At 41.6% G+C, this 144,179-nt stretch overlaps 2 protein-coding genes, 1 long non-coding RNA gene, 2 other non-coding genes and 2 pseudogenes across 6 annotated transcripts; 5 read left to right on the top strand and 2 right to left on the bottom strand.

Annotated features, from left to right (window-relative positions):
* Window positions 1–2,332: 2,332 nt before the first annotated feature.
* On the bottom strand, window positions 2,333–6,741 carry LOC131383213 (uncharacterized). Its single transcript, XR_009213048.1, has 2 exons — window positions 6,656–6,741; window positions 2,333–3,473 (listed from the first exon to the last, which is right to left on the bottom strand). It is a non-coding gene; the product is annotated as an uncharacterized LOC131383213 (long non-coding RNA).
* On the top strand, window positions 6,366–77,095 carry PPP4R2 (protein phosphatase 4 regulatory subunit 2). 2 transcript variants are annotated; one of them, XM_032149503.2, is made up of 9 exons: window positions 6,366–6,620; window positions 7,612–7,693; window positions 56,146–56,316; window positions 68,010–68,103; window positions 68,931–68,968; window positions 71,571–71,645; window positions 71,901–72,044; window positions 72,749–73,038; window positions 73,294–77,095. In XM_032149503.2, exons 1-9 carry the CDS (start codon window positions 6,587–6,589, stop codon window positions 73,617–73,619), a joined length of 1,254 nt encoding a protein of 417 aa, XP_032005394.1. In that variant the 5' UTR covers window positions 6,366–6,586; the 3' UTR covers window positions 73,620–77,095. The 2 variants fall into 2 exon arrangements, with proteins under 2 accessions (XP_032005394.1, XP_058293148.1); XM_058437165.1 differs by lacking the exon at window positions 56,146–56,316 and having other exon boundaries at window positions 6,491–6,620.
* On the top strand, window positions 36,827–36,892 carry LOC116467671 (U7 small nuclear RNA; annotated as a pseudogene).
* On the top strand, window positions 69,004–70,884 carry EBLN2 (endogenous Bornavirus like nucleoprotein 2). Its single transcript, XM_032149505.2, is given in 3 exon segments — window positions 69,004–70,106; window positions 70,109–70,546; window positions 70,549–70,884. Coding segments are annotated over 3 exon segments (813 nt in total). The 5' UTR covers window positions 69,004–69,985; the 3' UTR covers window positions 70,803–70,884.
* A 13,481-nt stretch (window positions 77,096–90,576) lies between the features above and the next one.
* LOC116467711 (small nucleolar RNA U13) lies at window positions 90,577–90,680 on the top strand. The gene has a single exon (XR_004247916.1). It is a non-coding gene; the product is annotated as a small nucleolar RNA U13 (small nucleolar RNA).
* Window positions 90,681–100,758: 10,078 nt separating this feature from the next.
* Window positions 100,759–100,824, bottom strand: LOC116467667 (U6 spliceosomal RNA; annotated as a pseudogene).
* A 19,072-nt stretch (window positions 100,825–119,896) lies between these two features.
* On the top strand, window positions 119,897–120,087 carry LOC116467740 (U2 spliceosomal RNA). The gene has a single exon (XR_004247941.1). It is a non-coding gene; the product is annotated as a U2 spliceosomal RNA (small nuclear RNA).
* Window positions 120,088–144,179: the final 24,092 nt, after the last annotated feature.

Genomic DNA, 144,179 nt, shown 5'->3' on the forward strand with positions numbered 1-144,179 from the left:
TTTTGATATTAATCATTTACCCGAATTCAAACAGCTACGAAGTAATAAGCCAGGAATTAAAATAGATGATTTTAGACCTTTTTCTCTTAATACACTATTTGATTTTATCATATTCAATTACTGAATATATATATATGTGTGTGTATTTGTGTATATACAGTCACGCACCACATAACAATATTTCAGTCGACAACAGATCACATAAATGACAATGGTCTCGTAAGATTATAATACTCTATTTTTACTATGCCTTTGTATGTTTAGGTATGTTTAGATAAACAAACATTTACTATTGTGTTACAGTTGCCTACAGTATTCATGACGGTAACATGCTGTATTGGTTTGTAGCCTAGAAGCAATAGAAAGTACCATAGCCTAGGTGTGTAGGAGGCTATACCATCTAGGTTTGTGTAAGTACACTCTACGATGCTTGCACAACAATGAAATTGTCCAACAGCATGTTTCTCAGAATCTATCTCTGTTATTAAGTGACACATGACTGTATATGCATAATCAGGGTTCTTCAAAGAAACAGAACCTATAGGATGTGTGGGTGTGGGTGTGGAGAAAGGGAGAGAGAGGGAGACAGAGAGAGAGAGAAAGAGACAGAAAGTGTGCAGAGTTGAAGAAGAGAATGGCTGTTGGGTTCAGTGAGTGTCTTTGATCTGTGGAATACCCTTCTCTCGTCAAAAATTCCCATTTTCTTTCACACAACTTGAAGCCAACTTCCACTACTACAGTCAGACCTAATCAAGATGGCCACCTAGGCAGCTTCACTCTGCCAGTTCCCTTCTCTGACACTGCTCTTAAACACCCAACATGGCCACCAGCAGCCATCATGCCTGTGGTCCACTCCAGAGAAAACAACCCAGGGTTTTTTGCATAGACCCTTTGTTACTCTTGTTTCCACTATAAAAGTGGAAAGTCTCTGGGAAAAAAGTGAAGCCTGATGGTTTGTGAAACTGCCCTCATACTTGTTTAGAAAAGTGTATTCAGTTTAGTTTATCTTCCTATCTCAACTTCATTTGGTACCCATTATATATTACAAATAAGGACTTCAGGACATGAATAAAAAGCCACGAGAATCTAAGAACGTCTAAAGCTTTGTGTAGTTGTATTGTAACCCAATCTGTCCTCTGTTCTCCAGCTTGTTTAGACTGGATATTGGTTTTTCTAGATTTTTCTTCAATCTCTTCTTGTCCCTTCCCACAGACCCATCTCAGAAGGACAGCCAAGCTCCAGTACTTTTCCCTAGGGTTAAAAAAAGATCCACCCACATGTTCTCTGACATAGTTCTGGCTGTTTTCTCCCTCCCATCTCTTTCTGTCTCCATGTTCTACAGCCTACTCTGTGTCTCCTCCATGTTCAGGCCTTTTCCCTCTTGTGCACACCCAGAACATGGGCCTTCATCTTGCCAGTCTTCCTGAATGTTCATATTTATTTAAGGTCTACCTCCCCTATTAGACTACAAGGTCCGTGGGGGAAAAGAGACTATGCACCAACTTTTCCCGAGCACCTTGGAGACCCTCACAGACTGTTTACCTTGTTAATACCATTCCCTCTGCCTGGAGGGCTCTTCTGTCAGTGCAAATCTTTTCCAGTCTTTAAGTGAGAACCTTCCATCTCTTCCCGGAAGAAATTTTGCAGGCCTCTGAATATCTGATACACAGCTTTGCCTTCTACCTTGCACGAGGGCCTACACTTACATCTTATCTTTCCTAGTATTTTGCAAACTTCTTGAGGACAAGAAAGTGTCTGGGGGCTCTGAAGCCAGTCTAGGTTTGAATCATGGGTCAGTCACCTGCCTATTAGTTGTGTGATTTTGTGCAATTTCACCTCTTCATATTTCAGTTTTCTTTCTTTCTTTCCCTTTCTTTCTTTCTTTTCCTTCCCTCCCTCTCTTCTTTTCCTTCCTCTCTCTCTCTTTCTTGAGTTTCGCTCTTGTCACCCAGGCTGGAGTGCAGTGGCGTGATCTCAGCTCACTGCAAGCTCTGTCTCTTGGGTTCAAGCAATTCTGCCTCAGCCTCGCGAGTAGCTGGGATTACAGGCGTCCACCACCACACCCAGCTAATTTTTGTATTTTTAGTAGAGATGGGGTTTCATCACGTTGGCCAGGCTGGTCTCCAGCTTCTGACCTCAGGTGATCCACCAGCCTCAGCCTTTCAAAGTGCTGGAATTACAGGCGTGAGCCACTGTGCCGGGCCTCTATATTTCAGTTTTCTTTTCTGTTAAGTGAGGAGGATCCTCATAGGATTTTGTGAGGATTCAATTAAATACTCTGTAAACTGCTTAGGAAACACTTTTTGATAGTTTTGTAAACTGCTTAAGAGAATGCCAGACACACGAAAGTATTTAATAAATATTAGCTGTTACTATTACATTTCTTATTTGTTGCATTAGTTTCTAAAATTTAGAGGCTTGGAACAATTATAGTCATTGTCACCTTTTACAGTTTCTGTGGATCAGGTATTGGGAAGTGACTTAGATGGGCAGCGCTAGTGTGGGATGTCTGCTAAGGTTGTGATCCAGATGTCAGCTGGGGCTACAGTTACCTGAAGTAATTCCTGGGGCTAGAGGATCCACCTCCAAGGACAGTTCTTCTCTCTGTGGGGCCTTTCCACAAGACTGTCTAATGTTCTCATGACATGGCAGCTGCCTTCCCCCATTGAGGCCCCATTCACCAATTCAAGAGGCCAAGGCAGAAGCCCTAGTGCCTTCACACAGACAGCTGTGATTCGGTGTGCCGGATTATACTAGGGCATGAATCTCAGCAAGTGAGAATCATGAGGGGTAATTGTGGGGGCTGGCTGCCACATTTGTCTTCTGTTTTCTTCCCAGGAAATTGGCATCAGTAGGAGGCTTTTTATTTTATTTTTTATTTTTGAGTCAGGGTCTCACTATGTTTGTGGCCCAGGATGGATTACAGTGGCATGATCCCGGCTCACTGCAGACTTAAATTCCTGGGCTCAAGTAATCCTCCTAGCCTCCCAAGTAGCTAGGACTACAGGTGTGCGCCACTACCCCTGGTAATTTTTTATTTTTTGTAGAGACATGTTGCCGGGCTGGTCTCAAGTGATCCTCCAGCCTTGGCTTCCCAGAGTGCCGAGATTACAGGTGTGAGCCACCATGCCCAGCCAGTAGGAGGCTCCAGTAATTGCAGATATTGCGATACAGGCCGGCTGGAGAAGAATTCAAGGAAGAAGGAAGGAATGAACCAAACGAAGTTATTTTTTCAGCCTCATCTTTTGCCTCTTCTCCCCTTGTAATCTTGACTTCCAGACACTGGATAAGGTCTATGACGGGCGACAAAGTGCACACAGCAATGACAGCGTAAGGGAATCGTGGAAAGTGTACCAGAGGAAGTGGTGTTTAAGTAGAGATCTGAATTTGCAGAGGAACGTAGCAAAGTGCATTGGAGAGGAGGAGCTAACCAGACGGGCACAGGCCTTGATTATCTGAAGACCAGGTGGGATCTGAAAAACCATAAGAAATTCAGTTAAGATGACAGCAATGAAAGGGACAAAACAAAGTGTTAGAAATTAGCATAATGTGTTCTGCAACAGAAAGTTCCAATAGAACTTTTTGCAATAATGAAATTTTCTTTATCTGAACTGTCCAATACAGGAGCCACTAGCCACATGTAGCTATCGAGCACTTAAAATGTGGCTGGTGTGACTAAAGAATTGGATTTTTAGGTCGGGGCGGTGGCTCACACCTGTAATCCCAGCACTTTGGGAGGCAGAGGCGGGTGGATCATGAGGTCCAGAGTTCAAGTCCTGCCTGGACAATGTGGTGAAACCCCGTCTCTATTAAAAATACAAAAATTAGCCGGGCGTGGTGGTGGGAGCCTGTAATCCCAGCTGCTCGAGAGGCTGAGGCAGAGAACTGCTTGAACCCAGGAGGCAGAGGTTGCAGTGAGCTGAGATCACGCCACTGCACTCCAGCCTGGATGACAGAGCAAGACTCCATCTCAAAAAAAAAAAAAAAAAAGAAAAAAGAAAAAAAAAAAGAATTGGATTTTTATTGAAGAACTCAGGAAGTGAATTTTCAATTTTATTTAATTTTAATTAATTTAAATTTCAGTATTCACACATGGCTAATATCTACTGTACAGCAGAGCTCTTATAGTAAGAGACCCTTCTGAATAGTAGAGGGGCAGACAGAAGGGGAGGCTAAGCTTTGCCATGTAGGCAGTAGGCCCTTTCAGACTGAAGGGACCTGGATAAACTAAACCTGGTGCCTGGTAAGTGCTGGCCAAGTGCTCGATGATGCTACCCTATTCCCTCTCTCTGCAAGGATATTTGTAATTGAGCTAGATGCTCTGAACAATGAAGGTCTAAAGACACAGGGGACTGGTTCTCTGATGGCACAATTTGAGAGAGCTATTTTGGGTGTGAGTGTCTTTTGCCTACATCTACCACCTAGGATCAGGGTCAGACCCACTGTCTTTTAAGAGGGTCAACAGTGTAAAGGCTGTGTCCAAACTTGCATCTTCTTAGAACAAACAATACCCTTCCCTTCCTCCCTTGGTCCTTCTCTCCCCTCCTTCCTTCCATGACTTTGTGCTATGCTGGGTTTTGGGAAGAGGAGGTGGAACAACTCAATACCTTTTGTTTTCCTTCTCTCTCTTTTTTTTTTTTTTCTTTTTTTTTTGAGACCGAGTCCCACTCTGTCGTGCCCAGGCTGGAGTACAGTAATGCTATCTCGGCTCACTGCAACCTCAGCCTCCCGGGTTCAAGGGATTCTCCTGCCTCAGCCTCCCGAGTAGCTGCGATTACAGGTGCCCACCACCACGCCCAGCTAATTTTTTTTTTTTTTTTTGTATTTTTAGCAGAGACAGGGTTTTGCCATGTTGGCCCGGCTGGTATCAAACTCCTGACCTCAGGTGATCTGCCCGCCTCAGACTCCCAAAGTGTTGGTATTACAGGTGTGAGCCACCGTGCTCAGGCAGTACCTTTTCTTTTAAAAGCTCACAGTTGAGTATGAAAATGTCCACGCACTGGCTGGGAGCCAGATGATTTGGGTTCTGGGTTCTAGTTCTGTCTCCTCAGACTTGCTGTCTGTGACACAGCTTTCCCATTTGTAAAATGTCAGGGCTACAGAGGACTTCTGAGGTTTCCGCCCTCTCCCACCTCCTGGGAGATTATGTCATGTAATAATGATAACAGTGGTAATAAAAACCCAGCCACGTTGAGTTTTCCAGGTTTCACGCACTGTGCCAAATGTTTCACATTTGCCATTTCACTCAATCCTTGTGGCCGTTTTACAACCCCCGTTTTATAAGTAAGAACCCTGAAGCTGCCTGAGTTTAGGTAACTACTTCAGGGCCACACAAGGAGTAAGTAGTTGAGTTGGGATTTGAATATTGATTCCAAATCTTGAGCTCTTAATGACTTTGCTGTATACATTACTTCTTGCCACAGGTGGGCCAGTGACGAACGAACGTTGGGTTAAGCAGGGAGGTATTCTTGTTAGGATTATTAGTAATGCTTAGTGTATGTATGTATTTTTAATTTTATTATTATTTTTTGAAACAGAGTATCGCTTTGTCGCTAGGCTGGAGTGCAGTGGCGCGATATCGGCTCACTGCAACCTCCGCCTCCTGGATTCAAGCGATTCTCGTGCCTCAGCCTCCCAAGTAACTGGGATTACAGGCACGCGCGACCACGCCCGACTAAATTTTGTATTTTTAGTAGAGACGGGGTTTCGCCATGTTGGCCAGGTTGGTCTTCAACTCCTGACTTCAGGTGCTCCACCCGCCCCAGCCTCCCAAAGTGCTGGGATTACAGGCTTGAGTCACCGCGCCCGGCCTGTATTTATTTTTATATAGAGAAGGGCGCGGGAGCGGGCTCATTTTGTTGCCCAGGCTGGTCTCGAACTCCTGGGCTCAAGCGATCCTCTCCCCTCGGCCTCCCTCCCAATGTGTTGGGATCACCGGCCTGAGCCCCCTGCCCGGCCTCGCTTGACGTTTTTTAGGTGCATTCTGAACGTGAAGTGTATACACTGAATTCTCACAGCAACTGCATAGGGCATCGGTACCAGTGCCCTCACTGTACAGATGGGGAAAATGAGGCTCAGAGAGGCGAAGTAAGTAGCTTAAGTTCACACAGAGAGCAAATGGCAGGGATTCAAAGCCTAGGAGTCTGCCTGCAACCCTCTCGCCTGACCGTCCAGTCTTCAGCTCCGCGGAGCGTGGGCCCACAGCCGGGGCTCCGGCAGCCGCCTGGACGCAGCCGCGACTGGTGGCTGCACTGGGCCCCAGCGTCACGCCTCGGCCGCGCACGCGCTCTCGGGTTCCGGGCCGGAGCGCGCGGCGGGAGCGAGGACGGCGGCCGGGAGCGTGCGCGCGGTGACGTGCCGGGCGCCATGTTGGAGGGTTGGTGGTAGCGGCTTGGGGAGGTGCTCGCTCTGTCGGTCTCGCTCTCTCGCACGCTTCCCCCGGCTCCCTTCGTTTCCCCCGCCCGGTCGCCTGCGTGCCGGAGTGTGTGCGAGGGAGGGGGAGGGCGTCGGGGGGGTGGGGGGAGGCGTTCCGGTCCCCAAGAGACCCGCGGAGGGAGGCGGAGGCTGTGAGGGACTCCGGGAAGCCATGGACGTCGAGAGGCTCCAGGAGGCGCTGAAAGGTGGGGGTAGCTGCCCCCTCTCCATTCCCCCTCACCTTCTGCGGCTCGCTCTTCTCTCCTTTCAGGGCGGATGGTTCCGAGGGCCGGGGCCGGGCGCGGCGTGGGGAGAGTGTTTCCCGGGCTCCCATCCCCCTCCACCTCCCCAGGGGCGGGGAGCCCTGTGGGCAGCTCCCTCCCGCCCCGCTCTGGCTTTGTGTCGGCCGCCGGCGTCTGGGCTGGGGGAGGGGAGCCGGGGAGGCTCTTGCGGGGGCCCCAGTCTTTCTCCCACCCGTTCAGGGGACGAGTCGCGGACCCGCAGATCCCTCCCTCCCAGGCATCCCCCTTTCTCCACCAGGCTACCCGCACGCTAGGCGTTGGGGTGGGAGAAAAAGTAAAAGGTTGGTGGGGGCGGGGGTAGGGGGTGGCATCGCAACTTTTAAGTTGTCTTAGGATGCCTTTTTCATGGCTTTTGAAGTCATCCTTCCGCACCCTAATTTCAAGGTGGTTGCCTTCACCGTTGTTGATTGCACGCCTTCCACGCAACAGGCTTGAGAACAGTGGCTTTCAAACTTCGAATAGAAAGATTTCAGCGTTTTGAGAATTATTCTTTGACATAACAGAATCATTTGGGGACGGCTACTTGGGGTAGTTGGTGTTTCTTAAAAAGGCAGATTTATGGACTTAGATAACAATTGGTGGGAGTCGGGGCCTGGAGATTTTTATTTTCACTGGATTCCCAGCTTAATATAATGCTGGTGTTCCGCCGGACCACACTTCGAGAAGCACTGCGTTAAAAATGGTTTGTGAAGTTGAGTGCCCCCTTTAGGAGGATTCTTGTTATCTGTAAAGAGGGTGACATGTTGGAAGTAGAACTTGGGAGGATTGAGGTGGTTATTTGGTTGAGAGGCCTTATGTTTTTAATTTTGTATTTAATTGATTCTTAATAAGGGAAAGGACTAGGAGGAAAGTTTGTTTTTGAGAAAACTGATAACATTTTTTTTTCTTTATCTAGATTTTGAGAAGAGGGGGAAAAAGGAAGTTTGTCCTGTCCTGGATCAGTTTCTTTGTCATGTAGCCAAGACTGGAGAAACAATGTGAGTTGAAAACATGCATTTGTCGTTATAGACCAGTGCATTATTCAGAATTGCTCAGGAAAGGGAAAAAAGTGTATTTTGGGATAATTAAATCATTCATTTTAAATTGTAGAAGTCCTGGTCATTTAAATAATTTATATATAAATTTACATTTAAAGAGCGTATACATTTATTTACTCTATACATGGTCTGTAACGGATTTTAAAAACTTGTATATGTTAAAATTTTCTTTATAGCTAGGCTTTGGCACGCTTAGAGAATGTGTTAGTCTTAACGAGCCAGAGAAAGGAAGACTGCCTATTCCATTATGACCCTTTTTGACCATAACAAATGCGCTTATTCCTAGAATTTTGTGGCTTTGATTCTGTTTCAGAGTCTTGGTGGTATTGTCTCATATTGTCGTGTGTCCAGCCTTTTTTTGGTCATATTTGCATATGTAGGTGTTTAAAGTGCCACTTCTATTTATCATCTTGAGGACTCTGTGATTATCTGACAAATTCCAGATGCTACAGTTTTGACCTGTAGACTTTCTAAGATAGCTAACTTGTTACATATGCTCAGCATTTTATTAAGCTCGTTTCCAAATGTTCTGAATCTGAAACTTACACTATAAAGTTAGGGCTGTGTTCAGAAGGAACATTCCAGGTCATTGTTTTGCAGTTTGTGTGGTAGACACAATCTGGCTAAGTTTATTTGTAGAGGACAGTGCATCTTTGATGACTTCTTTTTGTAGTCTTTGAGTGGGGGCTGGGGCAGCAGGAAAGGGGTAGGTTTTTATGGTTTCAATGTTAGTAAGTGGGTTATCTGCCTAGTATGAGTAGCTTTCAGCAAGTATTGTATAATTTTTCTGGCTTTATTATTAGCAAGTGTTCATTTCTCACAAGATTTGCTTATGGTTGTAGTCTAGCCTTTTAACAACTAGCCTAATTTTAGAAAGAAAAAAACCTTTGCTGCCTCAATGCTTGATTTAATGGTCATGCCTGCAAGCTGAATCTCCTTAGTATTCTATTAAAATATACCAGTCATTTTGAGAACGTCACTGTGATGTGTTCAATCTTGTATTTCTATTTATTACACTAAAAAATGGGACCCTCTGGGGGGGAAGTCATTTTTACCTTCGCATTAGGGTTTCATATAGAACATCTTGATTTAGAGCAATGTAAAACTGTTAATTTGTGCTTATATAGATAAGCCTAAAAATGACCACGGGCCATCTTTCAAAAATAAATTAATCCCTAAAACATAAATGCTTAGACTGCCACTATTCCTCTTGAATTGCTAGTCGGCACAGACTTAGCCCTGTCAACAATGTCAAGCCAAATAGCATTTTACTTTTGGCTGTTTTTTGATATACAAGATTATATCAAACTATTTGGAGATGAGTACTTAAAACCTCTTAGTTTATCAGGTTTGTACACACTGCTTTCCCTTTTTGATAAAGTACATTGCCTATAAATGTATAAATAGTTGAAAGCTTCTAAAAGATAGCTTTTTAATATCCTGTCTTACTGGAACACCAAGTGGCTGGGGAAGTTATCTGATTTTTTTTTGGACAGTTATTTTATCCTGGTAGAAGAGGACTTAAAATTCCCAATCCACCACCCCATATTAGGTGTTTATATATTCACTAAGCATATTTTGTACTGAAATGATTGGTGTACTTAGATTCTTATATTCAATGGAATTTGGAAAATATTTTTTATTTTATTATGTAAATAGCCAGTGTTTATGCATTTAGCTTTAAGCTTTGATTTCTTTTTATCAACATGGCATATCTTTGATACTGACATTTGCAGAATTTCTGTTACCCATTTATGGCTAAACTAAGCTTTGTCTACTATGTGAGATTGTAACGAGAATGAAAATGAAAATTTAAAGAACAGCAATTTAGACTTTTCTGATGTTTTATGATGGGTGGATTGCTTAAGATAAGCATTTCCACCGGATGTGGTGGCTCATGCCTGTATCTCAGCACTTTGGGAAACGGTGGATCCCTTGAGGTCAGGACAAAAAATTTAAAAGTTACCTGAGTGTGTTGGTACATGCCTATAGTCCCAGCCTCTCCAGAGGCTGAGGCAGAAGGATTGTTGGAACTTGGGAGGTTGAGGCTGCAGTGAGCCATGATGGTTGGTGCTACTGTACTGCAGTCTGAGTGACAGAGTGAGACTCTGTCTCAAAAAAAAATTTCATAGTTGTTTTTATTTTCACTGATGTATTATAGCAAGAAAGCATTAACAGAAGTAGTATGGGAAAGTGTTTATGGATCAAAATCAGTGACCCCACCAGGCTACTTAGTTTTCTTTTCAAAAGACAATGATTTGACACTTGTTTTTAGCTTTAGAGAGGTTTTAGAATTGTTAAGTGTAGGCTTTTACAACGGAGGAGGTTGTAGGAAAAATTTGAAGATTTTTACTTCTTAGTCTATTAAAATTACTTGTGAACATCTGATGTAGGAAGTTAGGAAAGATGCCAAGACATACTAAATTGATGTGAAGAGGGAAACTATATATGTATATAACTAAAATAATTAATCCCCAAGTGAATTGTTTCCTGCCACTTCAAAAAATTGTTTTTAATGTTGGAAAGAATACTTTGACCTGAAAATGAGACATTTTCTGGAGCAACACTCTTCTGAAGGTAACGTAGTTTCTGACATCATGCTAAATATATAGTATGCGCTGAATAAACAGGAACATATGGTGTGTTTCAATCATGAATTTAAAGACGATGCATTTCAGTCATGGATTTAAAGGTATTTGATGGGTTTGAGTTGCAATTATTATCCTTTTTGACGGTCAAGTTGTCTCCCATTTGGCCAGTGGTAGCCTTTGCCAGTTGGCTCCAGAGTCCTTTTGAGATGACCTTAGTAGTCTTTGATAGTATCCTTATTCTCTGGTATAAGAATATGTTCTAAGCTCATTTCTTGCCCCAGATGTGAATCAGATATTTCTCAAGAAGACCTGCCTTTTAGTGGGAAATGGTGTTTCAAGACTACGATCCTGGTGGTAGAGATGTTTATTATTACTCAGCTACATAAAATACTAAGGCTTGCAATTCAGAATCAGGAATACAGCATTTTAAAAAGTTTTTTTTTTTTGTTTAGGTAAAATATGCTTATATAATTTACTGGCCAGGCGCGGTGATTCATGCCTGTAATCCCAGAACTTTGAGAGGCTGAGGCAGGTGGCCCAGGGTCACTTGAGCCCAGGAGTTCGAGACCAGCCTGGGCAACATGGTGAAACCTGTCTTTACAAAAAATTAGCCTAACGTGGTGGCATGCACCTGTAGTCCCAGCTACTCCCAGCTACTTGGGAGGAGGAGGTAGGAGGATCACCTGAGCCTGTGAGGTTGAGGCTGCAGTGAGCCGTGATTGTGCCACTGCACTCCAGTCTGGGCAACAGAGTAAGACCTTGTCTCAAACGCACACTCGCACACTTATATAATTTACCATCTTTACCATTGTTTTCTTTCTTTTTTTTTTTTTTTTTTTTGAGATGGAGTCTTCGCTTTACGCCACACTGGATTGTAGTGGCGCAATCTCGGCTCACTTCAACCCCCGCCTCCCGGGTTCAAGCGATTCTCCTTCCTCAGCCTCCCAAGTAGCTGGGACTACAGGCACACACAGCTAATTTTTGTATTTTTAATAGAGACAGGGTTTCTCCATGTTGGCCAGGATGGTCTCGATCTCTTGACCTCGTGATCCACCCGCCTTGGCCTCCCAAAGTGCTGGGATTACAGGCATGAGCCACCGCCCCTGGCCCCATCTTTACCATTTTAAGTATACAGTTTGGTGGTAATAAATACATGTATATTCTTTTTTCCCCCCTTTTATCTTTCCTGTTCCTTGCTCAGTCTCTGGTAATCACCAGTCTTTAGACTCTTACCTTTGTGAGATCCACTGTTGTAGCTCCCACGTATGTGAAAACGTGATGTTTGTCTTTCTGTGCTTGACTTGACTTCACTTAACATAATGGCCTACAGTTCCATCCATGTTGTTGCAAATCACAGGATCTAATTCTTTTTTATTGCTGAATAATATACCACATTTTCTTATCCATTGGTGGGAACTCAGGTTGGTTCCTTGTTTTAAAAAGTATTTTTGAGGCAAGGTCTTGCTGTTGCCCAGGTTTTAGTGCAGCAACTCAGTCATAGCTCACTGCAACCTCAAACTCCTAGGCTCAAGGGATCCTCTTGCCTCAGCCTCCTGTATAGCTAGGACTTACAGATAGGGTAGATGCCACGATGCCTAGCTAATTTATAAATTTTTTTTGTAGAGGCAAGGTCTTGCTTTGTTGCCTAGGCTGATCTCCAACTCCTGGCCTCAAGCAGTCCTCCCAAAGTGCAAAGATTACAAGTCATGAGCCATTTCACTGAGCTGGTTTCATATTTTGGCTGTTGCAAATAGTGCTGCAGTAACCATGGGAGTGCATAGGGCTTTTTCTTTTTTTTTTTTTTTTTGAGACGGAGTCTCGCTCTGTCACCCAGGCTGGAATGCACTGGCACAGTCTCGGCTCACTACAGCCTCCGCCTCCTGGGTTCAAGCGATTTTCCTGCCTCAGCCTCCTGAGTAGCTGGGATTACAGGCATGCGCCACCACGCCTGGCTAATTTTTTTTGTATTTTTAGTAGATACGGAGTTTCACCTTGTTAGCCAGGATGGCCTCGATCTCCTGACCTTGTGATCCATCCACCTTGGCCTCCCAAAGTGCTGGGATTACAGGTGTGAACCACTGCGCCCAGCCCAGGGATTTTATAACTTTTGCGTACCAAAAATCCTGGTTCTCTCAAGAACACAGGCAGGGTATGATAGAATCAGGATGTCTTGTAATTACTGACTGTAACCAACATTACACATCAGAAAGTCTAAAATAATAATGCAAATATTACTGCCACCAATATAATTACTTGGAATGTTAAAATTTTTTTACATACTCTCTATTTCTAGCCCCCATTTAAAAGTTTTTCTGTCTGAATTGTCTGAGCATATTGCTGTTAACGTAACTTTCCCTTTTGTTTTTTTTTTTTTTGAGACAGAGTCTCACTTTGTTACCCAGGCTGGAGTGCAGTGGTGCGATCACGGCTCACTGCAGCCTCTGCCTCTTGGGTTCAAGTGATTCTTGTGCCTCAGCCTCCTGAGTAGCTGGAGTTACTGGCATGTGCCACTATTGCCTGGCTAATTTTTGTGTTTTTACTAGAGACGGGGTTTCGCCATGTTGACCAGGCTGTTCTCGAACTCCTGGCCTCGAGTGATCCTCCCCCTGCCTTTGCCTCCAAAGATGCTGGAATTACGGGCATAGTCACTGCCCCGGCCGACTTTCCCTTTTAACTGTCAATCTTAGTTTTATAGTAGGTATATATATCTCATGCCTACAACGAGTCCTTATGTCATTGTCATTGTATTGTCTCTGTCTCTAGTCAGTTTGGTTGTCTGAATGAAGCTTATTCTTTAATAGATTATTGAAAAGGGGCTAATTGAAACAATATTTCTGGAGTGTTTTTTTTTTTTTTCGAGACAGCGTCTTGCTCTGTTGCCCAGGCTGGAATGCAATGGCGCGATCTTGACTCACTGCAACCTCCACCTCCTGGGTTCAAGCGATTTTTCTGCCACAGCCTCCTGAGTATCTGGGATTACAGGTGCATGCCACCATGCCCCGCTACTTTTTTGTATTTTCAGTTGAGAGGGGGTTTCGCTATGTTGGCTGGGCTGGTCTCGAATTCCTGACCTCAGGTGATCTGCCTGCCTTGGCCTCCCAAAGTGCTGGGATTACAGGCACGAGCCAGTGTGTCTGGCCTAACTTTTGTATTTTTAGTAGAGATGGGGTTTCATCATGTTGGCCAAGTTGGTCTCGATTTCCTGACTTCAAGTGATCTGCCCGTCTCGGCCTCCCAAAGTGCTGGGATTACAGGCCTGAGCCACCGCGCCTGGGCTGGAGTTCTTATACATGTCTTGTGTGTTGTCTGTGCCTTTTATTTTTATTTTTTTATTTGCCCCCCTTTTTATTTCCCCTTTTTGTTGAGCATGGGGTTTTGCTATATTGCCCAGGCAGGTCTCAAACTCCTGGGCTCAGGCTGTCCTCCCACCTGTGCTTCCCTAAGATCTGGAATTACAGGCATGAGCCACCGTGCCTGGCATGTGCCCTTCAATCTTGAAGGTCACTTTGGCTGGAAATAAAATCTTTGGTTCAAACATTTTCTATCCTTGAGTGTCTTAAGTTTGTTAATTCTATTGTTTCCCCCAATAAAACTGTTAAAATCTATTTATTTTTGAGACAGTCTTGCTCTTTTGCCCCGGTTGGAGTGCAGTGATGCAATCTTGGTTCACTGTAAACTCTGTCTTCCCACCTCAGCCTTCCCAGTAGCTGGGACTACAGGCACATGCCACCACACCTGGCTAATTTTTGTGTTTTCTGTAGAGATGGGGTTTCACCGTGTTTTTAGGCTGGTCTCCTCAGCTTGAACTCTGGAGCTCAAGTGATCTGCCCACTTTGTTGGCCTCTTAAAGTGCAGGGATTACAGAGGTGTCACCGTGCCTGGCCAGCTGTTAACATCTGATGATAATTTTTTTTACCTTGTAAACTGCCCACTCCTTTTGTCTACCTTCCTGAAAGATTTTTTTCTTTAAAATACAGTGGTGTGTTGTGTGTGTTTTGAGTCGGAGTCTTGCTCTGTTGCCCAAGCTGGAGTGCAGTGGCGCCATCTCGGCTCATGGCAACCTCCGCCTCCCAGTAGCTGGGATTACAGGTGCCCACCACTATACCTGGCTAATTTTTGTATTTTTAGTAGAGACAGGGTTTCACCATATTGGCCAGGCTGGTCTCAAACTCTTGACCTCGTGATCTCCCCGCCTTCGCCTCCCAAAGTGTCGGGATTACACGTGTGAGCCACTGCGCCTGGCCAAAATACAGTGGTTTTTCTAGACTAGATCTTTAAAAGCATTTTGAAAATCAATGTTGGATATTTTGGAGTCATCGTACTCAGGTATATGGTGTGGTCTTTTTTTTTTTAATCCACTTATCTACACACTGGTGGTGTAGTCTTTCAATGTGAATTTTTAAATTTTTAAAAAGTATTAAATATTTCAAGAAAACGATTGAGTTGTTTTTGGTTTTTTTGTTGGGGAGGAGAGGGAGACTATATTGCTGCTTCTTTGCATATCTTCAGTACTTATTATTTTGTCTTGAATTCTTCTTTTTAATCCTTTTTTAAAAAGTAGTGTTACTGGCCGGGTGTGGTGGCTCACGCCTGTAATCCCAGCAGTTTGGGAGGCTGAGGCGGGCAGATCATCTGAGGTCGGGAGTTCAAGACCAGCCTGACCAACATGGAGAAAGCCCATCTCTACTAAAAAATACAAAATTTGCCAGCTGTGGTGCATGCTTGTAATCCCAGCTACTGGGGAGAATCGCCTGATCTCCGGAGGCAGAGGTTGCAGTGAGCCTAGCTCATGTCGTTACACCACTCCAGCCTGGGCTCCAAGAGTGAAACTCTGTCTCAAAAAAAAAAAAAAAAAAGGGGAAAAAAAGAAAAGCAGTGTTATTGAGGTATAATTGACATACAATACACTGTATTTATTCAAAATGTACAGGTTGCTAAGTTTTAATATCTACACTCAGGAAACTATCACAACAATCAAGATTGTGAACATGTTCATTCATTACTCCCAGAAGTTTGCTCATGCCCCATTGTAATCTTCCCTCCAAGCAACTGGTGTGCTTCCTTCCCTCCAAGCAACTTTTTGTTAATGTAGATTAGTTTGTGAGTTCTAGAATTTTATGTAAATGGAACCATACAATATGTATTCTTTGGCTTCTTCTATTCAACATAGTTTGTATTTCTTTTTATTTCTGAGTAGATGCATCATATGAATATGCCACAATTTTTTTTTTTTTTTTGAGATGGAGTCTCGCCCTGTTGCCCAGGCTGGAATACAGTGGTGTGATCTCGGCTCACTGCAGCCTCCTCCTCCAGGTTCAAGCTATTCCATTGTGTCAGTTTCCCTGGTAGCTGGGACCACGGGCGCGTGCCACCATGCCTGGCTAGTTTTTGTTATTTTTAGTAGAGACGGGGTTTCACCGCATGGGCCAGGCTGACTCCTGACCTCGTAATCCATCTGCCTTGGCCTCCCAAAGTGCTGGGATTACAGGCGTGAGCCACCACACTCGGCCCAGAGTAGCTTTTCTAACTACATGGAGCACTCTCGTTGCTTTTGTGAAGTGTTTTAAGAACATGGCAGTTTGCATTCTGAAATTCCAGGCTGTGTTTGCCACTCCTGCTTTTTTTTGAACCTTGTCTTCATTTATGTTGACTCCTCCTCCTCATTGGGGGCTTACCTCTTGATTGGAGCACTGTTGGGTCACTTTCAAGAGCTCAAGTGAGCAAGACCTGCTTCGTCTTTTCGAACTCAGAGCAGTCTATTCACTCACTGCTAGAGTTGGCAAAATCCATCTCAGTTTCAGCTGCTGTTCTCATATTGGTCTGCAGTGATTTCCAGTGAATACTTGTTGGCTATTTTATAATTCTCCTGTTCCTACGCCTTTGAGATACACCTTGACTTCTCTCTGTCACAGATCCCAGTAATGTTGAGGTCATGTGACCATCAGTTTTTCCTCATCTACTTTTTGGGGTCTGTGGGAATACTGTGTCAGCTAGTTTTGTTGTAAATATGGTCCACTGGTTTTTGGTTCTGCTCTCTAATTTGGTTGGCCATAAGGTTTTAGAGAGATGAAAAACTGTAGCACCACTGCCATCTTAGAATTCTGCTTTTTAGGAAAACTTTTACATCCCTGTTAAGTCACTTCCCTCATTTATAAAATGGGATAATAATAGTACCTTGAATTGTGGGCAGGCAATACATAGGAAACTCAGCACAGTGCTTGGTATGCAGAGTAAATGCTCGATAAATAATACTCGTTGTTATGTTGTTGATAATGCATATTTTGATTCTCTTTTTTCCCCCCTCTACAGTTTGAAGTTCTTTGTGTTCAGGCATTTTGACATAACAGTAAGAAAATAAAAGGTTGTTTAAAAGTAGTTATCGACAACTAAGACCCCCATTATTACAAAGAAATTCTCTTTAAGCCCACGAGGCTGTTAGATCCTTTTGTGGGGTTTCTTTTATCTTTTTCTTTTCTTTTTTTTTTTTCTTTTCTTAATTTTTTTTTTTTTTTATGTGAGACAGAGTCTCACTCTGTCACCCAGGCTGGAGTGCAGTGGTATCTTGGCTCATTTGAACCTCTGGCTCCCGGGTTCAAGCGATTCTCTTGCCCCAGCCTCCCAGGTAGCTGGAACTACAGGTGCGCACCACCACGCCATTAATTTTTGTATTTTTAGTAGAGATGGGGTTTCACCATGTTGGCCCGGCTGGTCTCGAACTCCTGACCTCAAGTGATCAACCCGCCTGACCTCAAGTGATCGACTAGCCTCGGCCTCCCGAAGTGCTGGGGTAACAGGTGTGAGCCAGCGCACCCGGCCTCTGTGGGGTTTCTTAAGAGGGAGTTTTGTTTTATTTTGTCTAACATAGTATTTCTTGAACACTTTGAAAATTGTTTCTAAAATGTCAGCCAAATACTACCTTTATGAATTTTTCCACATTCTTGTGACATCTGTACAATTACTTCTTTAATGCTTTTCTTCAGGTCAGCTGAGTTTTTTTTCCTGAAAATTTTTAAGTGGAAAGAATATTACAGATAAAGGTCAAGCCCTCAACCCCTGGCCCCTGCCCCCCTTCGCATAACCACTGTGTTAATTTTTTTCCCTTAATGTTGCTTTGGGAAATAAGATCTGAAGCCATTGGCTTGGTATGGTGGTTATGTTTTCTGAGTCACTTTACAATCTATAAATACTAAAATTACTAAAATACGAATTATCCACGTGTCACCTAAAGTCCTCTCATGTGCTATCATCACAATGGTACACAGAGGAAGCACAATAGATTTTCAGTAAATATTAGTTGAATAGATGCCCTTTTGCTTCTTAATATTCCAGTGAGTGAGGTTATTAAGGTATGAACATGAATAAAATTATAGTTTCTTTTTCATCACATCATGTAAACCTGAGTGGTACACTGGATGTTAGGCACGCCAACTTTCTGAGTAGAGTTAATTTTTCTTTTCTTCATTATTTTAGGTGCCCAAATAAGCTCATGTTTTCCATGGTCGGTTTAGTTTTTAGTAGTCGTTGGTTAGTTTCCTAATTGCATATGAGTTAGCATGTGGTGATGGTAGAATAATGTCATGTCTTGGAGAGAACATTGCTTGAGTTCCAAACTTAGCTTTTCTACTTCTTGGTGAGACTTTGGACAAATTATTTGTGAGCTTGTTTCCTCACTTAAAAAAAATGGGGTTTGTACCTTTAGTTGTTTCAGCTGTTGTGAGGACTTGAATAATAAAGTATATAGCTATAGATATGAAAACTTGGGGGACAGTAAAAATTATCTGTATGCTGGGCATAAATAGAATGAATATGGCTCAAGAAACAAGTCTAAAGTACTTAATCTTATGGAATGAACTCTGATTGGACAGTCAGGAGAGCCCAAAACAGATTTAGGTTTGAATTCTGAATTTCATCACGTGGTTACTATATGACCAAGGCTGACTTCTCTCCCTTAATTTCCAGGTGTGTAAATATAGGTAATAAAGTGTGTCTATTTAAAGGGATGTTGTGGGGATTAAATGAGTTTATATTTATAAGGTGCTTAATGCAGCAACAGGCATATAGTGAGTGTCCCGTAAGTGGGAGTTACTGTAACTAATTATTTTACTTTTAGTGATTTTCATCACTTAAGTTACTATTGGTCACAGTTTCCTCAGCTGCTGAATGAGAGGCTTGTAACAGATGATCTCCAAGTTTCCTTCCAGCTTGAAAGCTTAGAGGAATCTCTGTGCTGCAGCACTATTTGTCTGGGGGTGGTATTGTAGCAGTAGCGACTAGGAGTGGGGAATGGGGCATGGTGATAGTGCTTAGTGTTAAAGTGTCTGATAATAATGTGAGATGTTTATTAACTGTTAGGGAGTAATTAATAATTGGTGAATGGTGTGGAGACATTAAAAAGTTGAGAAGCAGTTGTCTATATTGCATGAGAAAGAGCAGTCACCGCTACTACTAAACTCTAAAGTCACTAAGAGGTTCTCAAAATACGTTAGTTTTAACTGTATGCACATGTGTATCTATATCTACAGATCCACTTTGTGTCTGCCAGTGAGTGTATGCGTTCATAATGTTTACGGACTATTACTGCATATGACATTACTGGACACCTGTCAAAAACTTCATGTTGCTTCAAAACATCATTAGTAAGCTTCAGATCTCATTAGTAAGAAGAGAAGGAATTTATAGTCCACAGAATCCCATGGTTTCTCTCTGCTTGTAGACTGAAGGTCTTTTCCCTTTTTGATGTAGAAGTTTATTATTCAGGATCCATAGCAAAAAACTGAATCGCTGACTAGGACATAACAGTGTAGATAATTGAGGAGAGTGTTTACTGTTTAATTACATGTGCCTATGGAAAACATCATATTTTGAGAAATGTATTTTAGATCTTCATTTTCACCAGCTCTCTGATCTGTTCGTTTGCTTGTCTTCTCTCTGGCTTCACCCAATAGCAGTCCTGTTGATGTGTCAGGCTGCCCAGGTTTTGCATTGCTTGTAATACATGTGTGTGGAAATCTACTTGTAACCACTTGCACATTCCATCCCTATCGGATACCTTGGGTAACCTATTACCTGAAAATTAAATATTTTTGAGAACTCACACCATTGACTATAAAGTGAATAATAGCTAATTTAAGTCTCAAATTAGTAATGATATAAAATAATAGTAATAATGCCCTTAGTGGTTTTTTTAAAAAATGTGGCATGGAAGTAGGGCTTTTTTGTTATCACTTACCATTTAACGCAAAAAAAAAAAAAAAAAGTTTTTGTTTTGTTTTTTTGAGGCAAGGTCTTGCTCTGTCATCCAGGCTGGAGTACAGTGGTGCCATCAAAGCCCACTGCAGCCTCGACCTCCCGGGCTTAAATGATCCTGCTGCCTCAGCCCCCGCCCCCAGTAGCTGCCAGAGGCATGTGCCACCATGCCTGGCTAGAAAAATAAAAAGCTTTATTGAGAGGCTCTGTAGAGTGAAGAGCCATTTGGAGCTGTAAGTGTCATAGTATCTCTCTTGTCTCTATGCTTGTAATCTGTTTGACCGTTGCTTAGAAGACAGTCATGGTTAAAACTCTACTTCTTTCATTATAATTTACTCGCCTCTCTCTCTCTTTTTTTTTTTTTTTTTTAAGACAGAGTCTCACTCTGTCTCCCAGGCTGGAGTGCAGTGGCGCAGTCTCAGCTCACTGCAGCCTCTTCCTCCCGGTTTCGAGTGATTCTCTTGCCTCAGCCTCCTAAGTAGTTGGGATTACAGGCGTCCACCACCACACCTGGCTAATTTTTGTATTTTTAGTAGAGATAGGGTTTCACCATGTTGGCCAGGCTGGTCTTGAACTCCTGACCTCAGGTGATCCACCTGCCTCAGCCTCACAGAGTGCTGGGATTACAGGCCTGAGCCATCAGGCCCAGCCTTTCTTTTATTCCTAAATGGCAAATATTTAATGAACATTTATTTTGTGTCAGACATTATCAGATATTTCATATGCATAACCTGATTTAGTCTTTACAACTACTATCTGAAGTAGGTCATTCTCTTTTTTAAAAATGGGGCTGTTGAGTCTTAGCAGGCTTAAATAATTTGTCCAAGGTTGTACAGCTGATAAGCAATGGAACTGGGTTTTATACTCAGGCATTCTGGCTCCAAATCCTCTTGTAATTTGCATTTTATTAATATGTACCACTTGCCCCTTGTTCAGTTGTCTTACATCCTCCTCTACTGTAACAGTGCCAGAATCTTTTCAAAACCACTGTTAGAATTCGGAGCTTTTAGGCTAGGTGCAGTGGCTCACGCCTGTAATTGCAGCACTTTGGGAGGCCAAGGCGGGTGGTTCATCTGAGGTCAGGAGTTCAAGACTAGCCTGGCTAACATGGTGAAACCCTGCCTCTACTGACAATAGAAAAAATTAGCTGGGCATCGCCGCAGGCGCTTGTAGTCCCAGCTACTCGGGAGGCTGAGGCAGGAGAATCGCTGGAACGCAGGAGGCAGAGGTTGCAGTGAGCCAAGATTGCACCACTGCACTCCAGCTTGGGCAAAAGGGTGAGACTCTGTCTCAGGAAAAAAAAAAAAATTGGAGCTTTTTGCTTTTGTTAGGACTCTTATAATCGTTATTTCTGTAATTTCTGAGATTTTTCAAGTGGCTTATGTAAGCTTGACCTCATGTGCTGCAGGGGATTTGGGGGCAATTATGAGAAGGTTGAGTGTGGAAGGGTCAATAAGATGACTGATGTACCCTTAACATTTGTAATTTTGACTATTTTCCAGTCACCTCAAGGAAAAAAACTTTTAAGTAATTGTAATTTTGTAGAGACATAAATTTGAAACATACAGGTGATGAGACTGATACATGTACTTTAGCTTGAAGTGACTAAGCTTTCTATTTAATATATGCATCTTGGGTTTGTTATTCTCAGTTAAGTAAAAATCTTACCACATCAGTATTGGGTGGTAGTTCTAATATTCCCATTTGTAGGTGATGAAACTGGAGAAAAATATATGCTGTAGAAGTATTCGAAATTTAAGGAAAGTGCGAGGTCTGAAAGAACATTTGTAATTTTTGCACTATTGTGTATATCTGGGAGGAAGGAGGAGGGTGAGGTAGCTTTCCGTCAAGTAATGGCAAAGTACGGTTGTCCCTTGTTATATGTGGGGGATTGGTTCCAGGACCTCCTTTGGACATAAAATCTGTGGATGCTCAGTCCCTGATGTAAAATGGCATAATATTTGCATATAACCTTTGCACATCCTTGGTGCATCTCTAGGTTACTTATAATACCTAATACAATATAAATGATATGTAAATAGTTTTTATACCTTATATTGTTTAGGAAGTAATGACGAGAAATGTCTCCACATTTCAGTACAATTTTTGTCAAGTATTTTCTTCTTTTTTTGTTTTTGAGAAAGAGTCTTGCTCTATCGCCCAGGCTGGGGTGCAGCGGCGTGATCTCGGCTCACTGCAACCTCTGCCTCCCGGGTTTACGCCATTCTCCTGCCTCAGCCTCCTGAGTAGCTGGGACTACAGGCGCCCGCCACCATGCCTGGCTAATTTTTTTTTATATTTTTAGTAGAGATGGGGTTTCACTATGTTAGCCAGGATGGTCTCGATCTCCTGACCTCGTGATCCGCCCACCTCGGCCCTCCAAAGTGGTGGGACTACAGGCGTGAGCCACTGCGCCCAGCCCTTTCTCAAATATTTTCAATCTGAGGTTGGTTGGATTCGTGAATGTGGAACTCGTAGATAACAGAGGGCGCACTATATTTCTATTTAAAATTGTGCAACTAAAGGGAATTTAATATTTTTAGAGGTTGTTTTATTAGGGATACTGTTGTCTGTGGTGACTTTCAGGGTGGCTTTTGAGGTGGTGGCCATTTTCGTTTCAAAGTGATTTGTTAACTGGAGACTGGTCCTCCTTTTCTAGGGCTTTTGCATACTAGAGTGCATCTTGCTGTAAGGAGCAATCTTAAATGTAGGTAGAATGTAGGCTCTTTTTTTTTTTTTTTTTTTTTAAACCACCCTTACCAGTGAATACTAGTGGTGAATTTGAGATTTTGATGTTTGTAGGTAGGGTCATTGCAAGACAGGTCTTGTTTCTTTTCCTCTTGTGTAGACATTGATACTTTTCTAGTCTTGCCCTGCTTGCTTGTTCATAGTAGAGAGTTTTTGGGGGTGATACCTTGTTAAGTTGTCATCCAGTTTTCTTGTAAATATTGTGTGTGGTCTTTGGTTTTGCTGTGTTGCTTTTGGTAGGATATGGCTAAAATCAGTGCCATAGGCAGCATGTGGTTACTTTAAAAATTATTTCTGACAAAATATTAGATGGTTAGATGAACAGGTCAGATTTTAAAAGTAGTTTTAAAAACTTGGATTTCAAATGTGGGGAATATCTTGATACATGCTTTTTCTATTTACATCTTCATTTTGGTTAGGGAGGAATTCGGTGAGAATAACTGCATTTTGAGTGTAATGGATCACACGAATTAGGTAATTCTTGTGCCTATAAATTTGGGAAACTCATGTGCAGAGATGATTGAAATTAATACTGCTTTAGTTGTTTCTGTCTCATTTTACAAAAATATAAAAAAGAAAAATCAAACTATACTGTTACCTGTTTCTTGTATATTCTTAACAGAATTTTCTATACACATAAGTGTATGTGTGTTAATCGTCTTGTTAAATGCCATGAAACTTCAGTTTGCCTTTTGTTATTTTCTTTATTTAGATACGTTTTTTCTTTTTCTTTCCTTCTTTCTTTCTTTTTTTTTTTTTTTTTTTTTTGACTGTCTTGCTCTGTTGCCTAGGCTGGAGTGCAGTGGCACAACCTCAGCTCGCTGCAACCTCCACCTCCCAGTTTCAAGCAGTTTTTCTGCCTCAGCCTCCCGAGTAGCTGGGATTACGGGCACATGCCACCATGCCCAGCTAATTTTTTTGTATTTTTAGTAGAGACAGGGTTTTGCCATGTTGGCCAGGCTGGTCTCGATCTCTTGATCCCAGGTGATCCGCCTGCCTTGGCCTCCCAAAATGCTGGGATTTCAGGCGTGAACCACTGCGCCTGGGCTTGTTTTTAGATATCTTACCAAAACACAAAAATTTACCTCATTGTCTTCATGGGCTGCATAATATTTTGTTGTTTTGGTGTTCTTTATTTAACCTGTCTTCTTTGATAGTTTTTTGGGCGGTTTACAGTTACCAACCAATTCAAACAGTGCTTAAGTTAATATACTGGCACAGATGTAAGAGTGGGATTTATGGGTTCATGATTATGTACATTATACTGCCAGCTGGCTTTCCAAAAAACTTGTTCAGTATGTGCTTCTACGAGCAGTCTATGAAAGTTATCTCTATATCCATGTGAGCACCAGGCGTTATTCAGCTTTTAAAATTATTTTTGTTTTTATATATATTTTTGAGACAGGGTCTCACTCTGGCCCAGGCTGGAGTGCAGTGGCATGATCATAGCTTACTGCAACCTCAAACTCCTAGGCTCAAGTGATTCTCCCACCTGAGCTTCCCCAGTAGCTAGGACCACAGGTATGCACCACCACACCCAGCTAATTTATTAATTTTTTTTGTAGAGATGGGGTCTTGCTCAGGCTGGTTGCCCAGGCTGGTCTCAATTGAGAATTGTGAACTCAAGCAATTCTCCCACCTTGGCCTCCCAAAGTGCTGGGATTACAGGCGTGAGCCATTGTGCAGAGCCCATTATTAGGCTTTTAAATCTGAAGATCTAGTAGGTGAAAAAATGCTTTATTTAATTTGCATTGTTTTATTTTGTGCTAACATCTTACAGTTGTTTTTATTGCCACTTGTAATTTTATTTATGATTCCTCATTGATACAGTTGTTCCTTTTTCAGATTTTTTGGCTAGACTGAAAAAATGGCCTGTATCGTTTCTTTCATTGGAGATTTGAAAGTGGTAATATTCTAAATCTAGCATTGCTTTATCATTTGTTAGTTGGAATCCTTGTTTATTTATTTATTCATTTTAATGAGATGGGGTCTTGCTGTGTTGCCCAGGTTGGCCTCGAAATCCTGACCTCGAGTGATCCACCTGCCTCAGCCTCCCAAACTGCGGGGATTGCAGATGTAAGCAGCCGCACCCAGTCGTAATTTTTTTTTCCTCGAAATATACTCCTGGCCTGTTTATTAATAAACATGCCAAAGCAAGCCATTTAGGATATAGGAAGAAAATAAATACTGAGAGTACTCTGAGATCTCAGAAATGTCATAAAGTCCTGTAAAACAAAAGGAATGAAAACACTACCCACAAGATTTAAGATTGCTCTCTACTATCTTTTTTTGAGACAGAGTCTCTCTCTGTTGCCCAGGCTGGAGTGCAGTGACTTCATCTCAGCTCACTGCAACCTCTGCCTCCCTGGTTCAAGCAGTTCTCCTGCCTCAGCCTCCTGAGTAGCTGGGATTACAGGTGTGTATCATGCCCAGCTAATTTTTACATTTTTAGTAGAGACAGAGTTTTGCCATGTTGGCCACGCTGGTCTTGAACTGCTGGCCTCAAGTGATCCGCCCGAGTTGGCCTCCCAAAGTTGAGATTACAGGCATGAGCCACCACGCCCAACCTACTGTCTTTTTTTTTTTTTTTTTTGAGACGGAGTTTCGCTCTGTTGCCCAGACTGGAGTGCAGTGGCGTGATCTCGGCTCTCTGCAAGCTCCGCCTCCTGGGTTCACGCCATTCTCCTCCCTCATCCTCCTGAGTAGCTGGGACTGCAGGCTCCCACCACCACGCCCGGTTAATTTTTTTGTATTTTTAGTAGAGGACGGGGTTTCACCATGTTAGCCAGAATGGTCTCGATCTCCTGACCTCGTGATCCACCTGCCTCGACCTCCCAAAGTGCTAGGATTACAGACGTGAACTACTGCACCTGCCCTGTTTTTTTTTGAGTAGAGACAGGTTTTCGCCATGTTATCCAGGCTGGTCTCAAACTCCTGACCTCAAGTGATCTGCCTGCCTCGGCCTCCCAAAGTGCTGGGAATACAGGCGTGAGCCACCATGCCTGGCCTCTACTATCTTAAAAATAGTTTTAAATGACATATTTTAATCTAAATATAAATAAAACATTTAATTTGACCTATGCTGTTTAATTAAGCTAATAATAACCCTTGACAATAATTAGATCTGAAATTATTTGAAGATATATGAGATTCTTTGATTCTATAATATTCTCGTTCATTTTTTTTTTTTCAATGCCTTATAGCAGTGGTTCTAAACCAGGGCCTGACAATGTCTAGAGATCTTTTTGGTTGTTACAGTTTGGGGGCATGCTGCCGGCATCTAGTGGGGTAGAGGGCAGGGATGCCGCCAAACATCCTATATTACTCAGGACACTCCCCGGCAATGAAGAATTGTCTGGCCCCAAATGTCAGTAGTGTCAAGGTTGAGAGACTACTTTATAGGAGAAAGCATACCTGAAGATTTTTAAAGTGTCTTGAAGTTTTCTAGGACCTCCAAAATTTAAAAAAAATGGTAAGACCACAAACTAAGGTCTTTAACCAAGTCTTTTAGTTTTACCTATCAGAATTCTGTTTGAGACGCTAAGTATAATTTTGAGAAATAAATAATATGAATGTCCTAGATGTTTTTGTGTTTATTTAAATATGGTGTCTGTGAACTGGCTTCATTGGTTCATTGTTTCTTTTTCTTTTTTTTTTTTTTTTAAATAGAGTCTCACTCTGTTGCCCAGGCTGGAGTGTAGTGGTGCACTGAAACCTCCACCTCCCAGGTTCAAGAGATTTTCTTGCTTCAGCCACCCGAGTAGCTGGGATTACAGGCGTGTGTCACCACACCTAGCTAATTTTTGTATTTTTAGTACAGATAGGGTTTTGTCATGTTGCCCAGGCTGGTCTTGAACTCCTGAGCTCAAGTGATCTGCTTGCCTTGGCCTCCCGGTGCTGGGATTAATAGAGAATGGGATATGGCTTATGTTGCTTAGGCTGGTCCCGAACTCTGGGCACAAGCTATTTACCACCTCAGCCTCACAAAGTGCTGGGATTACAGACATCAGCCACTGTGCCCAGCCAGGTCATTCTTTATATCTGTGGGGAGAGAGCCTTTAATTCCTCACTTTCTTGATGGATTAGTAGTCTCATGGCTTCATTAACCACAGGTAACCGTAGAGGTATACCTAACCTTTAGTTTCCCGTAAACTGCCTGTCGTTAGCCTGGAAGCTGTGTGTAATTTACAGTCCAGATCACAGGCCACTGCTGATACACCAACCAGTCTTCAGTGACAGCAATGCTGACCACTTCCCCCACCCCCAGTTAGCACCCAAAGGAGCTAGCTGCCCTAGCCACTGGTGGGTCCCCTGCATGCTGTCCTTGAAAGGGAAGAGTTAGATATATTGAGTCTAGAAAGAGTGAGAGAAAGAGAGATTGGTTATTTCTGTCATCTTTCAGAATTAAGTGTATGTTAAAGTGAGGACTCTGTTCCTTATATATGCATCATATATATGTGCATTTCGGAAACTCTTGACAAAGTTGGAAGAACTTTGGAAGAAGCTGAAAGTATAAGGTGGAGAAGTCTACTAAATCCATACCCGCTTTTTTTTTTTTTGGAGATGAAGTCTTGCTCTGTCGCCCAGGCTGGAGGGCTGGAGTGTAGTGGCTCAATCTTGGCTTACTGTAACCTTCGCCTCCTGAATTCTAGCAATTCTCCCTGCTTCAGCCTTCCGTGTAGCTGGAATTACAGGTGACCACCACCACACCCAGCTAATTTTTGTATTTTTAGTAGAGGCAGGGTTTCACCATGTTGGCCAGGCTCATACCAGCATGTTTTAATGCAACTGTTAACAATATTTTGTTAGTGTATGGTAGAGATGGTAAACTGGCTGGGACACTGGGCGTGCAGATATAGATCAGGTTGGTTTTGGGGAAACTAGGAGGTATGGTCACTCTATTTTGTTTCCTTTGATGTCCTTTGTACATCATTGCTGGTTCATATCTTTTTTATATTTTTAACCTTTCTTTCTTGTACTTTTAGCCAGGCAGATACACTTGACCCTTAAGCAACACAGGTTTCAACTGTGGGGGTCAACTTAAACGTAGATTGAAAGTACAATATTTGTAGGATATGTGAAACCCGCCTACACAATGGATTGCTTTTTTTGTATTCGTGGGTTCTACAGGGTTGACAGCGGGATTTAAGTATGTGCAGATTTTAGTATACACAGGAGTCTTGGAACCAGTTCCTGAAGTATACCAAGGGATGACTGTGCTGTCATAGTCTTTATTTTATTTTATTTCATAGTTTATCTGAAACAGGGTCTTGCTCTGTTGCCCAGGCTGGAGTGCAGTGGTGTGTCCATGGCTCATGGCAGCCTCAACCACCTGGGCACAAGCAGTTGTTCCACCCCAGCCTCCCATGTAGTGTCTTGGTCTTTAAAATTTTTTCTTCACCTGGGTTCTTTTTACCTTTCCAGTCTTCTCTTGCCACCATTCTTAACTTTTTCGCATTACTTGAAGTTCACTGAATATGCAGTGTTCTACTGTGCTGGTGTTAAATTCTCATAGCACTTTGTTGTTAATTGCCTCATATGTTCTTCCTTATGGGATACCTTCAGCTTGTCTTTTAAGACTGTTCAGATGGCCCCCATTCAAATATGTATTATTTACTGAAAAGTTTTCTTGGATCTCCTTTTCTTAATAAAAACTGCCATATTTCTGACATGCATCAGTTGCATTTTCTGTTATAGCTGTTTGCTTACTAGTCTGTTTCTACTTGTGGTTCTGTAAGTTTGAGGGGGCCGAACTTCCCTTACTCAGAATGTGTCACACAGTAGGAGCTGGGTTAGATAAATGAATAGAGGTATTTACCATATAATGACATTTTAGTCGTCGATGGACCACACATATGATGGTGGTCCTATAATAGTATAATGCCGTATTTTTACTGTAGTTTTTCTATTTTACCTATGTTCAGACATAGGAATACTTAACATTACAGGTTTGCATGCTGGGAGCAATAAGCTATATAGCATATAGTCTAGGTGTATAGTAGACTATACCATGTGGGTTTGTGTAAGTGCACTCTGATGTTCACATTGGAATCATCAGGTGACACATTTCTGAGAACATACCCCCGTCATTAAAAGATACATCACTGTAGATGAAAAATAAAACCCTGTCTTCATCTACAAAGGAACTATTATTTTATTTTTATTTTTTGGGGATGGAGTCTCACTCTGTTGCCCAGGCTGGAGTGCAGTGGTGTGATTTCAGCTCACTGCAACCTCCCCCTCCTGGGTTCAAGCGATTCTCCTGCCTCAGCCTCCCTAGTAGCTGGGATTATAAGCATGTGCCACCACACCCGGCTAATTTTTGTATTTTTCATAGAGATGGAGTTTTGCCATGTTGGCTAGGCTGGTCTCAAACTCCTGACCTCAGATGATCCGCTCCCCTTGACTTCCCAAAGTTCTGGGATTACACATATGAGCCACCATGCCTGGCCCCTAGAAGCTATTATTTCTAACTTTAGAAAATAATAGAAATTATTATTCAGATTGGAATCATGAATGTGAGTGAGTGAAAGGGTATTCTGAGTGAAGTATACTTGCTCTCTTCTCTCCCAATTTCCATATGTCCAGATTCTATTCTTTGTCCACTTGGCTCTTGTCTGAGAGCTTCCCAGATTTTCCTAGAATATAATAGCCTTGCCATTTAAAATTTTGTCTTACTTTCCACTCTATATTAGGGGTATTTTGTTATAAATATTATTCTGCCAAGGTGTAGGCTTCTTCTAGAGGGCATAATTTGGTGGTTGTATCATTATTTCCTTCTGCATCATATGTCACTATTCGTTCAAAATACAGATTTACTATCTTAGCTTGGGATGCTATAATAAAATACCATTGACTGGATGACTTAATAGAAATTTATTTCCTCACAGTTTTGGAGGCTGGCAGTCTAAGATAAGTGTGCCAGCATAGTCAGATTATGTGGTAAGGCTTTCTTCTTGGCCCTGTTTTTTTGTTTCGTTTGTTTTTGAGACAGGGTCTTGTTCCATCACCCGGGTTGGAGTGTAGTGATGGGACAATAGCTCACTGTAGTCCTAGGGTCAAGCAGTCCTCCTGTCCTCAGCCTCCTGAGTAGCTGAGACTATGAGCCCACGTCCCCACGCCTGGCTTATATTTTAAAAAAATTATTTTGGCCAGGTGTAGTGAGTGGCTCACGCCTGTAATCCCAACACTTTGGGAGGCCGAGTCAGGCGGATCGCTTGAGCCCAGGAGTTTTGAGACCAGCCTGGGTAACGTAACATGCTGAAACCCTGTCACTACAAAGAAATGCAAAAATTAGCTGGGTGTGGTGGTGTGTGCCTCTAGTCTCAGCTACTCAGGAGGCTGAGGTGGGAGGATCACTTGAGCCTGGGAGGTCAGGGATGCATTTAGCCAAGATGGCACCACTGCACTCCGGCCTGGGCCACAGAGTGAGACCCTGTCTCTTTAAAAAAAAAAAAAAAAAGTTAAAAAACTTTTTTTGTGGAGACAGGGTGTTGCTATGTTGCCCAGGCTGGTCTTGAGCTCTTGTGCCGAAACAGTCCTCCAACCTTGGCCTCCTAAAGTGCTGGGATTACAGGTGTGAGCTACTGTGCCTGGTGTTTCTGACATAATTGGTGTGTCCTCATATGGTGGAGAGAGTGTAAGTTCTCAGGTCTCTTCTTATAAGGGTGCTAATCCGATTATGAGGGCTCCTCCAAAAGGCCTGGGCTCCAAATACTATCATATTAGGAGTTGGGGTTTCAACACATGAATTTTAGTGGTGTGGGGTGGACGGGTAAGGGCACACATTTGGTATATAACACTTGTCAAAGATTTGTGCATTAGTCTATCTTGCTTAATGTTTACTGGTTAAATTCAGGTATAGATTGCTTTATGAAGATATGTTTTTGAAAATTATGTTAACTAATTTGTGTGTAGTAAATGTTTTAAGTGAACTCATATAGCTCACTTAAAAAGAGTGGGAAGGAGAAGGGGCTGGGATTCATTTTATTTCATTAAAAAAAAAAATTTTTTTTTTTTTGGAACAGGATCTTACTGTTTCACCCAGGCTGGGGGTGCAGTGGCAAGATCACTACTCACTGTAGCCTCAATCTCCCTGGCTCAGGTGATCCTCCTTCCTCAGTCTCCTGAGTAGCTGGGACTACAGATTTGCACCACCATGCCTGGCTAATTTTTATATATTTTTTTGTGGAGATAGGGTTTTGCCCGTTTGCCCAGGCTGGTCTCAAATTCCTGGGCTGAAGCCTTCCTCCTACCTCTGACTCCAGAGTGCTACGATTATAAGCATAAGCCATCACACCCAGCCTGGAATTTATTAAATGTATACCATGTGACAGGTTAGATACTTTCAACATAAATTAGGAAAAAAATACTGGTGTGAATTTTCTCAAAGGGGAAGCTCTGTTTATCACAGTATTTGTGTAATTCCTGATTTTACATTGTTTGCTCACATTCCTTCTCATGTTTATTAAGGTATCACTTAAGTCAACAAATATTTACTGAGTATATATTCTGTTCCAAGTACTGCGCTAGGTATTGGGGGTGCTGTGGTGAGCAAACCACAGTATCTGGTAGTAATTTAAAAAATTATTTTAACAGTGAAGTATTACATTTCTATATATATATGTGTGTGTGTATATATATATATATATGTATTTTTTTTTTGAGACAGTCTCGCTCTGTTGTTCAGGTTGGAGTGCAGTGGCGCAGTCTTGAAGTGATTCTCCTGCCTCAGCTTCTCAAGTAGCTGGGTCTAGAGGTGCCTGCCACCACTCCTGGCTAATTTTTGTATTTTTGGTGGAGATGGAGTTTCACCATGTTGGCCAGGCTGGTCTCGAACTCCTGACTTTAAGTGGTTTGCTCTCCTTGGCCTCCTGAAGTGCTGGGATTACAGGCATGAGCCACTGCGCCCAGCCTGTTTCTTTTAATATTTTGCTTATAGCTTTTATGAGCATTGGCCCGTACGAAATACGTTAACTTCATTTTAAAAATTAGGCCTGGAGGAAATCTTTTATAAATGTAGCCCTTTAAGAGAGTAATTTTTTTCAATCGATTTTTAAATAAGCTTAGGTTAGGGGCCTAAGACTGATGAGGTATAGAAGGTCAACAAACAATTGTTACTTTTGTTGTGCATTGAAAAGTTTTAGTTATGAGGTGAAGGTTATAGTGTCAAGTGGTAGTGCCTCATAATGTGTGAAGTGCTTAGTTCATAATGTGAGAGAGCTTGGTTAGATTAGATGGGAGTAAAATTTAAATTTTTGCCTTTAGAATTTTTTCTGCTATATATGTAAATTCCAAAGATTTTGACATAATTACAAACTTTAGTAAAATGAAGTTTAATCCTATAATATCTTTGCTACCAAGTTAAAGAACTTCAGTAAATATCGTCATTATGTTTTTCTCCACATTTTAATATCTCTGAAATTGGAAAGTCTTTGAAACATATTGGTGACCTAGAATTGCAGCTTGCCGCATTTCTTTCTTTTTTTAAAACAATGCAGTCTTACAGTTGATGCTGACTTAAATTTAATGGATACAATATTAATAACTTTTGGAAGGCTTAGGATATTGGATAGTACACGCAACTTGGAAGAGACATTCACTCTTGAAGGAAAGACTTCTGAGTATTCAGTGTAAATAGGCTGATTTAAATAATGGTGTGTTTTAGGTAAGAAAATGTTTTAAGAAACATTTTAGTATGTTGCTTTTATATTTAGTTGGTATTTGCCCAGAAGTTCAGGTCATTATGAAGATTAGTGGGTAAAATTGCATCCTTACTTTGTGACTGTTTAAGAGATTTTGCCTTTTTAAAATTGTTAATGGAACAATACAAAAACTTTAAATTATGGAATCATTATGGAATGAAGTTTCCTTCCTTTTTTTTTTTTTTTTTTTTTGAGATGGAATTTTGCTCTTGTTGCCCTGGCTGGAGTGCAATGGCGCGATCTCAACCTCTGCTCACTGCATCCTCCGCCTCCTGGGTTCAAGCAATTCTCCTGCCTCAGCTTCCCGAGTAGCTCTGATTAAAGGCATGCGCCACCATGCCTGGCTAATTTTTTATTTTTTAGTAGAGACAGGGTTTCTCTATGTTGGTCAGGCTGATCTGGAACTCCTGACCTCAGGTGATCCTCCCGCCTTGGCGTCACAAAGTGCTAGGATTACAGGCGTGAACCACAGTGCCTGGCCAGAATAAGATTTCTTTAATGTGCCCTTTTTAAAAATCACTGAATTTGGTATTGAGATGAGGCATAGGGTGTTAAAAAACAGGGCCGGATATTTAAAATATGTTTTTTTATTACAAAAGTAGGAAACCTTGTTTAAAACAATTTAAACTGCAGTAGTTCATCAAAGGAAGACATGACAGTCCCTCCATTTCTATCCCGTGTAATATAGCATATTAATTTAGAATATACTTAATATTTATGTGCATTCAGTAAAATAAAAAATGGAAGTGGACCATTTAGTAAGTTGCTTTTTAAAAAGTCACCATGAAAAATGTAAGTATACTTGAGTAAACCTTTGTATGTTAAGGAATTAAATTCAGATTTTTCAGGTATAATATACTTGAAAGAGAAATGCCAGAAGCCACTTAAAAGAATAATTTGGATTACCTTTGCTTTTTGGTATTCAGTTTGAATGTTTTTGTTTCTGAATTACAGAGTTTTATCATTAGTAGCTTAATTTTTCTTAATTTGTATTTTCACTAAGCATTTACCTTTTTAATACTTTTAAAAGGTAAAAAGCTTATGTTAAAAATAAAATAGTTTTTATAGATATGATTGGATGAAATGAACAGCCTTTTTCAAACTAGAAACTTAAATTCATAATATATACATCATAAATTCAAATCTAATTTCTAATGTAGGAAAATCAGTGTTTGGGTCTGATGCAGGAACATTTATATATTTTGAAGATCTAGGATATTTATGTTGGAAAAAGGTAAAATTGACCAATTTATAATCAAGGGTAGAAAGGAAAATCTATCAGACTAAAATCAAGGGATAAATTTCTATGAAGAAAGGAAAATAGCAATAAAGTTACTTTATTGGTATTGATCTGTCTTAGGAGGATTGTCAATGTGTATAACAACATAGAGGATCTTTTACATTCTGTAGGGTTACCTGCAGAGAACCAAACTAAAACCTAAATTCTCTGAATATTTTGGTGGACCTTAAGGTGTTGGGTAGTCTGCTGGACTGAGTGTTTTAAATGGTTCATTTGGGAATGTCCACCCAGATTTGAATTAATTTAGTCTCACAGCATTTTAAATATTAAATAGGAAATAAACTTCTAAATTATAATTTGAAAGCCCGAAGGAGTTTTTCTCTCTCCTTACTTCCTTCCTTCCTTCCTCCCTCCGTCCCTCCTTCCCTCCCTCTTCTTTCCTTTTCTTTTCCTTTTTCTTCCTTCACAGCTCAGATTTCTGCTTTTAAGCTAAAGCATTTAAGATTTAGTCCCAAAATAATACTTGGCTTTTTGAAAGCATCAAATTCATTAAAAAATTTTTGCTTCCAAGCAGCACAACTGATTCTGGTTCACGTAAGCCCAGACGAAAACTAGAAAAGAAGGGAAAGAAATATTTATTAGAAGGATATTGAAGTAGCACTTAGAAACAAGGGTTGAGCTACACTACCAAGCCAAAGGGTATGAGGATGGAGCCCAGGGACCTCAGCAGCAGAAGTTGTTAGACTTGTTCTTCAGGTTCTAGCAAAGGACTGAGTCCCAGTCTTGGTATCTTCCATATTTCACATTTTTGGAAGAAAATACCTGATTGGCCTGGCCCTGGTCAGGTGGGGTGATGAGAGAAACCGAGCTGGCTACTGGAGGCCCGTCCTTGTGTGTTCAGTACCTTTTAAAGAAAATGGGAACCATGAGCTGGGGAGGTGACTCATTAGTATATGCTATAATCAGCATATACGTGTATACAGTACCTGCAATTCATCATATTGGTAAAACGTGTTAAAATTATTATCTTAAAACTGTTGTGAAGGTTGTAATGGCAACTTACTTTGTCAGTGGGAATCACCTTCTGACCTTTAAGGATCCAGATAAATTTAGCGCTGACCCTTGTTCTATTATTATGAGACGTTTATTGTTCTTACTAAGATCTTTGAATTGTTGAAATGCTTATATTTCTTGATACTGTAGCTTCTGTTAGCCTAGTATCATGGAACCTGATCTTATAAGGAAAAAAAGACATAGAATTGGTGATTTTGGTCTGGGGAGGAATATAATAGTTGCTTTAAGGAAGTTATAAACAAAGTGCTTTGGGAGCAGTAACTTATATGTAGCAGTGCATCATGGTGCAAGGAGGCATTTCAACTTAGTCTGGGCAGAGGGAACAGTGAGCAAAGGAATAGTAAAGTTCAGAGCTGTGGAGGAAGAATTAGGATAGATTAGAAAGGGTCTTGCTAATGCATAGAATTTTGGCTTTAGAAAGACATTAGAAATTAATGAAGGCTTCTGAGCAGAGAAAAGATAAATCAGAGCTTTGCCCTGGAGAAATTGAGTCTAATTCAAAGGAATTAGGGAAATCACTTAGGAGACTATTATGGTATTTAAGCTGGAGGAGATGAGAATTTGTAATGGTGCAGCATTAGTGGGAATGAACATGAAGGTTCACAGACAACATTGGGTTATGTAGATAATATCTGTTCATCATTCTCACCTTGCCTGGGTTTTGTATAGGTTTCCTAACTTGATTTTGCTTGCCCTTTCTAGTCTTGTCTAATATATGCTATTAATAGTAGTCCTGCTACAATGTAAGTAAGTTATTCTCATGATTAAAATCTTTCTGCACCTTCTCCCTTGCTCAAGTTAAAACTTAAGGTTCTTATGAGATTTAAAGCATAAATAAATAATTGTGGCTCTATTTAATTTGATATTTTTCTATTTGTTCCCTGTGTTTTTCTTTTCTTCTAAATTACTCAATTCTCTAGTAAATTCGTACTGCTTCATCTCAGTGACTTTGTACATATTGTTCCCTTTGCTGGAACAAAGACCTTACTTTTCCTTTGTGCACATTTTTTCTCCCTCTTTTTCTGTATTGCTCTTGACTTTGTGCTCATTTTAAAAGATACATGCTAGGGGTCATCTCTTCTAGAAAACCTCCATTGACCCTGAATTAGATGTGACTCAGTCCCCTTCTGTCATCATATATAAAATTTGCTGTGCCATTATTTTTTGTTTAAATTGTGAGCTCCCTGAGGACAACTAAATTCTTTATGTATCTTTTCTTACCACATAATAGCTTAGGGATGCATATTTGCGTTAACTTTTTTGGCCTATACCGAGCTTATACAGCCCGCAGGCTGCATGCAGCCCAGGGCAGCTTTGAATGTGACCCAACACAAATTCATAAACTTTCTTGAAACATTATGAGATTTTTGCGATTTTTTTAAAAAAGCACATCAGCTATCATTAGTGTTAGTGTATTTTATGTGCAGCCCAAGACAATTTCTCTTCCAGTGTGACCCAGGGAAGCGAAAACATTGGACACTCCTGGCCTATACTGTTCCTGTAACTAGATGTCATGATGTAATTAGAGTATGGATTCTGAAGCCATAATTCCTGGGTTGAGATCCTAGCCCTGTTACTTATTACCTGTGCAATTATGGGCAGTTTATTTAACCTGTTTCGAAGTTGTCTTATTGATAATAAAATGGGGAGATTAGTACTACCTAACTCATACATATGCTTCTGAAGATTGAGTTAATATGTCCAAAGTGCTTAGAACAGTACCTGGCATTTGTGATTATGTATGTGCTTGCTATTTTTATTATGCATTACAGTTCAAATATGAATCTATTCCCCTATTTTTTTATTTTTGAGACAGAGTCTTGCTGTCGCCAGATTGGCGTGCAGTGATGTGATCTCAGCTCACTGAACCTCCACCTCCCAGGTTGAAGCTCTTCCCCTGCCTCAGCCTCCAGAGTAGCTGGGACTACAGGCACGCGCCACCATTGCCTGGCTAATTTTTTGCATTTTAGTAGAGACGGGGTTTCACCATGTTGGCCGGGATGATCTCGATCTCCTGACCTCATGATCTGCCCGCCTTGGCCTCCCAAAGTGCTGGGATTACAGGCGTGAGCCACTGCTCCCGGCTATTCCCCTATTAATTGCCAAAGCAGTTCTACACATAATTCCCAGATCTGCTTGGAAGGTGGCATTTTTTCTACCTGATTTCTTTTTTCTACTGTAGATGGTTTGTAGACATTATTCCCACAGAGTGGGCTTCAGGATATTCATTTATTCAGTCACCAGATAATTATTAAGTGCCTATTATTTGCCAGATTTTGTATTTGTTTTATATATATGAATAAATTCTTGGTACTTGTGAGAGAGGTGTGTGTGTGTGTGTGTGTGTGTGTGTGTGTGTATAAATATGTGGGCAGACAGATGATTAAATAAATTATATATTATGTTACTGGATAGTAAGGGCAATGCAAAAATAAGAAAAAGGGTAAGGGAAATGAGAGTTAAGAGTGGAGAATGTTACAGCTCTTTTAGAATTTGTCTAGTAGGCTTTCTGGGAGGTCTTTACCAGAAAGCCTCCCCATCGCTGCCCTCAAACTCCCATGTTAAAAAAAACTTTTTTTTTTTTTTTTTAAAAAGAGTGAATAGGTAGTTGGATTTTTTTTTTTTTAAGAGACGGGGTGGGCTGGGCCCTAGTGGGTCACGCCTCTAATCCCAGCACTTTGGGAGGCTGAGGCAGGTGGATCACTTGAGGTCAGGAGTTTGAGACCAGCCTGGCCAACACGGTGAAACCCCGTCTCTACTAAAAATACAAAAATTAGCCAGGCGTGGTGGCACATGCCTGTCATCCTAGCTACTCAGGAAGCTGAGGCAGGAGAATAGCTTGAACCCGGGAAGTGGAGGTTGCAGTGAGCTGAGATCGCACCACCACACTCCAGCCTGGGTGTCAGAGCAAGACTCCGTCTCAAAAAAAAAAAAAAAAAAAAAAAAAAAGACGGGTTCTTACTATGTTGCCCAGGCTGATTGCAAACTTGTGGGCTCCAGTGAGCCTCCCGCCTCAGCCTCCCAAAGGCTCGGATTACAGGTGTGAGCCACCATGCTTGGCCCAGGTAGTTGGAATTTTAAATAAGATGGTCAGAGGAAGTCTCATTTAGAAGGTGACATTTGATCAAGGCCCAAGAATAAGGGAGTCAGCCATGCAATATATAGAAGATTAATCCAGGTAGAAGACTTTTTTTGTTTTTGAGATGGAGTCTCGCTCTTTCATCAGGCTTGAGTGCAGTGGTGCAATCTGTGCCTCCTGGTTTCAAGCAATTCCCCTGCCCCAGCCTCCTGAGTAGCTGGGACTACAGATGCGTGCCACCATGCCCTGCTAATTATTGTATTTTTAGTAGAGACGGAGTTTCACCATGTTGGACAGGGTGGTTTTGATCTCCTGACCTCGTGATCCGCCCGCCTAGGCCTCCCAAACTGCTGGGATTACAGGCACTTTTGTGAGCCACTGCGCCCAGCCAAGGTAGAAGAATCTTTCAGTACAAAAGCCTTAAGTAGGACTAGTGTGTCTAGTCCTTTCACAGACTAACAAGGAGGCCACTGTGGCTGAAGTAGACTGATCGAGGAGAGGAGGAGGTAAAGGGAATGGGGGAAATATAATATAGGGCAATGTGGAGCGCCGTAAAGGCTTTGGCCTTTGAGTGAAATCCAGAGCCGTTGCAGTTTTTTGTTGTTGTTTTTTTGAGACACAGTCTCACTGTCATGCAGTGCGAGTGCAGTGATGTGATCATGGCTCACTGCAGCCTTGAACTCCTGGACTCAAGCAGTCCCTCCTACCTCGGTCTCCTGAGTAGCTGAGACTACAGGCTTGCGCTACCATGCCTGGCAAATTTTTAATTTTTTTGTAGAGACAGGATCTTGTTGCCCAGGCTGGTTTTGAACTCCTGGATGCAAACGAGACTCCCACCTTGTCCTTCCAAAGTGTTGGGATTACAGGCGTGAGCCACTGCGCCTGGCTAGGATTACAGAGTTTTGAGCAGAGAAGTGACGCTATCAGACTTAAAAGAATTGTCCAGTGAATGGCTGTGCTGAAAATACATTTGAGGTAAATTAAGCTAGAAGCAGGGGTATTGAAATCAGGCTAAGAGATGTTCGTGGTTTGAATTAAGTGGTAGCAGGAGGTGTTAAGAATTAGTCACATTGTATATGTATTTTGAAGGTACAACCAACAGGATTTCCAGGCAAGATAGAGTGTGATGTGAAAAAGAAAGAAAGGAGTCAGTAGTGACTCAGGAGTTTGTCTGAGCAGCCGAAGTGTGGAATTACATTACATCTGAGAGGTGAAAGGCTGTAGGAGGAGCAATATGTGGGAAAGATCAGAAGTTCAGTTTCGGACATGCCAAGTATTAGTTGGCCAAATGGTTGGGTGGATGACTGGGGATCAGGAGTCATCCTGATAAAATTGGCATGCAGATAGTATTAAAATCTCCAGACTGGATGAGATCACCAAGTGTAGATAGAAAAGAGAGACTGAATTGTGAGTGCTCCAGCGTTAAGCAGTTTGGAAAACCAGAAAAGGAAAATGAACACGAAAGATAAAAGAAAACCCAGGAAAATAATTAAGGAAGAGTGATCAACTGTGTAAAATATTATTAGTGGGACATTTAAGAAAATTGTCCACTGACCAGTGGATTTAGCAATTGGAGGTCATTGGTGATCTTGATAAATGCAGATTAGGTTTAGTGGTGGGACAGAAAGCTTGGAGTAGATTTGAGAGATAGTGGGAGGGAGACAGCTGTTTTGAGGACTTTTATTACAAAGCACAGCAAATTTTTAAATGGTATTGGAACTGGGAGGGCAAGTGGAATAAAGAATAAAGTTTAAAAGGGAGAAATATCAGCGTATTTATATTTGTATGCTGGTGGGAATGATCCATTATTATTAGCAAATAAAATGTTGATGTAGATGATAGGAGAAAGGGGAGAATTGCTCAAGTGATGCTCTTGAGTAGGTGATCAGATGGCAAATCTGGTATATAAATAGACCAGAGCATGGATAGTTCCATCTGTGATAACAGGTGGGAATTCAGGGTGTGTACATGTACATGACAGTAGGTAACTGGTGGGACTTTGGAAATTCCCTATTGTTTGCAGTTTTATAAGTGCAACAAGAAGCAAGGTCATTGAGTGTGAGCGAGGGAAAACTCAATGTAGGGTTGAGGTGAGAAGATACGAAATAGTTACTGGGAGAGTCAGAGAATGAAATAGACTGGGGATAATGTCTGGTAGCATTTATAGTTTACTCAAGATCAGCCAGCATGGTTGTGGATTTTTCTTTTTCTTTGCTTTCTTCCCTATGTTTGTGTAGGGACAGATTTGGTGGGGATTGCGTTGATTTTATTTTTAAATTACAGTGAAGCCAGAGAAGGGCTAGAGAACCAACTATATCTGAGGGAGTGATTATAATTTTTTTTTTCTCTTTTCTTTTTTTTGAGATGGAGTCTCACTCTGTTGCCCAGGCCAGAGTGCAGTGGCGTGATCTCGGCTCACTGCAACCTCCGCCTCCTGGGTTCAAGCAATTGTCCTGCATCAGCCTCCTGAGTAGCTGGGATTACAAGCACGCGCCACCATGCCTGGCTAACTTTTGTATTTTTAGTAGAGACGGGGTTTCACCGTGTTGAGCCGGCTGGTCTTGAACTCCTGACCTCAGGTGATCTGCCCACCTCGGCCTCCCAAAATGCTGGGGTTACATGTGTGAGCCACCTCACTGGGCCGGATTATAATTTTTACAATTGAAGCTGGGTAGTGAAGGGAGAGAGGTTGTCAGAGGGTTGAGGGACAGTAAAAAGGTAATAGAATCAATGGATAGGAAATCCTGGTGGAGTCAAAGAATTTTTGGAGTAAGTATAACATATGTGAATGTCTTTTAGCTCATCAAGAACTATAAAAATGTAGCTAAGGTTTGACAAAGCTAAGTGATATACCTCTTCTCTATACTTTTCTGTTACTTGAAATATTTCATTTATTTTTATGGCTAGGCACAGTGGTTCATGCCTGTAATCCCGGCACTTTGGGAGGCCGAGGTGGGTGGATCACCTGAGGCCAGGAGTTCGAGACCAGCCTGGCCAACATGGTGAAACCCTGTCCCTGCTAATAATACAAAAAAAATTAGCTGGACATGGTGGCATGCACCTGTAATCCCAGCTACTCGGGAGCCTGAGTCAGGAGAATCACTTGAACCAGGAGGTGGAGATTGTAGTGAGCCGAGATTGTGCCATGGCACTCCACCCTGGGCAACAGAGTGAAACTGTGTCTCAGAAAAGAAAAAAGAAACATTTCATTTATTTTTAAAAAACAAGCAGTTTTGTGAATGGGTGGAGAAGCAATGTTGGGTAGAGATTTTATCCTCTCTGATGAAAGAGGATATTTAAAGTGCCTTTAGAAGTATTTCTAGGACCGAGAGAATGCCAATATAAGCCCAAGCATCTTATTATGGTCTAACACAGGTCTTTCTCACTGTTCCAGTCTTCCTTACTAATGCCATCTCAGAACACTACCCTCATCCCCAAAGCTGTCTGCATATATCTACCATATTACTCAGATGTTCTCCCCATCCTGAGTTTCTTGAGGAAAAACAACTACTGGGTGCTTACTAGGTGTCAGCCATTTTGCTAAGCACTTAGCTTACACTAATGTTAATCCTTACAGCAACAGAAGTAACTATTATTATCCCTGTTTCACAGATGGGGGAAACAGAGAGGCTAGGGTAATCTGCCTTAGGCCCTACAAATGAGAAAGTGATTGAAATACCTGGTCAGGCTTCCACACTCCAGAGCATCACCTGACTCTTTTTAAATTGATTTTTTTTATTAGTTAGTTTTTACTTTTATTAAAGTTATATGCACACACATTAGTGAATTTATTAATACGACAAAGGTCACAAAAAAGTCTGTACTTTCTTTTATTTCTTTTACTCCTGAGAGACAACCACTTTAAATTTTCTTTGTTTTTTATTTTTTGAGTTGCAAGTAAAACTGCTTTAAAATCATTTAGTTGTTTCTTTTGGTGTTTACCTTTTTCTTTTTTTTTTTTGAGATGGAGTCTCGCTCTGCTGCCAGGCTGGAGTGCAGTAGAGTAGCATGATCTCGGCTCATTGCAACCTCCAACTCCCTGGTTCAAGCCAGTAGCTGGGATTACAGGCACACACCACCACGCCCAGCTAATTTTTGTATTTTAAGTAGAGGCGGGGTTTTACCATGTTGGCCAGGATGGTCTTGATCTCCTGACCTCGTGATCTGCCCGCCTTGGCCTCCCAAAGTGCTGGGATTACAGGCGTGAGCCACCGCACCCAGCCTACCTTCCTATTTCTAAGGTACAGTCTTTTTACTAGTTACTTTTTCTCTTAATTTTACAGTCTAGTTACTTTTTCCCTTAAATGTCTGGTTTCTTACTAATGAAAGTTAAGATTTAGTTTCTTTTACGTACTCCTTCTCCAAGCATACACACAAACTTCCCACTTTAACTGCTCATTTTTTCCAATATAATTACGTTGAAATTTTGGTCACATTAGCATTCAATATATACATTGTCTCTGTGAATGCTAGTTTTTCCTTTAATTTTCTGTATGCTTATGACTAATTCAACCCCAAATTTTAGTTGTTTATATATCAATTTCATGTTTAAAAAAAAATCTTGTCAAGCCTTCTTAACTGCTCCATTCTGGACTGGTTGCTCTCTAGACCTGCCTTAATCCTACCATCTTATGATGAAGATGGAAATCTTACCATCTTATGGTGGGAGACCCGTGTTTTATCATCCTGTAATTAACTTTTTGTGTTGGAGTCTCAGTATTCTAGATACCATATCATGCTCTTTCTTGGTTTACATCGTTTTGGTGGAGTGAGAGGAGTCACAATAACAATTTTTTTTGTTTTGTACATTCAGTGTCTGAAAATGTGTTTATTCTACCTACTTATTTGATAGTCTGGTTATTCTAGGTTGAAAATTATTGTCTCTCTGAATTTTGAAGGAATTTTTTCATTGCTTTCTTTGACACCTGTTGATAAATCTGGAGCCCTCTTTGTATGTGACCTGGTTTATGTCCCTGAAGTTTTGTAGAATCTTCTCTTTGATTCCAGAATTACACAGTGTGCTTTGCTGTGAGTCTGTGTCAGCTCTTGTGTTGGTCACTCTTCAGCAACTCTTGTGAGTTCTCTTAATTTGAAAACTAGTATTTTTTAATTCTGGGAATTATTTATGGATTGGTTGGTTGAGGCAAAACATGCATAAAATGAAATTTACCACTTTTTAACCATTGCTAAATGTACAGTTCAGTAGCATTAAGTACATTCACAGTGTTGTAGAGCCATCATCACTATTCATTTCCAGAACCTTTTTATTGTCCCAAATATAAATTCTGTACCCATTAAACAATAATGACCGTTCCTCCTTCCTTCCAATCCCTGTCTAGCTTTTGTGTCTTTGATGGATTTTAGGTACCTCACTTAAGTGACATTATAAAATATTCCGTGTCTGGCTTATTTTACTTCACGTAATGCTTTCAGGATTCAGCCATTGTGAATAACACTGCCGTGAATGTTGGTGTGCGAGTGTCTAAGTCTCTACTTGACTTCTTTTGGGTATACACCTAGAAGTAGAATTGCTGGATCATACGGTAGTTCTGTGTGTAACTTTTCGAGGAACTGTTTTCCACAATGGCCACACCATTTTACGTTCCCATCAACAGTGCCCAGTGGTCCCAGTTTCTCCATATCCTCACCAGTGCTTATTTTTCATTTTAGAAAATGTTTTTGATTTAAAATAATTCTTGGTTTCTCTCCACTTTTCTGTGTGTGTGTGTGTGTATTTTTTTCTTTTTAAACTGGTCATTTAGACTTTGGACCTCTTGTACTACTATTACAATTTTCTGATTGCTTCCCTCCTTTTTATAAATGTCTTTAAACAATGCACCTTTTAAAAAGAGTGTTAAATGGTGCCATCATTGAATCAGTAGTTCTGTTTTATTTTAACTCCTCCTCTTCCCTCCGAATCTATAGTTTTTTTTGTGTAGAATTTTCCAGGTAACTCAGAAAACTTGCTGACCACTATTACTCAGGATATGGAGATTCCTACCAGTTAGTGGACCCATATTTTCCTCCAGTTTCTTAGTCTTCAAGAATCCTAGCTCCATTTGATAACTATGAGTAGTGCTTTTTGAATAACTTCTTTTGGAGGGATGAGACTGCAGCAAGCTATAGTTTTGTTTTGTTTTTTAGAGACTGTTCCTCTTTTGCCCAGGCTGCAGTGCAGTGGCACAATCATAGCTCACTGCAGCCTTGAACTTCTGGGTTCAAGCAATCCTCCTCCCTCAGCCTCCCTGGTAGCTAGGATTGCAGGTACATGCCACAACGCCTGGATAATTTTTTAGTTTTTTGTAGAGATGGGATCTCGCTATGTTGCCCAGGCTGGTCTCAAACTCGTCTGGGCTCAAGCAGTCTTCCTGCCTCAGCCTTCCAAAGTGTTGGGGTTACAGGCATTGGCCAATCTGCCTGGCCCCAGTTTTGTTCTTAAACATTTCCAACAGTTCAGATCATTGGTCTGGGCAAAGGTAGCTGAGACCTCAAAAGCACAGACAATAAAAGCAAAAATAGACGAATGGGATTACATCAAGCTAAAAAGCTTCTGCACAAGGGAAAAGTCAGTAGACTGAAGAAAATGAAATGGGAGAAAATATTTGCAAACTATCTTTCCGACAAGGGATTAATAACTAGAATATGTAAGGAACTCAACTCAAAAGCAAAAACACCAAATTATCCAATTAAAATGGGCAAATTATCTGAACATTTTTCAGAAGACATACAGGTATATGAAAATATGTTCAGCATTACTAATCATCAGGAAAATGTAAATCACAACCACGATGAGATGTTATACACCCCAGTTAAATGGCCATTATCAAAAAGACAAGCCAGGCATGGTGGCACACACCTGTAGTCCCAGCTACTCGGGAAGCTGAGGTGGGAGCATCACTTGAGCCGAGGAGGCAGAGGTTGCAGTGAGGTGAAATTGCACCACTGCACTGCAGCCTGGGTGACAGAGTGAGACCCTGTCTAAAAAAGGAAAGCAAAAGAAATAGCAGATTCTGGCAAGGGTGCAGAAAAAGGGAAACACTAGTACGCTGCTAGAGGAAATGTAGATTGGTACAGCCACTATGAGAAACAGTGTAGAGATTCCTCAGAAACCTAAAAATAGGTCTACCATCTGACCTAGCAATCCCCACTGCTGGATAAGTGTCCAAAAGAAAAGAAATCAGTATGTCAAAGAGATACCTGCACTTTCTTTTTTTTTTTTTTTTTTTTTCTTTTCCATTTTTGAGATGGAGTTTCGCTCTGTTGCCCAGGCTGGAGTGCAATGGCGCAATCTCGGCTCACTGCAACCTCTGCCTCCCGAGTTCAAGTGATTCTCCTGCTTCAGCCTCCCCAAGTAGCTGGGACTACAGGCACACACCACAACGCCTGGCTAATTTTTGTATTTTTAGTAGATACGGGGTTTCACCATGTTGGCCAGGCTGGTCTTGAACTCCTGATCCACCCGCCTCTGCCTCCCAAAGTGCTGGGATTACAGGCATGAGCCACTGTGCCCGGCCGATACCTGCACTTTAATATTTATTGCAGCGTTATTTACAGTAGCCAAGATAGAGAATCAATCTAAGTATCTATAAATGGATGCATGGATAAAGAAAATGTGGTGTATATATACGCACACACAACAGTGGAATACAGTCCAATTCAGATATAAAAAGAATGAATGAAGTCCCATCCTTTGCACCAATGTGGATAGAACTGGAGGTCATTATGTTAAGTGAAATAAGCCAGGCACAGAAAGACAAATATCACATGCTCTCATGCATTATGTTGGAGCTAAAAAAGTTGATCTTAACAGAGGTAGAGAGTAGAATGAGGGTTATCAGAGGCTGAGAAGGGTGGGGGTCCACGGATGAATAGAAATTGGTTACTGGGTACAAAAGTACAGTCAGATAAGAGGAGTAAGTTTTAGTATTTGATAGCACAATAGGATGACTATAGTTAATAATTTATTGTGTATTTCAAAATAGCTAGAGAGGATTTGAAATGTTGCCAGCACAAATGATAAATGTTTGAAATGGATATCCCAAATATCGATTTGACCAGTACACGTTGTATGCATGTATCAAAACTATTACATGTATCCCGTAAATATGTATAGTTATGTATCAGTACTAATTTTCAGTTTATCTTTTTAGTTTTGTCATATGTAGATGGAGATTCCCAGGAAGGGTTAATTGATTTAATAGTGTTGACATGTTCATTTTCCATGTATTCAGTCCTTAAACCAAAGTACAAATTGTTCGTGTGATAGGTACTTTGCTTTTAATGATTTTTTTCTTCTTTTTTTTGAAAGTACGAGATAGAGAAAAATGCATTCCAGATAATTACTACTTGCTTGATTGGCAATTTTAAAGTAGCACATAACTCTGGAGTATACTTTAAAGTAGCAGTGAAAGTAATCTGTATATAAAATTACACAAAATAAACGAATACCAAAATATTAAAAGCTAACATAACAGACGTTGTTAAGATACTTTTGTTTTACTTTCAAACTCAAGATTCTTCAGGATAAAACCTTTGTGTTAAAATATACAGTAATCTCTCACCACTTGTGGCAGTGCCAACTCATTTTTATATTTCAGTAACAGATACTTTAAGCTTTAATCATTTACATATGTCTTTCAGTCTCCTTAAATTTAAAAATGGAATGATTATTGTCTTCTTTGCTGTATATCACATGGATTGGTCTTTGGGTTGGATGGAAAGGGGATTTTTTTTCCCCCTCCACTTAATACACAGATGACTACACCCAAGAAAAAAATTCTAGATTAGATCTTCATAGCACATTGTCCTGTACAACTGAAAGTGATTCATGAGATAGATTTTAATGCTAATGAGTATTTTTTTAAATGAGTCATCTATATATTAGGCTTAGATTATTTGGATTTCTCTTTCCCTCTTTCTTTAAAAAGCTGTATATACATGTGCCACAAATTTTATTCCTCAAATTTTGTGACTTTGATCTTGGCAGTTCTGATTTCCCCAGCCTTATCATTTTAAGGTAATCAGTAAGATGTTAACAAAAGGGATGGTGTATTGCAGTGTTCTCCACTAGGAACCACTTCCCTCCCATGGTTCATTTGGCAATGACTAGAGCCATTTTTTTACCACTTGGAGTGAGGATTGCTGCTGGATAGAGGTCAGGGATGCAAATATCCTACAGTGCACACAAACAGCAGCTCATCACAAGCTAAAACCCTTTGGCTCAAGATGTCCATAGTGCTGAGTTTGAGAAACTCATTTATCGTTTATATTAAACACCTACTCCTTGCTTTACTTTAGTCAATATATTTCCAATTCCTTTTTCTGTAAGGTTCAGCTTAAAGTTCCAACTTTGTCCTGAGGCCCTTCCTTGGTGAGCCCTAAACCTACATTGTGATCTTAGGTTCTCTTTTACCATCACTGAAATCTCTGCAATTAAGTGTTTATGATGTCTTATTTTCTGTTTAATATCTGTAAGTCTGGTTTTCCCAATGAATTTCCTTTTATTATTTTAAGCACACTTTCTGGCAGGAAAAAAGTAATTTTGTTAGTCAAGGATTGTCGCATATTTCTTCAGGACTTGCTAACTGCCGTTCACCTTGATGTTAGGGCTGAGTTGGTAGAATGAAAAAAAGGGCCCAGGTCTTACCTACCCGATCCTATCTGACACATGTGGGGGTGAAGGGATAGATCAGTCCCTGTTGATGGCAGATTGGAATTGGTTATCAACTAGATTGTAGAGGAGGTGGTAAAAAGCAGTAGCAAAAGTGGTGAGAAAAGTGACTCCCTAGTTGCAGGGAGGAAGGTAGATCCGCTTCGGCCATTAAGCTAGTACAAGTTAAAAAACTCAACATCTCTTTGTTGACTGTGGTCATTGTGAGCCATGCTGTTAGAAGAGTCATCTTTGGTACAGCACTTATGTAGAACGGAGGAGTCTATGTTGGTATAGTAATAGATTCTAGGGACATTTTTTTTTCTTTTTCTTTTTTTTTTTTTTTTTGAGACGGAGTCTCACTCTGTCGCCCAGTGGAGTGCAGTGTCACCCAGGCAGGAGTGCAGTGGCATGATCTTGGCTCACAGCAACCTCCACCTCCTAAGTTCAAGCAATTCTCCTGCCTCAGACTCCTGAGTAGCTGGGACTACAGGTGCATGCCACCATGCCTGGCTAATTTTTGTATTTTTAGTAGAGATAGGGTTTCACCATTCTGGCCAAGTTGGTTTCAAAATCCTGACCTCGTGATCTGCCCAGCCAGGGACATTTTCAATAAGGGCTCAAAGGCTAAAAATGAAGCACAAGTCAGGCTAACTGGAACATACCGTTGGTTGGACTTTTTGTTTTAATTGGTAGGGAGACGTGGATGAATAGATAGTAATTTGAATCTTTAGGCATTTTTAGAATCCTTACCATGAATATGTAAGTTGCCAAGAAAGAAACCCAAGTTTACACTGAGCTTTTGTCTGAAAGTTTGTGTTACCTTCTCATCTGATTGGATCCTTTATGTGTACAACCATTTAGCACTCTAATTTGAAAAATTCACTTTCAGTGGCAAGTACTTTCCCTTCAGAATTTTTGTCAAAACTTTGTTTCAAAGCAGGTACTATGCCATCTTCAGATAGAAGTTTATGAGCAAGAAAATATGTAACACTTAAAGGATAATTTCAAAATAGGAAACATAAGAAATATTTTAGTGTCATTTCATTTATATAAAAAACAGTACTTTTTTTTATGAGACTGAGTTTTGCTTTTGTTGCCCAGGCTGGAGTGCAGTGGCGCCATCTCGGCTCACTGCAACCTCAGCCTCCCGGGTTCAAGTGATTCTCCTGCCTCAGCCTCCTGAGTAGCTGGGATTACAGGCATGCACCACCACGCCAGCCCATTTTTGTGTTTTTAGTAGAGATGGGGTTTCACCATGTTGGCCAGACTGGTCTCAAACTTCTGACCTCAGGTGATCCACCCGCCTGGGCCTCCCAAAGTGCAGGGATTAGAGGTGTGAGCCACCATGCCTGGCCAAAAACAATACTTTTTACCTTCGAAGCAGTCAATACAGAATGAGAATCCAAAAATTATGTTCATACTTGTATCACGTAATTTACCTTTTCCATAACACAAAAATAAGCAAAAGACAAATAATTTTAGAGAGGTGGGGAATGGGCCCATGGTTCTTAACAGGGGACAGTTTTTGACTCCCAGGGAACATTTGATAATGTTGGGAGACATCTATGGTTGTCACAACTGGAGTGGGTGGTGTGCTACAGGTTTCTAGCAGGTAGAGGCCGGGGTTGTAGCTCCACATCCTACAATACCTGGGCCTGGTGGCTCACGCCTATAATCCCAGCACACTGGGAGGCCAAGGCGGCGGATCACCTGAAGTCAGGAGTTTGAGACCAGCCTGGCCAACATGGCGAAACACCATCTCTACTAAAAATACAAAAATTAGCCAGGCATGGTGGCAGGTACCTGTAATCCCAGCTACTTAGGAGGCTGAGGCAGGAGAATTGCTTGAACCCAGGAGGCGGAGGTTGCAGTGAGCCGAGGTTGCCATTGCACTCCAGCCTGGGCGACAAGAGTGAAACTGTGTCTCCAAAAAAAAAAAAAAGAAAAGAAAAGAAAATGTCAGTAGTGCCAAAATTGAAGAAGCCCTGGGATGAGGGATTGCAAAGGACCTATTAACACATAAAACAAGTGTCTTGTGGTCAAAATCAGGTAAAAATATTCCATTTCACTAGCAATGAAGGAAATGCAAATTAAACTGTTCTCTACTAGCATATTGACAATTTTTGAAAGGTTATCATACTCAAATGAAACGTGTTGCTTTATATTACTGATGACACTTATGAAGTGTGGTACATCGTGTCTGCGGAGTTTTTGAAGGTCGAATCAAAAGTCTTGATATATGTACTTCATACTTTGGACTCAATAATTTCACTTACAGAAATCTATCCTCAGGTGATAAATAGATGCCTACAGAGTTTATTGTTAGGCTGTTAATCACATAACTGCATAGTTATTTTTAATTGTAATGAAGTAGATGTGACCTGATTTTTTTTTTTTTTTTTTTTTTTTTTGAGACAGTCTTGCTCTGTCACTCAGGCTGGAGTGCAGTGCAGTGGCATAACCTCGGCTCACCGCAACCTCTGCCTCCTGGGTTCAAGCGATTCTTCTGTCTCAGCCTCTCTGTAATTCCAGTAGCTGGAATTGCAGGCCCTCACCACCATGCCTGGCTAATTTTTGTATTTTTAGTAGAGATGGGATTTTACTATGTTGGCCAGGCTGGTCTCGAACTCCTCATCTCAGGTGATCTGCCTGCCTCAGCCCCACAAAGTGCTTGCATTACAGGCGTGAGCCACCTCACCCAGCCCTAAATATTTTTTGAAACTGTGATTAATTAATTATGACACAAATACGTGGTGCAGTTAAAAATCTTGCTTTCAGAGACATTTTGTCCCATTCAAATACCCATATTGAGTAAGGAGGGGGGAAAAAGGAATACTAGGATGTCAAATTTGAAAATTATATTAAAATGTTACTTTAGTGATGATGGTTGACTGCAGATTATGGATACATTTTACTTTTATGTCTTTATTATTTCTTACAATGGCTGTACTGTTGATGTAATCAGGAAAAAACACATTTTTTAGTTTTTAAATCCTGTTAACATTTTGGAGTAGTCTCAGTATTTTTCAGTTTACTGACTTATCTGTCCTTTACCACGTATCAGATTTTCATATATGTGTGGGTCTGCTTCTCCTCTCTCTTCTGTTCCACTGATCTGTTTTAATGTTCAGTTAATTGACAAGATGTAATATGATGTGGAATGATAATATAAAAGAATCTCTTGTTTCGTGCCCCATTTATAGAGATAGTAATTTGTGTTTTAAAATTAGTCCTTAAAAGTGTCATAATTTTATGTAAGCAACTGTTTTCTTACTTTTGCATATCTTTCACTTATTTAATTCAGTATTCAGATTAAATAATACTTGTTTTGTTTGCCTCAGTCATATAATTAAGACTGAATTATTTGACATTTTAAGTCATCTGATTGAAATATCTGCCTTTTAAACATTAAGTGTATTTTAAGTCTGTCACCTTTAATGAATGATCATCTCCATTAGATTTTATTTATTCATTCTTCTCAAATTCCCGTTTGATGTTTATAAATGGTGCAGTATTTGCTATCCTTTGGAGTAGCTAATAGTAGTAGGACTCTCCTGAGCTTTGTTGTGTTCTTAGTGTTCCTCACAGTTTGTGTGCAATGCAGATAGGCTGAGTAGAGAGTAATCTTAGTAGAATTGGAAATGGTAGGAAGCAGTACGTTAAGGTGGTTGGCCGCTGGCCACTAAATTGTTGTAGCACCACTTGGGAAAAGAAGAGATGGATTTTCTGTCCTTAAGCCTCTGGAAAATACCTTTAGCCTTTAGAGAATTGTGAGAGAAACATGTTTGAATATCAACTTGTGAGTTCCTGTGGAGAAAAAAGGTCAATGTAGAATCTAGCACCAGGATATATTTATTAGAGATACGAATTGTACTTTCCTAAGGAGAAACTGCAAAAATGGGAAAATGGAAGGGGAGAAGAAAAAGGAGGTGAAGGGAGGTGAAGCTACTTAAAGTTAATGGGTGATTAATTTCAGTACATTATTGAGTTAATTTCAGCAAAGTAGATTTAAATTTTGAGTATGTATTTTATTGGAGGGGATTTTATGTGGAGAAATTTGTTCTGAAGTTGAAAATGTGTTTATATTTTATGAGCATCTTTTTAGAATAATTTGAGTTTCATATTGAAAACTAAGGGTTTTTTTGTTCTCATGTCTACTCATCCAGTGAGTGTACATTCCTAAGAAATTGTTTTTGTTGCCAAGTTTTTAGTTGATTTGCTCGTGGCGTGTTTTTTGTTCCTGAATATAACTTCTTTTTTTTTTTTTTTTTCCGGAGATGGAGTCTCACTGTGTCGCCCAGGCTGGAGTGCAGTGGTGCAATCTTGGCTCACTGCAACCTCCGCCTCCCGGGTTCAAACAATTCTCCTGCCTCAGCCCCCTGAGTAGCTGGGAATACAGGTGTGTGCCACCACACCCAGCTAATTTTTGTATTTTTAGTAGAGACAGGATTTCACCATGTTGGCCAGGATGGTCTCGGTCTCTTGACCTTGTGATAAGCCCGCCTCGGCCTCTCAAAGTGCTGGGATTACATGCGTGAGCCACTGCGCCTGGCCCCTGAATTATATAACTTTTAGGGAAGCATTTTCTGTTTTTGTTTTTATCAGATAGTTGTCCTCCATCAAAAAGCTGTATCTTTCACATTTTATGAATGCCCTCCCCATATATATATGTGGAATAGTATCACTTGAATTGCATCGTATTGATCTAATTTAGAGTAACTGCTAGATTTATTTGAAAGTTAAGACTACAGTGTGTTCATAATTCATGTCATTTTATGGGGCTTAATTTCTGTCTCATGAGTTAGTGCCATAGAGTCTTTGAATCTCTTCAGAATTTCCATTACCTGGGGTCCCATACTTCTTGTCTGGCTGTTCCCATTAATGTGCTTTTTTTGGACCTCAAACATGTCATGTCAGATGGTTAATGGAAAGATGAGATTAAAACACACCACAAGACTCTGTGCATATGGAAATCTGAACTCATGCTATGAATTAGTGGGTGATATTAAAAGTACAAAAATTATTAATTTAAGAAATGAAAAGTATAAGCATCCTATTTCAGTATAACTTTCGCTGGTATGTTTAAGTATGAAGTGCATGTGGAGAGTCTCATAAAAATTAAAGGTAGATTTTGGGAACCAAAAGCAATTGTACATTAATGAGGATTAATATTAGGCATATCAAAAATTCTATGAAATTAAATTAGAAATTAAAAATTCTGCTTGTTAAACCTCAAATTCCCTTTTCTAAAATAGGATAGGGAAAGGTGGAAAAAAGTAATCATGCAAATGGCTTTTAATTATCCTCACCATTTTTAAAAGTAATAGCGGTAAAATACATAATTCACTCATTTAATAGAATGGAATTGTTGGATTACAAGTCTGCGTTTACCTTTCTAAGGAACTGCCCAAGTACTTTCCAAAGCAGCTACACCATTTTACTTTCCCATCAGTAATGTATGACATTACCAGTTTCCCCACATCAGCCGAGCACTTGTTTATTATTCATCTTTTTGATTTTAGCCACCCTAGTGGGTATGAAATGAGTGGTTTTGATTTGCATTTTTCTAATAGATAATAATGCTGAGCATCTTTTCATATGCTTATTGGCCATTTTTGTGTCTTCTTTGTGGGGAAATACCTATTGAAATATACGTAATGTAAACCTTACCATTTTAACTGTTTGAAGTGTACAATTTATTGGCATTAAGTACACTCACAATGTTATGTTACCATCACTATCATCCATCTGCAGAACTTTTCATTTACCCAAACTGAAACATTGTACACATTAAAGAGTAAGTCCCTGCACCTTCCTCCCCACAGTGCCAGACGACTCTAAATTGACTATTCTTGATAGCTCGTATAAGTGGAATCATACAATAGTCGTTTTTTTTGTGTCTGGCTTATTTCACTCTGCATAATGCCATCAAGCGTAATCCATTTCAGAATTTCTTTCAGATTAAAGACTGGATAATATTCGTGTGTGTGTGTATCTATCTCTCACATTTTGCTTGTCCATTCATGTGCTGATGGCACATTTGGGTTGTTTTCACCTTTTGGGGATCTACGGAGAAATGGGATTCCTGAATCATAGGGTGGTTTCATCTTTTTTTTTTTTGGAGGAGTCAAACTGCTTTCCACAGTGACTGCATCGTTCCCACCAGCAATGCACAAGAGTTTCAGTTTCTTGGCCAGGCGCGGTGGCTCACGCACTTTGGGAGGCCGAGGTGGGCTGATCACGAGGTCAGGAGTTTGAGACCAGCCTGGCCAACATGGTGAAACCCTGTCTCTACTAAAAGTACAAAAAGTTAGCTGGATGTAGTGGCAGGCGCCTGTAATCCTAGCTACTTGGTAGGCTGAAGCAGGAGAATTGCTTGAACCCAGGAGGCGGAGGTTGCAGTGAACCAAGGTTGCACCACCACACTCCAGCCCTGGCAACAGAGTGACACTCTGTCTCAAAAAAAAAAAAGAAAAAGGTTTCAGTTTCTCTACATCCTTGGCCAGCCAATACTTGTTCACTTGTTTTTTGGATAATAGCCAACCCTAATGGGTGTAAAATGGTATCTCATTGTGATTTGGATTTACATTTCCTCAAGATTAATGGTGTTAAGCATCTTGTGTGTTTGCTATTTGTATATCTTCTTTGGAGAAGTGCGTATTTAAGGACTTTGCCCATTTTTAAATTGTGTTGTCTTTTTTGTTAAGTTGTAGGAGTTCTTTATATATTCTGGATATTAACCCCTTATCAGATAAGATTTGCAATTATTTTCTCCCATTTCACGATTTGACTTTTTGCTCTGTTGATAGTGTCCTTTGGTGCACAAAATTTTAAATTTTGATGTAATTCAGTTTTTTTTGTTGCTTGTGCTTTTGGTATCACATAGTATCTTTAAGAGACAGGGTCTTGTTGTGTTGCTCAGGCTGCAGTGCAGTGGTGTGATCTTGGCTTACTGCAGCCTCTGCCTCCTGGGCTTAAGCAATCGTGTTGCCTCAGCCTCTTGAGTAGGTGGGACTACAGGTGCATACCACCATGCCTAATTTAAATTAATTAGTAATTAATTATTTTGTATAGACAGGGTATTGCTATTTGCCCAGGCTGGCTTCCAACTCCTGGGCCCAAGTGATCTTCCTGTCTCAGCTTCCAAAAGTGCTGGGGTTACAGGCATGAGCCACCACACCTGGCCTCGTATAGTATTTTTATGTTGACACTGGTTGCCTTCAGAATATTTTGGGAGTATATCAGGAAGCTTTCAAGCTCACAGTGAAGAATAAAAATTTTCCAGACTTTTAGTTTTTTGCTTAGAAGTTCAAATTTTTATCATTGGTAACAAATACTGTCAGTTATTTATCTTGAAATGACAGGTTCACTTTATTTATTTTTGAGAATATGTCTACCACATTCTCCTTTTTTTTTTTTGGGGGGGAAATGGAGTGTTGCTCATCGCCCAGGCTGGCGTGCAGTGATGTAATCCTCAGCTCACTACAACCTCCGCCTCCTCAGTTCAAGTGATTCTCCTTGCCTCAGCCTCTTGTGTAGCTGGGATTACAGGCATGCACCACCATGCCTGGCTGATTTTTGTATTTTTAGTATAGACAGGGTTTCACCATGTTAGCCAGGCTGATCTCAAACTCCTGACCTCAGGTGATCCGCCTGCTGGGATTACAGGTGTGAGCCATCACACCCAGTCTGCTAATCTAAATAAGCTTTATTTGTGTGGCAGTCCTTTCAGGTAAAAATGCTGTTCTGTGAAAAGTAGCTAGTTCAGCTGGCAACAGTCTAAATAAAGATGTTGTTCTTTGAGAATCCCATACCTCTTTGACATGCAGCATAATGTTTTTAATATCTATTTCTCATTTTGTTACACTGAATATTTAAAAGATGTATTCAAGGGTTGGGATTTAATGAAATTAGTAATTTTTATATCTTTTACACTTTAAGTGAAACAGATTTCTTACGAGTTTGTGAAAATTACGGCTTCTACTACAGCTATTAATACAGTTTGGTGCTACTGTCTTGACTCTTGCTACATGGATATCAGTTTTATCCACCTTGCTTTTATACCATCAGTGCACATATTAACAGTGAACTAGTCAGCCCTTTTTCTTTTGACAATAGCTTTGACCTTTTGGACCACAATTTGAAAACTGCTACCCTAGTTTATAGGGTTGCTGGATGGGATGGAAGGTGATTACAGATTGGCTCCCATTAATTTGTGTAAATTTGTTTAAGTAGTCAACCTGTGTAAAGAGATTGATCTGCTGTCACTAATGGTAGTACTGTCTGCCTGAGAAAATGGTTAGCATTCCTGACTCCTGTGTCTCCTGGAATTTACGCTCTTCAGGCAGGTATCCTCACAAAATTTCCTTTTATATTAGTGGTAAAATGTGAGGAAAGAGGGATAAAAAGGTGTTTATGTTAATTTGATAAATGAATAGATGTGAAAAGTACATAAGCAAATTATGTATTTTTATTGTGCAAGTACTGGTTGGATAGAACCTGTGATTATGTGCCTTAATCATAGGTACATGCCTTTTGTCTCTTAAGTGACAAAAGATCCTGAAGATATTAACTGAAAGGGAAAGAAAAAGGAGAAAGTAAAGTTTATTTTGTTTAGTAGATAATAGACAAATTTTACTAGTGCCTGCCAACATTGTAACTTGCATGATTAAGGTATGGATTCATTCTGACTTAATAGGATAGTGTAACTAATGCCCCTGTGGTTAGGTTTGTTATGAGGGAAAGAGTCAAAATACTATTTTAAACATACTAAGAATAGGACCTAACACACCATAAACTTTGAGGCAGAGGTAGTTCATTTAAAAGATTTAAATCAGAGATCTGGGTTTTGTTTGGGTTGGGAGTTGGATAGCATCAGGATGGAGCTTGTGATAAATGAGGCATGATGCGTGCTCCTCAATGACGGCATTCTCATTACTAAGTATTCACATCTTAATTTTGTTAGTATTAGTGTCATAGTATATTCTGTATTTGTGTTTTGTGTTCAAGAATTGTAAAGCTACATGGTATTATATATTTTTTAATTTTTTGCTTATAGGATTCAGTGGTCCCAATTTAAAGGCTATTTTATTTTCAAACTGGAGAAAGTGATGGATGATTTCAGAACTTCAGCTCCTGAGCCAAGAGGTCCTCCCAACCCTAATGTCGAATATATTCCCTTTGATGAAATGAAGGAAAGAATACTGAAAATTGTCACTGGATTTAATGGGTATGCACTTAATACTGTTTTAAAGATTTAATTTTTAGCAGAAGACATAGATTTTTCTTTCAGTTTTGATGTGTCTGGTTGATAATTGATTATCCATTAGAATAAATTCTTTGTTTCTAGTGACATGTAGTACTTGATTTTTAGCTTACAACTATTTAAAATATTTGTAGCCTCTTAAAAAACTTGAACCACCTTTTTATAGGTATCAATGGAAACAGTCATTTATCAGGAAACATTTTAATGGTTTTTCTTTCCTGTTTTATATTTGGTGTTATGTCTTCATACTTTATATAGAACCTTTATATCATTGAGAAATCACATTTCTTTTAAAACAAAATACTAATTTATGGAAGTATTTTAGTGAGTTTGTGTTTAGACTTTTTTTGGAGTCCTCATTTCTCTCCCAAGTAACGGCTTGCTTGTTAGTTACAAGTAACCATTTTTGGCTGCTTGTAAAACATTAAAAACACTAAAAAGATACTCTGTACAAAAGTAAAACTCTCTGGTTTTTTTGTTTGTTTGGTTTTGTTTTTGAGAAGGTGTCTCTGTCACCTAGGCTGGAATGCAATGGCGCGATCTTGGCTCGCTGCACCCTGTCTCCCGGGTTCAAGCAATTTTCCTCCCTCAGCTCCGCGAGTAACTGGGACTGCAGGCGCATGCCACCAGACCTGGCTAATTTTTTGTATTTTTAGTAGAGACGGGGTTTCACCATGTTAGCCAGGATGGTCTCGATCTCCTGACCTCATGATCACCTGCCTTGGCCTCCCAAAGTGCTGGAATTACAGGCGTGAGCCACCACGCCGAGCAGTACTCATTTTTAAAGAAATGTTACTGTGTCTCATGTTCTGTCATTTTAAATTGTAATTTTTTAGGACTTTGTATTTTGTTGTTTTTTTGTTTTGTTTTGAGACGGAGTCTCGCTGTCGCCCAGGGTGGAGTGCAGTGGCATGATCTCAGCTCACCGCAACCTCCGCCTGCCAGGTTCAAGCAATTCTGCCTCAGCCCCCCTCGTAGCTAGGCTAGGACTACAGGCGTACGCCACCATGCCCGGCTAATTTTTTTTTTTTTTAATAGAGATGGGTTTTCACCATGCTGGCGAGGCTGGTCTCCAACTCCTGACCTTGTGATCCACCCACCTCAGCCTCCCACAGTGTTGGGATTACAGGCGTGAGCCCCCGCACTCAGCCAGGACTTCGTATTTTTACGGTTTCCTTTTTTGAAGGGAAGAAGTGTTTGTGAAGTTGAATTATTCGATATTTAGTTTGGTGTTAATTTGGGGTGTGGAACAACAACAATACCAAATATAATGAATTGTGGTTTTTCTAGCTATTGAATTCATAGTTAGATAGTATTTGAAGGGTTTCAGTTGTATTTTTAGATGGCATAAATGGCTTGATTCTTTAGGTATTTAATTGCGTGGGATTTCGAAATAAGATAGTGTAATCCAGTTAACGGTTTGCTTTATATCATATTCCACTGTTTTAGGTTTAAGAATTTTGCTTGAAATGTCAAACCCTTATGCCTGGACTTTGGGTCTGCTACAAAAATATTTTGTGGGGAGAAATCATACCTTTTGTCTTTGAGGTTCATCAGTTATAGTTACCCCTGCGGGCCTGGGATGGGAAGGAGACCTGTTTTCGCTGTGCACCCTGTTGGACTGTTGAAATTATTTAACCAATATGTGTATATTTCCATATCAATATTAAAAATTTTCAGAAAAAGGAAAAAAAGCATTTCAAAGGCACTTATCCAAGAAATAGCCACATGATACATTTTAGAAGCATGTTGCATAAGATTTACTATTGAACTAAATGAATATGTTCAAGATAAGAATACTTCTCGGGGCCAGGTGTGGTGGCTCACACCTGTAATCCCAGCACTTTGAGAGGCCGAAGTGGGCAAATCGCTAGATCAGGAGATTGAGACCATCCTGGCTAACACGGTGAAACCCCATCTCTACTAAAAATAACAAAAAAATCAGCTGGGCGTGGTGGCGGGCGCCCATAATCCCAGCTACTCGGGAGACTGAGGCAGGAGAATGGCGTGAACCCGGGAGGCGGAGCCTGCAGTGAGCCAAGATCTCACCAGGGCACTCCAGCCTGGGCGACAGCGAGACTCCATCTCAAAAGAGAATACTTCTCGGGGTTATCTATAAATTGTACATATATATAAATAGTACTTAGACATAGTGAGTCATCTTTTATTTCAATAAATTATGGCTGTCATTCAAAAATAAAAAGGTGAAACAGGTCAAATTATACTGCTGCTTTGTAAGCAGATTTACTTCTGATTCTGAATTAGTAATAGCAAATACCATTTTCAGTTCTTTCACATTAAGTTGGGCTAGAAACAAATACATGTATTATATATTATATATAAATATTATAATAAAATAAATATAATTGTGTATTATAAATTTATTATATATATCTAAATATTTGTAGTTTCTTAATGTGTAAAAGAGGGTAATTCACCTACTTCAGAAAATGATTTGAACAGTCATTAAATGCCTGAGCATTCTTCTTTTGAAACTTTCTGAACCGTATTTTGAAATTTTGTTTTGTTTTGTTTTATTTTATTTATTTAGAGGTGGAGTCTTTGTCACCCAGGCTGGAGTGCAGTGGCGCCATCTGGGCTCACTGCAACTTCCGCCTCCCGAGTTCAAGCTATTCTCCAGCCTCAGCCTCTCGAGTAGCTAGCATTACAGGTGTGCATCACCACAGCCAGCTATGGTTTTTGTTTGTTTGTTTGTTAGTTTTGTAGTTTTGGTAGAGACGGGGCTTTACCATGTTGGCCTGGCTGGTCTGGAACTCCTGACCTCAAGTAATCTACCTGCCTCAGCCTCCCAAAGTGCTGGGATTACAAGCTTGAGCCACTGCGCCTGGCCCGAACTTACATTTTTTAAATTTGATTTTTCAGTTTATGAATCACTTTCTCTGAGCAGGCAGAATCTAAGTCTTAATCAGTGATACATTAAGATTTTTCTATTTCTAATTTACTCTTTTTTTGTCTGTATTTTAATATATTGGTATGTTGAAACATATCTGCAAAATGTTCAATTTTTGTGTTTTTTATATATATATCGTTTTTTAAAATATTTACTAAGAAGTAACATTTTGTTGGTTTTCCACTAGTTTGAGGGTTTGTCCATTCTTATACACGCCTCCCCCCCATTTGTAATAGATAATCTTTAAATTACAAAAGTGGTGTATGTTCATGCTTTTAAAAAGATCCCCACTGTTACAGAAGTACGTAAAGAGTGAAAGTAGAATCATGGTATATGCTAGTTGTATTTTCCTTTTAGAGAAGCTTCAACATGTCTATATTAGTACATTTAAAGCTATCTTTTTATTTATTTGAAATGGCTACATTGTTATCTATTATGTGAATAGATTATAAGTTTTTATTTGCCTGTTCTGATTGATGGCAGGCATTTTTTTTTTTGGCTGTTAACGAGCAGTGCTTGTAGTGAGCATCCTTCCATGTATCTTTTGTTGATGAATGTCATGTTTTGAATATACGTATAGATTGTTGCCTCTTTTTTTGAGACACAGTTTTGCTCTTGTTGCTCAGGCTGGAGTGCAGTGGAACGATCTTGGCTCACTGCATCCTCCCCCTCCTGGGTTCAAGTGATTCTCCTGCCTCAGCCTCCTGAGTAGCTGGGATTACCGGCATACGCCACCACACCCGGCTAATTTTTGTGTTTTTAGTAGAGGTGGGGTTTCTCCATGTTGGTCAAGCTGGTCTCGAATTCCCGACCTCAGGTGATCCACCCACCTTGGCCTCCCAAAGTGCTGGAATTACAGGCGTGAGCCACCGCGCCTGGCCAGATTGTTGCTTTTTTAATTTGTAGAAATGTAATTGCTAGGTTAGCTTATGAACACTTAATTTTCATTTTATCAGTGCTGCAAAATTGACTTAGCAAAATGTGGTTGTTGATGCCTTCGTTTGTAATAAGTGCAGATATTGTAATTCTTCAGTACTGTATATGTGTCTGTATTTGTGTTTCTTGATTGCAAGTGAAATGGAACATCTTTTTATGTGCCTAACAGCCTTTCTGTGAATTGCCCTTTATATTCTCTTTTGGCTTTCTTTTGCTAATTTTCTTACTGGTAAGTTTTTGTTGTTTTTGCTTTTAATTTATAAAAGTTTTATATTAAATGCTTCCTAGTATTTTGCTGTAAGAAAGATTATCCGTTTTCTAAAATTATTTTAGTGTATTACCAAAGTACAAGTTTGTTTGTTTGTTTTTCGAGACGGAGTCTCGCTCTGTTGCCCAGGCTGGAGTGCAATGGCTCAATCTGAGCTCACTGCAACCACTGCCTCCCGGGTTCATGCCATTCTCCTGCCTCAGCCTCCCCAGTAGCCAGGACTACAGGCACCCGCCACCATGCCTGGCTAATTTTTTGTATTTTTAGTAGAGACGGGGTTTCACCCTGTTAGCCAGGATGATCTCGATCTCCTGACTTCGTGATCCGCCAGCTTCGGCCTCCCAAAGTTCTGGGATTACAGGCATGAGCCACCGCGCCCGGCCAAAGTACAGATTTTTCCCTCTTTGAAGTGGAAATTGTCCATGCACTTGTTTACTTGATTTCCTGAACTATAAGCTTCTGGAGAGCTGGGGTAACAGTCTTCCAAACAAGTCCTAGAAGAGTGAGTGCCTGAATATAGTAGGTTCTCAAACAGACAAGTATGGAATGACTAGGTGCATGGATGGATAGATGAATGAATGAGTAAAGAAAAGAATAAATATTGAATAACTGGGGACTAGAAAAAAATAATAAAAGTGTATTTATATCTGTATTTTGTCTATTGAGACATAGAAGAATGACAGTAGAATGCTTAATTTCTTTTCTTTTTTCTTTTTTTTTTTTTTTTGGTCATTTTCTTGTCTTTTAAAATTACTTTGGAACTTTAAAATTTCATAGAAGATGGATTATAGCTACTCTCCAAAAGTGAAGTTACAGTTTGTCAGGTGAGAAACACCAAAAATTAAAATGAATGAAACTAAAAATTTTAATGAATTGGTCAGTTAAAAGACCATTTTATGCCATTTTATGCCCTCTGGATTTATAATAAAAAAGAGTATGTGGGTTTACTCAAACCAGGGCCATTTATGAAAATCCTCCTCCTGTTACGGAGACCATGAGTAGAATTTAGGAATTGCTAGTAGGTAGTGGGTTCATTCCTATAATGGTATACACAAAGAGGCATTTTGAGGGATAAGAGAGCATGTAAGTTACATTCCTGGCATTTTTAAAAGATACTATTTTATGTTCTCTGAATTTTTCAAAATGAAAGAATAATGAATATAAAAGTAAATTAATGTTTCAAGTCGTGACCCTTTCTTGTCATTGCTGTTACCTCTAAGACCTCTCTAAAGTAGGCAGTCGGCCTCCTCACTCTGTGAACAGTAGACTAAAATAGCATTCCTATATATTTATGAGGAAGTCTGGAAAAAGTGGAAAACTTTTGATACCTAATAATCTTTATATCATCTGTTAAGCAGGTACAGTCAGTCACAGCTGAGAGTACTGCTCATGATCTTTTAAAGTTATATATGAGACTTTTATACTCCAAAATCTGGATTGTAGAATAAAACAACCCCCATTTGATTTTCAGTTTGTATGTTGTTTGCTTTACGGTTAGCTCCAGATGATTCAGGGACTGAGAGAATGGGTCCTTAGCCATTTATTACTTTGTTCTCTGACACTGTTGATCCACTATTGCTTCCTGATTTTTGTGCTCCCCAGTTGGCTGGGGAAAATAGGTTTTTGTGCTGTTAATTATTTGTGTCAGTGTTTGTTATGTTAGTTAAAATGTACTTATTTGTGGCAGATTCCTGTCTCCCACGCACAAACCCACACCCACCCACCCCTACTTGTTTTTTCTTTATCCCTTCTTTCTCTTAGACTAATTACTTGAGAATTGGCATGATTTTGTAACCATGCCTCCTTACTATTCCCCACCTGGTCTTGTCTAGTGGTAATATGGCTTGATGTGATACTCTCTTTAATAAACTTAAAAATTGAAAATAACAGAAAGCCTAATTAACTTTTTCTTGCTAGTTATATTTGATGCAAATAAAATAACAGTTCAGACTATAGGAACTCCAAGAGATGATTAACTTTATTAAAAGCTTTGACAATTGCTGTAGATTAATTTTGGGTCAAGGAGTGGTGCAGACATTAGTTTACTTACATCATTGGGGTTCCTTATTATTATTAAAAGAGGCGAAATTAGCCGGGCGTGGTGGCTCACACCTGTAATCTCAGCACTTTGGGAGGCCCAGGCAGGCAGATCATGAGGTCAGGAGATGGAGGCCATCTGGCTAACACTGTGAAACCCCATCTCTACTAAAAATACAAAAAATTAGCAAAAAATCAGCTGGGCGTGATGGCGGGCGCCTGTAGTCCCAGCTACTCGGGAGGCTGAGGCAAGAGAGTTGCTTGAACCCGGGAGGCAGAGGTTGCAGTGAGCCGAGATCGTGCCACCGCACTCCAGCGTGGGTGACAGAGCGAGACACCGTCTCAAAAAAAAAAAAAAAAAAAAAAGCGAAATCTGTCATTTGATTTGAGACATAAGATTATATATGTATGAATTTTTTTTTTTGGTGGGGACAGAGTGTTGCTCTATTACCTGGGTTTAAGCAATTCTCCTGCCTCAGGCATCTGAGTAGCTGGGATTACAGGCATGCATCAACCATGCCCGGCTAATTTTTGTATTTTTAGTAGAGACAGGGTTTCGCCATGTTGGCCAGGCTGGTCTCAAACTTCTGACCTCAGGTGATCCACCCGCCTCGGTCCCCCAAAGTGCTGAGATTACAGGCGTGAGCCACCGTGCTCAGCTAATTTCGCCTCTTTTAATAATGATAAGGAACTCCAATGATGTAAGTAAACTAATGTCTGCACCACTTCTTAACCCAAAATTCATAAATATAAATATTTATGAATGTGTATGTTTACGTAAATATTAAAGCCCGAGTACAGAAAGAACATATTGCTTCAAGTAAAGCTAGTATCATACAATTCTAATGGTATTTCTGACTTTTGTAAGACTTCGTAGGTGTAAACAAAATTATGAACTTATTCAGTCTTTGATAACAGATATTGTCTCCATGTTGACAGTTAAGTTTAACTCAGTATTTCTGTTAAGTAAGACACCACTAATGTGGTCATTTAGTCAGAAAAGACAGTAAAATCCACATATACATGGGTAAAATAAAAGTAAATGACTGTTTTGACTTTTTTTTTTAGTAGGATGTCAGGTTTTATGGTAATTTCTTTAGCTTTTTACTCCAGTAGCCTCTGTGCTACATGTTACATTCCTTTGTCTTTTTCATGTGGAAAAGTTGCTTATATAATATAAAGTTAAGGTAGTTAAACTGATTTTCTTAGAGTCTGAATGAAGTGTGCACTTATTTTTTGAGTGCCTTCTTTTCAACTTAGTACTTTTATAGAAATTTAGGTTAAAATACATGCTTAAGACATTATTTCTTTAGTGTTTAGCCTTATGACTTTAAAATTTATGTTTTAAAAAATAGCATTGAATTGCTACTTTGTGTTGAGATGTCTTTTCCCTGATATTCAGCAGCTTTCTTGGAATTTGAATTTCCATAGCTTTTAGGTGTACAAGATTTCTGCTTTAAAAAAAAAGTAAATAGGGACAGCTTGCATTTAAATTAAGATATATAAGGTAAAATGTGTGATCCTGTTAATTAGGGTTAGTTATTTTCCTTGGAATTAAAGGGAATTTTTTTAAAGACAGAGCTATACTTTTGGTTTTGTTGGTCTTTGGACCATGTGTGCCTTCCCACAATCTCTGTCAAAGAGTAGATGGAATGATGACAGTAAGAACTAAGATTTATTGAACTTTCTAAAAATATTTTAGGCACTGTTAGGTGATTTAATATACCATATACATTATGTCATATTTAGTCGTCATGATAATCTTTGAAGTGTACTTGTAGAACCCTTGTTTTCAGACAAGACCCATGAGACCCATGAAGACTTAGGTAAATTCAGTTTGAGTAAGGTCTCCTAGTGGGGTAGCGTGTGTGTGTGTGTGTGTGTGTATTAAAATATATATATATTTAGCATTGGTGGATCCTTAATGTTTGGGGCGGGGGTTTTAAAAAATGTTACCGGATGTTGTAGGCACTGTTTTAAAAAATTTGAGATGCTAGTCATGTCCTTTTTTCAGTTCCGTGTATCATCTTAGTTTTCCATTTTACAATATGAATAAATCAGATGATATATCATTGCAGAGTAAACCAAATGCTTTTTTTTTGGGTGGGGGGCGAGGGAGACAGTCTCACTCTTATCACCCAGGCTGGAGTGCAGTGGCTCGATCTCGACTCACTGCAAACTGCAATCTCCATCGCCCAGGTTCAAGCAATTCTTTTGCCTCAACCACCCGAGTAGCTAGGATTACAGGCCAGGCTGGTCTTGAACTCCTGACCTCAGGGGATCGATCGCCTGCTTCGGCCTCCCAAAGTCCTGGGATTACAGGCGTGAGCCACTGTGCCTGGCCCAGAGTTTTTTATTTTACAGTGTAACTTTGCTATTGAACATCTGGTCACCACTCCCCACCAAATTTAAGGATTTCTGAATAGACTTTTCATTGAGAATGGATGGCATGTGTGTTTAACGCTTCTCTCCCTCTGTTTGCTTTTCTTAGTATGTGTGGGAAAAGCCTTAATATTTTCAGAAGTTAGAATAAACTGTTTTGTATGCTATGTCTAATGGATGAGTATCAAGAGAGCAGAGCTTTCATATACTTGTACCAAATGCATTCATTTTGTACTGGTTTATCTGGTTTATTCTTGTGCCTCCTTTTAGAGGCCTACCTCAAATTAAATTTTTCCAGTGTTATGCTTACTAAGCTTGGCATACAGTTTATTCTGTCTCCATGGCACTTTTTATACAATGTTGTTATTTATTACTGTAATTGTAATTATTTACATGTCTTTTGACTGCTGTTGAGCAAGGTTGGTATTTCCAGTTTATAATAGGCTCTTATATTTATGGAATAAGTTTAAAAGTACAGTCTGTATGTACAGAGACCTTTCAATGCTGCTGTTATATTCATTTATCATACTAATATTTCCAGTGGATACGTTGATTTGCAGGAAGTGTTTGGTTGGGTTTTAGCCTGTCATGTGAGAAAAGGAAGTGTTGTGTGACATTTTAGTGCCATCTGTTGCATATTTGGTAAAATGACTTTTAAAAGCTTCTTTTACTTTTTGAAATAAGGATCTTTTGAAAAAAGCTTTTGAAATTGTCTAAGAACTTAAACTCGTTTTATCATAGGCTGTTATTGCTGACATTGCTGTGTAAACACATACCCCCCTCCCAAAGCAGTATTAATGTTAACCAACACATAAAATATTAATAATTGGCTACAATTTAACTTACATTTCTAAAGAAAATTAGCCAAAACATTCATTGTAAATGTTGTTAAACAAGAAGTTTTAAAATATTCATCTGTTTAAACTAATTTTAATTAGTGAGAAAACATTAGGTTTTAATGTGGGAAAGAATTTTAGTTGGAAGAAAAAGCATAATGACTAGACAGTATTATTCAGTTAAGTACTGTTTGAATACCCAAACACTTGTTGAATACCCAAACTGTTGGTGCTATTTTGTATATTTTGAATAATAAACTTTTAATGACAGTATCACTATGGGGTGATTAATGAGGAAATAGCTTAGGTGTGTTGTGTGTGTAAGATTTGAAGAGCCGTGAACTAGAAGAGGAGCTAAGGTGAATATACCACTAATCTGAAATCCACAATAATACTGGGTTTCACGGACAGACCATTGAGAAACTGATACTGTTTGTTATACATGCGGAAAATGCTTAAACATTTTTAAAGTAGAGTTAGTTTTGTGTATTAGCTATAGATTTCTAATGTGTTGTCTTTATAGGAATGAAACAAAAGATGTGTAAGCTTATTGTTTCATGATTAGTAACGCTGCTGGTGTGCTTTGTACTTCCCCATTTAAAAGGATTCTTCGTTTTGACATTGTACTTCACTCTGAGTAGATTTTCGAAAGCAAAAAAGTATTGCTCAGAAACCCAGAGGAATTTCTAGTTGCTTCTGAATGTTTGGGATATCAGACAAACATTTAATCTTTTGTTCTGTGCCTTGTGTTTTGGTAGAACAGTTTTCTCACTTTTAGGTTTGGATTCGATCTTAGGTTTGAGACAAAAGATTGATTCTTGGACTCTCATTTATCTAAAAACATTTGTTCTCATATGAATAACATGCACTTTATGTACTTTAAGCACTTTCAGAATTTTTTGCACATCTTATACTTTGAACATAAGCATAGTATTGATACAAAGAATATGAGAACCAAATGTAGTTCATCCAGTTAGAAAATAAACAACTATAATTTTGTAAAATATGTGTGGTACAATGGAAAGGACATGAGATTTGAAGTTAGACTGGGTTTGAGTCCTGGCATTGTAACTCACTAGCTGCTATACCTTGTGCTGGAAGAAAATTCTGTGTCGCACTGCCTATAAAAAATGAAGACCTTTGTGAATGTTAACTATTAATTTGAGGCTTTTTAATTCTTTTACATTAAAGAGAATAAATAGCTTGGTATGGCAGACACTGAAGTCTGAAGACTTATGTTTGTACTTCTTAGCTGTGTTTGTCGTACCTCGTGCTCATAACTCTGCTGTTCTGTTCAGCTTGTAATTCTTATGAATGCTAATAGCTACATGAGCTCAAAATTTAAAAATATTTATAAAATGATTTTAGTTCCAACTTATATCAGTTTTGTATTTACTATGATCAAGGAAGAATTGAAGTATAGTGAAATTATTTGGTAAAGTTAAATAAATATTGTGGTGTATATTTTAAGTTGGATTAAACATGTAGATTATATATGAAATTGTAATAATGGAGCAGAACCACATTTAAAATACTTTATTTGTGGTTTTGTTTGAAAATTTTAAAGCAACCTTTGAGTGCAGAAGAATACTTGAGGAAAAATGTATATATTAAATAACCCCCAACTTGATTATTATTTGTGTAACCTCTCTTGTAAACTTAAAAATCAGATTATCAGGATTTATAATTTTCTGTTATATAAAAATTTTTTCCTCAGTTTTGAAGCTTTCTGTTGATTTTGGGTGTTCTAAGTTGCTTTAAAAAAAAAAAACAGGAATTTGTGTGGGTAAATAGTAGGTTTACATATTTATGGGGTACATGAGATATTTTGATACAGGCATACAATGCATAGTAATCACATCAGGGTAAATGGGGTATCCATCACCTCAAGCGTTTATTCATGCTTTGTGTTACAGTCCACTTATACTCTTAGTTATTTTAAAATGTACGATAAATTATTGTAGTCAACCTGTTGTGCTATCAAATACTAGATCTTATTCATTCTATCTAACTATATTTTTGTACCCGTTAACCATTCCCCCTCTCCCCCCCCCGCCTTTATTGCTTTTTAAAGGAAGGGAGAATGGATTTTTTGTTAAATAGAAAGGTACGCTTATTTTATTGTCTTTTTTTAAATGACTCATGCATTTATTTCCCTATTACAGCATTTTCTTTTGCAGCTTAATACATGGGTGACTAGATACAGCTTTACCTAGCAAAAGAAATAATGTTCCTCGTTCTCTTGATTATAAGTGATCTCACACTGTAAAATTATATTTTTTTGCAGTATCCCTTTTACTATTCAGCGACTATGTGAATTGTTAACAGATCCAAGGAGAAACTATACAGGAACAGACAAATTTCTCAGAGGAGTAGAAAAGGTATTTATTTTATTGTTGGAATTATGCTGTGATGTAATAGCTTTTATTTTAGAAAAGAACATTGAGTAAGATCTGTTTCAGGTACCATTTCTTGAAATATGTTTTTCAGCCTACCTTGAGTTTCCCAAATTGTTTTCCAAATTGCATTCTGTTTTACAGAGAGATTTCACAGGAGCGGGTAGAGGAGGGTTTGTGTGTTGATCATTGAAGTTTGGGGAAAGCAGCTTATTATTTCTTGGAAATTCATAGTGTATATCAAGTTATTAAAGGTTCTGAGAAGTTGTAATTGCTATTTTAACTTTATAGAGTGTTTTATAAACTTGCCCATGGAATTCATTTTCTCAATTCTGGAGTTCAAAGGTACATAACTTTGGAAAGTTATTGGTGCCAAGCATGTAAATGAGGTATTGAGTAGAAAGATGCAGGTCAGATTTAGAGATAAACATTAGTGTTTGTGTGTGGAGGGGGTTGAGGGAGTGTTAGAATAAGGGAAGGGTATTCTGAATAAAGGAAATGGTGTGGGCTGGGTGCGGTGGCTCATGCCTGTAATCCCAGCAGTTTGGGAGGCTGAGGTGGGTGGATCACAAAGTCAGGAGTTCGAGACCAGCCTGACTTTGTCAGAAAAGTAGGATATTCTCTTTTGGTCCTTTGTTACTGTTTTAGTTTTTGTTGTTTTACCAGTTTTCATTTTTAACCATTTTCGTTTACTAGCAAAATTAGAATCAATGGAAATTGAACCCACCAGAGTGATTTTAGAAACAAAAATGATTAAACTTTATGTTGTAGTACTTTTCTTCTTACTAAATCACTGATTTTTGTTATTGCAGAATGTGATGGTTGTTAGCTGTGTTTATCCTTCTTCAGAGTAAGTATATTTTTTCTATCTCTAGTATATTGTTTACTATATTTAATCATTTTATTGCTTCTAATATATTCTTAAAATAGATTGGATTTATTTTATATGTAATTAAGTGTGATAACATACTTGTGAACCTACCATTCAGTCCCCAAAGTAGAACATTACTGATAACATTATCTAAATGTTTTTTCCAGTAAAGAGATTTGGATTAAAGAGATTGGTGATTTACTGTAATTTTAATATTGTTGGATTTACATACTGTGGTGGCACTCATTGCCCTGAGATGCCATTCTGGATGCCTTTCCAGGGTGTCTCTAGGGCATAATTCCCGTGTTTGGAATAACTGCTTGATGGCTTTTCTCTTTATGATGGAATATATTTCCAGTTGTCAAGATTTAGATATAGCAAAGTAAGAATTAAATTTGGACACAATTTCTCAACCTTGGAACTATGGACATTTTGTACCAGATAATTCTGTTGTGAGTGGGTGTCCTGGGGCTTATAAGAGGTTAGCAGTGTCCTTGACCTCTACCCACTTGTGCCAGTAGTGTTCCCCCCTCCAAATATCTTTAGACATTGCCAAATGTCTCCTGGAGATGTGAAAGGCAGGGAGGGGAGGTTGTCCCCTGCTGAGAACCATTGGTTTAAGGTTAATCTGGCTCTGCTTTCATAGACTACTCTGTTACCCAGGCTGGAGTGCAGTGATGAGTGATCATAGCTCACTGCAGCCTTAAACTCTAGTGATCCTCCCACCTTGGCCTTCCAAAGTGCTGAGATTACTGGTGTGAACCACCACACCCAGCCCAGTCCATTTGTTTTTAAAATGTTCTCAAGAATATACTTATGTTGCTAAATAAGATAATAAAATAATCCCATACTATATTTCCTGACAGAAAAACTATTAAAATATATATATGATAAAAATTTCTTTTGTGAACCAAAATATGTTTTGTTTTGCTAATGAACATGAGGTATTTTGGAAAAATGGTAAAGAAGTGCAGAGTCAAGTCATAGCAACTAATAATGGATTCTTTTCTTAAATTGTATGCTTATTTTAATTCTCACAGTCTTTTTGTTTGGGTCTGTGACAGATCTTACAAAAGATCTTTTAGACCCATGATTCATACCAAAATTAAAGAATTAAGTCGAACCAGTTACCCACAATGTCTCATCTAAGAAAGGACTCACAGACCAGCAGCCCAGCAGATGACGCAATGGACAGGAGTGGGCTCCCTGACCTTCAAGGAAGATTTGAGCTATCTGGGAAAAGCAGACAGTATCCACTGGATGCATTGGAACCCCAACCCAGCATTGGGGATGTTAAGGACATTAAAAAAGCAGCCAAGTCTATGTTAGACCCAGCACATAAATCTCATTTCCACCCTGTGACCCCAAATTTAGTATTCTTGTGTTTCATATTTGATGGGTTACACGAGGCATTACTGAGTGTTGGTGTGAGCAAGAGGTCTAATATTGTGGTTGGGAATGAGAACAAGGAAATGGGTACTCCTTATGCTAGCGGATTCAAAGATATGCCTAACTTTATTGCCCTTGAGAAGTCATCAGTTCTCCGCCACTGCTGTGACCTTTGATAGGCATTGCCGCTGGATCAGGTGATAAGATTTGCGCCAGCAGTCTCCAAGTTCAGAGACGATTCAAGGCAATGATGGCGTCTATTGGAAGACATTCACATGGTGAGAGTGCTGATCTGCTAATCAGCTGCAATGCAGAATCAGCCATAGATCGGATCAGCTCAAGACCGTGGGTTGGAGAATTAGTGTTCACATTTCAGTTTGGAGACTTTGAATCCCTTCTATGCAAGCTACGCAAGTCAAGTTAGTTGCCAAGAAAGCGCAGATGACAACCTATTATGCTGTGAGAATGTTTTTAGATCAGTGCGTGGATGGCTCCATTGCTCTACGGGCCATTGTGTCTGAGATCCCAGTCTTTGAAGAGAAAAAAACAATGGTTAAAAAGGCATTGGGGAAATATTTTGAGTTTGGGGGTGTACTTTGCCACCCCATTATTGGCGAGCTATCACCACGAATGTTCCCAAACTTAGCAACAGCAGCAAACTACTGGGCCAACATGAGGAACCCCACATTTTTGGGATTTAAAGCTCCTGATGTTATACCAGGATCAACCATCACACTCCCTTTGCTTCAAATGGCATCTACCCAGTAAGATCTTGAGGGGGACTGTTGGGTGGAATCATAGATCCATGCACTCCTAACATGAACTAATTCTCATTATTTAAAAAAAAAAAAAAAAAGTCCAGTTGCGGTGGCTTAATGCCTGTAATCCCAGCACTTTGGGAGGCCAAGGTGGGCCGATCACTTGAGGTCATGAGTTCGAGGCTAGCCTGGCCAACATGGCAAAACCCCGTCTCTACTAAAAATACAAAAAATAGCCACATGTGGCATGGCGCGTCTGTAATCCCAGCTACTTGGGAGGCTGAGGCAGAAGAATTGCTTGAACCTGGGAAGTGGAGGTTGTAGTGAGCTGAGATTGCGCCACTGCACTCCACCTTGGGTGACAGAGCCAGACTCCGTCTAAAAAAAAAAAAAAAAAATTAAGTTATCCACAAGTATATTTTCTTTTCTTATAGGAAAAACAATTCCAATAGTTTAAATCGAATGAATGGTGTTATGTTTCCTGGAAATTCACCAAGCTATACTGAGAGGTGAGATTCTAGATTTTTAATACCTACAGAGTTTGCATTGTCCTGATTTTGAGTAGCAGGCTTAGTGTACTTTTTTAAAATTGGGCATTTTATGGACACTATAGGATGAACTACATAGAATTAGTTAATTTGGTAAGGCATGGGCCTGAAAACAAAGTTGCAGCAAATACTTCTGTGATATATTCACATCAACATACCTTAAGAGGGATGACTTTTTCTAAAAATAGGAAATGATGTTCATTTATCTTATTATAGGTCTAATATAAATGGGCCTGGGACACCCAGGCCACTTAATCGACCAAAGGTTTCTTTGTCAGCCCCCATGACAACAAATGGGTTGCCTGAGAGCACAGACGGCAAAGAGGCAAATTTGCAGCAAAATGAAGAGAAAAGTCACAGGTTTGTATGTTTTATATTTAAAAACAGTGTTTTTATTAAAAGTTAAAGTTAACATTTAATCAGTACTTACCACTTACTATTTATAAGTTGTGAGGGACAGAACAAGGTTTTCATGTGGTTTATAGGAGCACTGGCTTCTCTTTGCAGCTGTGGCAAATGTTGAAGGTGGACATAGACAAGACTTAAAACTGCTAATTTGTGGAGACTGTTTAGGGTCTAAAAGTAAAGTAGCTATGATGATCCATTTCATTTGTTGTTTCTGAAAGTTACTTGAAAAGAGAAACGATCTTTATAAATAAGTTGATTTTGTGAATCGTTTCTCATTGTAGTTCATAAAAGGACACCTTTTATTTATATCTTCAAATTTTCTGTATCACATTAAGGGAAGGAAGACTAAATGAAGGAGAGGACTTAGAGAGTATGTCCATATGGAAGACTTTCAGGTTTATTGTAGGAGAATATTTAACTTACTGGATAATTGCACAGAAAGGTCATAAAGCTTTTTTTCTAAGTCCTACTGGGAATTATTCATCAAACAGTTTAGGTTACCTTGAAATTATTCTCTTGTGTTTTTCTTTGCTCAGGTGTTATAATTTAACTTTGACACTGAAATACAATTTAAAACATTATTTAACCTTATGAGTGTGGATGTAGAAGATGGGGAAAATAATCTTACTAATGACACTTTAAAAAAACATTTACAGTGACTCTTTGACATCTGAATCAGAAGTTTCCTCAGTGAGCCCTTTGAAAAATAAACATCCAGATGAAGATGCTGTGGAAGCTGAGGGACATGAGGTAAAAAGACTCAGGTTTGACAAAGAAGGTGAAGTTAGAGAAACAGCCAGTCAAACGACTTCCAGCGAAATTTCTTCAGTTATGGTAGGAGAAACAGAAGCATCATCTTCATCTCAGGATAAAGACAGAGATAGCCGTTGTACCCGGCAGCACTGTACAGAAGAGGATGAAGAAGAGGATGAAGAGGAAGAAGAAGGTATTTAGAGACCATCTGTAAAAGGGTGGAGTAAGGAGATCCTCAAATTCTTGTACTTCATTTTTTTCGTGAAAGAATTTTACATAATGGAACTCCTTATAATGCTGATGTTGGGCTTTTCTCCCACCTGTATGTAGTTGCTGCTGAATTTCAGGGGATGTGATTTGAACTATAGAATATCAGAATTCATGAAACTTAACTGTGGAGGTATTTTGAAAATAAAATTTAATTACAACAACATTTGCTTATTTTTAGAGTCTTTTATGACATCAAGAGAAATGATCCCAGAAAGAAAAAATCAAGAAAAAGAATCTGATGATGCCTTAACTGTGAATGAAGAGACTTCTGAGGAGAATAATCAAATGGAGGAATCTGATGTGTCTCAAGCTGAGAAAGATTTGCTACATTCTGAAGGTAGTGAAAACAAAGGCCCTGTAAGTAGTGGTTCTTCTGACGGCCGTGAAACAGAAGAATTAGTAGGATCCAATTCCAGTAAAACTGGAGAGATTCTTTCAGAATCATCCATGGAAAATGATGACGAAGCCACAGAAGTCACCGATGAACCAATGGAACAAGACTAACTATTTAGAAACATTTAGATGCAGTATTTTACATACAGTTCTGGTTTTAACACTGTATAAAACTTTTATGTAAGAAAGTGGACCTTTAGTTTTACAAGAGAAGCAGGTTGTAAAATAAAGTACTTTATGGATAATTCCTGAAAGGGTTGTACATGTAAGAACTGTGAATATGAGCTCCTCTGGGTCCTGCTTACCTTACCGCTGAGTTTTCTTTCTTTCTTTTTTTGGTCTGGGCAAATCAGTGGTTTGTGTATAGATTTTTTTTTTTTTTTTAATTTAGGATTAAAGTTTTTAAACTGGAAGTAATTATAATTTTGAAAAGTTTTTTGAGATTATCACATGTAGTTTATACATATGCAAGAAGCTTTTTGTCTTGTCTCTTTCTGATAGCTCTAGCAGTTTTCATATTTTGGTCATAGTTTCAACATTTTAACATGTGTATTATAGGGTTTCATGCTGGTTTCCAGATTTTATTGTTTGGCTACATACAATGGAACTTTAAGTCATATATACATACATACATACATATATATATATATATTATTCTAAGGGGGGAAATGTTATATTTTTCTGTTTCTATAAGAGATGAATACAGTGGATACTTTTTCTATTGGTAATGATTGAGTTCACCTCTTTCAGAAGACATTTTCTTTCTCTTCTGAGTAATTGAAATAAAATCTGGCCCTTGTGAAACCCTGGAAATCTTAAGTCTGTTGAAATACCGGGTTAAACACATTCCAAGAGATCTGTTCAAACTCGAATTCTTTTGTATACTTCTGAGGTGCCTGAGAAAAAGACTTCATTATTTATGAGAAAATATGCTTTATCTTGGAAATTGTGTTCAAATGTTAGCTTACTATTTTGTAGAATGAATGTTTATGAAGCTGATATGAGACCATCTCAGAAGAACCAAGCAGGTTCCTTGACCTTTTGCTTGCTTTTCTGAACATTGTGAATATTACGCGTCTTTCTAAATTATTCTAGGGTATGCAAATGTCAATGGTATGAAACACCACTGTACTGGAAGAATTAATATATTACTTTAGTATGTACCTGAGCTAAGTGACTGAAGCTTTAGGGGTGCATAGAAACCACCATAATTTGTATGACATTTTGAAGTGAATTAAATATTTTTGAACATGCTTCTTCGACAGCCAGTGTTATATTTTTCAGATCAACACAAAGCACAATGATTACTCTAAATTCAGTATTTTCAAATTTACATATTTAAAGTCATGCAAGCTGCAACTTCCCTGTCAAAATTACTGGCTGCCAAATTTATACCTGTTTCTTCAGCTGTACCTTTTGATATTTAGAGTTTTTAAATTTCTGTAAAGTAGATTTTGTAGAATGTAATGTGTTCACTGCCTTTGTGAAGCAGTATATAATTGTATAATTTCTGTGTGTAAACTGAATGCTTGGGCTTTCAATACAGTATTCATATAAAGCAATAAATATTAATGTTATGAAATATTCGAGTACATTTTTATCAAAATATGAAAGAATCCCCCTTTTTTTAGTTTCAGATACCTGAACTACACAGATGAGCTTCTAAAACTGATGCAAACAGTTTCTGACACTGTATAATATGCTTTTGGGTGATTTGGGGGGCAACCACAAGTTTTGCGTTTTGACTACTTAAATCATCATGACTGTAAATACCAAAACGATTTGGATCCATTTATGTTTGTAGGATAATATACTACTGACTGACTTGACTGTCAAGTTCACAACAGCTAGATGATATATTTATGACTATGTCTGATAGTTGAAATAAAATCTGAATATTGATTTACTATACCGGAGGGGAGAAAAATTAAACATTGTAAATTTTTAAATTTTTTTTCAAAAGTGTTAAAATGAAGCAAATTTAAGTTTACAAATTTTGAAATTTTCTTTTGAATATTTATGAAATTTTCGGTAAACCTACCTAAGATCCTGTGACCTTTGATATCTTTTATTTTAATTGTAGTGCCATGGACCATTTGTAAACAAATTGATTTACTTTTGTTGGTTATAAATGAAGATTTAGCATTATGACTTTGAGGTCTGTGGTTTTATTTGTAAACTTGCAGTTGCTATATTTGCAAGGGCAAATGTATTTCTTTATTAAATAAAGTACAATAATGGTGAATGTACCAAAATGACATCACTTAACTCTATGAGAGATCGGCATTTTAATCTATAGTTTAATAGTTTTAATATTTATTAGATATTCATATGTTGATCATAGATCAAACTTGTTGCTGTTTATACAGATAACTGTAGAATGCTCATGGAATATCTTTAGGGTAGGTGGAATACTTCTGTAGTTAAATTGGGAAACCTTGTTCATCTGGTTTTAGATATTGATGGCCATTTGGATTAAATTTCCGCAGGTATTCATAGGTGCACTTAACACAGACTTTGCTTAATGAAAATGTCAGTTCTAATAGTAACTGATTTATTTATGAATCAATTCTAATAGTAACTGATTCACTTCTGAACAGAAGTGATTTTAGGCATATTTCTTAACATATATCAAGCAAAGTCCTGTTAAAAGATCTAAATGAAGAATGGAGACCTCAGTGATTAAAGATATTTTGTTTCTGACCTTGAGCAGATTGCTTACCTGTTCTCTAGACTATAACCCAACGTGTAAAAAAAAATTTGAAGATGGTGATGAGGAAAGTGAGATATATATATATGGTATGTTTTTAGCACTTTTCCCTTTTAAAATGAAAATATCCTTGTACATTTTTGAAAAATATATTTTCAGTTCTGAAAAATGTAGCAGAAGTAGTGAAAATGTCATATTTTAAATGTTGATTATTAGATAAATTTAACCTGCTTTAGGGTTTATTGTAACTACACCTTTCAGAAGTGTGTTTGAGTAGTGGAATTGCCAGCCAGGCCCTGTGGCTTGGAAAGGCATCCCAGAAATCCTCGGCCAGAAGGTGTGGCCTGTTAAAGCATTGAGATTCAGAGTATTTTGTTTGCCGGTGTAGATAGGCATGTATTTATGCATTTTTGCATTTGTAAAATCAACTTTTCAAATAATGTAAATGTAATATACTAGTTTACTTAAAGGTACTTGGGCAGAATCTAAAGCTGCTACAATGTTTGATTATGAAAAAATGTAACATGGTAAGGATGAAAATGCAACTTAAAAAACCAAAGGAATTAAAAATTTTCGGTAGTGTTTCAAATTGTCTTCTGAACAGGAATTTAACATTGGTTTTGATAAAATGAGGGTCAGTTCTCAAGATTTGTGCTAATCATAAAATGAATGAATGCAAAACATCTTGTAATAATTAGGTTTACTGGGTTTTGGCCTAATAAGAATGCTAGTATGTATTGGTTAGAATACATCTTACTATTTCACATTTTAAAAATCAGTACACTCTTCAGGATTTTCTTTTATTTCAACTTGGAGCCTAGATTACTTTGCCGAATGTATTATTTTCATAATGCAATAAAATATAAATTAGAATATTTTTATGTGTGTAATTATTTTATGTGCCATGATGGTTTATTTGCCCTGCTGCCACTCCCATTCCCCCCCCCCCTCGCCCCCCCCCCCACCCTGCGCCACCACCCACCTCAAATCCTCAACTGAGGAAAACTTAATGCATGACTTTGTTACAGCCCTGTTTTTTACGTGGTGACCAGGTGTTCCGGCAGAGGGTGCATCTGACCTGACAGTTGTGGTTCTTTGCCAGGCAAGTCATGCTGATTGTCAGCAAGATCCAGATTTAAATAAAAGTCTCCGTTGGTATAATTTGGCACTAGCTTGCGTGTATATATTTACAATATTTGTGTTAATCATTTTAAAGGCTGGGCGCAGTGGCTCACGCCTGTAATCCAACACTTTAGGCCAAGGCAGGTAGATCTCTTGAGGCCAGAAGTTCGAGACCAGCCTGGCCAACATGATGAAACCCCATCTCTACTAAAAATACAAAACTTAGCCGGGTGTGGTGGTGGGCACCTGTAATCCCAGCTACTCAGGAGGCTGAGGCAGTAGAATTGCTTGAACCTGGGAGGCAGAGGTTGCAGTGAGCCGAGATCGCACCACTGCACTCCAGCCTGGGCGACAGATGGAGATTCTGTCTTTAAAAAAATCATTTTCAAAATCCCACCTTCAGGCAACTACATGGCAAGAAGTGTAGAATTACCTGAAGTGGAGAGGAGGATTCTATTTTCAACTGTGGGTCTCCTTTCCTATGCTTTTTTTTGTTTTTGTTTTTGGGACGGAATCTTCCTCTGTTGCCCAGGCTGGAGTGCAGTGGCATGATCTTGGTCTCGGCTCACTGGAACCTCCGCCTCCCGGGTTCAAACAATTCTTTTGCCTCAGCCTCCTGAGTAGCTAGGACTACAGGCATGCACCACCATGCCTGTCTCGTTTTTTTGTGTGTGTGTATATATATATATATAATTTTTTTTTTTTTTTTTTTCTTCGTAGAGACGAGTTTTCACCATGTTGGCCAGGGTGGTCTTCAACTCCTGACCTCAGGTGATCTGCCCGCCTCAGCCTGCCATAGTGCTGGGATCACAGACGTGAGCCACCATGCCTGGCCCTCTAGGCATATTTTTGCACAGTAGCTACAGTAGAGGGTAAGATCTGTGGCTGTGAACTAAGGAGAGTACTAGTCAGTGTGTTTCTAACCTTAAGAATTTTTTAGTTTTCAGCTTCTCATATTTGATCTCTTACCCCCACTTAATTTTATTTACTAAATAGTATAACTAGTACATAGTTCAAGGCTAATGATGGGAAGACTAATTTTTCCACTGGCTAGGAATAAACTGCGTGAACTCTTCCCTATTTAAAATGAAGAGTATGCAATTCCCTTTTATTCTTCAGAACGTGTTAAGTTTAAACTTTAGCAGTAGAGTTTGTGGTCTTTAGGTTTTATTTGTACATTTTCAGAGTTTTTCTTCCCATAACTAAAAGTAATGAATATTGCAAAGTGCCAGCAATTCCCTGTATACTAGTCTGCCAACTCCACTGTTTCACTCATCTTTGTAACCTCACAGGCTAGCCCCGTGTTTGACAAGTGATAACAAAATTGAAAGCAAGTGGTAGGTCCACAGCCCGCTTTAGATTCCTATGTTTTACCGATTCTGTGTCTACTTTGCCCACTTCAAGTGTGCTAAGGTCACCCCTGCAACTTTGCTACTAGGTTTTTGGGATTGGGAGCAATACATTCTGTTGAATGCCCTTGCCAGGGAATCAGTGGGCAATTGGACGGTATCACCAGAAAGTGAGCATCTTAACAAAGGAAATTTCTGTGAATGAGACCAGCTACCCCCTACCTATAGAAAACAACAGCACACCCACCTCTTATAGGGGATAGGTGCTGCTACAGGAGGACGTATCATTAAATTACCCAAGTCCTGCTTTAGACATGGTATAATGGGACTTGATATTCAGTAATACTTGCAGCAAGAAATTTTTGCAGTTGAGTAGGCTTGTGAGACTTTTGATGCTGTCTATAATCGCTGAGAATTTGAGAGAGAAATATGGGTTCAGTATCCTGTCTTCATTTTGGATGATAACTGTTTTTCTTTGCATTTCATGCAATGCTACAGAATGGAAGGGTAAGCTTAGTTGATGACTAACAATTCCCATGTGTATTTAAGAATGCATGCAATTTCCCACTTTCAACGTGAAAACATTGTTACTTGATTGGAATTCAGAATACAGTTTCTCATGTAAATTATTTAAAATGTGGCTAACTTTCAGGCTATTATACAAGAAGCTGTTTACGCCTTAATGTTGAGTCTATTACTGTGGTTAAATGTAGCAATTGTAACATTTCTATTGAAATATGTGGGTCAGTTTCCACTGTGGGTTTGTCAAAAATGCCTCTCCCACAGCTCTTGGCAGTGCAAGTAAAGACTCTGAAGGTGGAAGTGTGTTAAGATCCAGCAGCTCGCCAAATATGTCAGTTATTTTAAAGTCAGGGATTTAGCATAAACTAAATATATCTCAATATTGGGTGATTCAAACTGCAGTAGAATTTGCAGTGTTTTGGGATCATTATAATGATGGTTTTGTTTTGAATATTAGAAGTGTACCCAGATATAGGAGGTAGGGAAAATTTTCCAGTATATTTCATAAGTTCCCTCTAAAAAACAACAGAGCACAGAAAGAATTCCAGGTGTTTCTGAGTATTCATTTGGAATTTCATGAAGTGATGACTATCAGATTTCACTTATCCCAACAAAGGAAGTTAAGGAGGTACACACAACATACAGATGCAGAAAAGCATGTCTCTTGTTAGGTAGCAACTTTTGTGAGTTGTGTATTCGGGGAGCTAAAAAGAGTAGATTTAGTCCAATTTCATATTTGAGGAATTCAGTCACCCTGAAGAAAATAAGCAATGCAAGATTTTAACAAATTGGTGTGTGACTTGCATAGGTGCACAGGAGAGCCATATTGGTGCAGCTGTGGCAGTCTGGGAAGGCTTCTCAGTTGAGGCAGGTTCTGCTTGGCCTTAGGTGAGCAGGCCCATCAGGTAGTATGGTGTAATGAGCAGAGGAGAGCAGCCTGGGAGTTGCATGATATGGGTTAAGTCACAACTTCATTCCCAGCTGAGGCATCTTGTGTAAGTTACAATATTTCTTTGAGCCTAGTTTTCTCATCTGGAAAATGGGTATAATTAAATCTACCTGGTAGGATTGTTGGAAACATTAAGTGACTATGGGTATAAACTAGATCTGGTCCAGCACCTGATGTTTCTTTTAAGGGAGAAGGGAGAAGCATGAAGGGAAGAGGGGAAGACAACAGTTTTTTTGGAATCAAAGTTGAGATTTCAATCCTGGTCAATGCTAGGATAATAATAGCAAGCACTAATTGAACACTTACTTTATCCTTAGCACATATCATGTATTACCTAATTTAACCATACTATCAACCCTGTGAGGTGCTTATGCTTAATCTTATGCCCATTTTATGGATGAGATATTTAAGGTGAAGAAAGGCAACTTGCCCAGGGACCCTTTAAAAGCGGAGGGTCAGAATGAGAATCAGTGGCTCTGACTCCAAAGCCCAGTGGTTGTTACCCATTATGCTTAGGTGCTGGCTAGTCTTGGAGGGCTTGTAGAATTAGGGGGAGGGTGACCCTGAGGAGGTGGACTGCAGAGAGAAAGCCATTCCTGGTGGCTGAAGATTCTCAGAGCCACTTCCAGTTGCCCACATTCAGAACATCAAAAAGCTTCCTCATCATTCACAACAAACCCAAGCTCTTGGTTTCACGTTCCGTGTATTTCACCATCTGTTTTCACCTGATCCTTCTAAATGGATCACCCATGTTTTTCCAGCTAGACATTTTGAATGCATTATCTATTTTTAAAAATAAAATTTAAAGATTATTTTAAAAATGGGTAATGTTTACACCTGACAAAAATTCAAATAGAACAAAATAGTATATACTGTTTCCATCCACCTGCCCTTGCTTCCAGATCCCTTGGTTACACCCCTCTCCCCCATGCCCCAGGCCAGTCTTAACAGTGGGGCAGAATGCTCCAGGACAAGGAGCCAGATTCCCTGGGTTTTAATCCCAGCTCTGCCATTTTCTGGCTGTGTGATCTCTGTGCATCTGTAGAATAAGGGGGATGAGACCCTTACCTCACAGGGCTGTTAAGAGGATTAACTGTTAGAAAAGGATTAACTGTTAACTACTAGAAAAAAACATACTTATGCACTTTGAATTACTAACTGGTAGATAGTAAGCCCTACCTACGAATGAGTTCAAAAAACAGCATTTTGCAGGCTGGGAGTGGTGGCTAATGCCTGTAATCACAGCATTTTGAGAGGCCAAAGTGGGTGGATCATTTGAGGTCAGGAGTTCAAGACCAGCCTGGCCAACATGGTGAAACCCTGTCTCTACTAAAAATACAAAAACATGAGCCAGGAATGGTGGTGTGCGCCTGTAATCCCAGCTACTCAGGAGGCTGAGGCACAAAGAATCACTTGAACCCAGGAGGAGGAGGTTGCAGTGAGCTGAGATCACGCCACTGTACTTCAGTCGGGGTGACAGAGTGAGACCCTGTCTCAAAAGAAAAAGCATTTTGCAGAAATGTCCTGTATCCTTCAGCCTGGGTGACAGCAAGACTCCGTCTCACCAAAAAAAAAAAAAGAAGAAATGTGCTGTATCTTTCTAGAGATAACTGCATGCTCTGGCAAGCACAAGGTGGCCGTCACTCCCTCTCCCCTACTCCTCTTTTCTTTTTTTTCTTTTCTTTCTTTCTTTCTTTTTTTTTTTTGAGAGAGAGTTTCGTTCTTGTTGCCCATGCTGGAGTGCATGATCTCGGCTCACTGCAACCTCCGCCTCCCGGGTCCAAGCGATTCTCCTGCCTCAGCCTCCTGAGTAGCTGTGACTACAGGCGCCTGCCACCACAGCTGGCTAATTTTTGTCTTTTAGTAGAGACAGGTTTCGCCGTGTTGGTCAGGCTGGTCTCAAACTCTTGACCTCAGGTGATCCACCCGCCTTGGCCTCCCAAAGTGCTGGGATTACAGGTGTAAGCCAACGTGCCCAGCCTACCCCACTCCCCTTTTCATAGTGAGTGCACACTGAATCCATTGAGATAGGTGCACCTGGTCTTTTTTTTCCTTCCCCATTTACTAGAGTTTTGTGATATTCCAAATCAGTACCTAGAAAGTGCTCTAGTCACCTTAGCAACTTCATAGTCTTTCAGTGTATAGATGAACCGTAATTAATTTAACCAGTCCCCTTCTAAGTGATCTCATAGTATTTTGACTTGTGACTATTACTGGCTGGGTTCAAGCAGTTTGAGATGGAGATATTTAAAATCAGTGCCCTCTGGAAAGAAAAAAACAAGTCATTAAACTTTTAAGTGTTCTTTGTCGAATTATTAGGTAATGTGAAGTAGACATCCTTGCACCTGGGGATGTGGTTGGAGGTGAGAATGGAACCTTATCTGGCAGGCAAACCAGATGCTATATTCCCAGTCATCTAAGATGGTAACATACACCACTATTTTATGTAAAGTAAGGAAATAAGCCACCCACTGAAACAGGACACGTGCCTGCACAATGCATGGACCGCTCACAACAGCCTCTCCTGGCTCGACATTTTCATTTCTTCCGAGGAATTTTGTGGGTATTTTCCTCTCTTAAGCTCTGCAGAGCTCTTGGTTTTGGCTTGGCAAGAAAATGCAGAATTTCAGTCATCCTCACAATGACAGATACATGCTCTCCTAATGTCAAAGTTACTCTTTGCTGCTGTGTTTCCTTGACTTTTGGAAGGACACGCTTTTTACCTCACTGTGGCGTCAGTATAGTCCTCCTAAAGACATTTCCAGTGGTGATTAATTTCAATACGTGTGCTACGCCAGCAACGCACATAACCTCGATCGGATCAACAGCGATGACCAACTTTGCATACGTTCTTGCAACAGCCCCAGCCACAGGGATTCATGCATCGAGATTTCTGAGACAACAAAACCAGCGTTCTGGAGTCAAACATCTCAGAAAGAGTCACCAAACAATCCAGGCAGCGATCTGCTCATTTGTTCATCCACAGATGTTTTTTAAGGGATTTCTTACGAGTATGGCCCTGGGGTAGTTAATGAAGACAGACAAACACGATAAGTAAAAATATGTGTAAGATGGTGATAAGTTCAATGATCCTAAATAAAGCAAGAAAGAAGGAAGGGTTGTGGGAGGAGGTAGTTCTATTTCAAACATGGTGTCTCTGAAATGACATTTTATGTTGAGTGCAGTGGTTGTCTCCCACAGAGGGGCTTGGTTCCCTTGAAGGCAGCAACTGCCATCTCTGAGAACGCGCTTGCATCTCGAATAGGGTCTCTAATTCTTCCATCTCTCTTTCTTGTACACATGCACTTTCAATTACTAACTAGATTTGGTTTCTTAATCATGTAACTGAATTATTTTCCATTGCACCAAAGCAGATATTCAGAGATATATTTTTAATATGTAGAAGTATACATATGTATGAGAATACTGTCACATTCTCTCTCTCTTTTTTTTTTTGGAGACAGAGTCTTGCTCTGTAGCCCAGGCTGGAGTGCAATGGCATGGTCTCTGCTTACTGCAACCTCCACCTCCTGGACTCAAGCAATTCTTCTGCCTCAGCCTCCTGAGTAGCTAGGATTACAGGCACCCACCACCACGGCCGGCTAATTTTTTTTTTGTATTTTTAGTAGAGACGGGGTTTCACCATGTTGGCCAGGCTGGTTTCAAACTCCTGACCTCAAATGATCCGCCCGTCTTGGCCTCCCAACATGCTGGGACTATAGATATGAGCCATTGCACCGGGCCTACTGTCACATTCTCTATCTGTCTCCACTCCTCGACACCTAGGTATTCATGAATGCCTGGGGCATTGCTCAATTAAAGTTTGTTAAATAAGTGAAGTCATTAAAAGAAAATCAGACAATTTTAAATGGTTAAAATGTCAAAATGACACAAAATTCTCCTTCCCACTCGTGTCCTTATCCCCCTTGCTCCCAATCTATAGGTAACCATTTTTATTAGTTTCTTGCTTTTAGTTTTTCCTGATGCAAATACAAGCAAACTAAAATATATAGTGGCTGGGTGCTGTGGCTTATGCCTGTAATTCCAGCACTTTGGGAGGCCAAGGCAGGAGGATCGCTTGAGCCCAGGAGATTGAGGTTGCAGTGAGCCATGATTGTGCCATTGGGTGGGTGGGCAAGACCTTGTCTCAAAAAAAAGGATTAAAACATATTATCTTAGAGCTGAGTTTGGCGGCTCATACCTGTAATCCTAGCACTTCGGGAGGCTGGGGCAGGAGTATCACTTGAGGGCCAACCTGAGCAATATAGCAAGATCCCCATCTCTACAAAAAATAAAAATTAGCTGGGCATGTGGCATGCACCTGTATTCCCAGCTACTTGGGAAGCTGAGGTGGGAGGATCACTGGAGCTCAGGAGTTGGAAGCTGTGATGTGCGACAATCTTGCCTGTGTATAGCCACTGCACTCCAGGCTGGGTGACATAGCAAAAACTCTGGTCTCAAAAACACCCAAAACAGTAAAAAGAAAATGTCTAATCCCTATCTATCTATCATCTATCTATCATCTATCTATCTATCTATCTATCTATCTATCTATCTATCTATCATCTATCTATCATCATCATCTATATCTCTATCATCTGTCTATATCTCTATCATCTATATCTCTAATCTATATCTCTATCATCTGTCTATATCTCTATCATCTATATCTCTATCATCTGTCTATATCTGTATCATCTATCTATATCTCTATCATCTATATCTCTATCATCTATATCTCTATCATCTGTCTATATCTCTATCACCTATATCTCTATCATCTGTCTATATCTCTATCATCTATCTACATCTCTATCATCTATATCTCTATCATCTGTCTATATCTCTATCATCTATCTATATCTCTATCATCTATTTCTCTATCATCTGTCTATATCTCTATCATCTATATCTCTATCATCTGTCTATATCTCTATCATCTATATCTCTATCATCTATCTATATCTCTATCATCTATCTATATCTCTATCATCTATATTTCTATCATCTGTCTATATCTCTATCATCTATATCTCTATCATCTGTCTATATCTCTATCATCTGTCTATATCTCTATCATCTATTTCTCTATCATCTGTCTATATGTCTATCATCTATCTATGTCTCTATCTATCTGTAGTCTTATTTCTCTTCAGTTCTTCTCTATATCTCTATCATCTATCTATATCTCTATCATCTATTTCTCTATCATCTGTCTATATCTCTATCATCTATATCTCTATCGTCTATCTATATCTCTATCATCTATATTTCTATCATCTGTCTATATCTCTATCATCTGTCTATATCTCTATCATCTATATCTCTATCATCTGTCTATATCTCTATCATCTGTCTATATCTCTATCATCTATCTATGTCTCTATCTATCTGTAGTCTTATTTCTCTTCCTTACACAAAAGTAGCATACACCTTGCTTTTTACACTCTTTTTTTTTTTTTTTTTTTTGAGACATTGTCTCACTCTGTCACCCAGGCTGGAGTGCAGTGGCGCGATCTCAGCTCACTGCAACCTCCGCCTCCTGGGTTCAAGCGATTCTTGTGCCTCAGCCTTCCGAGTAGCTGGGATTACAGGTGTGTACCACCATGCTTGGCTCATTTTTTTTGTATTTTTAATAGAGACAGGGTTTCACCATGTTGGCCAGGCTGGCCTCGAACTCCTGACCTCAGGTGATCCACTCACCTCAGCCTCCCAAAGTGCTGGGATTACAGGCGTGAGCCACCATGCCCAGCCTTTTTTCACTTAATATATCCTGCTCACAGCATACTCCCATGTAGAGATCACTCTTGTTCTTTCTTTCCTGTAGTCTCCAGTTTGGATGTACACTCCACATGTTTCCAGTCAGGATTCCCAGAAGTGGGTCCTGTCAAAGGTAACTGCTTCAGTAATTTGGGTAGTTCCCATCAAATTCCCCTTCCTTGGGGTTTATGTTGTTCTGTTCTCCCACCAGCTGTGTATGGGGGTGCCTGTTTCTCATGGCCTCACCAACGATGTGGGTCTTTCCCCAGGTTGAAGGGCTGTTGGTATTTTTCTGTGATCTCTCAGTTCACGTCCTTTGCCCATTTTCCAAATTGGGCTGTTGGTCTTTAGAATTTCTAGAATTTTTTCTTTAGAATTTCTAGAACATTTCCGAATTTTCTTTAGAATTTCTTTGATAGATTATGGAAATTAATCTTTGTGATGTTACAATCATGTTGTTTTTCCAGTTTGTCTTTTTCCTTTGATCTTTGCATAACGAAAAAATCATAAGCAAATTATTTGTATATATTTGAATTCATGAATTTTTTCTTTTCAATGGTTCTGGATTTTAAGTTAGTTTTAGAATGGCTTTCCCCATTTTATTTTATTTTATTTTATTTTGAGACAGGGTCTCACTCTGTCACCCAGCCTGGACAGGGACAAGGTGTGATCACAGCTCACTGTAGCCTTGACTTCTAGGGCTCAAGTGATCCTCCTACCTCAGCCTCCTAAAGTGCTGGGATTACAGGCATTAGCCACTGTGCACCATCTGGCTCCTCCCATTTTAACTTATATGGTTTCATTTCTTACATTTAATATTTGGTTTACTTGGAGTGCTTTTTATCCTGATGCATACTATGAAGTTTGGATCTGTTTGTCTTTATGGCCCAATACCATTTATTAAAAACTTCATCTTTAGCACCCTGATTTGATATGCTGCCTTCATCACACAGTAAGTCCTGGGTTCATTTGGATGTATTAATATTTCTGGATGTGTTCTGTCTGTCCATTCGTGTGCTGATACCACACTGGCTTAGTTGCTGATGTGTATAGTGTTTTACATTCTAGTTCGGCTGCTTCCTTTTTGTTCTTCTTTTTCTGAATTTTCCAGACCTAATCTTGCTTATTTATTTTTTCATATCAACTTCAGAGTCAGCTGTGTGATTCCAGAAAAAAATGATCTCTTGCTACTTTAATTTGGATCATAGTACTTTATTTATTTATTTATTTAAGACAGAGTCTCGCTGTGTCGCCCATACTGGAGTGCAGTGGTGCGATCTTGGCTCACTGCAACCTCCGCCTCCCGCGTTCCAGCAATTCTCCTGCCTCTGCCTCCCGAGTACCTGGGATTACAGGAACCTGCCACAATGCCTGGCTAATTTTTTATATTTTTAGTAGAGAAGGGATTTCGCCATGTTGGCTAGGCTGGTCTCAAACTCTTGAACTCAGGTGATCCACCTGCCTCGGCCTCCTGAAGGGCTGGGATTACATGCGTGAGCCACCATTTCCGGCCTCCTAATACATTTTAAAATTAATTGTGGAAGAATTTGCATCTTCAGGATGTTGAATATCTCTAACCAAAGACATGGTATATCTTTTTATTCAAGTTAACTTTTTGTGACTTCAAAAACGTTTACATTTCCTCATGGAGGTTTGCATATTTCTTGTTCAATTTTTTCTGAGTGCTTTATCTATTTTATTTTCTAGTTCAGGGATCATCAGCAAACTACAGCCCGTGGGACCACTGCCTGTTTTCTTAGGGCCTGTGAAGTAAGAATAGTTTTTATATTTTAATGATTGGAAAAAACACAAAGAAAAGTAGTATTTTGTGACTTGTGTAAAAATTACTTGAAATTCAAATGTCAGTATCCATAATGAAGTTTTACTGGAACGCAGTCACTGCCATTTCTTTATGTATTGTCTGTGGCTCCTTTCTTGCTAGGACTGCAGTAGAGCTGTGACCATGTGGTCCACAGAGCCTGAAATATTTACTATTTGTGCCTTGATGGAAAAGTTTACTGGCCTCTGTTCTTTTTTTATTTTTTATTTATTTTTTATTTTTTGAGATGGCGTCTCTGTCGCCCAGGCTGGAGTGCAGTGGTATGATCTCAGCTCACTGCAACCTCCCACTCCCGGACTCAAGCAATCCTCCCACCTCAGCCTCCCAAGTAGCTGGAACTACAGGAGTGCACCACCATTACTGGCTAATTTTTTATATTTTTAGTAGAGATGGGGTTTTGCCGTGTTGCCCAGGCTGGTCTTGAACTCCTGGGCTCAAGGGATCTGCCCACCTTGGCCTTCAAAAGTGCTGGGATTACAAGTGTGAGCCACTGCACCCGGCGATCTCTAAGTAGTGGTTTTTGTTTGTTTGTTTGTTTTTGAGACGGAGTCTTGCTCTGTCACCCGGCTGGAGTGTCGTGGTGCGATCTCGGCTCACTGCAACCTCTGACTCCCTGGTTCAAGCGATTCTCCTGCCTCAGCCTCTTGAGTAGCTGGGATTACAGGCACGCACCACCTGGCCCAGATAATTTTTGTATTTTTAGTAGAGATGGGGTTTCACCATGTTGGCCAGGATGGTCTCCATCTCCTGACCTCGTCATCTGCCCACCTCGGCCTCCCAAAGTGCTGTGATTACAGGTGTGAGCCACTGCGCCCGGCCAGTAGTGGTTATTTTCATGTGTATTTCTGTCCTTCAAATTTACAGTCACTCATAACTAGCTTGGTCCTACTTTTGAAAATTCAGAATTCAACTGAAGAGGTTGAGAGAAAATTAGCAGAAAAACAGTCCTGAAGGGCTGCTGCCAATAATCGAAATGCGTAGAATGTTCTCAGTGGAGAAATGACCTTTAATACTATTAATGACCGATTTCAAGTCTGCTCTTCCAGGCAAAATTTGTGTTCTTCCTTTAAATGGAATGGTTTGTTTGTGAGAGGTACAAAATCATCTTTGGGAAAAGGAAGGAAAGAGTCAAACTCCCCAGCCACGTGACCTACTCACTGAAGAGAAATGACAGCACGACCCTTTGAAGCTACCATCCCACCACGGTTTGCGTCGGAGTTTGCATGAACCAGATGCCTTGAGTGGAGTCAGCGTTCCCGTCCTAGGAGGGCCAGTTGTCTGCACTTTCTGTCAAGACCCGCCCAACCTGCTGCTGCCTTTGTGAGGGCCTTCCTGTGTCTGACAGCTGCTCCTCATGTATCCTTCCTGAAGACATTTCCCCTCCCTCCACCTTCTACTTCTCATTCCATTTATGACAACTCATATAAGTTTGTAATAAGACTTACTTCCACGGTCGTTTGTGTGAAGAAATCTGAAAAAAATTATTTTTCCAGTTTCTGTCTCCGAAAGCCATAGGCCCTTCAGTGTTGTGGTTTACGCATCTCGCTGCGAACGCAGGGACACCATCGCTCAGCACCACTCCCAGGACTGACGTTTCACTGAAAACGTCTCAGAAACTAAGAGCAATGGGGGGAATTTTGCACAAAACGAAAGTGATGGTGCAGTGTGTGGGCAGATCATTATTCTGAGATTGTCTTTCCTCCTATTTTGGCAGGTTTTGTGGGTTATTTCTTTCTTTCTTTCTTTTTTTTTTTGAGACAAGCTCCCTCTGTCACGCAGGATGGAATGCAGTGGTGCAATCTTGGCTCATTGCAACCTCCTCCTCCCAGGTTCAAGTGATCCTCCCACCTCAGACTCCTGAGTAGCTGGGACCACAGGTTCCCACTACAACGTCTGGCTAATTTTTTTTTTTTTTTATATTATTAGTGGAGATGGGGTTTTGCTTTGTTGGCCAGGCTGGTCTTGAACTCCTGGCTTCAAGAGATCTGCCTGCCTCGGCCTCCTCAAGTGTTGCGATTACAGGCTTCTGTGCCCAGCCTTGGCAGTATTCAAATACCCTTTCTTTTAGGAAATGATAGGGGTAATATGTGAGAGTTGCTGGTAGTGTTTTAGTGTCTTTAACTGGCAAAAGAAAACACTGAAAACTCTTGGCTGGGTCCCTTGATAGACCATTGATTGATATCCCAAAGCCATTATCCGTCACTCTCCACTTGCCTAGTTTTTTTTTTTTTTTTTCTAACAGGGTCTCACGCTGTCGCCCAGGCTGGAGTGCAGCGGTGCCATCTTGACTCACTGCAATCTCCGCCTCCTGGGCTCAAATGATTCTCCCACCCCAGCCCCTGGTAGCTGGGATTACAGACATGCACCACCACGCCCAGCTAATTTTTGTATTTTTGGTAAAGATACGATTTTGTCACGTTGGCCAGGCTGGTCTCAAGTGATCCGCCTGCCTCAGCCTCCCAAAGTGCGGGAATTACAGGCGTGAGACACCGCGCCTGGCCATTGCCTATCTTTTCTATAAAGGGTGGAAAGGCGACCTGCGGACCACCCAGCTTCCTAGGAATAGCCCTGTTATACAGCCCTGGCTGTCAAGATGAAAGCAGAAGTCCGGAGTGATGTTTTCTTGCTGGGAGAAAGTTCTGCTCCCTTGGCCCCTTTACCTTTTCCCTTCTCTGACCTCTTCTTCCTAAACGGAACTCAGACTCAGGTCTTGAAGGGAACAGCTGCTTTCTATCTCTGAGGGGACTAGCCTGAAGATGAAAGCATGAAGCTTGGCAGAACGAAACCCAGAAATGTGCTCGTTAATAAAATCCGGGATCCTTTTATAGTTCATAAACGTGATGATTGGGTTTTCACGCTCGTATGTGAGATGTGCCTCCCTCAGACTTTGTTACAGTGTTGGCACATGCCCCATTTGATGTGAAAAAAGAAAAATAAAATGAAAAAGGTATCCAAAATCAAACTGGTATATAAAGTGATGAATTTGCCAAAAATCCTTTTACACGTGTTGGACACAGACTCTGGTGGTCGATACAGACACAAAATTAGAATTTGTGGATGTGATTCTTCCAGTGAATGCTTGAGGTATCTGTTATCTTTTTAAAACTCCTGTATTATTTATGGAGAAAGACTTTTTGAAAGCAGGTGGTGGGTCTTGAGTCTCCCTCTTCCACCCTCTCCTTGACCAAACATGGCACTCCAAGCAGGCTTGGATGTTCTGTGCAACTCAGGTCATTCAATTGCTTTGTGAAGTATTTTGAAGATGCTTTTATTTCAGCCATTGATCTGACATTGATGTCAACAAAGTCTAAAAGCAGGTCCTTGACGACATCTTGGTCCCTATGGTAGCAATGTCTGGGGCAAATGGCAATGATGGAGGTGTTATAAACATTTTCATAAATTTATTTGAGTTAAAAGCTATTGAAAGCTTTCCTGGTATCTCTTGAGGAACTTCAAAGGGGACCAATTCATAATCCTTAATAACATAGAGATATTTCTTTTAAAATTGACACCAGAGAGTGGCGCTTCTCAAGTCATACAGCCGGGGATGTGAAATAAATGGTCATTAGTGTAGCCATTTTGGCATTTTATGCACCAGGTGATTTAGATTTAATTTCCTGGCCTGGCACGGTGGCTCATGCCTGTAATCTCAGTACTTTGGGAGGCCAAGGCAGGCGGATCACTTGAGGCCAGGAGTTCGAGACCAGCATGGCTAACATGGTGAAACCCCATCTTTACTAAAAATACAAAAATTAGCCAGGTGTGGTGGTGGGCACCTGTAATCCCAGCTACTTGGGAGGCTGAGGCAGGAGAATCGCTGAACCCAGGAGCCAGAGGCTGCAGTGAGCCGAGATGGCACCACTGCACTCCAGCCTGGGCAACAGAGTGAGACCCTGTCTCAAAAAAAAAGAAGAAAAAAGAAAAAAAAAGATTTAATTTCCTAATCTTTACACTCCCAGAAGTAGGGACTTTTATTATCTCCATTGTGGAGATAAGCAAGATGGTGGTTCAGAGAGGGAAATTAATCTCTCTAGTGACACACAGCTAGTTAACAGTTGAGTAGGATTCTCTGATGCCAAAGTCTCAGTCTCCCCTTTGCCTGAACTCTGTGTAGGGGCAATTTACAAAGTTTCTGTGCAACTTATTTATTTAACTTTCTGTTTTTCATCACCTTTTATGTGAAAACTGTCAATATGTGCATATTATATGAAAGCCTTTTTCTTCTTCTTTTTTTTCTTTTTGAAATGGAGTCTAGTTCTGTCATCCAGGCTGGAGTGCAATGGTGCCATCTCGGTTCACTGCAACCTCTGCCTCCCGGGTTCAAGCGATTCTCCTGCCTTAGCCTCCCAAGTAAGTGGGATTACAGGGGCGTGCCACCGCGCCTGGCTAATTTTTTTGTATTTTTAGTAGAGATGGTTTTTGCCATGTTGGCCAGACTGGTCTTGAACTCCTGACCTCAGGTGATCCACCTGCCTCGGCCTCCCAAAGTGCTGAGATTACAGGTGTGAGCCACTGCACCCGGCCTTGAAAGCCTTTTTCTATTCTTGTCTCCCCACTTCTTCCAAATCCATCAGACCATCTCATTTACAGTATTACTGAAGGTCAGGTGTTCTCTTTGAGATTGTCATTGATAAAATTGATGGAGAGTCTGGGGGTGGTAGCTCATGCCTGTAATCTCAGCACTTTGGAGGCCAAGGCGAGCGGATCACTTGAGGCCAGGAGTTCCAGACCATCCTGGGCAACCTGGCAAACCCTGTCACTACTAAAAATACAAAAATTAGCTGGGCATGGTGGCACATGCCTGTAGTCCCTTGGGATGCTGAGGCAGGAGAATCGCTTGAACCTGGGAGGTGGAGGTTGCAGTGAGCTGAGATCATGCCATTGCACTCCAGCCTGGGCAACAGAATGAGACTCTATCTCCAAAAAAAAAAAAAAAAATTGACAGAGACGAGTGACTTTTTTTTTCAAGGTCTGGCTTGCCCACACTCGAGTTCTCTGCCCTCTGCCTCTCACACCTGTGCATGATGCTCTATCATGACTCCTACCTAAGTTTAATTTTGGGCTTACTCTGATGCAAAATCATTGTCCCAGAAAAGCCACTGTTATAGAGCATGTCAGAGCCAAGACGTCTTTGGGTTTTCTGATTTCATTTCACATCAAGTGAAAAGGTCCTGTAATATAGCAAACAATATACTGCTTCAGGTGAATGGCAGATGACTTTCACAGGCTCTGGTCAGATGAAATAGATTGAACCACTATGTGAGTCAGTGATTCTGTGGAAGAATGTAATGTTGTAAGCCACAAGAGTGCAAGAAAATATTTGGTGAATAATGTTTTATTAGTTAAATTTGCCTACAATATAATGCTTTTCCACGATCTTGTGCATTTGTTCCACTGGAATACAGTATTGCCCGACTGTGGTAGGCATCAGATAATTCACTCACAATATTTAAGTAGATTCTATTTTTTTTTTCTTTTTTTTGAGATGGAGTCTCACTCTGTTGTGCCCAGGCTGGAGTGCAGTGGCGCTATCTCGGCTCACTGCAACCTCTGCCTCCCGGGTTCATGCCATTCTCCTGCCTCAGCCTCCCGAGTAGCTGGGATTATAGGCGTGCACCACCTCGCCCAGCTAATGTTGTATTTTTAGCAGAGATGGGGTTTCACCATTTTGGCCAGGCTTGTCTTGAACCCCTGATCTCAAATGATCTGCCCACCTCGGTCTCCCAAAGTGCTGGGATTACAGGCATGAGCTACTGTGCCCAGCCTAGATTCTAAATTTTTAATAGCAGGGAGCATATTTTCTATTTGCTTTGCTACCTTTGGTATGTTATATTGAATAAGTGGGTAAAATGTAGGTACTAAGTAAACTTCTTGTTTAGTAGAAGAATGAAATATTTTTAAACTTTGTTTTGAATTCAAGGCAAACTATGACAATAGATAGGCAAGGTAGATAGACTGCTAGAATCCATGAGGCAGTAAAGTGTCATGGTTAGGAGCACAAACTGCAAGGCTTTGTCTATGCCACTGCCATTCAATAGAATTCTCCATGATGATGGAAATGTTCTATATCTGTACTATACAATAGAAGCCACAGGCGTCATTTGGCTGTTGACCTCTTGAACCTGTGGCTAGTGCAACTGAAGAACTGAATTTGTAATTTTATTTATTCATTAATTTATTTGAGATGGAATTCCGATCTTGTTGCCCAGGCTGGAGTGCAGTGGCGCAATCTTGGCTCACTGCAGCCTCCGCCTCCCAGGTTCAAGTGATCCTCCTGTCTCAGCCTCCCAAGTAACTAAGATTACAGGCATGCGCCAGAAAGCCCAGCTAATTTTTTGTATTTAGTGCAGAAGGGGTTTCACCATGTTGATCAGGCTGGTCTCGAACTCCTGATCTCTGGTGATCCACCTGCCTTGGCATCCCAAAGTGCTGCGATTACAGGTGTGAGCCACCTCGCTTGGCCTAATTTTATTTACTTTTAATTAAGTTAATTTAAAATTTAAATATGTGCACATGTGACTCGTGACTCCCATATTGGGCTGTGCTGAACATGGAGTGTAATAGCAGAACACAGACACTGTACACACAGCCAGGGTTTGCATCCCAATCCTGTCACCTTGCTAATTTTTTTTGTTTTACTTCAATAGAGAACATTTTCCTGAAGTCTGTCATTACAGGAGTTTCAGATTTCTTCCATTTTTGCTCATAGCTGTTGATCCATACACTTTTACTCAACCCTGATAAAAACAAATTATATCTGACTAAATGTGCTTTTACAGTTTCTACGAACTGGAAGACATTCACAGCTTATTATTAATTATTATTATTTGTTAATGTTGTACCAGTATTTGATTTTCTCAGCCTGCTCCCCAAAGGGTGTGTTACCACTGGGCGGTAGATCTTGGAATGAAGAAAGAGATTAAGAATAAAAGACCCAGAGTTTTGCACTGTCCCCACCATCAGGTCTCTTTAATTTTCCACCCACTTTGCGTAGAGCAGAAGTGCGGCCTCATGGTGCCCTCCTGTGGCCATACGTTTAGTTGCAAGATGGTGGTAAAGTTTTTCCTTTTTAAAAAAAAAAAAAAAAAAAAAAGGAAAGAAAAAGAAGGAAAAAAGGTCCTGCGTATGTTTTTAGTCAGCAACACGTTCTGAGATGTGACAGTTCTGTCAAAACAATATAATTCAACAAACTTCAAAGTAACCACAACAGAAGATATGTAGACACAATTTGGAGCGCCGTCTCAGAGCCTTACCGTGAAATGTGCCACAAATATTTTGAGGGACGAACAATGACATCTGCAAGGGAAGCAGGGTAAGTCACACTCAGGTGTGTGAGAATCAGAACAGAGACCCAGAAGAAAATCAGCTTAGAAATGGAGGCAGAGCATTAAAGAAAAGGCAAAAGAGAATTTCAATTTTCTGGTGCTGTAAGCTGTTAGCTGCCCATGTTTGAAGAAGGAAGTTCTGCAATGCCTTCACTTGTATTCATCTAGGCAGGTGTGAAGCAGACAGCGTCTCTGTCTTCAGGGAGCTTACATTTTAGAGGAAGGGGAGACAGAAAATCGTCACACAAGGAATTGAACGAACAAGATACTTTCAGAAAGCAAATGCACCATGGAGAAAGTCAAACAATGTCCTGAGATGGCGGTAGATAGAAATTAAGAGCCATGAGGAGGAAGGGGAGAGGGAGAGAGAAGAGAGAAGGTCTCAATGAAAGAAGTGGTTAAATTATGGCTACATTAAAAGAAATTATTTCTAAAATTTCATTTTTTTTTTTTTTTGAGACAGAATCGCTCTCTGTCGCCCAGGCTAGAGTGCAATGGTGCATTCTCAGCACGCTGAAACCTCTGCCTCCTGGGTTCAAGTGATTCTCCTGCCTCAGCCTCCAGAGTAGCTGGGACTACAGGGCATGTGCAACCACGTCTGGTTAATTTTTTTTTTTTTTTTTGTATTTTTAGTAGAGATGGGGTTTTGCCAGGTTGGTCAGGCTGGTCTCGAACTGCTGACCTCAAATGATCCACCCGCCTCGACCTTGCAAAATGCTAGGATTAAAGGCGTGAGTCGCCACGCCCGGCATTTTTTTTTTTTCTTTTTTTTGGAAATTGAGGCAGAATCTATGTTGTCCAGCTGGTCTTGAACTCCTGGGCTCGAGCAGTCCTCCTGCCTCAGTCTCTACCTGGGACTACAGACTCAGCCTCCCAAGTACCTGAGACTACAGACACACCCAGCTAATTTTAATTTTTATGTATACATAATGTTTGCACACACTTATGGTGTAATGTGATATTTTGATACATGCACGCAATGTGTAATGATCAAATCAGGGTAATTAGCATATCAATCACCTTGAACATTTGTCATTTCTCTGTGTTGGGAACATTCCAAGTTTCTTCCAGCTATTTTGAGATATATAGTACATTATTGGCCAGGTGCAGTTGCTCATGCCTGTAATCCCAGGACTTTGGGAGGCCAAGATGGGAGAATTGCTTGAGCCCAGGAGTTTCAGACCAGCCTGGACAACATAGTGAGACCCCATCTCTGTATTAAAACACACACACACACACACACACACACAATTATTTTTAACTACAGTACCCTACTGTGCCATTGAACATTAGATCTTATTCCTTCTTTTTTTTTTTTTTTCAGGCAGAGTCTCACTCTGTCACCATATTGGCCAGGCTGGTCTCAAACTCCTGACCTTGTGATCCGCCTGCCTTGGCCTCCCAAAGTGCTGGGATTACAGGCGTGAGCCACTGCACTCGGCCAGATCTTATTCCTTCTAATTGTATTTTTGTGCCCAATAGTCAATCTCTCTTCATCCCCTGTTTTTCTTCTCATACTGGTAACCATCATTCTACTCTCTACCTCCATGAAATCCACTTTTTCTTAGTTCCCGCATAAGAGTGAGAGCATGTGATATTTTGCTTTCTGTGCCCGGCTTACTTGACATAATGACCTCCAGTTTCATCCATGTTGCTGCAAAGGACAGGATTTCATTATTTTTAATGGCTGAATAATATTCTACTGCATAAAATTCTGGATACACTTTGCAAATGGACCTGACAAGATTTGTTGACCGATTGGATATGGACTATGAGAGAAATACGAACCAAGAAACATGAGCCAAGCAAGATTTTTGGTCAGAGTCATTGCCCTATGTTGAGGTGGGGACGGGTCCACATGGGGCCACCTTTGGGAGCTGGGTCTTGAAAATATCAGAAATGTCTGCTGGACACATACCTGAGCTGTTGCGTAGACAGGGGACATACAGGTAAATGACACAAGCAACCTCCTGCCTTCAGGCTTACCTGTTGGCCTGCTACAGGTGGGAGCTCCTCACTTTAACGGCCCTGGTGAAGAGGAGAAACAAAGGGAGGAACGTTCTAAACTTGTAAGTGCAAGATTAGGTCAGGGTTCAAGAGAAGACATGGAAACACGCAGAACAGGTGATCGCCATTCAGAAGGGAGCTGAGAGAAGAGAGAGAAAGTGGATGTGTCAGTCTGGACTGAGACCCCGAGCAACCCCAGGGAGGGAGAAGGAGGCCGAGGGAAATCATCTGAATCACTGGATTCAACTCAGAGAGATGGAGAAATCCCCAGAAATCATGGAGGGAATCGGAATGAGATGAGGTTACGTCTTCTTTCAGGTGGCACAAAGGAGTCAGGCTCGGAAGATATATTTCCATTCAAAAATACAAAGAAAAGAAAAAATTATTACGCACTTGATTGCGAGCCTATATAATTTTTTTTTTTTTTTTGTCTGAGACAGTGTCTCACTCTGTTGCCCAGGCTGGAGTGCAGTGGTGCTATCTTGGCTCACCACAGCCTCGACCTCCTGGGCTCAAGTGATCCTCCCACCTCAGCCTCCCTAGCAGCTGGGACCACAGGTGTGCACCACCACAGCCGGCTAATGTTTGCATCTGTAGTAGAGACGGGGTTTTGCCATGTTGCCCATGCTGGTCTTGAACAGCTGGCCTTAAGTGATCCGCCTCCCTTGGCCTCCCAAAGTGTGATTACAGGCGTGAGCCACTGCGCCTGGCCATGTGTAATTATTAAAGTTTAAAAATTTGCAGGTTCTGGGAGTGAGTGCTTCTCTTGGCTCACCCTTCCTTGGCCCTGCTGAGGAGCTCTTTGGTGTAGACTGCACCCCACAGAGCTATTCTCCCAGTGGGGACACAACTGGGACATTTACCCACCAACACGGGTGAAGCGCTGCTTCTGAGGGGGGTTAATTCCCTGTGCTTCTGACCTGCTTGTGGGTGGGCAGAGCAGACAGTGACAGCCAAGGAAGCCTCCAGGTAAAGAAATGGAGGACGCCCGGGGGCGGTGGCTAACCCCTGTAATCCCAGCACTTTGGGAGGCCAAGGCAGGCGGATCACTTGAGGTCAGGAGTTTGAAAACAGCCTGGTCAACATGGTGAAACCCTGTCTCTAACTAAAAATACAAAAATTAGTCGGGCTTGGTGGTGGGTGCCTGTAATCCCAGCTACTCAGGAGGCTGAGGCAGGAGAATCTCTTGAACCCAGGAGACAGAGGTTGTAGTGAGCCAAGATCGTGCCACTGCACTCCAGCCTGGGTGACAGAGCGAGAAAAAAAAAAAGAAGAAAGAAGAAAGAAAGAAAGAAAGAGAGAAAGAAGGAAAGCAAGCAAGTGAGAAAGAAAAAGGAAATGCAGGTTCTGGCTGTGGAGGGTGCGTGTGCCCTGAGGTGGTGAGGACAGGGATGGGGTGGGGGCACCGAGGGCATCCCATTCACTGATCCACTGGTGCCCTAAGTGCATCTCGGCTGCTGCTCCAGGGCTTCCTTCTCCATGGAAGCTCTAGGAATGGTTAATATTTCTCCTTTGGGTGAAGCCCCAAAGCTACCTTGTCCTACCTGGCCACTCTGCATCTGAGACGGGGATCCCCGTCCCGCAGCCCATCACTGTTTGATGGCAGCTTTCATTCTTCTTTGTTCTTGCCCTCTAATTCCAAATTTTCTTTCCTCAGGATCTATGGCCCCAAGTTTTTCAACATTCCTCCCATCCTGGCACCAGACTGATGGCATACCAGTTCGCTGGATAATATTCCTCTTAATACAGGTGCCCCAAGCTGGACACACCCCTAAGCTATAGTGAGATCACCGCAGAATGAACAGGCCATCACCATAGACCAGGAGTTGGCCGATTACAGCCCTGTGAGCTAAGAATTGGTTTACATTTTTAAACAACTGGGGGGGAAATCAAGTGAAGAATGCTTCATGACGTGTGAAACTTACATGAAATTAAAGTTTCAGCATCTTCAATAAAGTTTTCTTGGCACGTGGCCACACCCATTCCTTTACATACTGTCCGTGGCTGCTTTTGAATTTCAAAGACATTGCTGAGGGTGGTGGTGATTGAGCTCTTAACTAGCCTGAAAAGCTTAAATATTTACTCTCTGGTCCTTTGGGAAAATATTGGCCAAACCCAGACATGGAGTGATCTGGATTTCTTTTGCCTATTCAATTAAAAAAATTGACCTTAGCCGGGCGCAGTGGCTCACGCCTGTAATCCTAGCACTTTGGGAGGCTGAGGCGGGCGGATCACGAGGTCAGGAGATCGGGACCGTCCTGGCTAACACGGTGAAACTCCCGTCTCTACTAAAAATACAAAAAATTAGCTGGGCGTGGTGGCAGGTGCCTGTAGTCCCAGCTACTCGGGAGGCTGAGGCAGGAGAATGGCGTGAACCCGGGAGGCGGAGCTTGCAGTGAGCCGAGATGGCGCCACTGCAGTCCAGCCTGGGCGACAGCGAGACTCTGACTAAAAACAAAACAAAACTGACCTTAATGTTTATATTGAAAGGCGAATGCAATCGTACGATTCAAAATGTTAAAGACACCAAAAGGATTCCATCCCTTGCCCACCCAGTTCTCCTCTGTGAGGGTGTCCAGGGTTCCCAGCTCATACAGGTCCTTCCATATACATTGTATGCAAATGTAATCAAATACCTGGACCTACGTCTTATCTCATTCTTGTTTACACAGTGGCGGCATCCAATAGAATTGTTCTGAGCTGCGTCTTTTTTTTTTTTTTTTTTTGAGACAGAGTCTTGCTCTATCACTGAGGCTGGAGTGCAGTGGCATGATCTTTGCTCTCTGCAACCTCCACTTCCCGGGTTCAAGAGATTCTCCTGCCTCAGCCTCTCGAGTAGCTGGGATTACAGGCTTGTGCCACCATGCCCAGCTAATTTTTGTATTTTTAGTAGAGACCAGGTTTCACCAGGTTGGCTAGGCTGCTCTCGAACTCCTGACCTCAAGTGATCCACCCGCCTTGGCCTCCCAAAGTGGTGGGATTACAGGCGTGAGCCACGACGCCCGGGCCCTTTTTTTTTACCCTTACATCTAACAGTGTATTTTGAAAATGATTACACAACAGTTAATACGGACCCTCTTTATTCTTTCTTACAGCTGCAGTGTATTCCATTCTACCTGTTTAACTCCTAATAGTACAGATTTAATCCATAATTAATTTATCCCTTCCAGATGAAATTTTAGGTTCTTATCAATTTTTATTTTTATTTTTTGCTAATACAAAGAGTCTTTTAATCTTGTGTATATATATCATTTCACAAGTGGACAAGTGTGTATGTAAGATGAGTTCCTAGAAATAGGAATCCTGGTCCAACGAGTATATGTTACTTGCTTTTTTTTAAAATTATTTTTTATTTTATTTTATTTTTTTGAGACAGAGTTTCGCTCTTGTTGTCCAGGCTGGAGTGCAATGGCGCGATCTTGGCTCACTGCAACCCCCGCCTCCTGGGTTCAAGCGATTCTCCTGCCTCAGCCTCCCGAGTAGCTGGGATTACAGGCATGTGCCACCATGCCCGGCTAATTTTGTATTTTTGTAGAGACGAGGTTTCCCCCTGTTGGTCAGGCTGGTCGCAAACTCCTGACCTCAGGTAATCCACCTGCCTCGGCCTCCCAAAGTGCGGGGATTACAGGTGTGAGCCACTGCGCCCCGCCTGTTTTTTATTTTTAAATGCAGGGGCCATGCTAATCTTGTCTATATTGTTCCAATTTTAGTATATGTACTGCCGAAGCAAGCATGCTCTCTGCTTTTTAAATTTATTTTTATTTATTTATTTTTGAGATGGAGTTTCATTCTTGTCGCCCAGGTTGGAGTGAAACAGCGCGATCTTGGCTCACTGCAAACTCCACCTCCCGGGTTCAAGACATTCTCTTGCCTCAGTCTCCCAAGTAGCCGGGATTGCCGGCGGCCGCCATCATGCCCAACTAATTTTTGCATTTTTAGTAGAGATGGAATTTCACTACGTTGACCAGGCTTGTCTTGACCTCCTGATTTCAATTGATCCACCAGCCTTGGCCTCCCAAAGTACTGGGATTACAGGCATGAGCCACCACACCCAGCCTTGCTTTTGAAGTAACCTAAACTGCTTCTTTCTCCCATTCCTCGTATCCCTTTTCCCCTTCCTCTTTTGTTCCTCCCTCCCTCCCTCCTTCCTGAAGTAGAAGCTGAGAGCTCTTATGGGACATTTGGAGGGGGCACAAGGAGTGTGGAGAGTGTAAGATTTAGGTTCATGATTTCAATGATAATTGTAAGTCATGGCCAACTTCCATCTGCTTTTGGAGAAGACAAGCCTTGAACACAGGATTATAATTTAAAGGGCCTGCAGGATCCTGAAAATTATGTTTCCAAAGGTTTATACCAGGAACAATATTCACCCTCATTTTCTTCAGAAAATAGACAAAACATAAGTACTTAATAGTTTTTTGGGGGAGCCATTCTCTAGGTGAACTGGAAACATACCAGGATATTATCATAAAATGAAAAACATAGAAGAAAACATAGTTTTGAGACCAGGCGTGGTGGCTCACTACTGCAATCCCAGCACTTTGGGAGGCCAGGGAGGGAGTATTGCTTGAGGCCAGGAGTTTAAGACTAGCTTGAGCAACACAGCAAGAGGCCCCCATCTCTACAATTTTTGTTTTTAATTAGGTGGGTATGGTGGTGCAAGCCTGTGTGTGGTCCTAGCTATTCAGGAGGCCAAGGTGGGAGGATCATTTCGGTTCAGGAGGTGGAGGCTGCAGTGAGCCGTGATCATGATGCTGCATTCCACCCTGGGTGACGGAGCTGGAGTCATCCATCTCTCTCTCTTTCTCTTTCCTTTAAAAAGCTTATAAAAGTGAAATATTCAGTGTGCCACAGAATTCTTCAGTGACGAACACAAAAGCAGGACTTGAATTAACTGAATTGCACAAGTTTTCCTTGTTACTGAGGGGTACTTTCCCAATTCTACTCTAAAATATTAAAGGATGGGCCTAAAATTTTAAAAAATTAAAATAAAAATGCTCTTATACTCACAGTTTTATATTTACGTAAAAATTCCTGGAATTCAGAAAATATTTGGCTGAATCAAAACTTTGCTAACTTTTTGAATGTCTTGTTGGTGAAGGAAATATACGTTTGTCTCCCCTGACAGAGTTCTAGTCAGTTCCTGTTGTTTACATTTGTGATAAATTTTCAATATGCAACAATATTATTTTTTTGTCCCACATTTTATGACATCAAGACTGGATGAGAAAGAACCCATAGCATAGGCTTACTTTTTTTTTTTTTTTTGAGACGGAGTCTCAACTAAGTCAGCCAGGCTGCAGTGCAGTGGCGTAATCTTGGTTCGCTGCAAACTCCGCTTCCCAGGTTGAAGCAATTCTCCTGCCTCAGCCTCCCAAGTTTAAGCAATTTCACTGCCTCAGCCTCCCAAGTAGCTGGGATTAAGGCATGCACCACCACACCCAGCTAATTTTTGTATTTTTAGTAGAGACAGGGTTTTGCCATGTTGGCCAGGCTGGTCTCAAAATCCTGGCCTCAAGTGATCCGCCCACCTCAGCCTCCCAAAGTGCTGGGATTGCAGGTGTGAGCCACCATGCCCAGCCAGGCTTACATATCTGGATGTTTAGTCTATGACTGAATGCACCATGTGAATTTGTGCTTCTGTGAACCGTTAATGGGATGTGCAATAGTCAGGTGAGAGTGTGCTGATTGTGGCCACACGTGTCGCTGTACTCTCAGATACGACTCAATGAGGTGCACAGTGAATCTCTTAGAAGTCTTTGTTTTCCAGCTGCTGGGGAATTTCGGTATTTCAATTAACAAGGACCCAGGGCAATCATTTTCTCTCTTCCGGTGAAATCCCATTCCCTGCTGCAACGCCCCTGCTGCTGGGGTGCCCTCCCTGTCTTCCCCTCCTGGTCACCCCTCCTCTCCACTCAAGTGTGCCCTGCTTCCTCCTAGATGCCCATGAGTCATTTCCTGTGCTTCCTGCCACCACCATGCCCTCCTTTTCTTTTCTTTTCCTTTTCTTTTGAGACAGTGTCTCGCTCCGTCACCCAGATCTCGGCTCACTGCAACCTCCACCTGTCTGTGGGGCTTCTCCAGCCTCAGCCCCTGAGTAGCTGGGATTACAGGCGCCCACCACCATGCACAGCTAATTTTTGTATTTTTAGTAGAAATGCGGTTTCGCCATGTTGGCCAGACTGGTTTTGAACTTCTGACCCCAAGTGATCCCCCCGCCCTGGCCTCCCAAAGTGCTGGGATTACAGGCATGAGCCACTGTGCCCATGCATTTTTGAGTAAGCTGCTGGAAAAGAGAGTTACATCCGTGAGACTCAGTAACTGCATGGAGCAGGGATGGTAGGTGGCTGGCACTGAACAGAGCAACATGTGTTGAGAAAGATTCTAAGGTCGCATCCAGGCTCTGGGCGGAATAGAGGGCAGCCGGCTATCTGCCATCGCCGGGTGACGATTCAGATATGTGGCATAACCTCTGCCTCCCAGCTTCAAGTGATTCTCCTGTCTCATCTTCCCAAGGCGTGCACCACCACGCCCGGCTAATTTTTGTATTTTTAGTAGAGATCCTCTTTAGTAGAGCACACCCTCGGAAAAGCTACGCTGCACTCGCTATCTCAGGACCAGCTTGGGTCTCCCCGAGGGGCAGAACAAAACCCTTCCAAAGCCAAAGCCTCACTGTCAAACAGGGAAGAAGCCAGCGAATGCCAATAGCCGATTGAAGAGTTTGGCTGGAAAACACCTCACTGGTTTAGACAAAGTCCCTTCAGGGGACTGGACTGGGAGTAAGCAGAGGCCATGCTTCCCTCCTGGCTTGGCGGGAGTGAGGGGCTGCTGGACGCCCTCGGGGTTGCTGGCTCTGGAGAGGGATCCGGTAGTGCTGGAGGGTGATCCAGGTGGAGCAGGCCCCACCTCCACCATTGCACAATCACCTGCCTGCTTTCTGCTCAGCTTTCCCCAAAGGCCTGCTGGGGGCTTGCTGCGCAGCCGCAAACAAAAAGGCCTCTTTGTAGATCCTCTCCAAGGAGGCTCAGGAGGAAATAGCTCCCGTGGAAGCCGCATTCACCATTCATGGCTGTCTTCCGAGTCCCTGCTGGGTGCCGGGCCCAGTGCCGGGAGCTACAAAGGTGAGGTGTGGACCGCAGGTACTATTTGTTTCCAGGAGAGGCTGAACGTTTCAGTCTTTGTCATGTTGAGTTGGATTTAATTGCATTGAACTGGATTATTGGAAGACCTACAGCGTGCCCGCCGCTATGCATGTGTCTGGCATTGAGGAAAAATGGTGTGCAAAACCACACTTATACTATATATGTTACTTATGATAAGTAGCTTATAAGTTATCTATTAGTATATAAGTTAATATAGAATGTAAGTTGCCTATAGGGAGCTCACATTCTCCAGATGAAGGCAGTACACTGTCCATATACTGTTTTTATTTATTTTTATTTTTATTTTTTTTGAGACGCAGTCTCGCTCTGTCGCCCAGGCTGGAGTGCAGTGGCGCAATCTCGGCTCACTGCAAGCTCCGCCTCCCGGGTTCATGCCATTCTCCTGCCTCAGCCTCTCCGAGTAGCTGGGACTACAGGTGCCCCGCCACCACGCCCGGCTAATTTTTTGTATTTTTAGTAGAGACGGGGTTTCACCGTGGTCTCGATCTCCTGACCTCGTGATCCGCCCGCCTCGGCCTCCCAAAGTGCTGGGATTACAAGCGTGAGCCACTGCGCATGGCCCTGTTTTTATTTTGGACACAAAGTCTCACTCTGTCACCCAGGCCAGAGCCCGTGATCTTGGCTCATGGCAACCTCTGCCTTCTGGGTTCAACTGGTTCCTGTGCCTTGGACTCCCAGGTAGCTGGGATTACAGGCATAAGCCACCATGCCCAGCAAATTTTTTTTTTTTTTTATACCTTTTAGTAGAGATGGGGTGTTACCATGTTGGCCAGGCTGGTCTCAAACTCCTGGCCTCAAGTGATCCGCCCACCTCAGCCTCCCAAAGTGCTGGGATTACAGGTGTGAGCCACTGCACCCAGCCTGTTCGTATACTATGATGAGAGCATCAAAGCATAGGCACCTGTGCCATTTAGCAGCTGTGCAAATTTGGTCAAATTACTCACTTCTCCAAACCTTGGTTTCCTGATCTCTAAAATGGGTAGAGCAATGGGCCTTCTGTTGAAATAATTAAATGCCACGAAGAATGAATAGCACCTGACAAAGCACCTGCTGCATAATAGGCCTCAATATATGTTAGTGTCAGTGGATCATCAGTTAAATAGGAATAATAAGAGTATATTTAGTGCGATATAGATCTGACACAACCTAGACTTTGTAAAAGGCTTAAACCTGGGCCTGGGAGGTGAGCTTAGCTATTACGGAAGTGGAGGCAGCAGTGATGTGGTGACTTAGTTCTATTTGAGCTCAGCTAAAACAGATGTCTTCTCAAGTTCTCTGTGTCCCAGTCTGTGAAATGGGCACGACTGTAGTTTTGCCTCTTGGCCTGTAGTGAGGATGAAAATAGGCAACGTGTATGATTGGAACAGCTTGTCCTGCACCAAGGTCTGGTGGCCTTTGTGACTCTGTCCTGGAAATTTGTTGTTGCCATTCATTTATTTTAAGCAGCTCAGCCTGATAAACCAACAAGCTCATGCGTTGGAGCAGGGAAAATGTACTGTAAGGAAATCTTAGGGAGGCTGCTGGAGCTGGGGTCCCAGCCTGACACTGACCTTCTGGGTCACTACATGGGGGCCACTTGCACCCCTGGTTCTCCGTTTACCAGCTGCATAATGGGCCTCACACTGGATCATTTGTTTACATCCAGGATGGTCAACAGAGTTACGTGGGGAGCTTTTAACACATGCCAGGCCCAGCCTGTGGATCTGAAGCTCTGGTTGGGGGTCCCGGGAATTTGTATTTCAAAAAAGCGTTCCCAGGATTCTGATGCCCACAACAGCACAAGGTCTCCAGGGTCCTGTTCACTTTTCTATCCAGCAATTCAGGGAAGTATTGAAAATGCTCTGTGCAGAGCCGGGCATGGTGGCTCACACCTGTAATCCCAGCACTTTGGGAGGCCAAGGTGGGTGGATCACAAGGTCAGGAGTTCAAGACCAGCCTGGCCAAGATGGTGAAACCCTGTCTCTGCTAAAAAACTACAAAAATTAGCCAGGTGCAGTGGCAGGTGCCTGTAGTCCCAGCTACTCGGCAGGCTGACACAGGATAATCGCTTGAACCCAGGCGGCAGAGGTTGCAGTGAGCCAAGATCGCACCACTGCACTCCAGCCTGGGTGACAGAGTGAGACTCCGTCTCAAAAAAATAGAAAATGCTCTGTGCTTTATCAGTGACTTGGATCTCATGTGGTTGGCGTATTCCTTTGAAGTAGGGAAGGGGAAGGGTAATTATTTCTTCTCTTCAGGTGGAGGGAAAGAGAAGGAGAAAGGCGGGCTCATCTGGTCCTCCTGGGATCCAAGTGCCACAACCTCTGGGCCGTCTCCATGCTGAAAGTCTGAGAGAAGCTCTTTCAGCTGGGCAGACAGTAGAGGGGAGCTTTATGTCCTCCCAAGGTCCTGGAAAGTTGATTGATTCTTGCTTGTTAGTTCACCTTCTTTCTCATAACTGCATTAGGCAGAAATAAAAACTAGCCTTATGCCTGGGAAACGTAAAGTAAGAATGTCTCTTTCTGAGAACCCAAAAATACTAGTAGTGGATGAATAAGTTATGGGAATTACTTTCTGAATATGAAACATTATGGTTTTTTTTGCATTTAACCACTTTAAATTATTTTTAAAAATAAGTTTGAGTATAAATGAATTATATATATATGTACACACACACACACACACACACACACACACACACACATAACATACACATATAGATTATCTATCTGTCTATCAGTCAGTCATGCAATTTAGAGTCAGGGAGACCTAGGATTAAGTCTTCACTTTGCCACTAACTAGCTGAGTTCTCTTGGGCAAGTTACTTAACCTTTCTATGTCTTAGTTCTCATAAATTTAAAATTGAGAACAATAAAATCGATTTCAGAGGGGTGCTGGGGCAGATTGTATTTTCCAGTGATGGCTGCAGTACTATCTCCCCTCCCACATGTTCTTCAGATAATGTGACCTTGACAGTCCTGCCATCAAGAGGTGGGGTTCATGTCCCCTCCCCTTGAATGTGGCCTTGGCTGTGGTATGGCAGAGTGATGCTGAGTGACTTCTGACGCTAGATCATAAAAAGGCCATGTGCTTTCTCCTGGGATGCTCACTCCTGGACCCCAGCTGCCATGTTGTGAGGAAGCCCAAGCCAACATATGTCAGAAGACCTCAGGGAGTGACATCCCCACTGCAGTTCCCAGCTGACAGCCAGCATCAACATCACACCTGTGATGAAGACACCTGCAGGCGATCCTGGTCCCTAGCCCTCAGTTGCCCCAGCTTTGGCATCGCCAGGCTGAGGCCCCAGGTACTGTGGAACAGAGATGAGCTGTCCCTACTCTGCTGGACAAGAATTCCTGACCCATAGAATCTGTGAGCGTAAGAAAATGGTGGGGTTTTTTGGCCCTGAAATTTGGGGTCATTTACTACATAGTGATAATAACTGGAATGATTACCATGATAAGAGATATAATGTATGTAATGTGCCTAATTGTCACACATTTGTCTACTATTAGTCATACAATGTCTACTATTATAGTGGGAGATTTTGCCACAAACAAGTAGGCAAAAATAGGAATGTAGAAAGTTTCAATAACATCAGCAATAAGCTTGACTTATGGGGCATTTGTGGAATTCTGTATTCAACAGTTAGCAAAGACACATCTTTATTGATATTCAGGAAACAGTTATAAAACTGGACCATTACCAAGCCATAAAACAAGACTCAACGAACCCAAAATTACTGATATCATAGTTCATTCTGTCACTCCACAAATTGTTCTTGAGGCTTGTTATGATGCAGGCACCCAAGGAATAGCAATAAGCCAAAGAGATCAAGTTCTCCACCTCCTGTTGTCTTCATTCTAGAGGGAGACAGGAGACAAGCAGCAAAGTGGGTAAATACCTAATGTTAGGTGGCAATTACTATTACGGAGACAAAAACTAGAGCAGGGTAGAGAAGACAGGAAGTGCTGGGTCAGGCCACAATTAGATATGAGGTGACCGGGAAGGCCTCTCAAAGGGTGACATTTGAGCAGAGATTGGAAGGAAGTGAAGGAGTGAGCCGCTCAGCCTTCTACTCTGTTCCATGCGAATCCACCCTTGTTTTTCTCTTTATCTTCCATTCTGGTGGTGTTTTCCATTCTCTGAAGTTTGAAATATGTGTAGATGAATCAGTAGTTCCCAAACCTGGCTGTGACTTAGACTCACTTGGGGGAATTTGTTTTAAAAATACAGAGTCCTGGGCTCTACCGTCAGCTTTGGAGGGTGACCTCCTTGGAATCTACATTTCAACACGCTGGGTGGGCCTAATTCTGATGGGCAACCAAGTCCCAGAACTGTTGGTCCAATCTCCCTTTTTTGTTGGTAATTTATTCCTTTGCTTGAAATGGAGTAATTTACCCTAAGACCATAGGACAGTGGTTCTCAGCAGATCATCCCTGGCCCAGGAGCATCAGTGTCACCTGGGAAGCTACTGGAAAGAGCAAACCTCAGATTCCACCACAGACCTATGCAATCAGAAACTAACGAACCCTCCTGGTGATGCTGCTGCCTGCTGAAATTTAAGAACCACAGCAATGCACTGAGTATTTGGTTCTCTCTATTAAGTTCTTTAATTCAATTGGAGTTCCATTTGTGGTATGCTTCTAAGTCATTCACTTCTCCCAGTTGTTAGGAAACATTTATTAAATGTTCTTCTCATTCCAGAGAGTTTGAAAGAATTTATTGAGCAGCTATTGCAGGCCAGGCTGGCCTAGATATAGGGGCTACAAAGACATGTCCATGCCTTACAAAGTTCAAAGCCTAGGGCAAATAGGACTGATGTATGAGTGCTAAAATATGCCACGAGCCATGAGCCACGTTCCAGTGAAAGCTGACAACACAGCTCAAAGGGGAAATCAAGGTGGGAGGGAGGGAAAGGCTCCACGGAGGCACATCTGGGACCTGCCTGGCAAGAGCTGGGTCCTCTTCTTACCAGGCTCATGACACCCAGATGTAGAAAGGACATACCAGTCTCCCCTCCCTGTCAAACAACCTGGCTCCCTTGAAGTAGCAAGTGCTGTTTGGGGTGTGTCCTCTTGTTCATACGGATAAGTTAGAAACCTTGCTGGCCACTTACAGGGTGTCTGACATGGAACTGTACAACTTTTCTGTGTGGTTTTTTGTCACTCAATATACGCGGCCATCCCTCCAGGCCCGGGGTTGAGGCTTACACACCTTGTTTCCCATCCTGGGCCCACTCCGTGGTATGGAATGCCGTCACCATCTCAACTCTCCTCCCACGGACGGGCTTCAGCCTCGTGTCTGGGTTTTGGCCATTTATGGTGAACAAGGGGTAATCTCCATAAGGGAAGGAGGGAGCGGGGTTGGAAAGAGCTGTTCAGAAGAGGACAAGAAGGAAAGTCAGGGACTTTTCAATTTAGCAGCAGAAAATCCACTTTTATCAAGAATGACGGGAAGACATCGTTTCTAGTAGGAAATGTCTACACCTAAAGGTGTGGTTGAAAGGAGTGACCTTGATGGGGTCTCGCTAGTGATCTCGTTTTGGGCCTCATTGGCCCGCCCTCCCACCCCTGTATTCGAGTGACCGGGGACCCACCTCTGCACCCCGGGGAAAGCATCCGCCTGCCGCCCTCTGTCCTAGGCTTGGCGGCACCCCATCCCCAGCTTTCTGCCTCAAGCCTTAACTTCCCTCAATTCTCAGCCCGGTGGATTTCCAGGGAAATCACCTCTGCGCAGTTTCATTAATTTGCGCCAAGGCCATCAAAGGGGATTGTGTAAGAAATGTTGGCAGCCCACGGAGGCTCTGGGAGCTTCAGATCCGGCCTTCTTAGCAACAGGAAGTCCTTTCTTGCTCAGCATAAACAAGCCCAAACACTCCCCCCACCGCCCCTTCCCCTCAAGGTGCCAGTTTGCTTTGAAATCCACAGCAAAGGATTTCGAGGTGTGGCCTCATTTTGGCAAAAGCCTTAATTCCCATTATCTTAAGAGTCTGCACTCCCACCTCCCATGTATAACTTAATAAAAGTCACATGTGACAGGGGATTATCTTTCATTCAGTGGAGTAAAAGGTCGTCTTGTGTCCCCATTGTCCCTGGTAAGTAGCAGGCACTCAGGAGGGGGCTGATGTGGATACTGGAGTTGTAGTTTAGGCAATGTCCAGCAGAGGGAGCACGATGCTTTGAGAACAACCTGGCTCCTGGCTGTTGTGGAAGGGGAAAGCCTGTTTGCTACCAACCGCATGCACGTAGGAGTTGTCTTCTCTGCCTGTGCAGCAGCTAATGAAAGAAATCCAAAGTTTTCTCGCTGGGAATTTGAGAATTCAAGGATAGATACATCCAACAGTGGTTAAATTCTGTAAAAATTAATCCTGCTGGTCAGCTCATGGGTGTGGCCCTAGTTGGCTGTAATCATTGGCATTTAAATCTGTAAGTGGACGATGGAGAGAGGCTTGTTTCCTGCCTTAATGAGTAAGTCAGAACCTGCCTCGGAGGCCCTGTTAATTGTTAAAAACTGATCACTGAGCAGGGTTGTGAAGAAGAAGGATGGCTTTTTTTTTGTTTGAGATGGAGTCTCGCTCTGTCTCCCAGGCTGGAGTGCGAAAGAGCCATCTTGGCTCACTGCAACCTTCGCCTCCTGGGTTCAAGTGATTCTTGTGTCTCAGCCTCCCAAGTAGCTGGGATTACAGGCACCTGCCACCACACCTCGTGAATTTTTGGTCCCCAGAACCTGTTTGATAATTATCTTCAACTGTCTACAGCAGCCATAAAGAGACCTGTGCTGTACCTGTTCCAGGTAGAATTACGGATTTGGAAGCCTAGGGAAGAAGTGAATGTGGCACTGGTTCATGAAAAGGCCAGGTTTCCTCTGGAAAGACCTCTGTTCCCTGTTGTTCTGCACAAAACACTTCCTGCAGCTGGCACTGGGATTGGGGCATGACAGGCATCATGTTGCTTAATCTTCGTGACCATCTAGTGAGGTGGGAGCTTTGATCATACTCATTTTAAAAATAAGGAGCTAGCTTAAAGTCACTAAATATTTACCCAAGGTCATATAATGGCAGAGCTGGAATGTGAACCCAGGTCTGTGTGACTCCGTTCATTCATTCTTTCATTCATCAGACATATATTGTGGGCTCCTTGTCCCAGGCAGTGTGCTAGGCAACGGGGAATAAGAAATAAGAAAGACAAGACCGCAGTCCTCACAGAGTCTTCATCCTAGGAAGGGATGGTGGACTCAGAGCAGGTAAAGTAAAAACCAAGATGCTTTTGATGGGTGCTCTAAGGAGAATAAAGAGGGTGATTTGACAGACAGTGTGGGGGTGCTACAGGGAAGAAGGACAGCTTTTTTTTTGAGACGGAGTCTTGCTCTGTCTCCCAGGTTGGAGTGCAAAGGAGCCATCTTGGCTCACTGCAACCTCCGCCTCCTGGGTGCAAGTGATTCTTGTGTCTCAGCCTCCCAAGTAACTGGGATTACAGGCACCCGCCAGCACACCTAGTGACTTTTTGTATTTTTTAGTAGAGACGGGTTTTCACCATGTTGGCTAGGCTGGTCTCAACCTTGTGACCTCGAATGATCTGCCTGCCTCGGCTTCTCAAAGTGTTGGGATTACAGGCGTGAGCCACCATACCTGGCCAGAAGGACTGCTTTAAATAGGATGTTTGGTGAAGGCGTCATGGAGATGGGACAGATGAATGAGACCTGAGGATGAGAAGTCTCCATCCATGGAAAGATGTGGAAAGAGCAGTCCAGGTGGAGGGCCCAGCCCATGCAAAGGTCCCAAGGTGGGACAGGCCGGGCAAGGCAGGATAAGAGATTGGAGGGCTGCTGAGGCTGGGGCATGGTGGATGAGGATGGGTGAGATGCGTTGGGTCTCACTGACTCTGTGCTCCTCTCCACTCAACCATGGGCTCCCCTGAAAAGTGTACATGACAGAGTCCAGCTTCCTCGGACATATGTGCTGCTGTCAGATGCAAGACGAGCCCATGGCTGGATTCCAGCTCATTTCACCTTTTTTTTTTAAACATTTAATTCATCCTTGCTGGCCTCTCTCACTCCCAAAGGAAGACCCAGCTGCCAATTCCCTCTTTATTCTAATCTCTCTCCGGGTCCCTCCATCTGCTTTGGACCAGGGTAGAAACTGCCATCTTCACCCCTGCCAAATAAAGCCATACGTCTTGTTTAGCCCCACTGGCACTCAGATGCTAAACCTTCAGATCAAGGGCAGGCCAGGCCTTGAGATGACCACATCATTGAGGAAAAGGGAATTCAGCCACGCTGAGGTTGAAGAAAAACTGCAGTGGTGCGTGTGTGAGGATGGCACTGTCGTGGTGTCCACAAAGGGAGGGAGAACAAGACAACCCCGATGTCCATAGACGGAGGCTGGAGAGCCAGATTTTGATCCCTTAATGCATGGAACAATAAGCAGCCATTAAAATAATGACATAGAGCCACATACATTGACCTGAAGTGATGTGCACCATGTATGGCTAAGAGGAAAAAGCAGTCTGGAAAAAAGACTCTGTCGTGCGGGTCTGCATTCGAAAAGGCAACAGCTCTATGCTTGTGAATGCAAGTGCCTGGACCCAAGTTGCAAAGGACACACAGCAAGGCATGTACACTTATTATTCTGGGTGGTGGCATTTGGGTGATTCTAAGAGATTCATTCTCTTGCTTGTAACTCTTCAATGGGGCCCATTGTTCTAATGGGCCTCGCAGACCACACAAGACGTGCTCATGAGGCCTCATGTTGTCTGACCCATGCCTGCCTTGCCAACCTGAGCTGCTCCCTCTCTCTCTGGCCCCACAGGCCATCTCTCCTTTCCTCCAGGCTTGGCCCTGGTAGTCTCAGGACCTTTGCACAGGCTCTTTCCTCCACCGGGAAGCCTCTTCCCTGACAGCGCACTTTCCCTTTGCTGCCTCTCCTTTTTTTTTTTTTTTTTTTTTGAGAGAGTCTCACTCTGTCACCCAGGCTGGAGTACAGTGGCACAATCTCGGCTCACTGCAACCTCCGCCTCCCAGGTTCAAGCGATTCTTCTGCTTCAGCCTCCTGAGTAGCTGGGACTATGGGCATTTGCCACCACACCTGGCTAATTTTTTGTATTTTTAGTACAGACGGAGTTTCACCATGTTGGCCAGGCTGGTCTTGAACTCTTGACCTCGTGATCCGCCTGCCTCAGCCTCCCATAGTGCTGGGATTACAGGCGTGAGCCACCGCACCTGGCTGCCTCTCCTTCTATCAGCTCAGTCTTCACTTCTTTAGAGAACCTGCCCTGACTCCCCAAGGCCAGACTCTCCCAGCCTCAAATGTGTCTCCTGGAGGTCCCCGACCCCATTGAGATGAAATGCCCCATCCTTCTCCCCTGCCCAATTCTCAGTACCAAGAAGGCAGGGACGATGCCAGTCTCCCTCCTCTGTTTCTGCTGTGTGTGCCACCAAACAGCAGCACAGAGCTTTACTGAGTGAATGACATGAATACCTTTCTAGATGGCCTGCATTTTGTGTGTGTGTGTGTGTGTGTGTGTGTGTGATATGGAGTCTCACTCTGTTGCCCAGGCTGGAGTGCAGTGGTGCGATCTCGGCTCACTGCAGCCTCTGCCTCCCAAGCTCAAGCAAATCCTCCCACTTCAGCCTCCCAAGTAGCTGGGATTATAGGTGCCTGCCACCATGCCCGGCGAATTTTTATAATTGTAGTAGAGATGGGGTTTCACCATGTTGGCCAGGCTGGTCCTGAATTCCTGACCTCGAGTGATCCACCCGCCAAAGTGCTGGGATTACAGGTGTGAGCCACTGCACCTGGCCTGGCCTGCATTTTTATAACTAGCATTTATCCCTCCTTTGAGGGAAAAAACCAAAAAATATTTTTTCTGGCAATGCATGATCATTGCGAGAATGCATAATAATCCAGAGGATGTTAAATTATCCCTATTATATCTTTTTTTTTTTTTTTTTTTTTTGGGAATCAGGACACTAAAGCAGAAAAAGGAAAGAAGTGAAGGCAAGACATTTCAATATCATCTTTTTTCTTGAAAGCTGTGGTGTGGTGGAATGTGGCTTTGGAGTCAAACTATCTAAAGTCAGTCAATCCTGGTCCAGCATTGCTCTCCACCAGCTGTGTGACTTTGGGCAAAAGGCTTTAACTCTCTGAGTCTCAATTCTTATCTGTTAGGTGGAGACAGTCATGCCTGCCTAGGGTTATTGTGAAGACTCAATAAGATAATACACATAAAATGCTTAACACAAGACCAGTGCATAATAAGCATTTAATAATGAATATTCACACATCCATCCGCCTATCTCTGTCTGGCTGATACAGAGCCCAGAGTCAATCATTTTGACAGTTCCATGTAAGCAGGGGCATCGTCTCTTTTGCTCCCTACCATAATCCCAGTCGTAGGATGGTGCCTAGCACATAATAAAAGTTCAATAAGTATGTTTTGAATACATTTGAAGACATTGATGAATCTCTTAAGATCCTAGATAGCATTACTCATTTTTCTTTTCTTTTTCTTTTTTTTTGAGACGGAGTCTCGCTCTGTTGCCCAGGCTGCAGTGCAGTGGCACCATCTCGGCTCACTGTAAGCTCTGCCTCCCGGGTTCACGTGATTCTCCTGCCTCAGCCTCCGGAGTAGCTGGGACTACACGTGCCTGCCATCACACCTGGCTAATTACTCATTTTTCTTAGATGGCAGAATTGGATAAAATCACAAACACGTCTTTTCCCCTGTTTATTTTATTTTATTATGTATTTATTTATTGGAGATGGAGTCTTGCTCTGTCACCCAGGCTGGAGTGCAGTGGTGCGATCTTGGCTCACTGCAACCTTCACCTCCCAGGTTCAAGTGATGTTTCTGCTTCAGCCTCCTGAGTAGCTGGGATTACAGGCCCTCGCCACTATGCCCAGCTAATTTTTTTTGTATTTTTAGTAGTGATGGGTTTCACCATGTTGGCCAGGCTGGTGTTGAACTCCTGACCTCAGGTGATCCGCCTGCCTTGGCCTCCCAAAGTGCTGGGATTACAGGTGTGAGCCACCATGGCTGGCCTATTTTATTTTATTTTTGGAGAGAGAGTCTTGCTCTGTCACCCAGGCTGGAGTGCAGTAGTGCAATCTTGGCTTACTGCAACCTCTGCCTCCCGGGTTCAAGCAATTCTCCTGCCTCAGCTTCCCCAGTAGCTGAGATTACAGGCGCACACCACCATGCCCAGCTAATTTTTGTATTTTTAGTAGAGATGGGGTATTGCCATGTTGACCAGGCTGGTCTCGAACTCCTGACCTCAAGTGATCTGCCTGCCTCGGCCTCCCAAAGTGCTGGGATTACAGGCGTGAGCCACTGCGCCCAGCCCCTGTCTGTTGTTTCTATCTACATATTTGGAGACCATCCAAAGGGCATCTATATCCAGCGGAAATCTTCTAGGGAAAAAAGGAAGAGCAGGCATATAGATAGAGGGCTGCCACCAGAATGATGAATCCACACTTGCTGCTCAGTCGGTATCCAGTTAGGCTTTAAAAGGGACAGTTGGTTCTAAACTTTTTCCCTTTTATCAGGAACAGCCCATTGTCCTTTTCTTTGTGTTTCAGACAAAGGTAAGGCCATATCTCTTACATTTCCGAAAATGTGCTCAGTGGACTAGGGTCGGCAAGATGTTGTAATAAACCGATTAATTTTTTTTTTTTTTTTGAGGCAAAGTCTTGCTTTGTCACCCAAGCTGGAGTGCAATGGTGCAATCTTGGCTCACTGCAACGTCCACCTCCCGGGTTCAAGCGGTTCTCCTGCCTCAGCCTCCGCAGTAGCTGGGACTACAGGCATGCACCACCATGCCTGGCTAATGTTCGTAGTTTTAGTAGAGACGGGGTTTCACTATGTTGGCCAGGCTGGCCCGAACTCCCGACTTCATGATCCGCCTGCCTCGGCCTCCCAAAGTGCTGGGATTGCAGGTGTGAGCCACCACGCCCCACCCCGATTAAGTGATTTTAAAAAATGTAACACACATCTAACATGGACTGAATATGTGCTAAGTGGTGTAAGGCCTTGTATTTGCTGTATCTGCGTTAACTAAGCTGGTCCTCATAAGGTCCCTCTGAACTTGGTCAGTTTTCATCTGCATCTATCAATGAGGAAACTGAAGTACAGAGAGGGTGACTAACTTCCCTGTGGTCACACAGCCAGTGGCTGAGTCAGGATATGAACCCAGATGCTGGTTCCAGAGCTCGCATTTAACTGCTGGGCTCTGCTGCCTTTTAAAAAGTTTGGAGTTTGTGACAGTCTGAGTTGGACACACTTAAGCAGGGTTTTGTGCTGCAGGGTCTCTCAGAGCCTTTAATATGCGAATGTGCACTGTGACTCTCTAAAAGGTGGGTCGAGGGAACACCATTTCTCAAGTTCAATTGACCACCACGCCCTTTTTCCACACATTCCTAGTAACATCTTCAGGAACTAATGCTCTATGGAACACTGAAAAGGGGATCCCGTGTGCTAGGTTGGGGTATTTTGGCTGTTTCATTGCAATTTGTTTTTAAAATGAACCGCTACTTTCAAGAGTTTTGTCCCTGGAATTGAACTAAAGCTCTAAACCCAGTACAAAAATGAACATAATTTCAATTCTCTACCTAACTGCTTTTGTTAGTAACTTCACTGGGTACTGAAAAAGGGACAGATTTGGAAGGCAGCGGAGCCTGGGGATATTTAGGAGATTTATTTTTGGCACGGCCCCTGAATCTCCTCCTGTTTTATCGTGGGGAAGCATTTGCCGGTTTGGGCTCAGCTGGTCTGGTGAACAGGCGCCCCGCCCCACCCAAGCCTCCTGACAGTCAGGTGAAGATGGATGCATCAGGCCTGCCCAAGGCCGCTCCCCTGCCGACGTGGTGCAGCCCAGCTCTCTGCACTGTGCTTTGGGGGGCGTCCACACACCTTGAAAGAAAGCGCATCCTGATCCCACCTTGGCTGCTAAACTTGGGTGCGTGTGATGAGTTCAACACACTCATACTCACACCCACACGAGCCCTTGAAGTCCTAATATCAAGGAACCCACAAATACTTTATTTGCACGTGAAATATATGGGTTGAGATTGGCTGAGTGTGACGGAGAATAAGAGTCCTGTTGACTTCTGGGCATTCCTCCTCACACTTCAGCTCGTCTGAGTCGCCTGGAGGGTCTGTGAAAACACTGATGGCTGAGCCCCACCTCCAGAGCTTCTGATTCTGTAGATCTGAGGTGAGGCCTAAGAATGAGAATTTCTAGCAGCTTCCCAGGTGATGCTGCACTGCTTGTCTGGGATTGCACTTTGAGGATCACTGACATCAGAGTTTCTTGGTTGGAGTCACCTAACTTAAACTCCCAGCTCTGCCATAAAAATATTATTGAGCAGGAAGTTCACATATCGTAAAATTAACCATTTTAAAGTGAACAATTCGGTGGTGTTTAGTGTACTCACAATGGTTTGTAAGCACCACCTCTACTCAGTTCCAAAACATTTCCATCACCCCAAAGTGAACTCATTCATCAAGCATGTTCTCCCCATTCCCTCCCTCCCCCAGCCCCTGGCAACTGCCTATTTCAGTTCTGTCTCCATCGATTCATCTGTCTGGATATTTCATATAAATGTAATTGTACAACATGTGGCCTCTTGTGTTTGGGTTTTTCACTCAGCATGATGTTCTTGAGGTTCATCCATTTTGTAGCATGTGTCAGTACTTCATTCCTTTAAGACTTTAATAATATTCCTGTGTGCGTGTGTGTGTGTATAAACAATTTGTTTATCCTATCCATTCATCTGTTGATGTCTGCCATTTTTTAGCTGTGTGTAGTTGAAGAAATTACTTAACCTCTCTGAACCTCAACTTTTTTTTTTTTTTTTTTAAAGAGTCTTGTTCTGTTTCCCAGGCTGAAGTGCAGTAACGTGATCATGGCTCACTACAACCTCTGCTTTCCAGATTCAAGTGATCTTCCTACTTCAGCCTCCTAAGTAGCTGGGACCACACACATATACCACCACTTCTGGCTAGTTTTTATACTTTTTTGTAGAGATTTTTTTTTTGCCATGTTGCCCAGGCTGGTCTCAAACTCCTCAGCTCAACTGATCCATCTGCCTCATCCTCCCAAACTGCTGGGACTACAGGCATGAGCCACTGCACTCAGCCAACCTCAACTTTTTGCCTGACCATAATAACATAGCTGCTTCCTTGTGGAATTGTAAATATGAGTGAGATAATGCATGTGAGCCGCCTGGCACAACACCAGGCCCATATTTAAAGCCTCAATCAATGGAAGTGCCTATTGTTAATATGCTTTGTCTTAACTTAGTATTTCTCATAAATAGATCCTGTGATGCAGATTTGCCTCTACATAGTTTATTTGGGAGGTAATCCCAAGAAACCTTTTTGTTGTGAGACAGAGTGTCGTGCTCTGTCATGCAGGCTGGAATGCAGAGGCACGATCTTAGCTCACTGCAGCCTCCACTTTCCGGTATCAAGCAATTCTCCTGCCTCAGTCGCCCGAGTAGCTGGGATTACAGATGCCCTCCACGACACCCGACTAATTCTTGTATTTTTAGTAGAAATGGGGTTTCGCCATGTTGGTCTAGATGGTCTTGAACTCCTGATCCCAAGTGCTCTGCCCTCCTCAGCCTCCCAAAGTGTTGGGATTACAGGCGTGAGCCACCAGGCCCGGCCCCAAGAAACATCTTTGCGGGAGTTATGAACATTACAGGCGTGAGCCACCGCGCCCGGCCGAGGGCATCTTAGTCTAAAGGAGACATTCCAACACCAATGTTGCTCCGTGATTCTGCAAAAGACCCAAGCATTGTCTCTCTTTCCGTTCTATTAGTCTTCACTGTTGGCTTGCAGCCTCAGGATCACAAAATGGTTTCTGCACCTCTGGGTATTACATCTATATTCAAGGCAGGAAAAAGCTGAAGTACATCTGTCCACGATATCAGGAAAGCAATTTTTCTGAGACTGCCCCCTTCCCCATCAGATTTTTAGCTACTCTTTAGTCAGAAGTGGGTCATAGACATATCCAGCCACGAAGACAGCTTGGGAATTCATGCACTTAGCTTTCCAGCATCTATAGCAGAAGCAGATCAGGAAGAAAAGGGTGGGAAAAAGGTGTGGAGTTACCCAGTGAATGGTGTCTGCCAAAGAAGAATGAACCTAAAAGCACTTCAAAGGCATTTAACAGCAAATTTTGTTAGCAAATTATCTTTCCAAAGCACTCATCTTAGTTTTCTTAAAAATGACCATGTTTCCGTAGACCACTCTCCGCCAACAGGTCTCTTCCACAGACCCCTCTCGCTTTAGCCCTCAGTCTCTTTCAATTCTGTCTTTTCTCTCGGTTCATACAAACGAGGAAGTCGACCCCAGTGGAGCCCCGTCTCCCCATGAGGAGGCGGCCCCGGGGGCGGAGTCAACCCTGGAGGCCACGCCCTTTGGGAAAGCACTGGGCATGCAAACTCGAAATGAAAGCCCCGGAACGCTGGAACAAGCACGGATGTAAGATTTCCCTTTTAAAACGTGGAGAATAAGAAATCAGCCCAAGTGTGTCATGGCGTCAATAGTGGTGTGGACGAGACAAAGGCAATGAGGCAAGGAGAGAGGCTGGGGCTCTCACCGCGACTTTAATATGAATGAGTGTGGGACGGTGACGGCGGGGGCGAAAGCGACAGTAATGCTTCTCGACTTTTGGGCTAAGATTAAGTCTAGTATCTGTTCTTATCAGTTTAACATCTGATATGTTCTCTATCCGAGGACAATATATTACGTGGGTTTTTGGAGCAGGGAGATGGAATAGGAGCTTGCTCTCTCCGCTCCACGCATCGACCTGGTATTGTAGTAGCTCCACGAACCGTGCACCCCTTTAGAAGGGAAGAACCCTGCAGAGTAGCTTGCACACCTAGTATCTGTGATATGCTGGTTTTCCTATTCCTTGAACTACCTTAAGGTTCCTGGTCTGCGGACATAAGGTGGACTTTTCGGCACTCCCATTTTCGCTGTGTCTACAGCGCTTTGGGAAGACTAGAACCCAAAACGAGACTATACGTTTCTCTATCTGCACGCAGAGAGAGCGTGTTCAATGTTTCTTGGAGGTCCTTAGATCTCAGCTTGGCAGTCGAGTGGTGGTGACCTTTTAAAGGAACGGGGTCCACCAGTGTTGCCCAGCCTGGACTTGAACTTCTTCCTCTTTTTTTTCTTTTTTTTCAAGTTCTGGATACATGTGCAGAACGTGCAGGTTTCTTACATAGGTATGCATGTGCCATGGTGGTTTGCTGCATCTACCAGCCAGTCATCTAGGTTTTAAGCCCCATATGCATTAGGTATTTGTTCTGATGCTCTCTCTCCCCTTGCCCCCAAACCCTGCCATCAGACCCCGGTGTGATGTTCCCCTTCCTGTGTGCATGTGTTCTCATTATTCAGCTCCCACTTATGAGTGAGAACATGCGGTGTTTGGTTTTCCGTTCCTGTGTTGGTTTGCTGAGAATGATGGCTTCCAGTTTCATCCATGTTCCTGCAAACGACGTGAACTCATTCTTTTTTATGGCTGCATAGTAATTCCATGGTGTATATGTGCCACATTTTCTTCATCCAGCCTATCACTGATGGACATTCGAGTTGATTCCAAGTCTTTGTTATTGTAAATAGTGCTACAATAAACATACGTGTCCACGTGTCAAAAAAAGACCATGTGTGCACTTGTGTCTAATTAGATGACATAATGTTCAATTTAATTCATTTATTATTCAATGCACTTAATTTAGTTGATTTATTCTAAATTATATCACAGCTGACATAAGCAGATTTAGGCACAAATGCAGGACACTCAAGGGGAGCACCGAGTCAGCAGCAGGGAAGTGTAGGGGGTGCCTGTGCCCTGGGTGAGCGAGGGGCCTCAGGTAGGGGTTTCGCTGAGGGACTCTACATCAGCAGCTAATTGGGAAGCAAGCTAGACGGGGGTCTACTGAGAGAGCTTCTACCCATCAAAGCACTGTGCTAGGCTCTGTGAGAAATACAGGTAAGAAGTGAGATTTACGCTGTCCTAACAGCACTACCTGCTGATCAGGGATATGAGTAAAGGAGGGAGTAAGCTTAGATGAGCCTGAATGATTCAAGAAGGTGGGGAGAGAGGAGTGCTGAGTGCTGGACAGAACAGACTGTCCAGGTAAAAAGACTACAGTGGACACTGCCCAGACCCAGCCACATCCTCTCTGCCTTGCATTGCAGTGCACACAGGCCGGATTGCAACTGCCAGTACTGACATCCTTTTACCTGAGGGCTTTCTGACTCAGGTAAGCAAACACATCTTACTCTGACCCAAAGTGCTGGAGAATTAGCATCATCCCCTCCCACCCTCAGATCTGCCTCCCAGATGACTGGCAGGAGCCAGTGTATAAGCCCCCCAGCCCCTTGCCCTTGGTGGGATGGCTCTGGGGTGTGCTCTGCACTGCTTCCCAGAGCTGCCCAGCAGGGTTAAGCTCCAGGTGCCCATAGTGGTAGCTAGCTTGATAACGCCATCTAGACAGGCTCCTTGCTTCCCCATCTCACTTCCTAACTCCCCTAAAAATGTTTCTTGGGGCCGGGCTCACGCCTGTAATCCCAACAATTTGGGAGGCTGAGGAGGGCAGATCACTTGGGGTCAGGAGTTCAAGACCACCCTGGCCAACATGGTGAAACCCTGTCTCTATTAAAAATACAAAAAAATTAGCCAGGCGTGGTGGTATATGCCTGTAATCCCAGCTACTCTGGAGGCTGAGGCAGGAGAATCACTTGAACCCAGGAGGCAGAGGTTGCAGTGCGCTGAGATCATGCCACTGCACTCTAGCCTGGGCGACAGAGCAAGACTCTGTCTAAAAAAAAAAAAAAAACAAAAAAAAAGAGAGACATACTATTTGATATATAAGATTATTAAATATCTGCATTGCTTAAGCCATTCTTAATTGCAACCCAAAGCGTTCTTAATTGATAAAGCCTCTTCAAAGAACTTGAATCCAGAATTCAGAGATGGTACATTATGGCTGTGGTTCATGCAAGGAAGGTGTGCAACTCCACCATTAGGGAACCCATCCTTAAAAGTATTCATCATTCATCAAAATATTGGCTAGTGATGAGAATCTATATGTTTGAAGTTAAAATGTTATGTATGTAGCCCCAGTATAAGATGAGAATAGCATCAGTCCAACCCACAATGGGAGATATTCTACAGGATACCTGGCCAGCACTCCTGAAGACTGGCAGGGTCATAAAAAACGAAGAAACCCTGAGAAAATCTCACAGTACATGGGAGACTGTGGGGACATGACAACTCAATGCAATGTGGTAGCCTAGATTGGGTCCTGGAACAAACAAAAGGATATGAATGAAAAAATTGGTGAAATGTACCAATGTCAGTTTAGTTTTGACAAATCATGAGAAGATGTTAATAACAGGGGAAACTGGCCTAGGGCAGTGGCTCATACTTGCAATACTGGCATTTTGGGAGGCCGAGGCAGGTGGATCACTTAAGCTCAAGAGTTGGAGACCAACCTGGGCAACATGTCGAAATCTCATCTCTATAAAAAGATCCAAAAAAATTAGCTGGGGATGGTGGTGTGCACCTGTAGTCCCAGTTACTCAGGAGGCTGAGGTGGGAGGATCACTTGAGCCTAGGAAGTTGAGGTTGCAGTGAGCTATGATTGCACCACTGTACTCCAGCCTGGGTGACAGAGTGAGATCCTGTCTCAAATTAAAAAAAAAAAAAAAAAAGAGGAAACCAAGTGAGGGGTATAAGGAGACCCTCTGTGCTATCACTGAAACTTTTCTGTAAATCTAAAATCACTCTACAATAAAATGTTTATTTTCGAAAGTATTGTGTATATATTTTTTTGTTTTTGTATCTCAACTGGACAGATTCTTGATTAATTCACCACTTCCAAGCCATTGGAATAAGAAGTGCCTCTGTAGCATTTGCTGGTGCTCACTCAGACCTCTGCCTTTGTTTTTGTGGACAAAGGAAAATTTACAGATAACTTTCTCTCCCTTTCTAGTCTACAGCTCACAGCCAGCCTATCATAAAGCTGCTCATAGTTTCAAAAAATTGTTTCATTCATATATTTAAAATTTTCCTTTATATTCTTTATCTGTGTCTTTTAAATGGAAATAATTTAATTTTTACTATTTAATTTATAACAATTACTTTTACTAACTTAACATTTAATTTTAAAATGTTATTTTATTGTATCAGGCTGGGAGAGAAGCCAAACAAATATGGCGGCCAGAGTTGAAGCGTGCTATCTTTGCCTGTTGGTGGCCAGTGCCTTGGGGTTAATCCTTTCCTCTTGAGGTCAATGTCCGCTTGGGGAGATTGATCCACAACTTCATTCTCACCGACTGGGGTGGGAGAATGACCCAGGCCAGTCACACACACAGCAGTCTGCTTAGGGATAAGAGTGAGACTCAGGACTTTGCTGGAGTTCCCGGGAATGATGCCCTCTTTTTTGGCCGGGGATGCTAAGCTGCAAGATGTAAGCTTAGCATCTTGCAGCTTGATGTAAGTTCCTGGAGCTGGTGACATCTGTGCGATCATCAGAGCAGACGCCTGCCTGGCAAGGAACCCAGAGGAAAGTGGGACTCAGAGATGAGCCTTCCTGACATTGTTTAAGCATCTGGGATCCAGCTACGTTCAGATGCCTGGGCTTTTCCATGTTCTGAGCCAATGAATTTCCTTTTTCTCTTTTTAAAGCTACATTGAGTTGGATTTCCATTTCTGTCACTTGCAACCCCAGCAGTTTTGTTGGAACAGTGGCCCTCACTGCTGTTTGATTATGGTGTGTCCTTCTTGGCCCTCCCATCATCCTGGGTGTGAAACCACACACTGCCTGGTCTTGCTCAATATTCCTAATTGTGTTTGGTGGGCATCCTTGCTCTGCCCTCTCTAGCTGACAGCAAGTTAGAACCAAGGCAATTTCCTTAATTGCTCAGAGCTGTAGTTTCTTTGATTGTAAAATTGCGGGGTTGGGTGGGGGTGGGGAAGACACCCTCTATCAAGGGGCTGTTGGGAGAATGAAAGGAAGTAATGTATGTGTGGCATTAACACAGTTCCATATTAAACATTCGCATTTCAGTCATTTTTATCACTGTTACTATAAATAAAAGGCAGGTTATCACAGGCAGCAATCCTATCTTTCTTCTCTTTGTATCTTTCACAATGCCTGGCTTATAGCTGGAGGTTGGAAAAAATTTTAAAGTGTTAAGGGCTTTTGTGCCAGTTTCTAGGAGTAAAAAGATAAGTGAGACACAGTCTGTCCCCATGGCCTGATTGAAGACCAATCAAGAATAAAGATATGGCTGGGTGAGGTGGCTCACACCTGTAATCCCAGTACTTTGGGAGGCTGAGGAGGGAGGATCACTTGAGTCCCGGCGTTCAAGACCAGCCTGGGCAACATAGTGGGACCCCGTGTCTATAAAAACTAAAAAAATTAGCTAGGCGTGGTAGCATACTCCCGTAGTCCTAGCTACTCAGGAGGCTGAGGCAGAAAATCACTTGAGCCCAGGAGGTCGAGCTTGCAGTGAGCCATGATTGCATCACTGCACTCCAGCCTGGGTGACAAAGTGAGACTCTGTCTCTAAAAATAAGAAATTAAAAAAAGAATAAAAATAGAACATAACACATGGCAGTTCACTAAGGCAGCACACACTGAGCTGCTCCTGCCTGCCAGGCACCATGCTAAGAGAGCTACAGTGAATAAAGACAGGAGGCTCCTGCTCTCAGCTAGGGCCCATGAGAGAGGTGAGCAACTTGCCCATATAATTTCAGGAACAGGTAAAGAGGTATTGTGTAAATGGAGTAAACCCTGTGTTTGAAGACCTCTTATCCAAAAAGCATCCGAATTTTATGAAATATTGGGTGGATGGTCCAAAGCAAAAAGCCTTCCCAAATAATAGGATGGGTCAAATGGCCTCTCTCACCTAGGTAGCCCCTACTTTTTTTTTTTTTTTAGAGACAGAGTCTTGCTCTGTCACTCCGGCTAGAGTGCAGTGGTGCAATCTCAGCTCACTCCAACCTCTGCCTCCTGGGTTGAAGCGATTCTTAGCCTCCGAGTCATGCCTGGCTAATTTTTGTATTTTTAGTAGAGTTGGGGTTTCACCATGTTGTCCAGGCTGCTCTTGAACTCCTGACCTCAAGTGATCCACCCGCCTCGGCCTCCAAAAGTGCTAGGATTACAGGCGTGAGCCACTACGCCCTACCACACCTACTTTTAAATTCAAACAAAAACAAAAGCAATAGTTTAAAAATAATGATTTTTTTGATGCATGATTGTGTGAAAAAATATTGATACAGGAACAAATAAGGTCTCTGTTGTTACTACTTCCAGAACTTGTCTAACAAAAGTAGATTTCCTTTTGTGTTTATTCTTTATAAAAAAGTCACTTAAGAAGCTAAACATAAGTCATTTCAGAATTGCAGATGTGCAAAATCTTTATGAGAAACATTTGACCTGATTTGTTTTGCTAATTAACAAATAACCCTCCCCTGAATGGTATGTTTCACCTGACAGCACATTTTTAATCAAGGCATACATGGTAGCAAACCAAGGTTTCTAGGAAAACCATGAAAAGTCACCTCAACTGGCAGGATGGAGTGTGTCACAACAATAACACAGCAGGGACCTGGATGAGAGGAGCAGAGAGTTAATTTGTGGAGGGGAAAGAATAGTCCACTTGATGGAAGAACAACTTTCTGCCCTGTCTGAAGACGTGACAGATGGCCATGAGGAGATTGCCCCGGGATGGCTCCCCGAGGGGCTCAAGGGGAAGCCTGATTGTCGTCCAAGGGCTGAAGGGATCCAGTGGCATGAGGAGTGATCAGAGGAGAAGTAATCTGGAGAGAAAAGGTGTCAAAGAAGCCCGTTTCCATTGACCATGATGGTTGGGCCAAATAGTCTGAGTGTCTCTTTCAAGACACAACAGTTGGAAATATCAGGGGTGTAGGGAGTGAATTTACTGTCATCCCGGCGGGGAGGTGGGAAGTGGAAATACTGAAGCCGTGTGAGCTCTGCTAGGCCACAGGACTGCACCGGGACACTGCAAAGTGTATCTTGACACACACAGGCGGAGCTCAGGAATCTCAGAGGTGGGAAAGAGAGGCTGTAGGAGGAATCCAATTCCCCCAGGCACTTAGGGAGAGAGGCTGTGTCTGGATATAGGGCCTTTTATATTTCAGAACATTGCTGCATTTCATCTCCAACTTTAAAAAGTTAGCCTTTGATAGTTTTGGTTTGTGCACGTAGTTGAAAATAATCCTAGGGCTCAAAGTGGTTACGATTCTACATGAAAGGAGGAGCTTAATTTAGTCCTTCTCTCTTCCTCCCTGTTTCCTTTCCCCTCCCCTCCCTCCTTCCCTCTCATCTTTCCCCTCTTCCCTCCTTTCTTTCTGAGGGAGGCCTCAGGTGGAATTTTAAATCTAAATGACACCTACATTTCTATGAAGTAGATTTTAAAAAATCTTAACCCATTTCTGTTAATAAACATTCAATCATTATAGAAATGTATAACCTTAAAAGTAAACGTCTCTTGTGATCTCACTTCCCATGGATTATGAATTTTTATGGTGGCGTATAGTCTTTCACATATTGATTGATTGATTGATTGATTGAGACAGGATCTCATTCTGTCACCCAGGCTGTAGTGGTGCAATCTTGGTTTACTTGTAACCTCTGCTTCCTGGGCTCAAGAATCCCCCAATCTCAGCCTCCTGAGTAGCTGGGACTACAGGTGTGCACCACCATGCCCAGCTAACTTTAAAAAATTTATTATAATGGCCAGGTGCGGTGGTTCATGCCTGTAATCCCAGCACTTTGGGAGGCCGAGGCGGGTGGATCATGAGGTCAGGAGTTCGAGACCAGCCTGGCCAACAAGGTGAAAACCCCGTCTCTACAAAAAATACAAAAATTAGCCGGGCTTGGTGGCAGTCGCCTGTAATCCCAGCTACTCAGGAGGGTGAGGCAGGAGAATTGCTTGAACCTGGGAGCTGGAGGTTGCAGTGAGTCGAGATTGTGCTGCTGCACTCCAGCCTGGGCGACAGAACGAGACTCTGTCTAAAAAAAAAAAAATTATTATCATTATTACATTACCTTTTTGTAGAGATAGGGTTTTGCCATGTTACCCAAGCTGGTCTTGAACTCCTGAGTTCAAACTCTTCCGCTCGCCTCGGCCTCCCAAAGTGCTGGGATTAGAGGTGTGAGCCACCATGCCCGGCCTTCAGATTTACTTGTAAGGTACATGCTAATATATTATTGTCTTATCAGAAATGGGACTGTTCATACATCTTTGCTTTGCTCCCTGTTGGTGGATATTGGTATCTGTGACTGCCCATTATCTTTGAACACCCTTGTTACATTTTGACAATCTTCCACAGGCCAATTTGCTTTGCTTGCTTAATGACCTATGGTGGTGACTTTTGCATACTGGCACTTGTAGATCCACTGCTTGCTTTGTTTGATGACTGTGGCTGTGTGTTATCCTATTATATGTCTGTATAACTTTTTTTCACCCATTTCTCACTAATGGACTGGAGTAGAATGTATAAATTTGGAAACTTTCTCTCTCTCTCCATACACACACATCCTAAAAAAGTTGGAGTTTATAGCACTTCTTTGTAGGGTTTAGGAAGCCGTGTGTGTGTGTGTGCATCTAGGATCTGCACAGTTGTGCATTTTTCAATGGCAAAAGAATCTCTTTGTATATGCATTACTTATGTATGATTATGTATATTGCATGGGTTATGAGAAAGCTGTGCTGGTGAAGATGGTGAAGACCCTGCTCTTCCTGGAAAGCCTTGATAAATAAGAAAGAGGCTGCAGGCTGCAGATCCATGCTTTGAGCTATGCAGGAGCTAGATGTGCACAGAATAATGTAAGACCCCCGCTTGCATAAGAGAAACAGAGTGGCCACAAGGCCCTAAGACTGAAGAGCAAAGTATAGTAACAGGGGATCTTAATAAATGATGTTTTAACCGTGGCAGCATTTCAGGAACTCGGGGGTACGGGAAGAAGGATGCTAGGAAAGAAAGTAATGTTATTCCAAAGTATGTTGAAAGGAAAGTTGGATAGCGATAGAAAATAAAAAAAATCATCTAGAGGTCAAAATAATCAGGGCGATACTCTCTTGTCTAGTAATTTGGGGGTGAAATTAAATTATCTTTCCTTTGCCCATGACAGACATTGTCAATTTATCACAGCATTTTTTTTTTTTTTTTTTTTAATCTTTCAACCCAGAGGCAGCTTCACGCGTCTTCTTTCTTTATTGTTTTAGGCCAATTTAAATTAGTCAGAGCTGACTAGCAAGGTAACTGTTTGCTATCTAGGTCTGTAGAGGTCTCCTCTACATGAGGGGCCGGAGGTCTGGGTGGAGGGGCTTAGCAGAGGCTTTGATGAATTCTCCTGCTGTTTCTAAACCTTTGTCTTTCTAGGGGGAAAACAAAACAAAACAACATGGGATGGTGGCAGAAGTGAAGAGTTTAGCATTATCCTGAGTAGAAGCGAAGCCACTTGTCCATTTGGGAACTTTGGATAAGTTACCTAATTTATCTTGGATTTAATTTGGTTGTTTGCAAAGTAGAGAAAAGAATACCCTACAAGACCATAAGAAACATTAAAAAGTAAATGGCACGCTATTTGAAACAATGCAAGTGCCAGATACACATTCTTCCTTTGATCATCATTTAAAAAATTCACTCCTAATAGTTCTTATATATTAAGAAATGCATCCCAGGGATGTCTACACACCTTCAGTGATCAACTCATGCCGGTCTCATCCTCTCCTCCTCCTGCCATTTTAGCCTTTTTGTTTTTTTTGGTTTGGTTTGGTTTTTGTTGTTTTTTTCTGAGACAGAGTCTCGCACTGTCACCCAGGCTGGGCTATAGAAGGGCAATGGTGCAATCTCGGCCCACTGCAACCTCCGTCCCCTGAGTTCAAGCGATTCTCATGTCTCAGCCTCTTGAGTAGCTGGAATTACGGGCACACACCGCCACGCTCAGCTAATTTTTGTGTTTTTAGTAGAAATGAAGTTTCTCCATGTTGACCAGGCTGGTTTGGAACTCCTGACCTCAAGTGATCTGCCTGCCTTGGCCTCCCAAAGTGCTGGGATTATAGGCATAAGCCACTGCACCTGGCCTGGCCATTTGATCTAAATAACAGAACCATATCTCTCTGGCCAGAGTCATGGTTGGAAGGGTTGGTCACTTACCCAGGTGGGCTGATCAGAATATCCCATTCCCTGGCTGCTGTGATTGGTCCATGAGTGAACGCAATTGATCACCCAAGCTGGTCCAATCAGAATTTTTCCTTGGACTTTCTCAAATTAGACTGGGAAGAAAAAGGCCCTGTTTTCTCTGGCCAAGGATATAGGGATGAGAGTCTGGGAGTTGTGTGTTAGGCCTCTGTGATCTCTGGCATTTGACAGATAGTTCTGTGGGAAGAGAGACTACAGAAGTGCTGCAGAGAAATGCAGAGACAGGAGATGGGTGGGAAGTCAAGGGAGCTCCAATTCATGGCCTTAGCCATTCCTGGGCCCATGCCTACACTGCTGACACCGTGATTTGGGAATGTGAGCCAGTAAATTCCCCCTTTGTCCTGTGCTGCTTTGAGCAAGGTTTTTTGCCATCCATAACCAAGAGAATGCTGACTAATAGAATACCTTGGCGCTTGTGTTTCCATTTTAAAAATAAGACTCCTGGGTTTAGTGTAAATGTTGAGGCAGGGCTGGGCGAAGGATTTAGTCCTGAGCCCACTGCCCTGCCTGCTCCTTCTATCCACCCTCAAAGACCTCATCTGTACCATCCCAGGGTAGGACAGGAAGGGGAGGTGGAGAGTGCTGCTACTGCTCTATTGGGAAATACCAGAGTAAAGAGGAAGAGGGCTCTCTCTCTTCCCTTCATGTTAATGTCTTTTACGGTCTGCCTGCTAAAAGAAAATACTCTCATGTATTTTATTGGGAGTATGTAGGTTATAAGCAATACATTCAATTTACTACAAGGAGAAGATTTATTGTAAAGATACAGAGAGAGGAACTAGGCCTCTGAGGCTCTGAGGCAGCTGCTAATAATAATGAGAATAGTAAATACTGTCTAGGGCCCAGCTAAAGTGGTAGCCACTTCTTGATTCCTGTAGAGTGTGGGAATAGATGGCCTTGTATGGCCAGTTCTTCGAATATTTCTGTAGAGGCTGAAATTCCAGATTTTTAAAACTTGGCTCTGATGCAGGATAGGCAAGCTCCAGAACTGGGGCTTAGCCTGGGAGGGTTCTTGGCTTTGCCCAGGGAAGAATTCAGGGGTGAGCCAGTGGTGTTAAACAGCGACTTTTATTGAAGTGGCAGGGCAAAGCAGCAGAGACGTTACTTCTTGTGGAGCAGGGCTACCCCACTGGCAGTGTGCCCAGGGTAGCAGCTCAGAGGCAGTTTTATAGTCATATTTATACCTACTTTATTTATATGCAAACTAAGAGGTGGATTATGCAGAAATTTCTAGGAAAAGTGTGGTAATTTCCAGGTTGTTGCCATGGAATGGGGTGGCAGCATCTGGGTGTTGCCATGGCAATGGTAAACTGGCATGGCCCACTGGTAGGTGTGTCTTATGGGAAGCTGCTTCCACCCCCATCCCTGTTTTAGCTAGTCTTCAATTTGGTCCTGTGTCTGAGCCCTGCCTCTGGAGTTGAGCCCCACCTCCTACCTCAGCTCCATGATAACGAAGCCACTTTGTGGGCCAACGGAAAGATATACATACCCCAGACTGTGGGTTGAAGGGTTTGTGACTGTTCGTAACATCAGGTAGGCAGCCTTTATAGAATTTATGAGTGATTCAAAATTTCCTATCTTCTTTATGACTTTGCCACTTAAAAGGAATCCCCAACCAAAAGCACAAGCATCAAAAGAAAAATTGAACTTCATTAAAAAAAAAAGTTGGTTCAAAGGACACCATCGAGAAAGTGAAAAGATAATTCACAAAATGGAAGAAAATATTTTCAAATTATATATCTGATAAAAAACTAGTATCTGGAATACATAAAGAAATTTTACAACTCAACAATAAAAGACAAATAACCCAGTTTAAAAATGTACAAAAGATTTGAACAGATATTTCTCTAAAGATTATTTATACATATATAAATATATAATATATATGGCCAGTAAGCACATAAAATATGTTTAACGAATCAAAACCATAATAAGCTACCACTTCATACTCATAAGAATGGCTATAATAAAAAAGAAAAACAATTACAAGTGTTGGTGAGGATGCAGAGAAATTGGAATTTTCATAATCTGCTGTTGGGAATGTAAAATGGTGCACACTGGAAAACTGTCAGTTTCTCAAAAGGTTAAGCATAGAGTTACATATGATCCTGCAATTCCACTTCTAGATATATATACCCAAGAGAACTGAAAACATATGTGCACACAAAAGCTTGTGCATGTGTTTTCATGTTTGTGTTTGAAAACTTGCATGCAGCATTATTCATATGAGCTAAAATGTAGAAACAAAAAAATAAAGCATGCAGCACTATTCATATTAGACAAAATGTAGAAACAAAACGAATGTCCACCTACCAATGAGAAGGTAAATAAAATGTGGTGTATCTCTACATTGGAATATTTTGTAGCCATAAAACGGAATGCAGTATTGGTACATACTATGACATGAATGTATCTTAAAAACATGCTAAGTGAAAGGAGCCAGGCACAGAAGACTACATATTATGTACTTCCATTTATGTTAAATGTCCAGAATGGGCAACTCTCTAGAGGTAGGAGGTAGGTGACTATCTGCCAGGGGTAGGGAGGAGGGGATGGGGACTGTTAGTATTATTGTCTGTGCCTTTATCTACTTCTGAGCCTATGTTCTGGAGAAGTTCTTAACAAAAAGAAGCCATTTCTAATTAGGCCGATGATGCCCACTGTAGCTCTTAGCTTCCCTATATCCATCCCATCAATCCTTGGCTATGATGACTTCATGTTCTTTGATTAATGGCCTTCAAGAAGGATTTCATTTCTGCTGGATTTTGACAAATTGTGGGATGGACAGAGGCCACAAAACCTGTTTTATCTTGTGGTGTCAGTGAGATTTGAACCTAGGTCTTCAGAGATGAAAAATTACTTATTTAGCCCACTCTATCAGGAGGCTTCCCTTGATCTAATCCTGTGTGGCCCAATGTGTGGTGACCACAGAGCCATGGCAACCATTGACTATTAATCCAGTGCTCACAACCAGAGAAGAGAGCTGCTCTGTATGCACTGAAAGACTTGGTTGGCTCAGCTGTGGTGTGTCAGTAAGCCATGTGATCAATGGAGGAATGGCCATAATGGATCCTTGTGAAACCTTGACAGGAATTGGACATTTACAATCGTGAAATGGGATGTTAGGTATCAAAGGATCAGTCGCTGTAGCTGTTAAAATCAGGATTTAGGGATTTATGATGCTCTTTATTTATTCCCTCTCAATTGCCAAGGGATGAAATTTGACATATGGCCTTTCCTGTTGTTAAAACTCACAGGTCAAATGTTGTAAATTCTGTTTTCATCCACCAGGAGGAATGATAAAACAAAGATTTCTTTATGCAAGCAAAGGATTAAAGAATTAATAATAAGCAGCATGTACTGGAAATTGTTATGCTTCAGACATTGTTCTAAATGCTTTACACATAGAATAACTAAGTCTTCACCCTGTGAGATAGGTGCAGTTGCTATCACCATTTTACGGATAAGTTCACTGAGGCACAGAGAGGTTAAATGATTTATCCAAGGTTACACAGAGGCAGGATACAAATTGAGCCTGCCCCTAAACCATTCTGTTGTAGTAACCTGAGTGATGTGCTGGGTTAATCCCACATACACAGGTTTCTGCACTTTAGGACTTTTGGAGCTTTAAATGTGGTAATAGACATTAAAAACATCTCATAATATCTGGGTGTAGGATATGTCATTTTTCAAATTAATTAATTGCTCAACTCAAGAAGTTTGTAATTTTGCAGAGAAGCTGAGTTCAAACCCACACAGTCTAGTTTTAGGGTCAACATATTTATTATTAACTATTTTGTTACACTGACTCTCAATGTGGTCTACTTTCCCAAAGCTGTTCTCCCCTAAAATGATTTAAAAATGGCAATGGTGAATTCTCAAATCTGTTTTAGAAGTGAATCCCTCACTCTGGCATGAGTAAATACTACGTGTTTGTCTTGGCAGAGGACATCTTTCATTTTTGCCTGGCTAGGGGCTATTATCCCTTCTTTTATTGTATTCCAGTTTTCCTTAGGGGGTCCCATATTCATTGAGGACAGAATCTGAGCTAAGCCAAGGAGACACTTCCTGAGATTTTGAATTTTTTGTACTTGATCCACAAGACTCAAGTACAAAAAATGGTGGGAGCGGCTGTATCCCTATATGGAAAACCCAGTGACGCTGGTCTGCCTGCATCCATGGAGCTAACTTGGCTGTGTATTTTCTGAGACTGGGCTGTTGTATCAGTTATCTATTGCCATGATAATGGTATATAACAAACAGCCACAAAACCTTCAGTGGCATTCAGCAGTATTAGTTGCTTGCGTGTTTGGGGTCAGCTGCCGCTCGGCCCTGCTGATTTTACATGGGCTTCCACATGACTGAGGATGGGTTTGCTGTTGACAGATCTAAGGCGGCCTCAGCTGGGGCACCTAGGGTGATGGGCTCTGGTGCACATATCTTTTATCCTCCAAACTGACTAATCCAGGCATGTTTTGCCTCTGCAATGGCAGAGGCAAAAAAGAGAAGGCTCTGATACACAAACCCGTTTAAACAAAAAATGAAATTCTGTTTTTTCCCTTTTCTAAAAAAACTTACTTGAGATGATCATAGATTCACATGAAGTTGTAAGAAATATAGTGAGATCAGCTGGGTGTGGTGGCTCACACCTGTAATCCAAGCAATTTGGGAGGCTGAGGTGGGTGGATTCCTTGAGGTCAGAAGTTCATGACCAGCCTGACCAACATGGTGAAACCCTGTCTCTACTAAAAATACAAAAATTAGCCAGGCATGGTGGCACATGCCTGTAATCCCACTTGGGAGGCTGAGGCAGGAGAATTGCTTGAACCTGGGAGTCGGAGGTTGCAGTGAGCCGAGATTGTGCCATTGCACTCCAGCCTGGGCAACAGAGCGAGACTCCGTCTCAAAAAAAAAAAAAAAAGTAATATACATATCCTTTACCCAATTTCCCTCAGCGATGATAGCTTGCAAAACTATAGTACAGTATCACAACCAGGATATTGACATTGGTAGAATGCCCTGATCCTATTCAGGTCTTCCCAGCTAACTTGTACACATTTGTGTGTGTGAGTGTGTATGTATGTGTATGAGTGTATATTTAATTCTATAATTGTATTTCAAGAATGTTTGAGTGTGCATTTAATTTTATAATATTTTTTTTGAGACAGTCTTACTCTGTTGCCCAGGCTGGAGTACAGAGGCACCATCTCGGCTCACTGCAACCTCCACCTCTCAGGTTCAAGTGATTCTCGTGCCCCAGCCTTCCAAGTAGCTGGGATTACAGGCGCACCCCACCACACCTGGCTAATTTTTGTATTTTTTAGTAGAGATGGAGTTTGCCATGTTGCCAAGCTGGTCTTGAACTCCTGACCTCAGGTGATCCACCCACCTCGACCTCCCAAAGTGCTGGGATTATAGGTGTGAACTTACTGCGCCAGGCCAAATTTTATAATTTTATTTCAAGAATGTTATATAAATAAAATCATACAGTCTATAACCTTTTGAGATTGGCTTTTTTTCACAGCCTCATTCTCTGGATGCTCATCCAAGTTGCTAATCAGTAGTTTGTTCCTCTTTATTGCTGAGTAATATTCCACCGTATGGATGTCCTATAGTTTGTTTAACCATTCACTGATTGAAAAATTTCTGGATTATTTCTGGTTTTTAGCTGTTACAAATAAAGCTGTTATGAACAGCTGTTTTCTTGTTGTGTATAGGTTTTGTCAATATAAATTGTTATTTCTCTGGGATAAATGCCTAAAAGTGCAATTACTGGGTTGTATAGCAGTTGCATGTTTGGTTTTTATAAAAAAATCTGCCAACCTCAGAGTGGCTGTGCCATTCCACATTCCCACTAGCAATGTATGAATAATCTAGTTTCTCTATCCTTGCCAGTATTTGGTGGTCACTATTTTTTTAAAATTTTAGCCATTATGATAGGTGTGCAGTATTATCTCATTACAGTTTTAATTTGCGTTTTTCTTAATGGCTGGTGAAGTTGAAAATATTTTAATGTCTTTTTAAATTAAAAAATCCAAATGTGGAACAAAAATTTTAATGTCATTATTTGCTATCTATGTACTTTCTTCAATGAAACTTATGTTCACGGTTTTGCCCATTTTTGAATTAGATTGTTTGCTTTTTCACTGTTGGGTTTTGAGAGTTCTTTAAATACTCTATATATCTTTTGTCAGATGTGTTGTCTCCTAGTCTGTGAGTTGTCCATCCAGCCTCTAAACACGGTCTTCTGAAGAGATATTTTTAATTTTGATGACGTCCAATTTACCAATTTTTCCTTTTATGGATCATACCTTTGGTTTTAAGTCTAAGAACTCTTTGCCTAGCCCCAGATCTCAAAGATTTTCTCCTATGTGGGTTCTGAATGTTTTCCAGTTTTGTATTTTACATTTATGTCCAGGACCCATTTTGAGTTGATTTTCATATAATGTGTAAAGTTTAGGTCAAAGTTTATTTTTAGCCTACAGATGTCCATGTGCTCCAGCACCATTTGTTAGAAAGGTCATCCTTCCTCCATTCTTTTGCATTTTTGTGAAAAATCAGTTGGCCTTATTTCTGTGGCTATATTTCTGAGTTCTTTATTCTGTTCTGTTGTTCTATGTATCTCTCCCTCCACCAATACCACATTGTCTTATGTAGCTATGTAGTAAGCCTTAATATCAGGTACAGTGAATCCTCCTGCTTCATTCTTTTTTTCAAGACTGTTTTGGCTGTTCTAGGGCTTATGCCTTTCTATATAAATTCAGAATAAGCTTGTCTATGTCTACAAAAAACCTTGTTTGGATGCTTTGATAGGAATGGCATTAAACTTATAGATCAGTTTGGGGAGAATTGATATCTTTAATATGTTGAGTTTGTCAATTCATGAATGTGGCATGTATCTCTCCATGTATTTAGGTCTTATTTGGTTTCTTTACTAAGAGTTTTGTGACTTTTAGCCCACAGATCCTGTATGTATTTTGTTACCCTTGTATCTAGGCATTTAATTTTCTTAGGTGCGATTGTAAATGGTATTGTGTTTTTAATTTTGGCTATCATGTGTAAAGTTTTAATACGGTCATACATCACTTAATGGCGAGGATATGTTCTGTGAAATGTATTACACAATTTTATTGTTGTAGGAACATCACAGAGTGTACTTACACAAACCTAGATGGTCTATCCTCCTACACACCCAGGCTAGATGGTGTTAGCCCATTGCTCCTAAGCTACAAACCTATACAGCATGTGACTGTCCTGAATACTGTAGGCAATTATAACACAGTGGTAAGTATTTGTGTATCTAAACATAGAAAAGGTACAGCAAAAATATGGTATTATAATCTTATGGGACCACGTTTATGTATGTGGTCCACCATTGACTGAAATGTTGCTATTCAGCATAGGACTGCATATGACAATGCAACCAGGCCGGGCACGGTGGCTGACGCCTGTAATCCCAGCACTTTGGGAGGCCGAGGAGGGTGGATCACGAGGTCAAAAGATCAAGACCCCAGCCTGGTGAACATGGTGAAACCCTGTCTCTACTAAAAATAAGTAAAAAAAATTAGCTGGGTGTGGTGGCGTGTGCCTGTGTAGTCCCAGCTACTCGGGAGGCTGAGGCAGGAGAATCACTTGAATCTGGGAGGTGAAGGTTGCAGTGAGCCAAGATTGTACTACTGCACTCCAGCCTGGTGACAGAGTGAGTCTGTCTCAAAAAAAAAAAAAGCAATTGATTTTTTATTTTTGTGTAATCTTGTTTTCTGCAACCATGCTGAATTCAATGATTAGTTCTAGGAATTTTTTTTTTTTTTGGATGGAGTCTTGCTCTGCCATCCAGGCTGGAGTGCAGTATCTTGGCTCACTGCAACCTCTGCCTCCTGGGTTCAAGTGATTCTCATGTCTTAGCCTCTCGAGTAGCTGGGATTACAGGCGTGCACCACCACACCTAGCTAATTTTTGTATTTTTAGTAGAGATGGGGTTTGCCATGTTGGCCAGGCTGGTCTCAAGCTCCTGACTTCAGGTGATCTGTCTGCCTTGGCCTCCCAAAGTGCTGGGTTTACAGGTATGAGCCACCGTGCCCGACCTAGGAATGTTTTTCTGTTTGCTTGTTTATTTTGGTAGATACCTTGGGACTTTTTTTTTTTTTTTAATGTAGAAAGGTCTATCATGTACAAATAGTGACAGTTTCATTCCTTCCTTTACAATCTGTATGTCTTCCCCTATCCCCTTGCTTTGTTGCAGTGGCTAGACCTTCCAGTACAATGTTAAAGAAGAATCATGAGAGAGAACGTCTTGCCTTGTTTCCAGTGCATTAGGGGGAATGCATTCAGCTTTTCATCATTAAGTATGGTATCATCCATAGGTTTTCGTAGATGCACTTTATCAAGTTGAGGTAGTTCTCCTTTATTTCTTGCTTGCTGAGAGTTTTTATTATAAATTAGTGTTGGATTTTGTCAAATATTTTGCTGCATTAATTGAAATGATTATATAATTTTTCTTCTTTAGGCTGTTGATATGTTGGATTACATTGACTGGCTTTCAAGTGTTGAACCAGCCTTTCTTTTTTTGATTTTATTTTATTTTATTATTATACGTTAGGTTTTAGGGTACATGTGCACAATGTGCAGGTTTGTTACATATGTATCCATGTGCCATGTTGGTTTGCTGCACCCATTAACTCGTCATTTAGCATTAGGTATATCTCCTAATGCTGTCCCTCCCCCCTCCCTCCACCCCACAACAGTCCCCGGAGTGTGATGTTCCCCTTCCTGTGTCCATGAGTTCTCATTGTTCAATTCTCACCTATGAGTGAGAACATGCGGTGTTTGGTTTTTTGTCCTTGTGATAGTTTACTGAGAATGATGTTTTCCAGTTTCATCCATGTCCCTACAAAGGACATGAACTCATCATTTCTTATGGCTGCATAGTATTCCATGGTGTATATGTGTTACATTTTCTTAATCCAGTCTATCGTTGTTGGACATTTGGGTTGGTTCCAAGTCTTTGCTATTGTGAATAGTGCCGCAATAAACATACGTGTGCATGTGTCTTTATAGCAGCATGATTTATAGTCCTTTGGGGCTATACCCAGTAATGGGATGGCTGGGTCAAATGGTATTTCTAGTTCTAGATCCCTGAGGAATCGCCACACTGACTTCCACAACGGTTGAACTAGTTTACAGTCCCAGCAACAGTGTAAAAGTGTTCCTATTTCTCCACATCCTCTCCAGCACCTGTTGTTTCCTGACTTTTTAATGATGGCCATTCTAACTGGTGTGAGATGGTATCTCACTGTGGTTTTGATTTGCATTTCTCTGATGGCCAGTGATGATGAGCATTTTTTCATGTGTTTTTTGGCTGCATAAATGTCTTCTTTTGAGAAGTGTCTGTTCATATCCTTCACCCACTTTTTGATGGGGTTGTTTGTTTTTTTCTTGTAAATTTGAGTTCATTGTAGATTCTGGATATTAGCCCTTTGTCAGATGAGTAGGTTGCAAAAATTTTCTCCCATTCTGTAGGTTGCCTGTTCACTCAGATGGTAGTTTCTTTTGCTGTGCAGAACCTCTTTAGTTTAATTAGATCCCATTTGTCAATTTTGGCTTTTGTTGCCATTGCTTTTGGTGTTTTAGACATGAAGTCCTTGCCCATGCCTGTGTCCTGAATGGTATTGCCTAGGTTTTCTTCTAGGGTTTTTATGGTTTTAGGTCTAACATGTAAGTCTTTAATCCATCTTGAATTAATTTTTGTACAAGGTGTAAGGAAGGGATCCAGTTTCAGCTTTCTACATATGGCTAGCCAGTTTTCCCAGCACCATTTATTAAATAGGGAATCCTTTCTCCATTTCTTGTTTTTGTCAGGTTTGTCAAAGATCAGATAGTTGTAGATATGCGGCATTATTTCTGAGGGCTCTGTTCTGTTCCATTGATCTGTGTCTCTGTTGTGATACCAGTACCATGCTGTTTTGGTTACTGTAGCCTTGTAGTATAGTTTGAAGTCAGGTAGCATGATGCCTCCAGCTTTGTTCTTTTGGCTTAGGATTGACTTGGCGATGCGGGCTCTTTTTTGGTTCCATATGAACTTTAAAGTAGTTTTTTCCAATTCTTTGAAGAAAGTCATTGGTAGCTTGATGGGGATGGCATTGAATCTATAAATTACCTTGGGCAGTATGGCCATTTTCACGATATTGATTCTTCCAACCCATGAGCATGGAATGTTCTTCCATTTGTTTGTATCCTCTTTTATTTCATTGAGCAGTGGTTTGTAGTTCTCCTTGAAGAGGTCCTTCACATCCCTTGTAAGTTGGATTCCTAGGTATTTTATTCTCTTTGAAGCAATTGTGAATGGGAGTTCACTCATGATTTGGCTCTCTGTTTGTCTGTGATTGGTGTACAAGAGTGCTTGTGATTTTTGTACATTGATTTTGTATCCTGAGACTTTGCTGAAGTTGCTAATCAGCTTAAGCAGATTTTGGGCTGAGACAGTGGGGTTTTCTAGATATACAATCATGTTATCTGCAAACAGGGACAATTTGACTTCCTCTTTTCCTAATAGAATACCCTTTATTTCCTTCTCCTGCCTGATTGCCCTGGCCAGAACTTCCAGCACTATGTTGAATAGGAGTGGTGAGAGAGGGCATCCCTGTCTTGTGCCAGTTTTCAAAGGGAATGCTTCCAGTTTTTGCCCATTGAGTATGATATTGGCTGTGGGTTTGTCATAGATAGCTCTTATTATTTTGAGATACATCCCATCAATACCTAATTTATTGAGAGTTTTTAGCATGAAGGGTTGTTGAATTTTGTCAAAGGCCTTTTCTGCACCTGTTGAGATAATCATGTGGTTTTTGTCTTTAGTTCTGTTTATATGCTGGATTACATTTATTGATTTGCATATGTTGAACCAGCCTTGCATCCCAGGGATGAAGCCCACTTGATCATGGTGGATAAGCTTTTTGATATGCTGCTGGATTCGGTTTGCCAGTATTTTACTGAGGATTTTTGAATCAATATTCATCAAGGATATTGGTCTGAAATTCTCTTTTTTGGTTATGTCTCTGCCAGGCTTTGGTATCAGGACAATGCTGGCCTCATAAAATGTGTTAGGGAGGATTCCCTCTTTTTCTGTCGACTGGAATAGTTTCAGAAGGAGTGGTGCCAGTTCCTCCTTGTACCTCTGGTAGAATTCGGCTGTGAATCCATCAGGTCCTGGACTCCTTTTGGTTGGTAAGCTATTGATTATTGCCACAGTTTCAGAGCCTGTTATTGGTCTATTCAGAGATTCAACTTCTTCCTGGTTTAGTCTTGGGAGGGTGTATTTTTTGAGGAATTTATCCATTTTTTCTAGATTTTCTAGTTTATTTGTGTAAAGGTGTTTGTACTATTCTCTGATGGTAGATTGTATTTCTGTGGGATTGGTGGTGATATCCCCTTTTTCATTTTTTATTGCATCTATTTGATTCTTCTCTCTTTTCTTCTTTATTAGTCTTGCTAGCGGTCTATCAATTTTGTTGATCTTTTCAAAAAACCAGCTCCTGGATTCATTAATGTTTTGAAGGGCTTTTTGTGTCTCTATTTCCTTCAGTTCTGCTCTGATTTTAGTTATTTCTAGCCTTCTGCTAGCTTTTGAATGTGTTTGCTCTTGCTTTTCTAGTTCTTTTAATTGTGATGTTAGGGTGTCAATTTTGGATCTTTCCTGCTTTCTCTTGTGGGCATTTAGTGCTATAAATTTCCCTCTACACACTGCTTTGAATGTGTCCCAGAGATTCTGGTACATTGTGTCTTTGTTCTTGTTGGTTTCAAAGAACATCTTTATTTCTGCCTTCATTTCATTATGTACCCAGTAGTCATTCAGGAGCAGGTTGTTCAGTTTCCATGTAGTTGAGCAGTTTTGAGTGAGTTTCTTAATCCTGAGTTCTAGTTTGATTGCACTGTGGTCTGAGAGACAGGTTGTTACAATTTCTGTTCTTTTACATTTGCTGAGGAGTGCTTTACTTCCAACTATGTGGTCAATTTTGGAATAGGTGTGGTGTGGTGCTGAAAAAAATGTATATTCTGTTGATTTGGGGTGGAGAGTTCTGTAGATGTCTATTAGGTCCACTCTGTGCAGAGCTGAATTCAGTTCCTGGATATCCTTGTTAACTTTCTGTCTTGTTGATCTGTCTAATGTTGACAGTGGGGTGTTAAAATCTCCCATTATTATTGTGTGGGAGTTTAAGTCCCTTTGTAGGTCACTCAGGACTTGCTTTATGAATCTGGGTGCTCCTGTGTTGGGTGCATATATATTTAGGATAGTTAGCTCTTCTTGTTGAATTGATCTCTTTACCATTATGTAATGGCCTTCTTTGTCTCTTTTGATCTTTGTTGGTTTAAAGTCTATTTTATCAGAGACTAGGATTGCAACCCCTGCCCTTTTTTGTTTTCCATTTGCTTGATAGATCTTCCTCCATCCCTTTATTTTGAGTCTATGTGTGTCTCTGCACGTGAGATAGGTTTCCTGAATACAGCACACTGATGGGTCTTGACTCCTTATCCAGTTTGCCAGTCTGTGTCTTTTAATTGGAGCATTTAGCCCATTTACATTTAAAGTTAATATTGTTATGTGTGAATCTGATCCTGTCATTATGATGTTAGTTGGTTATTTTGCTCGTTAGTTGATGCAGTTTCTTCCTAGCCTCGATGGTCTTTACAATTTGGCGTGTTTTTGCAGGGGCTGGTACCAGTTGTTCCTTTGCATGTTTAGTGCTTCCTTCAGGAGCTCTTTTAGGGCAGGCCTGGTGGTGACAAAATCACTCAGCATTTGCTTGTCTGTAAAGTATTTTATTTCCCCTTCACTTATGAAGCTTAGTTTGGCTGGATAGGAAATTCTGGGTTGAAAATTCTTTTCTTTATGAATGTTGAATATCGGCCCCCACTCTCTTCTGGCTTGTAGAGTTTGTGCCGCGAGATCAGCTGTTAGTCTGATGGGCTTCCCTTTGTGGGTAACCCGACCTTTCTCTCTGGCCGCCCTTAACATTTTTTCCTTCATTTCAACTTTGGTGAATCTGACAATTATGTGTCTTGGAGTTGCTCTTCTCGAGGAGTATCTTTGTGGCATTCTCTGTATTTCCTGAATCTGAATGTTGGCCTGCCTTGCTAGATTGGGGAAGTTCTCCTGGATAATATCTTGCAGAGTGTTTTCCAACTTGGTTCCATTCTCCCCGTCATTTTCAGGTACACCAATCAGACGTAGGTTTGGTCTTTTCACATAGTCCCATATTTCTTGGAGGCTTTGTTCGTTTCTTTTTATTCTTTTTTCTCTAAACTTCCCTTCTCTCTTCATTTCATTCATTTCATCTTCCATCAGTGATACCCTTTCTTCCAGTTGATCGCATTGGCTACCGAGGCTTCTGCAATCTTTGCGTAGTTCTCAAAACTTGGCTTTCAGCTCCTTCAGCTCCTTTAAGCCCTTCTCTTCATTGGTTATTCTAGTTATCCATTCATCTAATTTTTTTTCAAAGTTTTTAACTTCTTTGCTATTGTTTTGAATTTCCTCCCGTAGCTCAGAGTAGTTTGATCGTCTGAAGCCTTCTTCTCTTAACTCGTCAAAGTCATCTCCGTCCAGCTTTGTTCCATTGCTCGTGAGGAACTGCGTTCCTTTGGAGGAGGAGAGGTGCTCTGCTTTTTAGAGTTTCCAGTTTTTCTGCTCTGTTTTTTCCCCATCTTTGTGGTTTTATCTACTTTTGGTCTTTGATGATGGTGATGTACAGATGGGTTTTTGGTGTGGATGTCCTTTCTGTTTGTTAGTTTTCTTCTACCAGACAGGACCCTCAGCTGCAGGTCTGTTGGAGTTTGCTAGAGGTCCGCTCCAGACCCTGTTTGGCTGGGTGTCAGCAGTGGTGGCTGCAGAACAGCAGATTTTCGTGAGACCACAAATTCAGCTGTCTGATAGTTCCTCTGGAAGTTTTGTCTCAGAGGAGTACCTGGGCGAGTGAGGTGTCAGTCTGTCTCTATTGGGGGATGCCTCCCAGTTAGGCTGCTTGGGGGTGATGGACCCACTTTAGGAGGCAGTCTGTCCGTTCTCAGATCTCCAGCTGCGTGCTGGGAGAACCACTACTCTCTTCAAAGCTGTCAGACAGGGACATTTAAGTCTGCAGAGGTTCCTGCTGAATTTTTGTTTGTCTGTGCGAGGTGGAGCCTACAGAAGCAGGCAGGCCTCCTTGAGCTGTGGTGGGCTCCACCCAGTTGGAGCTTCCTGGCTGCTTTGTTTACGTAAGCAAGCCTGGGCAATGGCGGGCGCCCCTACCCCAGCCTCGCTCCCACCTTGCAGTTTGATCTCAGACTGCTGTGCTAGCAATCAGTGAGACCCCGTGGGCATAGGACCCTCCGAGCCAGGTGCGGGACACAAGCTCCTGATGTGCCGTTTTCCAAGCCCGTTGGAAAAGCGCAGTATTAGGGTGGGACTGACCCCATTTTCCAGGTGCCATCTGTTACCCCTTTCTTTGACTAGGAAAGAGAACTCCCTGACCCCTTGCGCTTCCCGAGTGAGGCAATGCCTCACCCTGCTTCGGCTTGCGCACAGTGCGCTACACCGACTGTCCTGCATCCACTGTTTGGCACTCCCTAGTGAGATGAACCCGGTACCTCAAACGGAAATGCAGAAATCACCGGTCTTCTGTGTTGCTCATGCTGGGAGCTGTAGACTGGAGCTGTTCC

Source organism: Hylobates moloch, unplaced genomic scaffold (assembly GCF_009828535.3).
Source record: "Hylobates moloch isolate HMO894 unplaced genomic scaffold, HMol_V3 SCAFFOLD_4, whole genome shotgun sequence".
NCBI lineage: Eukaryota > Metazoa > Chordata > Mammalia > Primates > Hylobatidae > Hylobates > Hylobates moloch.

Excerpts from the sequence above, each read along its gene's own strand:
- PPP4R2 (XM_032149503.2), top strand. The coding sequence starts at position 6,587 with ATGGACGTCGAGAGGCTCCAGGAGGCGCTGAAAG. Across the intron at positions 6,621-7,611 it reads GCTCCAGGAGGCGCTGAAAG|ATTTTGAGAAGAGGGGGAAA; the intron begins GTGGGGGTAGCT and ends TTCTTTATCTAG. Across the intron at positions 68,104-68,930 it reads TTCTCAGAGGAGTAGAAAAG|AATGTGATGGTTGTTAGCTG; the intron begins GTATTTATTTTA and ends TTGTTATTGCAG.